Genomic DNA, 118,395 nt, shown 5'->3' on the forward strand with positions numbered 1-118,395 from the left:
GGAACAGCACTAGGCTCTTCACCTGTTTTGTGTTTTTAATTAATTAATAAATCAATCACTAACTAATTATGTAGGCTGCACACCCAGCATGAAGCCCAATGCAGGGCTTGAACTCATGACCCTGAGAACAAATGGGAGCTCAACTGACTGAGCCACCCAGAGGCCACTTCCTGTTGGATGTGAACACCACGATGCTCTCTGGGACTGCCTGGGCCCGAGGTGCATGGCTCCCTCTAGTGGTGGCCCTGTCTGAACTGGAGTCCTCAGTAGCCGCAGGTCCCAGTTTTTATCTGCCTGGGTTTACTTAGATTTTCTGGTGGCCAAGAGCCTGCCTGCTGCTGTCACATGCGATCACAGGGGCTGCTCAGCTATCAAATCAATGGCAAAGTTTTCATTCACCTCTTTGAAATTTCAAATTGAATTTTCTTATAGTCTTTATTATCATACACCTGACTGGTGTGAGTAATCTTCAACCTGGTGCCCCAGGGGGTAGGCTCAGCAGCAGGGGGAGGTCACTGCCCCTGCCATCTTGTGGGCTCTGAATTGTACCCTGCAAATGGGTAAATCTATGATATGCGAATTATATCTCAATAAAGCTGTTTGCAAAACAAAAAACATAAAAAGGGAACCTGAGGTTACTACCAGGTGCCAGGACATCTGGTGTCTTAAGATGGCCCAGCTCTGGTTTTGATGCACTGGCCTCTCTCCCTCTTCAACTGATCCCTCTCTTCATATTACCTGGAAGGAAGACTTACCATTCTCCTTCCCTCAGTCCCTGTCCTTGGTCTTGTTTTTCTCTAAAACTGTGGGCTTGGGCTATGGTGCTGGGTGAGACCCGTTGCTTGACCAGAGCCCCCTTGGCCAGTCTTGGCCCAAACTCCAGTGAGACAATGTCTCCTCTGGCCAGCCTATGTGGGAAGGCAAGCGCCAGTGTCTCAGAGCCTGACTGCCAAGGGAGTCAAGAGAATGGCCAAGGGGTTCTGGGCTAACCCAAAGCAGAGGGCTCTGGGCAAGTGTAGACAGTATCCTCTCCACACAAGCCTCTATCTGGCTGTTAATGCCTTGCCTTTGTTTGGGATCTGAATTCTGGGGCTCTGACCCAGGATCACAGGAATAGGGGCCAAAGGAACTTCTGAGACTCAGTACCCCCAACCCAATCCTTGGATTTTATAATAAGATTGAGGCAGTGGAAAGAGAGACCCCTGTATGTGCCCATCCATTGGTTCCTGCCAAGCAACTTCCATGCCCATACCCTGGGATTAAAGCAGAGGAGGAGCAGAGCTGGCAAAGTGGACCTGCCCGAGGGGTCCTCCCAGCCCTCTGTCCTGGGGAGAATACGCCTAAATCTTGTAACTGCATGGATTCCCAGCACTGCAGAAGAACCGGTGAGAAGCAGAAGTTCCCCCTGTGCAGGAGTCACGGGCACTGGGAGAAGAGCAAACAGACACCTCAGTGGTTAGGCGTCAGAGCTGGGGTGCAGTGCTGGTTCTGCCACTCTCCAGCTGAGCGAGCTTGCTTAGGCTGCTTAAACTCTGCAAGCCTCAGTTTCTTTGCCTGTCAAGGCCATGAGGGATAAGAAGAGAAATGGGTATGGGAGCCTGGATGGCTCAGCGGCTGAGGGTCTGCCCTTGGCTCGGGGCGTGATCCTGGGGTCCTGGGATCGAGTCCCACATCGAGCTCCCTGCAGGGAGCTTGCTTCTCCCTCTGCCTAGGTCTCTGCCTCTCTCTCTGTGTCTCTCATGAATAAATTAAAATTAAAAAAAAAATAAAAAGAAATGGGTGGATAGGAGGAAGAGGAGATTGTAGGCAGGAAGCAGTATCTATGTATCTCGTCCTCTCTTCCTCCACCCTCTTAGCTCTCCAAGCCCTAATGGGATCCCCAGGGATCAGTCTTTGAGAAAAGAAAATCATGAAAGATATTTGAAAAAACGAGAAACGCTAGGCGGGGATAGGCACAAGAATGATGAGCAAGCTCCCCTCCAGGCTGGAGAACCTCAAGGCTTGGCGGTCCCTGTGTGGGTACCTGGAAACCTTCTGCCCATCCCCTAGGCCCCTGCTCTGCTGCAGGTTTCAGATATGCAATAAGATGGCATCAGTCTTTCTATGCCAAAAACAAAACAAAAAGTGCACACACACTCCTAAAGTCCCAGTGGGTTCAATCCAACAAGGAAGTATTCCAACTGTGAGTATTAATCCTCGAGCCGTGTTAGTCAAGTGTGTGGACTGGCATTCTGTGCCGGGTAGACATGCCGCAGCTTGGCACAGAGCCTGGAGCATCGTGAGGCGGACCTTTGCAGGCATTTTAAAAACAGGCAAAGGATGACCTTCCTGGAGGGCGACTGGTGGGCTACTTATTTGGAATCTGGGGGAGGGGTTGCCAGGCTGCGGGGTACAGTTGTGAGATTTGAATGTCAGATCTATGAGGAACAACACATTCCCCACTTGCTGTGGCAGCTCAGCTGGCCAGCCAGGGGTGACCTTGGCCTGGGGTAGGACACGATGTTATGAGTGGGGAGTGAGGGTCGTGGGGGAATTGGGAGGCTGGGACAGGAGCCACTGAGATTGCTGACTCAGGGGAGAGCTGGCAAGGGTTGCCGGGGTGGGGATGGGGGCTGAGATCCTGCACAGCCTGTTGCAAAATGCCATCTCTAAATGAATCACATGGTGTATATGTGCTTGCACATGGTTGTGTGAGCCAGGTGAAGGGTGTGGAAAAACATCCCTGTGTTACTCATGGTCACCTGGGGGTGAGAGTCGATGGGCAAGGGAAGGGGCAGATGTAGCGATGAGCTTTGTCTGCCTATCTTTGTAGTATCTCATTTCATTTATTGCAACTGGTATGATTTGAAAGATAGCAAATGAAGTACAAAAAATGAATCATTTACAAATCTTTTCTGTCCCTCCCTCCTCATAATGGCCTTTTGCTTCCAGCCAGCAAATCCAGAGAGAAGTCCAACCTGCTGTTATTGTCCGTAGCATGAAGCAGGTAATATCTGGGAGGTGACCTATGTTGAGGTGTTGTTCTGTGTGCCAGGCGCCACGGAGACGTCAGGGACACATCCTCATCGAATTCCCCCCTCCTGCAGTTACTTCATTGTATAGGTGAAAGATTGCAGCTTAGGGAGGTGGGGTAACTTAGTGGAATAAGTAGTTAAGTTAGCATACTGGTTGAGGACCCAGGAGAAAACAGGATACCTGCAGACTTGGTAAGAGAATCAACAAGGGGTGTTGAAGGCCGAGGGCTAAGAGGAGCAGGAAGTCGTCATCATCCCTGGGTGGAGAGGACAAGGAGAAGGAATGGTGTTGAGAGCCCAGGTGAGCAGAAGGAGGGAAGAAATATCCCCAACCACTGTCCTCTCCTGCCTCCCAGGCCCTGCCTGTGGCTCTTGGGGGCTGACCCAATAGGAAGCCAGGCAGATGAAGTCTGTAGGGGCTGAGAGGGAGGAGAAGGAATGGGGGTGGGGAGAAATGGAGACCAACCAGTCTGGACTGTGAGGGTGGAACAGGAGTTGAACTCAGAACCCATCAGCTTTGAACCCTGGAGTCCTTCTCCTGCCCTCCATAGCAACATGGGCTGCCCACATGGATGTGCCTACGCCCCCCTCTGGCTCCCACATGCCACTCTATATGTGGGGCCATCCTGCCAAGAAAGGACTTAAGCCTGAGTCTTTCCTGCTTTCTCTGGCCAGAATGTCCTCCTCTATAGAATGGGCTGGCTTTGAGTCAGGACAGCTGCATCTGGCAGAGAAATGTGAGCCCTGTATTCCAAGCCTGACACTTGTGTGCACCTATGATTCCACACTCACACTCACACTCCTCTTCTGCCAGGGACCCCAGGCCCCCCTTCCCTTGGCCTGCATGGGGGCATTCCACGAAGGGCCATGTTTCGTTTATTGCTATATCTCTGTATCTGGCTTGATGCCTGGCACAAAAGAGGTTCACGATGATCACTCATAGTGGAACTCAAATGCCTCCCCAAATGCCCTTTCCTCAGGACCCTGGGTTTTTATTTCAGAGTGAGTTTTCCAAATGCCTGGGTGGCTCAGCAGTTAAGTGTCTGCCTTCAGCCCAGGGTGTGACCCTGGAGACCCAAGATTGAGTCCCACATTAGGCTCCTTGTATGGAGCCTGCTTCTCTCTCTGCCTGTGTCTCTGCCTCTCTCTATGTCTCTCATGAATAAATAAATAAAATCTTTTTTTAAAAAAAGTTTCTCTACCATGTGAAACAGGTGAAGAATGTGCTGAGTGTCCTTTCCAGCCATTAATTCATGTAAGCTCACAAAACATTCTATGGGGCTTGCTATTAGAACTACCTGTCACAGCTAAGACAAATTAGCCCCTGAAAGTTAAATGACTTGCCTGAGGTCACCAGTGGAAAGTATCATCAGACCCAGGATTTGGACTCACCAGAGTCTGCTCTTAGCCTCTGCTCCACCCAGTCTCCCAGGGGACCTGCCTTATAACAGGCACCATTTTCTTTAACCCTGGTGAGACTAGAGATGCCACATCCTTGTTTCTTCTCTGTCTGCTGGCCCGAGCCTCCCTCTGCTCCTGTGAGCCCAGCTCCAGATCTGCTGAGGCCACCACTAATCCTCCTGCCAATTGCTCAGGCACTTTTCAGGGTCCACACTCCTGGGAGAGATGCTGCCCTCTCTTATGAGGAGTGGGCAGCAGAGAGGGGGACCTTTAACCCCTGCCTGGATGGGGGGAAGGGTGGCTTCTGACTCTCTGGCCTTTACAGCAGGGAGGGAGACTGCTTTGGCAGGATTCATGGCTCCACCTTCAAAGTCCCTTTGCCTGTGAGCTGGGGGGGGAGGGGCGGCATCCCTGCTCTCCCCCTGCTTCCCAGCTGCACTGAGAAGTTCTAGGCCAGCTTTCCTCACTTCCTCCCATTGGATGCCTCTGCCGGCTGAGCCCACGGCCCAGCCCTGCCCCCAGTCCCGGCTCTTCCCCACCCCAGGCCTGAGTTTAGGAACTGGAGAATAGACTGGGACCAGCCAGCAAAGGGAGGCCTTGGCATTTAGGGCCAAGCCTGGGGTTCCTGGGGTGGGTAGGGGTGGTGGGTAGAGTCTAGGAAGGAAACGCATAGGTGGAACAAAAGAGGAGGAAAGCAGGAGATCTCAGAGGCCTGGAGCAGCACCTTTGCTGTTGCTTGTCTCTACTGAGCACTTAGCATGTGCCAACCACTACCCTAAGTTATTTATATACTTGCACCGCCAGTCTGTAAAGTAGAAGTTATAATCCCCAGTTTACAAACAGGGAAACCGAGGCACGATTAGGCGTCTGTTTAACGGCACAGGGATTTGGCCGAATAGGGCTTTGAACCCAGCACAATCTTCTTCTCCCGAGAGCAGGAAGGAAGCTGACCTGGGAACCCCCGGGCAAAGGAGTGGCCCCAAGGGGAGGGGGGCCGGAGAACCCGCCGTCCGGGGGCCTCAGAGGGAAGAAGCAGCGTTCATTGTCAGGGTTCCTCGTCCCCCTGCAGGGACCGCAGGCTTCCGCGGCCGTCGGGAGCAGAGCCCTCCCCGAACGAAGCCCGGTGGGAGGCGGCCTGGCGCGTGCCCACCCCGCCCCCCGGCGCCCGGGCCGCGACCGCAGGCGGCGAGGCGGAGCGAGCATGGCCGGGCCCCGGGCAGCGCCGCTCGCCGTCGTCCTGCAGCTCGCGAGCCTGGCCCTGGCCTCGGCGGCGGGCGGAGGTAGGTCGGGGCGCCGAAGGCCGGGGCGGGGGCCGGGGGGGCGGGGACGGGCGGCCTCTCCCCACCCCGCGAAGGGTGCGAGCGCCGCCCGGGCCGCCGCGGTCCTGGTGCTCCCCGTCGGGCCGGAGCCGTGGGGGGGCGCAGGGGGCTGAGGCCCGGGGCGGGGGCTTCCTGCAGGCAGCGGTGGGGGAGAGGCTGCCCCGGGATCTGGGAGTCTGAAGTTAATTATTTGTCTTGAGAAAGCGGGGAGGAAGGAGGCCCGCTCGGGGGGCTGACTTGAGCCCGTCTGGCCTTCTCCTGGGGGCGGGGGCTCAGGCCGGAATAGAGGGGTCGGCGCAAGGGCTTGGCCGCCGGCGGGGACAGGGGAGCCGCCCGGGACAGCTCCCCGGGGAGCAGTCGGGCTCTGTGAAACCGTCTCCAGCAAGCGGCTGGCCTATCTTCCCTGAGGGTCCCGAAGGACCCCCACCCTCTCCCTGACGCCCTTATTGTGCCTGCTTAAGTAGGCCTGGAGGAGTGGCCTGAGAGGAGGGACCGGGGGCGGGGGGTGACAAGTCCGATGGAGGGTATCTGGCGCTGAGACCTCATTTTCAGCCGCCCTGCAGGGCCCCGGGAAGCGCGCCCCCTACAGGAGCCACACCACCTTCGCGGTGACAGGATACCCGCAAAGGGAGGCGATGGGGATGTGCACAAGAGGCTTGGGTGCCGGCATTTGTTGGGGTGTTAGAACCCAGATGTGGGGAGTAGCGGGGCAGGCTGAAAAGATGGGTGGCGTTTGCAAAAGGTCACATTTGGACTTCCCGCTGGGAACTATCAGACGTAGAGAAGTGATGCCAGAGGTGAGCAGGTGGAGGCAGGGAGGACGCCTCTGATTCAGCCTCCCGAGTGGAGAGAGTGGAGAGGAGAAGAAGGAGGAGTGGGTCGAGGACAACTGAGTTAGACCAGAGGCTGATGCGTTGGGGGGTACACAAGAGGGAAACTGAGCCCCAGATTTCTGAGTCCGTAGGGATGGCAGCAACCAAGACAAGAAACTCAGGCAGGCCAAAACAGGTTTGGAAGAGAGAAGACAATTTAGGTTTCAAATTAGACTCTCCAGTCCTTGCTTGGAAAAGCCAGGGTGGGGAGTGGGTGACACGGCCTCTGCCTTACAGGACTGGTGTCTGCGAGAAACCCTTTTAGCCACCCCAGGCCTGGCCTCATTAATGAGCTGCCTCTGTAGGAAAGACCTTCCCCTCTCCCTCCTCTTCCTTATCCAGACCCTCCACTGCCCACCCTCACCCAGAGGAAGGATCTGGGCTATGGGATGTCCTCAGCGTCAGGCTACCCCCGCCCGGCAGCAAGAACCTCTGTCAGATGCAGAGTGGGGGGTCCCAAAGTGGGATCCCAAACCCCTCCACCACAGGCCCAGAAATAGTGGCGAGGCTGGGGGCGGGGTAGAGGTGGAGCAGAGGGAGCGGTTGCCCCTCCCTGTGCACATTCAGGAAGCAGTGCCTTTGCTGATGGGATGAGGACAGGATGAGAACAGGGGGTTGGAGGGCCTGGTCTGCTCACATGAGACCGCAGGCCCCTTAAAGCAGCCCCGCCTTTCATGCAGCATCTCCCTCTCCTGGGCTGCAACCTGCACAGGCTGCTCTAGTCTCTCCATGTCCCCAGCAGGTCAGGGTCCCTGGGGCTGATACCTGACAAAGGTTCTTGCTACTTGGGAAAGCTGGTCTGGGTGACTTTTGTCCACCTTCTCCCTTCTTCTTCCATGCTCTCACTCCAGCACCCTCACAGACCATATCTCTTCTCTGGAAGGTGGGTGGGCAGGTGGACAGGGGTAGGGCACAGGGTGACCCTCTTCCCCTGCATGGTTTGGAAGACAGGACCCAGGAAACCTTGTTAGCCCTTTACCCACAGGCCCACCTTGGATTCTTGTACCCCTCAGGTGGGGTCATCCTCAGGGAGCCCCCTGAGCTTGCTGACATCCAGGACTACCAGCAGCAGGAGCCAGCCCACTCCTCAGCCCCTGCTGGGGCCCCCCAGGAGCAGTGGCGCCCCCTGGAGGAACGGCTGGGAAGGCTGGAGGCCCAGATGATGGCACTCGGAGAGCAGGTACTGCTGGGGGCCTGTGAGTGTGGGCGGGGGAGGCAGGTCTTGTGGGTTTTTTTGTTTTTGTTTTTGTTTTTTTTTTAGGTCTTGTGTTGTTAAAGGAAAGCAGGGTTGGGTGGGAACTGAGCCAGCACCTCCTACCTTCCCCTCTACCCCTTTCCCCCAGAACAAGGAGCTGCAGGCGAGGGTGAGGCAGCTGGAGTCCTGTGAATGCCGCCGCCCAGCTTCTCCCCAGTGCCAGGGACTGGGGCGGGCCTGGCCTGAGGGTGCTGGCTGGGAGCCTGACACCTGCACAGTCTGTGTGTGCCGGGATGGGGCTGTGCACTGTGAGCCCAAGCCCAGCCTGCCCCATTGCCATGGTGAGTGCTGCCCTATCTGCCTGCCAGGACACCAAGGGATGGCTGTGAGTACCTGGGTGACAGCACTGTCTCCTCCCCAGGCTGCAGCCACCATGGTCAGGCCTATGGCAATGGGGAGACCTTCTCCCCAGACGCCTGCACCACCTGCCACTGCCTGGTGAGTTCCCGTGACCCACCTAGACATCACATATCTGTCCCCCTTACCTGCCTCACTTAAGTTATGCATCACTGCAGCCTGGTATGCTGGAAGTTAAGTGACGGGGTCCACCTGCCCCGCCTCCAACACCTTGCCACCAGTGGCTCTGGCTGATTCCAAGTGGCTCTATTTTCTGGAGCTCAAACCCCACCCCCCTTCTGATTTGGGCCTGGCAAACAGTGGCATGGAGGGCAGAGGGGATGGAGCTGCTTATCTTCCTACATCGCCCCCTCAGCTGTGGCCCTTCCCTGTCCCTGCTCATCCATCTGTCCCTGTCATCTACCTGCCTCCTCTCCCTCACTTGGTTCCACATCCACCTTCTTCCAGCCCTTCCTTCCTCGCTTCTCTGTTGAGGAAGCTCTCAGTTTCCTTCCTAGGATCTCTCCATTCTAGAAACTTGCTAGTACCGGGAAGAGATGGTTTCTGGGGGTCAAGAGAAGCAGAAGATGATGGGGGTGGGGGTAGGATGTCTCTTTTCTGCCTTCGGACCAAAGGGAGCCCACGTACCCTGAGCTGCCTTGGCCTCCTGCTCCTCTGTTGTGTCCAGGCCTAGGGTAAGCTTTTGGTTCTGGAGGCAGGCCTTCCAGGGTTCTGATGTCTGTGCAGCCAAGGGTCTTCTTTCCCACAGGAAGGAGCCATAACCTGTACCCAGAAACCATGCCCAGAAGGACCCTGCCCAGAGCCAGGAGCATGCTGTCCGCACTGTGAGCCAGGTCAGCCTCCTGCACTCGTTCTGGGGCCCCCACAGCCATTGCGTGCTACCTTCCACCTGCCACAGGCTGCCTGCCCACTCACTCTGGCAGTAGTTTGGCGACTTCAGAACAGAAGCACAGGGGCACCTGGGTGGCTCAGGTGTTTAGGCATCTGCCTTCAGCTTGGGTCTTGGTCCTGGGGTCCTGGGATCGAGCCCCGTTTCAGGCTCCCTGCTCAGTGGGGTGTCTGCTTCTCTCTCTGCTCCTCACCTCGCTGGTGTTCTCTGTCTCTCTCTCTTTTGCTCTTGCAAATAAAATCTTTTTTAAAAAAACTCAAAAAACTGAAGCACAGTCAGCAAATACTGACTCTGGCCTGGGACTGATCCAGAACCTCTGTATGATCTTTTTCCTGCCCTCAGGGAGCTTCTAACATAGTTGAGAAGACAAACTGATAGCTAATATAACACAACATTTAAGATCCAATGACTAGATTAAAAGACCTATAGAGGGACGCCTGGGTGGCTCGGTGGTTGAGCGTCTGCCTTTGGCTCAGGGCATGATCCCGGAGTCCTGGGATCGAGTCCCACATCGGGCTTCGTGCATTGGAGCCTGCTTCTCCCTCTGCTTGTGTCTCTGCCTCTCTCTCTGTGTGTCTCTCATGAATAAATAAATAAAATCTTAAAAAAAAAAAGACCTATAGAAGGGCAGAATGTGGTTAACTGCCAGAGGGGATGGCAGGAAGGCAGGGGAATCCACTCAAGTCTGTGTCAGGGTGGGCTTTACAGACAGTGGGTCATCTCAGCTGGATCTTCAAGGGAAAGTGAGATTTCACCAGAATGAGATAGCACTTAACAGCCCTTTGGACACAAGAACAGGGTGGGGAGAGATGTGTTGTAGGAAATCAGTCTGGAAAGGCCCAGTGGGAACAGATTGCTGCTATAAGCCCTGCAGTTTGTACTTTCTTCTGTGGGCAATTGGAGCCATTGAAGGCTGCAGAACCAGCATGGCTTGCTTAAAAGAGTGTTTTAGGAATATTCATCTGGTTTGGGCTAGATGCGAGAGACCGTTTAGCAGGCTAGTACAGTAGTCGTCTAGGCATGGAGCCAGGGATGGCAGTGGCAGCAGAGGGAGGGTGTTTCTAAAGCCCAGGCAGGAGCTGGGGACTGGTTAGATCCCATGGAACAGTGGGAGGCTAGGAAGGCAGTGAGTGGTGCCAGTGACATGAAGAGAAGTGGGAGGAGGTGGAGGCTGTGGCTTTGCTGGGAGATGTTACTAGCTCATAGTCAGGGAAATAGGGTTCTCAGATTTAGCAAATAAAATACGAGAGGCCTTGTTAAATTTGAATTTTACATAAACAACACATTTTTTTTTTAGTGTAAGTACATCTAATGCAATATTTGGAACATACTTATACTAAAAAAGTATGGATTGTCTAAATGGAATTCAGATTCAACTAAGCATCCTGTATTTTATCTGGCAAGATAACAGCTAGTAGTATGAAGGATGGGTCAAGGGCTCAGGAGACCAGTGAGGTCTGGGGAGTCCTGGCCAGAGATGAGGAGTGGAGTCTTGGGAATTGATGGATCACAAAGAAAAGGGACACACACGCACATGCACACACATAGAGCTTTCAGGATACGTGGTGCCTTAAGGCCACTGCTAGTTCACCTGATATCTTTGGTGAAGATTTTTAAAAAGGCACCCTTTTGGGGCAGCCCGGGTGGCTCAGTGGTTTAGCAACGCCGTCATCCCAGGGCGTGATCCTGGGGACCCAGGATTGAGTCCCACGTCAAGCTCTCTGCATGGAGCCTGCTTCTCCCTCTGCGTCTCTCTCTCTCTCTTCTCTCTCTCTGTCTCTCATGATTAAATAAATAAAACCAAAAATCTTAAAAAAAAAAAGAAATAGAAAAAAAAAAGCACCCTTTCCTCAACACTTCTATCTATTGTAAAATAATGGAAATCTAATTGTTTGAGTTAGACAATTGACTGCCATCTGCTGGAAAGTTGTAGTAATTATAAAAATTTCTGTTTATTGCCTGAATGGTACCCTGTGATGTGGTACCATTGGAGGTGCTATGGGTCTCTAACATGGAGCTCCCGGCCTGGTTTTGCAGGCTGCCCTGGAGGCCACAGATCTGGGGAAAGGTGGCAACCAGAGCCCTGTGTCATCTGCACCTGCCAGGTAAGGGAATCAGAGGCTAGCCCAGCCACCACCCACGTCCCAGATGCCCGGCCTACCCCAGGCCTGGCCCCCAATCTGGGGGCCAGACAGAGCTGCTGCCACCCCCCAGGCGTCAAGGCCTACAGCCTGCTAGGCCCGCTAGGCCAGCAGAGTAACTCAGCTTGGGCAGTGGAGACAGAGGGAGGGCTCAGTGTTTGCCCTGCAGGCAGGGACCGTGCGGTGCCAGACGCCCTCATGCCCAGAGCTCAACTGCCTGGAGAGCTACACCCCGCCTGGGGAGTGCTGCCCTGTCTGCCGGCCAGGTGACCTCCCGCCCTGCCCTGCGCCTCCACCCCCTCAGCCCCTGAGGGTCCAGTACCTACTTGGGGTCATGCCTTCCCCGGGTGATGTCCACTCACCCTGCTCTCTGCTGACCAGCCTGTCATCCTGGCAACCCTCCCCAGGCTGTGAGTATGAGGGGCAGCCTTATGAAGAGGGTGCCAACTTCCTGTCCAGCTCCAACCCTTGTCTACAATGCTCCTGCCTGGTGAGTCCCCACTCCCTTTGTCCAGGCCCTGCTCCTTCTTATATACTCCTTGCCCTACCTTGGGCCATACCTGCTGCTCCTGCATCCCGTCATACACCTTCCAAGACCTGCTGCTGGTGAGGTTCACCTGCATGCCAGCCCCGTGCCCCGCCCCCAAGGATGTCCGGCCCTTGCCCACCTCCTCTCTGGGAGCCGGCCCCGGTGGCTTTACAGCTACCGGTGCATTACAGAGGAGTCTGGTTCGCTGTGTGCCTGTCAAGTGTCCACCCAGCCCCTGCCCTGAGCCGGTCCTGAGGCCTGGGCGCTGCTGCCCGACCTGCCGAGGTAAGGGCCCTGCTCCTGCCCTGGAACCCCAGGGCTGTTGCTCCATCTCTTCAACCCCTGAGCCCATTCTGCTGGCTCTGACCTGGGGGGGTGCGCTCTGGTCAGTGGAGAAGCGATGCCCTATCAAGCCTGCTCTGGAGCTGAGCACGCCCGGGCTGATTCTGCCCTTGCCACTTCATGGCTGTGTGCCTCTGAGGGAGTTACTCTGTGCCTCAGGTCCCCATTGGTGTGGATAATGACACTAGACACCTTATAAATGTTGACCGTAATTATTAGATGCTATGTGCACGGAGACACAGGGTGGGTGCTCCAGGTGGACCACTAGGGGGTGACGCTGAGTCGCACACCAATACCATGGCAAAGGCAGGATGAGAAGCAGGTGCCAGGTACTGTGAAACTCAGGGGAAGGAGCCCTAATCCAGCCTGGACACAGGAAGGAAAGCGTCCAGCTAGGGCATTCCAGGAAGAGAGGCCAGCTTGCACGAAGGCGCAGGACTGACAGTGTGAAGTGGATGTGTGTGAGGTGGGAAGGTGCAAGCAGGCGCAAATGGCCAAAGCCTACAGTGAGAGATGAGGAGGACCGAGAGCAGGGGAGGTGTGCATGGCCGCGCTGGGCCCTGGGAGCCTGCAGGAGTCTAGGCAGAGGCATGACCTGGTGTGGTCTGGGCTCAGGAGGCCCGGAGGGCATGTGGAGGAAGGTAGGAGCAGGCTGGAGCTGGCACTCAGGCTGGCTCCCACCAGGCTTCCTCTCTGCCCGTCTTCACCCCCACCCCAGGCTGTGTGGAAGGTGGCTCTCGCTGGGAGCATGGCCAGGAGTGGACTGCCCCTGGGGACCCCTGCCGGATCTGCCAGTGCCTGGTGAGCCCCACCACTGCTCCCCCACCCCTCCCCTTCCCTGTCCCCAGGCCCACCATATTCATTCCTTCATTTCACTGGGCACATCCCATAGGCACTAGGAGAGGACAGAGCTGGGGAAGGCCAGACCCTGGGCACTGTGAAGGCAGAGACGGGGCTGTGCCTGTCTGCGTGCCAAGTTCTGAGCACAGTAGGAATGCAGCATGGGTTTGTGAATGACCTCAAAGAGCTTGCAAGCTCCAGGAGTGAGGGCAGGATATGACAGGCAGGAACAGTTCCAGGAAGAGAGAAATGCAGAGTACCTGGAGACGTCTAGAACTGTGCTGTCCAGTCTGTAACCATTACTGTGTGTGGCCACTGAGCCCTTGAAATGTGGCCGTCTGATCTGAGATCGGCTGTAGTGAAAAATACACATGGGATTTTAAAGAGTTAGTATGAAAGAAAGGAATGTAAAATATCTTATTAATGCTTTATGTTGATTGTATATTGAAATAACTTCTGGATATATTGAGTTGAATGGAATATGTTAAAATTTAGTTTTATCTGCTTCTTTCTACTTTTTGAAATTTGACTACGAGGGAATCTGAAGTGACTTGTGACTTGTGTTATGTTTCTATTGGACAGTACAGATCTAGAAAATCTTCATGGGAGGGGTGGTGTTTACCTAAGATCTTAAAGGGTGAGTAGAATTTAAGTAGGGAGAAACAGGAAAAGACGCTCCAAAATGTTTGTGCCCCCCTCAAATTCCTATGTTGACATCCTAACCCCCAAGATGATGGTATTAGAAGCGGAGGGGGCTTGGGAGATATTTAGGTCCCGAGAGTGGAGCCTTCATGAATGGGATTCATGTCCTTGTAGAAGGGACCCCAAGGAGCTAGCTCCTCCTCTCTTCAGCCATGTGAAGACACAGTGAAAAGACAGGTGTCTAGGAACTTGGAAGCAGGTCCTTACCAGACACTCTGGCACCTTCATCTTGGACTTCCCAGCCTCCAGAACTCTGTGAACTAGATTTCTGTGGTTTGTGAGTCCCTCAGCCTATAGGATTTCATTACAGCAACCTGAATGGGCAAAGATACCAGGTGTGGGGAACAACAGTCCAGGCAAAACCTGGGGGTGGAAGCGGCGGAGGGACGTGGAAGCCTAACATCCAGGCAGGGCGCATACTGAGGAGGGCTGTATTTCCAACCAGAGCCACGGAGCTCCCTGACAGCTTCCTAAGAACTGAGGACTCCACTGTGCAGGACATGGGGCACCCACCCGCTCTGCACCCATGTGCGTTCCCACCCTGTTCACACGGACCACCCATGCTCACACCTGTGAGAAGAATCACTCGCTGCCCACGTATAGGACTGACCATAGTTAGCCTCGATGCAGGTGGTGAACTCAAGGGGCGGTCTCTGTTTGGGAACAGCTCTGGGGAGTAGCGGCAGCTACTGTTTGGCAGCTTCCAGAGGTGGCTGTCACACCAGACACCATATCTCATTTCATTCCCATAACAGGCTACGAGGACAGGACTATTATTGTCTTTTTTCAGATGGGTAAACTGAGTCACAGAGAGCTTCAGGGTTAAACATATCTGGGTTAAACATCTGTATTAGTTTCCAAGGGCTGCCATAACAAAGGGCCACAAATAGATTGGCTTAAACAAGAGAAATGTATCATTTTGTGGTTCAAGAGGGCACAAGTCCAAGATCAGAGTGTCATCGGGCTGGTTCCTCTTGATAGCTGTGACAGAGACTGTTGTAGGCCTCTCTCCTGCTTCTGGTGGTTTGCTGGCAATCCTTGGTGTCCCTTGGCTTCTGCCTTCCCCTTCACATGCTGCTGTGTGTGTGTGTGTGTGTGTGTGTGTGTGTGTGTTCAAATTTCCCCTTTTTATAAGGACAGTTATTGGAGGGGACACCCCACTCCAGTATGACCTCATCTTAACCAGTAATTACATCTGCACCGACCCTGTGTCCCAGTAGGTTATGTTCTGAGGTGCTGGGGGCTAGGACTTCAACATATGAATTTGAGGGGACACAGTTTAAGCCATAACAATATCCAGTAAGTGGATCGCAAGGACTCAACTGCTCTTTCTGCCGCTTTTAATGGCCACTTCCTCTGCCCCCTCCCAGGAGGGCCACATTCAGTGCCGCCAGCGACAGTGTGCCAGCCTGTGCCCATACCCTGCACGTCCCCTGCCTGGCACCTGCTGCCCGCTGTGTGATGGTGAGTCGGTGAGGGGAGCCTGGAGTGGGGGTCCAGAAAACTCACGGCTGGCCCGGCCCAGTCTCCCATGAAGGCCATGACATGCTGCAGTGGGGTTCCTGAGAGGGGTCTGAGGCACCCTCTTCCCCAACAGGCTGTTTCCTAAATGGGCGGGAGTACCGCAGCGGAGAGCCGGTGGGCTCTGGGGACCCCTGCTCGCACTGCCGCTGCGCTGTGAGTGTGGCTGCCTGGCAGGGAGGGCCCGGCTTCCCAGCCTGCCTCTCGAACGCTGACCAGGCCCTGTTGGCAGAATGGGAGTGTCCAGTGTGAGCCTCTGCCCTGCCCGCCTGTGCCCTGCAGATACCCAGGCAGGACCCCTGGGCAGTGCTGCCCAGTCTGTGACGGTGAGCTGGGGACTCGAGTCACCAGGAGAGGGCTGAGCACTGGCCCAGGAGGGGCCCCTGGGGTGGGAGCAGGCATTTGGACCTATGGGAAGCCCCCTTGGACTGTAGGATGGGAGAAGTCCTTGATAAGCCCTGTCACCATGGGCGAGGGTCACGTTCTCACCTCACCTTCTTGTGACAAACTGGGCCCCAGGGGTGGAACTCTTGATCCTGGAGGCAGGGAGGCTGGAGCATCAGGAGGCAGAGTGGATGCCTCGAGGTGGTGTGAGACTTCTCTGTCAGCCTCCAGCTCTGTCCCCCGGTCCTCCTGTCCTCCCGTCCAGGCTGTGAGTACCAGGGACACCAGTATCAGAGTGAAGAGACCTTTAGACTCCAAGAGAGTGGGCGCTGCATCCGCTGCTCCTGCCAGGTAGCAGTCTCACCCTCTCACACCCCAGATCTCTCTCACTCCTTGAGGACCCTCACCCAGTGTCCCTCCTAGGCCGGCGAGGTCTCCTGTGAGGAGCAGGAGTGCCCAGTTGCCCCCTGCACACTGCCCGCCTCTGGCCCCCAGCTCTGTCCAGGTATGTGGAGAGGGTGAGAGGTAGGGGCAGCTTCAAAGGAGTGCTGCTTCCAGCTGCTGCAGATGGAAGGGCATTCCTTCACAGTAAGGGGGGCATTGCTGGGCCCACCAACCATTCCAGTGTGTGCTTAGAGGCCACCGTGGGGATGGCAAAGCCAGGGTCCTGTGGTCTGGGGAGGTCAGGGATGGCTGAAGGTGTTCAGGTTGCCATGGTGATAGCCCCCCCCCCCCCTTGCTGCAGCCTGCGTTCTCGATGGAGAGGAGTTTGCTGAGGGGGTCCAGTGGGAGCCTGATGGCCAGCCCTGCACGGCCTGCTCCTGTCATGACGGCATGCCCATGTGTGGGGCTGTGCTCTGCTCCCCAGCTCCCTGCCAGCACCCTACCCAGCCCCCTGGTGAGAACTCCCCCCTGATCTGGCTTTCTTCCCCTGCTGTGTCCAGCCCACCTTGGTTAGCTGGGCTCTGACCAGTCTGCCCCACCCAGGTGCCTGCTGTCCCAGCTGTGAGAGCTGCACCTACCATGGCCAAGTGTACGCCAATGGGCAGAACTTCACAGATGCAGATAGCCCTTGCCATGCCTGCCACTGCAAGGTACCTCCTCTGGCTTGCCACTGCCCTGCTGAGCCCTTCCTGGGGCCCGGCCCCATTGCCCTCTTCCCTGCTCCCAGGATGGGACTGTGAGGTGCTCCTTGGTTGACTGCCCTCCCACAACTTGTGCCAGGCCCCAGAGTGGACCCGGCCAGTGCTGTCCCAGGTGCCCAGGTATGTGCTTCTTACACCTGTCTGGCTTTTGGGCCCTAGACCCAGCGCTCCCATGGCCCCATGGGCTTGGCAGATACCTTAAAAAACAACAGCCTTCTCAAATTGTTTCCAGTCTGACACAGCTTGGAACTCTCTGGATCTCACAGGGTATGGGTGGGAGGGAGAGTACAGATTTATTAATCCCTCATGTTACTATACGACCCTTCCCTCCGACTCTATTTCCTCTTCCAATACCCCCACCAGTCAGATATACTTGTGTATCTATCAGTATAAAGCAGGTTCATGCCACAAACATTTGGGTCTGGCATGTGGGAGGCTGGCTGCTGGCATGCAATGTGACCTGAGCCCTGCCCTCGTGGAGAGTCTGTGTCAGGGTATGTATCACAAACACATGCATGCATGAGCTTCTTGGCTTTCCACCCTCAGAGACATGCACACATGCCTGCAGGTGAATGGGCTCAAATACACACACACACACACACACACACGTGTGTGCTCAGAGTGATAGCCACACTGGCAATATACAGACTCCTCCTCCACTCTCTCCATGGTGCTTCCTAGTGACCTTTCCTCAGTGGCTCTGGACTCCAAAGATAGATGGGCTCTCAGTCCACTCCAAGAACTGTCAATCCTTGCCCCACTCTCCTGCCCCTTTCCACTACCCCAATGCTCAGACTGCATCCTGGAGGAACAAGTATTTGTGGATGGCGAGAGCTTCTCCCACCCCCGGGACCCCTGCCAGGAGTGTCAATGTCGGGAAGGCCATGCCCGTTGCCAGCCTCGGGCCTGCCCCAGGGCCCCCTGTGCCCACCCTCTGCCTGGGCCCTGCTGCCAGAACAACTGCAATGGTGAGGTGGATGGGATGGAGAAGGAGGGGTGGTCTTCTTGGATGGTTGGTCCCATCTGTGGGCTGGAAGAGCTGGAAGGGCGGCATACCAGGGAGGAGTGGGGCCCCTCCCAGGCCTATAGCTGCCCCATCTCCCAGGCTGTGCCTTCGGAGGGAAAGAGTACCCCAACGGAGCCGACTTCCCTCACCCCTCTGACCCCTGCCGTCAGTGTCACTGTCTGGTCAGTCCGCCCCCCCCACCCCGGGTGGGAGGAGGGGTCCAGGGGAGTAGGGGTGGGACTTGGGAAACCTGGACAGGTCCCCCAAGTGGCCGACAGAGACAGAAGGAGCGGGGACGCCCTCTGCCTCCCACCACTAAGCCGCCCGGCGCGACGCGCCCGCCTGTTGCAGAGCGGAAGCGTGCAGTGCCTCGCCCGCCGCTGCCCGCCGCTGCCCTGTCCAGAGCCGGCCCTGCTGCCCGAAGAGTGCTGCCCGCAGTGCCCCGGTAGGCGGCGCACCCCTGGGGCAGATCCAACCCCGACAGGGGGCGCCTCCCCTCCCGGCTCTCCCGGAGCCCCGACGTGCGCGCTCTCCCGCAGCGCCCTCCTCCGGCTGCCCGCGGCCGGGGGGCGGGGGTCCGGCCCGGCTCCTGGAGCATTTCTCCCTGCCCGGCGACCCCTGCCGCCGCTGCCTCTGCCTCGCCGGCTCCGCGTCCTGCCAGCGGCTGCCCTGCCCGCCTGCGCCCTGCGCCCACCCGCGCCGGGGACCCTGCTGCCCCTCCTGCGACGGTAACGCCTCGGCGGCACCCCCACCGCCCCCGTCCCCTGTTCCCTCCAACTCTGCCCCGGCGGGAGCCTCGCCCTACCTGGCCCCCTCTCTTTCCGTGTCCCCTTCTCCAGCCCCCAACGCTGCGCCAGCCCAGCATCCCCCTCCCTCCAAGCCCACCACTCCCACGTCGGGGTTCTCACTAAGCATGTGGGGGGACAGCGCCTAGTCCGCCTGGCCTGGGAGGCTGTGGGCCCGGGGGACAGCCACCACGACCCCCGCCCCCGCTCCTTCCCTCCTCGCCTGCCCCCCTAGGCTGCCTGTACCAGGGGAAGGAGTTTGCCAGCGGGGAGCGCTTCCCTTCGCCCACTGCCTCCTGCCACGTCTGCCTCTGCTGGGAGGGCAGCGTCAGCTGTGAACCCAGGGCCTGTGCCCCTGCTCAGTGTCCCTTCCCTGCCAGGGATGACTGCTGTCCTGCCTGTGATGGTGAGGGGCAGGGGACCGTGGGGATGAGGGGCTGGGAGGGCTGGGCCAGCAGAGTCTATCACCTAACAAAAACAGCTGATGCTATTTGGCTGTGTGACTTCGGACAAGTTACATAACCTCTCTGGGCCTACTTTTTCTTTTTAATTAAAAAATACATTTTAAAAAGCTGTAGTTTTGTAAAATACGCATTACTACCTTAACCATTGGTAAATGTAACCATATCTCCTATAAAAAAGAGACAGTTGAACAAGATCCAATTTCCCAGTCTTTGGTCATTCTTGTACTAGCCTAGCAATATTGCTACATACCCCTCTATCACCTATAATTTTATTTAGTTAACTGTCTTTCTTCAAATTAATTTTTTTTTAATTTTTATTTATTTATGATAGTCACACAGAGAGAAAGAGAGAGAGGCAGAGACACAGGCAGAGGGAGAAGCAGGCTCCACACACCAGGAGCCCGATGTGGGATTCGATCCCGGGTCTCCAGGATCGCGCCCTGGGCCAAAGGCAGGCGCCAAACCGCTGCGCCACCCAGGGATCCCTTCAAATTAATTTTTAAATTTAAATCTTTTTAGAAAAGAGTCTTTATATCATACTGTCAATGAATTCGATTTGCCAGGAATGAAGATTACCATCAATATTAATACAGTTAAACATAAAACATTAAATTCAAGTCAGACACTTTTGCCTGCCAAGGCTTTGAGATGGAGACTCTTTATTTTCTGTTAAGACTTAATTTTTTCTTTATGGCAGTTTTAGGTTGCCAGCAAAAGTGAGAGGGAGGTACAGAGATTTTGTATGTACTCCCTGGTCCCTCACCCAGCCTCCCTCATTATCCACATCCCCCACTGGAGGGATGCATTTGATGCAGTTATAATTGATGAGCCAACACCGACACATCATTATCACCTGAAGTGCCCTCTCTTTTTAAAAAGGTCAGCAAGAGTCAAAAAGCTGCTGGGGTCAAGGCTGCCAACACCCCAGGATCCCTCCCTGTCTCTGATTAATCAGAGGGCTTGAAAGAGTAATGGAAAGAGGATACCTTGAACCATATCTCCCAAGCCATCCTGGGCTATTTCTAGCTCTCAGATTGGGAACATTGATGCCTTCTGGCCAGGCAGTGGCCTGCTGGGTATTTAACTTTAGGGACAGATTCTGTGTGGGTCTTTCCCAATAGATTGCAGGCTTAAAAGGGAGGAAGTTGGCCCTTTGGCCAGTCCCCCCACGCCAGACTCCTCTGACCCCCTTCCCCTGCCTGGCTCGAGTCCTTCCCTCCCACAAGTTGCTGTGTCTTTGAGGCCCCAGCTCGGGCCCAAGGGCCCAAGCTCGGAATGGAAGCAGAGGACTGACTGTTCATCCCTCTCCCTTTCTGCCCTTTGCCTGCCCCTCCCCATCCTTTCTTGAAGGTTGTGAGTATCTAGGGGAGTCCTACCTGAGCAGCCAGGAGTTCCCGGATCCCCGAGAGCCCTGCAATCTGTGCACCTGCCTCGGAGGCTATGTGACCTGTGGCCGCCGGCCCTGTGAGCCTCCGGGCTGCAGCCACCCGCTCACCTCAGCTGGACACTGCTGCCCGACCTGCCAGGGTAGGACAGCACCTGCCCTTCCTGCCCCTTCTGGAGCTCTGGGGGGCCTAGAGTCCCCCCTCTCCTGAGATAGCCACACAGCAAACCCACAGCCTGTACTCTCCTCACACCACACCCAGGCCCTCCTGTCTGTCCCTGCCGTCACCTCAGACCAGTGGTTGTGTTCGTTAAAAAACTGGTCCTTGTGTTTCCAGAACTTCCTGCTCTTTAATTGTCTCGTCACCTTCCTCAAATGTCACATCACCAGATTCCACCCATTTAGTGGCCCCCAGACCCTAGAGTCACCAGTCACGAGGGGCAGCTTCCTTCCCTCCCGGCTCCTTTTGCCCATGATCCCGAGCCCAGCCCACCTCTTGCCTTCATTTCCAGGAGTGCCCTTCCTCACCTCCTCTGCCCATGGGCCCTGCAGACAGAAGCTCACCAGCAGTTTTAGATCCCACCTCCAGTCCTCACTCCCGTCATGCCTGCCCCTCTCAGCAGCCAGGCAATGTCTCTCTTCCCACCTTCACCTTGGTGGCTGCTGCAGGCCACACTTGATGTCTCCCGTCTATGTTGGCTTTGGTGGAGGTCCCGGGGCCCAGCTGTATGTGTGGCCATGGAAGGCTGCATTCATGGCTGCTCTTTATGTTTCCTCCTCTGCCAGGGTGCCTCTATCACGGGGTCACTGCAGCCTCTGGAGAGACCCTTCCTGACCCACTTGACCCCAGCTGCTCCCTCTGCACCTGCCAGGTGAGGTGGCCTTTTGGAATCTTGGTAACCTTCCATCCCTCAATCCTCCTTTCTGGCCAGGAAGGCCTTGTTTCCTCCCACCCCGTCTCACAGGGTACCATCTGGTGGAAGGCAACTGGGCCAAGCGATGGGGGTTGGAACCTGGCAGGCTCAGTACGGGCACCCCACCCTAGGGCAGTGTGTAGCCTCATTTGAGGTGGTGAGACATGGAGTCAAGAAGTGGCAGTGTGACCTCTCTCCCCCAGGAAGGATCCATGCGCTGCCAGAAGAAGCCATGTCCTCCGGCTCTCTGCCCCCACCCCTCTCCAGGACCCTGCTTCTGCCCTGTTTGCCACAGTGAGCTGCCTTCCACTTGCCCCAGTCTCCCCCTGCACGCTATGCTCGTCCTCATCCCTCCCCGCCTGTGTCTACCAGCCTGAGGCTGCACAGGGCAAGGTGGCATAGCCCTTTGCCCAGGAAACATGTTTCCCACAGACTGCCTCTCCCAGGGCCAGGAGCACCGGGACGGGGAAGAGTTTGAGGGGCCCCCAGGCAGCTGTGAGTGGTGTCGTTGTCAGGTAGGCAGGGAGGGAGCACAGTGGTTAGCAGTGGGGGCAGGCCCACAATGCCTCTGGGGTACCTGGCCTAGGGGGCAGGTCAGGGAACCCACATCTCCTGCAGGCTGGCCAGGTCAGCTGTGTGCGGCTGCCGTGCCCTCATCTGTCCTGCCCGCTCCAGGTCACGGAGCAGGGGAGCTGCTGCCCTCGCTGCAGAGGTATGCCCGGCCCCATGTGGCTGCCCCCTTGCTTTTGCCCCTGGGTCTGATGCCCTGTACCTGCCCCTCCTTGCCCTCCTAGCTCTCCCTTGCCCCCCACCCCCGCCCTCCGCCCTGCTGGCCCTGCCACACCTTGGCCCTTGAACGCTCCTCCTTGGTAGTCTTCAGTTCTTCCTTCCTCTCTCTGCCCCTGGCCTGGCCAGACCATCACCCCCTCAAAACTGCCCCGCTTCATAACCACACTCTATTCATCATCATCATAATGACGATTAACATTTGTTGAGCTCTGCACTTGACACATATCTCATTTAACCCACACACGATCAGATAGGTACTGTGATTATTGTCATTTTACAGATGAGAAATCTGAGGTACAGTGAGATAACATATAACTTGCCTGTGGTCATGCAGCTAGTAGGTGGCAGTCAGGATTTACATCTTCACTGTCTGGTACTAGAATATGAGCCTTTCGTAGGCTGCCTCTTGGCCCTTGCCCCGAACACTGCTCAGCAGGGTATAGCTTCCACAGAACTGTCACAGCATCTCATGTGCCCTTGAGGTAGGCAAGACAGATGAAATCCCCATTTAACAGGTGAGGAGATTGATGCTTGGAGAGGTTGTTACCTTGGGCACATGCTTAGCAATGGAGCCTTTCATTCTTTCCACATGCACTTATTACACACCTGCTGTATGCCAGGTACCGTTGCTGGTACTGGGCTCCTATTTGTTGTAGTCCTTGGTCTGGCAGGCAAGCACGCATGGAATAGGATAAGAACCCAGGTGTTCTGACCCTCACCCCGGGCCTTTCCCCTGCACCAAGACAGGAGCTCTGTCCCAGGCCACCTTCCTACCACATCTGTGCAGATCCCTCTCCTGGTACCCACATGCCCTGCTGACCACCCAGGGTTGGGGAGACAAGGGCATACATGCAGAACCAAAGACTCAGAGCTCACCCCTGCTCACCTGGGATGCAGGCTGCCTGGCTCATGGGGAGGAGCACCCTGAAGGCAGTAGCTGGGTGCACCCCAAGAGCCCCTGCTCCTCCTGCATGTGTCATGAGGGCGTTGTCACCTGTGCCCGCGTCCAGTGTATCAGCTCCTGTGCCCAGCCCCACCAAGTGCTCAGTGACTGCTGCCCACGATGCTCTGGTACTGGAGCCTGGGGACCGGGTGAGGGAAGTCAGGGAGGCAGCCCCTGGTCAACATCTCCCTCCTTTGAACTGGGCTGGGCGGCAGAGACGGGCTATTCTAGAAGTGAGCCCCATTCTTGCACACACACCCCTGGAGCTGGGGGGCACTGTGGGGACAGATGACCCTGCCCCCTGGCATTCCTGCCAGCCTAAAGCCTCCCTGGTCCTGTTCTGCTTCTGCCCCCCACCCCAAGACTGTGAGCATGAGGGCCACAAGTATGAACCAGGGGAGAGCTTCCAGCCTGGGGCAGACCCGTGTGAAGTATGCCTCTGTGAGGTGGGTGACGGCAACATCAAGGGGGGAGCCTGGACCCTGTGGGGAGCAGGCACTGTGGGGGTCAGAGACAGGACTGTGCCCCTGTGGCCAGAAGGTGAGGCAGGACTTGGAGTGAAGAGCTAAGCAGGGCCAGGAAGTGTGGGGTGGGATGGGCACCAAGTGTGGGGAGTTGGGGAGGCAGGCAGTGGGAAAGCCCTCCTGGCTGGGGTGTAGGGTGGGTATGTATGGGAGGTAGGGGAGACACCTGGGAAGTGGTTGGGGGGCATGTTAGGGAATTGCCATTTGGAGCAGATGTTCAGTGGCCTATGTGTGGAGACTTGGCAGGCAGGGGAGGAGGATGGCATATAGGAGGGTCAACAGCCACATGAAGGTTCAGGCCCAAGTAACTGGAGAGAGAAGGGGACGTCACCTCTGGGAATTAGAGCATGGGGTGAGGGGCACCCTGGGGAGATGGGGAGCCTCACTGGAGTTTAACCTGCCCAAGACATATCCAGGAGGAGGCGCAGCAGACAGATGGAAGGGCCTGGAGCCCAGGGAAAGAGGGTGTCTCTCAGCTTTCAGGGCCTGGGACCCACCCACCTTTGCTCACTTGTTTTTGTAGCTGCAGCCTGAGGGACCCCCCAGCATTCAGTGTCACCGACGGCAGTGTCCCAGCCTGGTGGGCTGTCCCACCAGCCAGGTCCTGCCCCCTGGGCCCCAGCACTGCTGCCCCACGTGTGCCCGTGAGTTCCCGGGATATGGGGGTAGAAAAGAGGGTAGGACTGCCACTCTCAGAGTGATACTGGAAGAGCCAGCCAGCTCTCCTCTGCAGCCTTAGCTCTCACTCTTACCTGAGTCCAATGGACTATTCTGGAAGCCCATGCCCTGGCAGGTGAGGCCTGCACCCCACCACCCCCAACCTAGGAGAAATGGGGAAACTGGCAGAGATCCCTGGACTCTGAAGCCCGGCACAATTTGTGGAGCATCTTGCCCAGCAGGTGGCGATGGAGGCAGGAGTTTTGTCGGCTGCTGGTTTCTTGAGAGCAGTAATGGGGAGACCAGAGAGGCCACAGGGATGGGGAACAGTTCTTACCCACACTTGCTAGGATGTGCTTCAAGGGGAGAGAAGAAGACCAAATTTATTAAGCATCTACTGCATTCTAGACACTGTACTTGGTGCTTTTAATAAACAGTATCCCATTTAATTCTCTGTTGCCCACTGAGGGGTATTGTTCCACTTTTACAGATGAGAAAACTGAGGTTCAGAGAAGTTGATTAGTCTGCCCAAAATGGCACAGGCACTCAATGCTGGAGCCAGGACTAGAACCTGGGGTCCCCACCTGGCTCTGCTTCCTCATGCCCTTTTAACCAGGTAATAGGAAAGGAAATAGCCGAAGAAGCAGACAAGGTGTCCTGATGGTCTGTAGTGACCTCAGGCTAAGGAAGCCACACCCTGTCCATCTCCAGGCCTTCCACCCTAGTAGTCTGCAAAGTTCTTTTTAAAAAGTCCAACCTTTTCTTTGCCCCAGAAGAAAGAGGACTTATCCTCTTGGAATCAAGGTGTTGGGCATATGAGTATGCCTAGGCCTAGAAAGTCTGGGGACACAGTGGGTAAGTGGGCTTTTGCCCCCTGATTCCCCCTTCCACCCCCAACGCTGAGTTCCTGTCTTCACAGAAGCGCTGAGTAACTGCACAGAAGGCCTGCTGGGGTCTGAGCTGGCCCCGCCGGACCCTTGCTACACCTGCCGGTGCCAGGTGAGCCCTTCTGCCTCGGGGACTCCCAAAGCTCTGTCTTCCTCCCTCATAGGCTGTGGCAGCCACTCCTCTCCTGTGGCAGGTCCAGGCTCCCCAAGGACCCAATGTCCACGCACTTACCTTGAGTATCATAGCTGCCTAAGTCTACTCCCAACACCCTGCTCCCTCCCTCTACCGATGGTGTTCATATGTCCTTCCACAGGATCTAACGTGGTTCTGCATTCGCCAGGACTGTCCTGAGCTCAGCTGTCCCCCATCAGAGCGCCATACCCTCCCTGGGAGATGCTGCCCCGAGTGCCGAGGTGAATGCCAGCCTTACCTGCATCCTCTTAGCATGAGCCCTGGGATAGACAGGAAGGGTGGCATCCAAAGGCTAAGTGGGCGACCTGGGGTCTATACTCCAAATGCAGTCTTCGTTCTTTTGTAGAAGTGAAGAGTGGTTCACTGGAGTGTAGAAAACAGAGGAAAGCAGGGAATGACCTCTGGATTCTCAAGGCCTCGCGCGAGGCTTATCAGTGGGCTCAAGGACTTCAGGCCCACTGGCCAGGCATTGCTCTGAGCTGGCAGCTGGCCCATGGGAAGGTTCCAGCCTCTGGCTCTTTGGGCTTTCGGGACCTTTCCCATTTCCCAAATACTGGCGTAGGGCCTGCCATCTAGTAGGTCATCTGGATGCCCATCAGGGTGTTAGTAGAATGGTGTGGGCACCTGGCTGCGGTGGGCCTTCAGGGTAAGCTTCAGAGAGGAGGATGCAGCTGGAAAGACAATGCTCCCCCATCCTCATTTCTTCCTGCTCAGAATGTGTGGTGGAGGCCGAGGGCCGGAGAGTGGCAGATGGAGAGAGCTGGCAGGACCCTAGCAATGCTTGTGTTACTTGCACCTGCCATGTAAGCTGGGTGGTAGGCGGGCATGGGGTGGGGCGGAGGGCCCTACAAATGGATAAAGGGAGGAGTCTCAAGACACTGGGCCAGTGAATATGGGGTATTTGAGATAATTAGAAAAAGCCCCCCCCGCCCCGCCCCCCCCCCCCCCCCCCCCGCCGGGAGAGTGGGCAGCGGCATCCCTGTGCTGGGCAGGGAGCTAAGAGCTGGCTTTCATCCCTCACTTGGACATGAAGTGGGTGTTCTTGGGCAGGGGCAGAGAGAAGGGGCTGCTGCCTCAGAAGGTGACCCAGAGGGCCCCGAGAAGTATGAGGCCAGGGGCCCCAGGCCCTGCACAAAGTCCCTAGAGCAATAACATCTGTCCTCAGCGGGGTCAAGTGGAGTGCGACCTGGAGGAGTGCCCCGCCCTCTCCTGCCCCCACGGCTGGGCGAAGGTGCGAGAGGCTGGCCGCTGCTGTGACCGATGCCAAGGTGCCAGCCAGACGGTGGGACTTGGGGACGAGCGAGACCCAGTGCGAGGGACAGGCAGTTGACCCTCCCCCGCTCCTGTCCCCTCAGCCCCCGCCCGGTCGTGCGAGCACCAGGGCCGGGCGGTGGCCCCGGGGGAGCGCTGGGCCGTGGACCTTTGCACCACCTGCTCCTGCGTGGCCGGCACCGTGCGCTGCCAGAGCCAGCGCTGCCCGCCGCTCTCCTGTGGCCCCGTGAGTGCCGCGGCCGGGGCGGTGGGGGCGGGGGCACGTGGCAGCGCGGTCCTGGGAACCCCGCGGGAGGAGGCAGGGCGTGGGTAGTGGCGGCCGCGCGGGGAGCGGACGGGGACCCGGGGCTGTGCGGCTCCAGGCGCCGCCACAAGGAGGTGCCCTGAGCCCGCTCGCGCTGAGCCCGGAGCGAAGCTGGAGTCCCGGGAAACTCCGGGCGATCCTCGGTCCCAGGGGATCTGCGTGGGGCACGGCGGGGAGCGCGATGTGTCTGACCAGGGTCTGGGCTGAGGCCAGGACGAGGCCCCGGCCCTGAGTCCCGGCAGCTGCTGCCCCCGCTGCCTGCCGCGCCCCGCCTCCTGCATGGCCTTCGGAGACCCTCACTACCGCACCTTCGACGGCCGCCTGCTGCACTTCCAGGGCAGCTGCAGCTACGTGCTGGCCAAGGACTGCAGCCGAGGGGACTTCAGGTGCGCAGCCCCCTCCGCCTTCTCCCTAACTCCCTACACCTGGCCCTGCTGACCGCTGCACCTGGGCCTCTCACGCCACAGCGTGCACGTGACCAACGATAACCGGGGCCGGAGGGGTGTGGCCTGGACCCAGGAGGTGGCGGTGCTGCTCGGAGGCGTGGCAGTGCGGCTGCTGCAGGGCAAAGCGGTCACGGTGAGCAGAGCTGAGCACCCGGCGGCGAGCATCGGTCCTCGCTGTCCACTCGACAGTCCCGACTTTGCCCCTCCTCCTGCCTCCCTCCTCCAGGTGGACGGGCGCCCGGTGACCTTGCCCTTCCTACTGGAGCCGCTGCTGTACGTGGAGCTGCGGAGACGCACCTTGATCCTGCATGCCCAGCCCGGGCTCCAGGTGCAGAGCCAGGGCCAGGGGGCGCGTGGGAGCTTCCGACCTGCTCAGGCCTCTGGATCTGTGTAGAGGGAATGGGAATACCAGCCAGGTTCAGGGCCAGATCAGGCCAGGGAGGTGAGAAAGTTCTGCTGAATTCCGAGGGGAAGAGAGGAATCATGGTCAGACACCTTGGGTGCAATGAAAGGCATTCTGAGCCTAGTTTCTAATCTTGGTTCCACCACCGACACACTGGGACTCAGGCCAGTACCAACGCCCTCTGAGCCTGTGTTCTAGTTGGTAAAAAGGGGGAAAGATTGGGGGGGATGTCAGCCAAGGTCTCCTAGCTGACTTCTGAGATTCCTTCCAACTCCCATGTGAAAGAGTACATTTCACCCTGCCTTTGGCAAGAAGTACAATTTGTAAATTCATAAAATAAGGCTTGTCCGTATTTCTGATCTGGACTCTAATTGTGCTCTATCCTCTGTGAGGTCCTAATGCCCACGAGAAAGTGAATTTCTGGAAGTGGGTTGCATTTCATCAGGGGCCCAGCTCAGGGATGCCAATGGGAGAAGGTGCCCTCCTGCCAGAGTTGTGGGCATGCCTTCTGTTTGCCCAGGACTCACAGCATGTGCCAACTTGGCTTTGGCCAGAGCAGCCTCCTTTCCATGGGGAGCCTCTACCCACCCATTCTCCTCCCCTACAGCATGGAGTGTGTTGACAACACCTGTGGCCAGGTTGGGGTCCCTACCTTTCCCCATTCCTCAATCCCAGCCTCTCAGCACAGGTGCTGTGGGACGGGCAGTCTCAAGTGGAGGTGAGCGTGCCTGGCTCCTACCATGGCCAGATGTGTGGGCTCTGTGGGAACTTCAATGGCTTTGCCCAGGATGATCTGCAGGGCCGCGAGGGGCTGCTCCTGCCCACAGAGGCTGCGTTTGGGAATAGCTGGCAGGTGAGTGGCACAGGAGCTGGGTAGCCGAGAGAGGCATAGTTGAGTGTGAGTCTTAGAACAGCCCTTCTATATAGAAAGTGGGGGGACACAGATGGTCTTTGCAGCTTCAGGATGATTTGCGGGCTTCTTGCCTGTCCTGGTGCTGGGGAGGCAGGATGGCCCTTTGAAAGAGGCATCATCTAAATCCACAAGTCCTGCCTTGCCACTCACTGGCTGTGTGACCTTGGATAAGCCACTCATCTGCTCTGGGCCTTGACTTGTTCATCTGTAAAATAGGAACGAGAGAAAGTAGGTGGTGTTCCCTTTGCTATTCTTGTGGGGGGTGGGGAGGATTGAAGCTAAACCAAATTATTTGGTGGAAAGTGTTTTGAAGAACATAGCACACAAAGGTCAGCTGCCAGTGAATGCTGTCACATCAGGGTCACTCTTCCCACCTAGGTCCCAGAAGGGCCTGGACCTAGTCGGCCGTGTTCCAAGGGCCGTGAGGTGGACCCGTGCAAGGCAGCAGGTTACCGTGCCCGGCGTGAGGCCAATGCCCGCTGTGGGGTGCTCAAGTCCTCCCCGTTCAGTCGCTGCCATGCTGTGGTGCCGCCAGAGCCCTTCTTTGCCGCCTGCGTGTATGACCTGTGTGCTTGTGGCCCTGGCTCTCTGGCTGACACCTGCCTCTGTGACGCCCTGGAAGCCTATGCCAGCCACTGTCGCCAGGCAGGGGTGACGCCTGCCTGGCGGGGCCCCACGCTTTGCGGTGAGGGGGCAATGCCCTGCGCATGCTGGGGAAGAGGGTGGCGCAGAGGGCTCAGGTCTGGATGGGGTAGGTACCGGGAGGGCCGCCGGCGTGCCCCCGTGACCCTGACTTCCACTCCACTTGCAGTGGTGGGCTGTCCCCTGGACCGAGGCTTCGTGTTCGATGAATGTGGCCCACCCTGTCCCCGCACCTGCTTCAACCAGCACATCCCCCTGGGGGAGCTGGCAGCCCACTGTGTGAGGCCCTGCGTTCCCGGCTGCCAGTGCCCCGCAGGCCTGGTGGAGCACGAGGCCCACTGTATCTCACCTGAGGCCTGCCCCCCAGTCCAACTCACTGGGGACCGACCACCCACACCTCTGCCCAGCCCCAGCCAGTAGCCCCAGGGGGCACCCTGAGCCAGGATGACCCCAGGACTCATCAGGTCAAAAGCCTCCCCTTGGAGAACAGCTCTTGCCGTGGCCAGAGCCATGGAGAGGGTGCCCCACCCAGACCCCGGGAGCCTGGGCCTGTGTTCCACAGAGACCTCACTATGTTCAGTCAGAAGCAGTAAAATTGGGGTCTCTCCTAAGGCATACTTGTGTGTCTGTGTGTTTTCTCCTGGTGTGGGGATGGTGGCAGCTGTGGGAACTGTGGGGACTGAGCCCTACATCCTGCTCACTTCTTGCACCTGCCTAGGCTGCCCTCACCTGCCATACCCTGGTGTTACCTGGGAAACCCTGTACTGGATGGAAGGAGGACCCAGGTATCTTGGTCTCAGCACTGTGCTCACACTGTATCACAAGCATGGCCCATGGTCTGCATGCTGGTCCCTGGATTCATGTGGAATCCTGTGGGGGCTGAGGAACAGAGAAGGGGCTCAGTCCCCACATGGCATTCCTTTTCCTCTTGATTTGGGGGATACCAAGAGCTAGGTGCCTCCTGGGCCGCTCTAAGAGCTGGTGACAGAGGGACCCCAAGCTTGTAGGGGGGAACAAGAGATACGGTAGATCATGATGAAATATGGACATGTGCACATATGCACACACATACACACACACTAACACCCCTCAGAAACCCTGGTAAGGGATCCCTGGGTGGCGCAGCGGTTTGGCGCCTGCCTTTGGCCCAGGGCGCGATTCTGGAGACCCGGGATCGAATCCCACGTCGGGCTCCCGGTGCATGGAGCCTGCTTCTCCCTCTGCCTGTGTCTCTGCCTCTCTCTCTGTGTGTGTGACTATCATAAATTTAAAAAAAAAAATTAAAAAAAAAAAAAGAAACCCTGGTAAACATGTGTAGCACATGCTTGAGCCCCTGTGTGCATTCAAAGCCACACCCACCCTCGATGGACACAGGAGCAGGAGACATCCTTGTAGGGGAAGGAACATGGGTTCTGAAATAGAAAAAAAGTATTTCTTCAAAAAGTCTCTTTTCAAAGGGACTCTATTTTTGCCACCTATTGGCTATGACCTTGGTGTTTCAGGGGCCTTGGGTAAAAGATGAGGGGGTGCTGCATTCTCATTGCCAGCTCCCTGATGTTTCAACAGAAATGAAGGGAGTGTCTGGCTGACCCGAGGTCAGCTGTCCTGCTAGCTCAGCCCCGGCTGAGGACCACGGAGCAGAGCTGGCCCCGGTCTCCCACAGAGCGGTGGCAAAGCAGCAGGAAATGTGACGATGACAGACCGGCTCACGTCTTGTCCTGCCCTTGTCCTAACCTACACAAAGCATGCCCTCACCTGATGAACCTTGTGTATGCAGAGGAGTAAACAGTGACCTGTGGCTCAGCCCTTTGCAGGTGAGCCACTTGGAGCAGGCACCTGGGGGTGCTCGCCCTCTTCTGCCTGTGGCTGCTTGACCCAGGACCATGCTTCCCCCAGGCCTGTGCATCCCGGCCGCTGGCCTCCAGATGAGGGAGACACTGGCATATGCTAGCTGGGGCTCCCTACCCTCTGGGACTGGTTTCTAACCTGGACAACTGGCGTGATAATGCTAGCACCTACTTCACAGAGGCTTCAGGGACAGATGACATGTACGCAGCATCGTGTTTCCGCGCATATAGTAAGTGAGCTGCCGGCGGCTGCTGTCCATGTGGGGTGTAGCTAATGTCTAGCTAATGCCGTTGCAAGCTTCCTACGTACACATAAAACACATACTCCCAGGACTGCAAACAAGCGCACACACGCACCTCTCTCTCCGGCACGGTCACAGTCCTTGCCCCGCCGTGCGAAGCCAAGAACCCCGTGTCAGAGACAAGCCTGAGTCTCTCTGAGACATGGCTGGGGTCCAGGCCCTGGCTCAGATGTCAGGTCCCTGCATTATTGAGCTCTGGAGGCTTTGTCTCCTTCTTATCCCTGGTCCTCCCCTCTCCAGGCTCCAGCAGCAGCAGAGGAGGGAGGGGAATCCGCTCTGGCTCCCCCTGCCCATGGAGCAGGCAGCCACACCTGGGGGCCCAGGGCTCCCGTGTAGCCACAAGCAGGCCTTAGCCCTGTACCACCACCTCTTTAGATGCCCTGCAGGCCCGGGCCAGCTCCAGGCTGCCCTGCAGCAGGTGAGGAAGGTGGGGCATTGCTTCCAAAGGGCAAGGCGGAGGCCTGACTCCATCCTGTCCCCCCAGGTGCAAGAGAGTCAGGCCTGTCCCTCAGGACTGGAGCTGCCCGCTGTGTTGCTGGAGATGGAGCAGAGCCGGCGGGCCCAGGAGCAGGTAGGGGCTGGCCAGGGCACATGGCAGAGGGCCGAGAGGGCACCCCTTCATGCCCCGGCACCCATTATTTTTTCAGCTCCTGTGGGACTTGGAGCTGCTGACTGGGGCAGGGCTGAGCCTCTTCTGGCCCCCCTGGGCCCAGTTCTGCGGTCTGAAGGACCAGGCCCAGTGTGTACAGAGCCGGTGCAGCAAGCCCCGCGGTAGGATGGGTGGGGGCCCTGAGCAGCTGACCAGCTGGGTGAGCAGGGGCACGGCTGAAGGCAAGGGGGTCGGTCAGTGTGACATCAGGGGGTGGTGGTGGTGAGGGAAGCAGAAGTATGGGCTTTGGACCCAGGAGCCTGGGTTCTGTCCCTGTTCTGATGCTCGCTGTGGACCGTAAGCCTGTTTCCTCAGCTACAAAATGGGGAAGACAGTAGATCTGACTGGAAGGGAGCACCAATGAACTCATCCATGTACAGGGTTTAGCACTGTGCCTGGCACACAGGACCTGCTCATTCCCTACCAGCTGCTATTACCATTCCACAGTTAGTGACTATATTGGCCAAATCAATGGAATGGTGACATCTAGAAGGCTTTAGATGTGGCTGCAGCATGGGGGGAAAGCAAGCTCAGTATTGCTCCTGAGGCCACAGGCACTGATGCCTGAGGTGCACAGACCCTTTCCTCTGGGGCTGATGGCTGGGCTGACCCCTTCTAGGAGGGAGGCTGTTATGGTGACTGGGACCTGGGACTGTGCCTCCCAGTCATGTCTCAGTTACCAATTGTCCAAGGCACTTTGGGCAGGTTGGCAGCCCTCTCGGAGAGCCTCTCCCTCAGCTGTGCAAGAGGGGGTGTTAGCAGTGACCACTAAGGAAGCATCCAGCTGACATTGTAGGTCAGGATTCCAGTCTCATCTGAAGGCTTGAATGGGCAAGAGCGATCCATTTCCTCACAAGGAGGGGAAGAGAACAGGGTCATAAGTGGGCAGGAATACCAGGAGGAGGGATGATTAGGTGTCATCTTAAAGACTACCCACCGCACTGGGGGATGATGCCCTGTGGACTAGGGCACCCTCCAACTTTCCAGAGTTCTAGGCGGTGCTCATTGCCCCAGGCTGGGGACTCTCTGAGCCAGAACCATCAGATTCCAGAGGGGTGAGTCTTTCTCCCAGGAAATTCTGTCCACTTCATATGGCCACAAAAGGCCAGGCACTGGACCCTTTTTTCCTATCTCCTTCCACAGCCTTGCCTAGCACCTCTTCCTTACACCCAAGGCTCCTCTTTGGGCTCTCACTCAGTTGCGCCCATATGATTGCCCCACAGCCCCTGGAAAGGGTGACGCCCAAATTCCAGCTCCTGGGGTCCAGTGGTGGGTGCAGGGGCTGGGAGAGGCGACCCTGGACTGGGTTTAGGCATTGGGGCCAGGAAACTGGCAGACAGGCTGCCTCCCCGCCTTCCAGAGCCCACGAGCTGCAAAAGGTGATTCTGAGGCAGGCTCTGCACTCCTGCAGGGGGCAGGTGGTAGACCCATCATCAGCCCTGGATCTGGGTGAAGCTAGGAGTGACAGAGACCCAAGGTGGGAGAGCCCTGCTATGCCTGCCGAGCCCACACCTGGTATGCCGACACCCTGGCTGGGTGGCTGGACTAGATGGGGAGGAGGGGGGAAGTCCTCATCTCAAGTGCCAGGATTTCAGTCCCCTTCTCACTCATTCTTCATCTTACACTGTTTTTTTGGGGGTGCCAAGGAGCACCCAGGGACAACAAGTAGGTCTTATTTTATGTCCCGATTCCACCTGTTTGGTACCAGCTGTCTCAGGCACTGGGTCCAGGATTCTGAAGCTAAACTGGGACTCAGGGGAGAGAGCACTGGGAATGACTGTCCATGGTGGCCCAGGGAGGAGGGGACAGAATAGCTGTGCCGGCCACCTGTTTACCCCTCGCATGCCAGGCACTGGGAACATACTGAGCAGGAGAGAGGCTTGACTCCATTACTTGGTCCCTGTCACTGAGGGGATCACAGCCTAGTGAGAGCGTGACAATAAATAGGCAATCAAAATTCCATGGGATCGATGCTGTGAACCCTGGGCCTATTAATTTATATGAAGCCGACTTTCATCTCAGATGATTTGTTAAATAAACCTAGGTAAGCCATAAGCCTCTAATTGTTCCACTGTGCATGTGAGAGAAGAGCAAAGAGCCAATGCTTGTTTTTTCTGATTGACAGACATTTTTACAAGTAAAAGATCTCTGGGGAATACAGAGATATCAGTTATAGCATTATAACTGGAGAAATAAATTATCTGGTGAGACAACAGATCAGAATTGTGAGGCAATGGGTTGGGGGTTATGTTCACTGTTCATGGCAATAATTTCTAAAGGCTTGGGAGTCTTATCAGACTCCTTTGTTCAAAAGACATGTTTGTTTGTTTTTTTTTTTCACAAAAAAACATACCCACTTGGTTACCATTGTGAATATTCACACATCCATGTGGCATAAAGATGGAACATTCTTGTGAAAGTTGTCCGTTTAGGGTCTTACGAAATCAAGTTCTTTTAACCAGTTTTATGGATGCAGAGTGGCTCTCCTTCCTGCACAGCTGCAAGGGAGCAGACATTTCATTTCTTTTTTTAGATTTCTTTGGTTAATTATGAAACTCACAGTTTTTAGGCCAGGCTCCAGCCTAAAATTTCTTTTCTTGAGTTTCATTGGATTTTACTGTTAGCAACTAAGAAAGACCTAAAGAGGATTTTTCTTAATAATAGTAAAATAAGGTGCATACAGTGGGTTTCCTTGCCGGTCTAAATGGGTGTCCTCATAAGGGACTGACAAGCCTGGCCCACAGGCCCTTCCTTCCCCGTGCCAGGCAGCCCCTGGTGGTTTTGAAGATAAGGGTGTGCAGGTTCCTCTGAAGTGCTCTGACGAGGAAGAGGTGGTCGGCTGTCGGCAAGAAAATCCGACAGGCAGGCATGTGTGTGAATAAAGGTGACTGATGAGCTGTGACAGCCTTAAAGTTCACACATCAGACCGTCTCCTTCACCTGAGGCGCTGGGGACTCCCTAGGCTTCTTGGTTCCAGTTCAGGTGGATTGTGTGTGAGGGACTAGGCCATGAGCAGAGTGTTCCTGACATTGGTCTTTCTCCCTCAGGCTGCTTACAAGAGCTGAACCCTGCCACCAGCAGTAGCTTTGGGGACCCAGCACACTCTGAAGTCAAGGTGAAAGAGTCAAAGTGTCCTGGACAAGGGCCCCCTCAGACTGGCTGTGGATAGCAGGGTAGAGGCTGCCTGGGAGGAGGCTACTGGGGGGAGGTGGTGTCCCCTCCTATAGCCAGGTAAGAAGGGACCATCACAGAAGCATCTTTTTTTTTTTTTTTAAAGATTTTATTTATTTATTCATGACACACACACACACACAGAAGCAGAGACACGAGACACAGAGGGGAAGCAGGCTCCATGCAGGGAGCCTGACGTGGGACTTGATCCCGGGACTCCAGGATCAGGCCCTGGGCAGAAGGCTAAACCGCTGCGCCACCTGGGGATCCCCAGAGAAGCACCTTTTACATAACATAGAGTAGGCTTAAGGAGTTCAGGAGTCAGGCAAGGGCTGTGATGGAAATGAAGCCCACTGGGACAGTCACGGAGGTCTCCAGGGTCCCTCAGGGAAAGTGGCCCAGGCATGGGGGTTCCCTCGCAGGCCTGGGCCCAAATGCTCTTCTTCCTTCCCAGGACCTGGCTCAGAGGGAAGAGAGGAGACAAGCAGAACCCACAACCCAGAGGCCATTCATCGGCCTGTGGGGGAGGAAGCTGGTTCAGGGAGCCCCAAGGCCCTCAGGCCTGCCTTCCCAGGGCCTGCCAGAACCCCAACATCTCCCCCAGGGGCCAGGCTGGGGCCTGGGCCAGCAGAGAGCAGAGCTTCAGAAATTGCTGAGGATTGAGATTCTTCAGAGGCCGAGAGAGGAGGACCCTCAAGAGCAGAAAGAAGGGTGTCCCCGGGGTCAGAGAGGGGAGGCTGCCAGGGGAGAGAACAAAGACGTTCCCAAGAGACAGGGAGAGCAGCTACACCAGGGTCCGAGTGGGGGGGCTACTCAGGCTCTGAGGGAGGAGGTCTCTGTGTATCCCAGGGGGGAGCCTCCCCAGAGTGAGAGGAGAGAGTGTCCTCAAGGTCACGGCGGAAACAGGCCTGAGTGTCCGGGAAAGGAGGGAAAGGAGGTCCTCCGGGAGCCGAGGAAGGAGACCCCGCAGGCCCGGGAAGTGAAGGCCCTTCAGACTTGCCCCCGCGGCCTCTCACAAGCCCGGGGGGCAGACGAGGGAGAGGTCCCCACACCGTCCCCGGAGGAAGGCGGCTCCCCGGGAATTTCGAGGGACTCCCACCGGTCCCCGGGAGAACAGAAGCCCCAGCCTGCGGGGAGGGCGGGCCCTGGCTCCGGGGAAAGGACCACCCAGCTGACGCGGGACAGAACGGACGGCCCGGGGCGAGGAGAGCGGAGGGCCGAGCCGCAGGCGGCCCCAGACCCTGGGGGCTCCGGGCGGCGGGAGCGCCCCGCAGCTCTCCCGGGACGCCCGGGGCCGGGGCGCGACCCGGAAGGAGGCCCGGGCCCGGCGGAGCAGGTGCGGGGCGGCTCCGCGAGGCTCGTGGGCGCCGTCGGGGGGCGGAGGGGCGGCGCGGAGGCTCCCGACGCCTCGAAGGCCGCGTGGCCCGGGCCCCCGGGCGCGGAGAAGGCGTCGGCGGGCGCGGGCGCGGGCGCGGGCGCGGGCGCGGGCGCGGGGGCGAGCGCGGCGCAGCGGGAGACGGCGCTGCAGCGGCTGCTGGAGCTGCACCGGGCGGCCGGGCGCCGGCGGCGGCAGGAGCGGGAGCAGCAGCGGCTCCGGGTGCGTAGCGGCGCCGGGCGGGCCGGGACACCAGGCGCTCCGGGGGCACAAGGGGCCGCCGGCCGCTGACAGCCGCCTCTCCCAGGTCTTGGAAGGCCTCCGCATTGCCAAGAACCGCCGCTGCCGGGTGCACCCTCTGGGGCCCCCGCCCGGCCCAGCCCGGCTCCCGCCACAGGCAAGCCTCCCGGGGGAGGGCGGCGGGGCCACCGCGATCCTGCCCGGGCGGGGGCCGGGGGCCGGGCGCTCCTGGGTCCCTTCCGAGGGCGCGCTCGCCCCGCCGCCGACTGAGGGCGCAGGGGCGCGCCTGCCCGGTGCTGCCCCCTGCGGGCTCCTTCGGGCCGCGGGCTGGGAGGCCGGGGCCTCAGGGCTCCACACCGCCCAGGAGGACGCGGCCCGGCAGCGGCGCGCCCTGCGGGAGCGGCTGCAGCAAGTGCTCCGGGAGCGGACCTGGCGGCTGCGGGCCCTCGGGGCCAGGTGAGGGGCGAGGGGGGCAGCCGATGGGGCGGTGGTGGCTCCCGCTCTCTGGCATCTGGGAGGACGGGCCGCTCTCTCCCAGGAACACCCAGAACTTCCAGCGGCTCCTGTGGCCCCCGGGCGCTGAGGAGCCTTTGCCTGGAGAGCAGCGCTCACCCTTCCCGGCCCCCTCCAGTCACTGCTGAATCCTCACGGGGTGATTAAAGAGATGGAGACCGAGGAAAAGGCGAGCCACGACCCGGCAGCAAGGGCCATCAGAGGAAGTTCCAAAAAAGGCCCAGAACTCTGCCTCAGCGCCTGGGAGGCCGGACACACAGACACACACAGCGGCTTCAGCCCCACCAGGAGGCGTGTTATTCCTTCTCCCGGTCCCCCAAGTCCCCTGGCTGGCCAACGTCAGAGAGCCAGGTCCCGAGGGTCAAGCAGCGCGAAGGCCCCATTCTTTCGGAAGAAGGATTCGATGCGGCACATCTTACAGGACACCAGTTCTTGCTTCGCTGGGGGGCCTGGGAAAAGATGTCAGAGGCCAGGAATGGATCCTGGGAAAGGAACTTGCGGAGCCCGGGAGCCCCACAAGCTGCCTGTATTGTATCCACTTGTAAGTGTGACGGAATAAAAAGTGCTCCTGAGGAACGTGGGCTGTGGGCAGACAGAGCCGACCGGGGGTCCAGACCAGCAGTGATGGCAGAACTGGCCCATCCGCCAAGTGTCATCTTTTCCCCCACCTCAGGCTCCTCCACTGCTTGCCATGGGGACGGACAGAGCCGGCCATCTCTGAAAGAGAGAGGGCTGCCTTCCACCTCCTGCTCTCCTGGGACTTGCTTCCTGCTTTGGGGGAAATACCTCTTTCCCTTCCCTTTAGGGCCTTGGGGAAAGTGGCGAGAATCTTTAGGCAAAATGTCAGCTGTGTTTATCCCCAGCCATCCACCGTTTGCCCAGGCCCTCAACCCTGTGGAGAAACACCCATAAGCCCCTGAGTAGTCTCACTTGCAGTCCATGACCACAAACAGTAAAGGGACACAGGATCACCCAGCAGTCCTGCAGCATTCCCGGGCACGCTCCCTTTCCTACGCCATTGAGCTCTTCATCTCCAGCTATACCACTGCCTCCCTCCTGTCCTCCCTGAGGATGATCTGGACTCTCAGCCTTGCAGATAAAGCAGACTCAGCCCAAGTGGACAGCCTTCCCACCAACACTGTCTCCCTACCGCTCTCTGTGCCCCCCTGCCTCTGTCAGATTCCAGCATCTGGAGTTTCCTGGGTGGGCTCACCCAGCCTCGGGCTTTAAGTAACATCTACATCTCCGTGGCTCCCAAACTGACATCTTCAGCTCTGACATCACTCCAGCGGGGGATCTCCGTACACAGCCACCTCACTGGCACCTCCGGCATGGCCAGGGCTCACCTGTCCTCACACGCCCTCCAGCCCTGCTCCCCTCCATCTTCCTTGTCCAGGCACCTGAGCCAAACACTTGTGCTTTCCCACAGCCTTCTTTCCCCTTCTGTCATCCCATCCATCCATAGGCTTCATTGATTCCTCTTCCAAAGCATAGCCTGAATCTACCACGGCTCTCCTGCTAATCACCCTAGCCCAAGCCATCGTCCTCTCCTGCCAAGAGAACTCAAAATAGATGCAGATCTCACTGGCCAGTTGATTCTTTCCCTGAAAAAGCCATTACTTATGGAATAGTTAGTACCCTGTCAGTATTGTTCACCTGCTTAAAACCCTCCATGGCTTCTTCTCCCACTTGGAATAAAATCCAAATTCCTCTGTCTCTTAGCTTCCAGCCTTTAGGTCCTCAGAGAGGCCTTTCTTGACAATCACGTATCCCTTGCCCATCTCCCCAATCTCTCCCTAGTCTCATCATGAAACTTTCCCTTCTCAGATGTCTCCTTTCTCTCGTGCTTATGGCCCAGATCCCCCACTAGAATGGACACCCCCACCCATGGGTCTTGTACGCCTAATGTCGACTGCATGGCCTGACTTGTGGCAAGGGCTCTGTGTCTGTGAGGTGAATAATTTCTGAGAAGTTGGGGCTCACCCAGCTGCCAGCCATATGTGAAGTTGGTGGTGATGGGGAAGAGGTAACGCATCTCTGGCATGTCCAGTTTTCGGGTGTTGAGGTAGCGGTAGCGCCCCTGGAAGTCGTGGGAGATGCCTTCATACAGCAGGGCCCGGGTGGCAGGCAGGACTGGGTACATTTCTGACCGAATAGGAGCCTCCAGGGCAGGGCTGGGGACCTTGGAAGGCACTGCTTTGGGGGCAGGTGGAGGTAAGAGTGGGGCTTTGGGGTGCAGGGTGGGCAGTTTGAGGGGCAGGCGCGCTGTAGCCTTAGCCTTCTGCTTGGCCTTCACCATCGACCCATACTTATGATGCCATTCACAGCGCAACATCTTCTCCCTCAGATATTCCTCCTTCCAGAAGTTCTGCCGCAGCGTATCCATGCTGAGTTGGCGCGACATGGTAGCAAGGGAAGGAGCGGTACCAGGGTGGCTGCAGCTGAGGGATAAGCGATAGCAAGTAGAGTCCTTCCCACAGCAGGTGGCTGCCACAGACAGTCACCTGGCAACCAAGCCTCACCTCACACAGGGCCAGGGTTCTACTTGCCATGCCTTTAGCAGACCTCACATGCCTTGATCCAGAGGCAACCTCAGGCCAAGGCCCACCGGCTAAGGCCTTGATCTCCAAGCCTCTTGCAGGACCCAGGCTCAGTCTAGTATCACAGGCTTCTGGGTTTCCTGTGTTTCTGCTTCCGTTCCTTGGGGTCAAGTCCCTCCCCAGCCTGAGAGAATGAATTGGGGGAGCCTAGGACCTAGGCACAAGCCTCCTCCCATCCCTCCCACCAGAGCTGGTCACCGTTGATTCCAAGGATCCATCCTTGAGTTATGATCTCTTGGCACAATCTTCCTGGTCCAGCTTTTCCATGCCTATATCTTTGGCAGAACCCTTCCCAACCCTGCCAATCTAATCCCCCCAACCACCTCATCCATGCACGTCCTTTCTAGTAGCCAGTCTCAATTTGGAGAGAAACGGGAATGTTGCTTTAATTTAACATGAACAGAGACACTGTGTAACAGCACAGGGAAGATGTAGTGGAGAGAAGATACTCAGGCTTCCTGTTCCCTAACCAGCCTTGACTTTAATGGCAAAGCCCCAGCAATCTGGAAGCACCTCACCTAGCCTCTCAGTGGGTTGGGAAGGGGCAGGGGGCTGGGAAATCAGAGACGGGCTGAAGGCAAGCCTGGGGAAAGGCTGCATGGCTATGGGGAGGGCTCTAGCGCAGGTCCTCGGCCGTGAACATGCCCCTGGCCCTGCGCAGGATGGAGTCCTTGGTGGCATCATAGGGGTGCTCCTTGGACGGAATCTCTAGAACGGCTGGAATGGAGCGCTGGTGGGCGTCGAGCGCATGCCGCACCATCTCTGCGATGTATTGGTTGATGAGGATAATGCCGATGTCATCCCGGTTTAGAAACTGCCTGTTGGGAGAAATGAGAAGAGATTCTCACTCTGAGGTGCTGAGGCTGGGCTGCAGAGGAGAAGGGGCTTGACCCAGAGACTGCAGAGCACAAAGGCAAAAGTTGCTAGCTACATTCTCTTTCTAACCAGGATCACCTTCATTTAAAAATCTAAGGGCCCAGGACACCTGGGTGGCTCAGCGGTTTAGTGCCTGCCTGCCTTCAGCCCAGGCGTGATCCTGGAGTCCTGGGATCGAGTCCCCCATCGGGCTCCCGCATGGAGCCTGCTTCTCTCTTTCTCTGCCTGTGTCTCTGCCTCTGTGTGTGTGTGTGTGTGTGTGTGTGTGTGTGTGTCTCATAAGTGAATAAAATCTTAAAAGAAAAAAAAAATCTAAGGGCCCTCTAGCTGTCTTCTGCCTCCCCTGCCTGAAAGGCTCCCAAGTGAACTGGTGCTGAAGACTAGTGCACATGCTGGTGCATTCTTCTGTATGCTTCATTTGTGTAAAAAAAAAAAAAAGAGAGAGAGAGAGGATAAGAATGTCTGTCCCTTTGTGTGTACATAAAGAAAAAGCAGAAAAGTAAATAAGCAATTAATTGCTCACAGGGGTGGAGGAGGGAGGTAACGAAGTGGAAAAAGAGGAGGGTGGGAGTGAGGGGTGGGAGTGAGACTTGTCCGTGTATACCTTTTAAATATTAATTTACAAGCTACATGAATAACTTTTAAAGGAAAGCTTTTTTTTTTAAAGAGGGCTGATGAGACCATTAAAGGTCTATGCTGAAGACGTTGGGGAATGGATCATAGGGGAAGTTTCGCATGAGTCAAGAATACAACACAGGAGGAGGAAAATCACACTTTCCCCAGACAGAGAACCTACCACTGGGATCTCCCTTCCTTATGACCACCCACACGTTAGTTAAGTAAAATATTAAAAACTATTTTAACTGAGCGCTTGCTCTGTGCCAGGCACTAGGGCAGGTTAGACTTGATGATCTCTGGGTCCCTTTGGATGGAAACATGAAAAATTCCTGGAGTAAAACCTACCCTCCTCCCAAGACAACTTGGGTCACTTTACCAGAATGCCTAGAGATCAGGCCGGTTCAGGGCCAATCATACCCCCGGCAGCAGGAACCAGTCTCAGCCCGCAGCTCAGGACTGGACTGTGTAGGGGAAACAAGTGAGAGTAGTTTGTCCCTGAGATTGGGTAACAGCCTCCTTCAGGATGGGGCGGGAAAACAAAGGGGGCTAGCATTCTCAATTCAAGTCACCAGGACACCTCCTGGTTTAAGGGACATGCCTGCATTCATACTATGAAGCTATCGCTCTTGACCCAGGGTAAGAAATCAGGAACTTCAAATGCAAGGTCTTAGCAGAAAGTAGCAGGATATAGTCCTAATACTCTGCCTGCGGTGCTCAGGACAATAGGAAATTCTAAGAGTTGAGGGAACTGCACAAGCAGTGTGAACCTGGCTTAAGAGAGTTAGGTCTGGGTTCAAATCCCCCCTCTCTCTCTTCCAAAGGATGTGACCTCTCTGAGCTTTAGTTTTCCTACTTGCAAATGGGAATAATAGCCTCTACTTTACAAGGCAGTTGTGAGCCTCTAAGGGACATAACAATACAAGAAAGCCCGACCCCACTGCCTAGGTATTCGATAAGTGTGTGGGTCGCTTAGGGTCGAGCGCTAACAAGGCGGGGAGCCTGCTCTACGGGGCGAACAGGGGCGGAGCTGAGATAGGACCCTGGGGCAGATTGGGGCCGAGGGGCGGCGCCCATCTCCAGATCTTTTCCCCTTTCCTGACAGAGTCATGTGAGGGATGAGCTCGTGAACCTGACATAGCTCAGGTTCCCCCATGCCCCAAAAGAGAACTTGGAGCATAGAGGCCTCCTCCGGAAGGGCGACTGGACCGACTTCCTTGACCCCAGACATCGGGGTCTGGAAGCCCGGCGCCGACCCCGCTGACCCCCGTGGCTCCCACCCGAGGCAGAGGGTCCCATTCAGGCCTCGCGGGCTACCGTACCGGAAAGTGTCTTCGATCTCATTGATGGTTGTATCCTTCTCCACCACCAGGAAATTGGGGTGGCGGTTCTTGTTAAGCTCCCCTATGCCGCCCAGCAGGAAGCCAGTCACGGTGTCTTCGTCTCCGATCACCGCAATTAGCTTCCCCCTACCCGCCATTCTCGCAGGCAGGTAGAGCTCCGCGGCGACGGCCCTTAGACGACGAAGCCCCTCCCCCGCAGCGCACCGCCTTTTCGGCCGCGCCTCCGCCCTTTACACATGCGCAGTTCACCACTCCGCCTTCCGGGACATGCGCATCAAGAGTAAAACGTCTTAATCTGAATACGCCTGCGCAATAATGAGGGGCCCCGAACCTGGGGACTACGATTCCCAGAAGTGCGCGCGGCACCACAGGTTCACGCAAGCGCGTTCCATCGGTCGTTCAATAAACCCGATGCGCCCACTGCTGATAGATACCGAGCCCCCAGAAGAGGAGACGCGGTTTCTGTCCTTGAAGGCAAGGTCCGGGTCTGTATCGTGTATTTAACTATGGCACACAGTTAACAACTAGTACGTATTTGTTGAGTATATAAAATATTGGACAAGTTAATGGTGACACTGACTAGTGAGGTAGGGATTCAAGTGAACAGGCAATTAATTACAGAGCAGTGTGGTAATTGCTAAAATGTGAGCCGTACGTGGAAGCATCCACTGAAGGGATAACCAACCCACTTGGGGGGACGGTGTGCGCAAAGAAGATCCCCCGAAGGATTTAGGAGATAGAAGTAAGGACAAGAGGGTGTTACACCCCGGGCAGGAGGAACAGCATATGCAAAGGCTTAGTGACATAGCATAAGTCCCCTCAAGCAAAGTTAAAGAATCTGGAACAAATTATTCTGAGGACAAATTATCCTGAAGTCTTTGGAAAATGATATTGTGAGATACATGTTTTAGAGATAAGCGCTGTCACGGTGCTGTGTGCAGAGGCAAGACTGCAGAAGGAGGGATCCCTGGGCGGCTCAGCGGTTTAGTGCTGCCTTCGGCCCAGGGTGTGATCCTGGAGTCCTGGGATCGAGTCCCACGTCAGGCTCCCTGCATGGAGCCTGCTTGCCCCTCTGCCTGTGTCTCTGCCTCTCTGTGTGTCTTTCATGAATAAATAAATAAAATCTTAAAAAAAAAAAAGACTGCAGAAGGATACCGTTTTGGTAAGAGATAATGGTGGTCAGAACTCAGGTTGTGGGAATGGGAATGTGGAGAAGGAGATGGAGTCAAGAGATATTTAGGGACAGAATGGACAAAACTGGTATTCAGATTGAATGTTTGGGAAGTAAGGTAGAGACCTAGCTGACTCCCAGGTTTCTGGCCATTGCAACTAGGTGGATAGCACTAACACGTCTGAGTGAGCTAGCCGTATTTCACCTAGTGTGAAATATGGACTGAAAGGTCCACCCTTTCCTCCTCTATTTTTAGCAAACAGGCATACTGGTGTTCAGCATATGGTTTGTGAGTTTAGAGTGCTTGAGACATCCAGATGGTCTCGTCTAGTGGGTATTTGTATGAGACGTTTGGGATTTGGGCACACCTGGTTTGAATCTTGGCCCAAAAGTCATACTTAGAGGTATGATTTTGGATTTATCATCAAAATTCTCAAGGCTTCAAGTTCTTCAGATAGTAGTATCCCTACCCACTTGATAGGGCTGTAAGGTTTAAGGGAGATAGAGTCCATAAATGCTCAATACCTAGGGCCATTCTACAGTTGTGGAAGAGCAGCTGGGCTGGACATCTATGGACACACAGATGGAAAGCAGATGATGCTGAGGAGGTGGCCAGCAAGCCATCCAGGAAAGCGCTCACACCTAGAGTGAGTGGGGAGGGAGGGCAGAGAATGAAGACGGGTGCGTGTAGAAGCACCTGGTTTAGTGCCTGGCACAGAACTAGCCCATAATGCTCACAAGTGGTTGGGTACTTAAGAGAATGGATCTTGCCTTCAGTGATTTTATCAGGTGAAGAGCTGGGCACATTTATACACTCATTCATTCAACCAGTGTTTATCAAATGTGGCCATGAGAAGGCTGAAGATCCATGATTGATAAGACATGATTTCTGTCTGCAAGGAGCTCAATGAAGGATGGGGAGGAGGGCAAACATAAGAGAGGCCCTGGAGAGAGGTCTTAAGGGGGCAGGATTCCAAGCAAGGAGGGGGAAAGGGAAGAAGAAATTTAAAGAAGAGTGAGGAGGCAGATAGGCTACTGAGTAAACCAGGTGAGGAGAGTGGTCTTCTCTGACCTACCCACCAATATGTGCTGAAATGTCCAGGAGCAGGTCTACAGTTGGCGGGGGAGGGGGGTGTCAATTTACTGAAATCCTTTTTGGCCCTGCTGTGTCTACTGAATTATCCATTTACTCGCTTGTCACAGCTGTCTATATTAGACCTTCCAGGGTCAGGGAGCTACAAAGTCACAGATCAGTGTAGTAATGCAAAGATGTGCCCTGGGGAAGTTTCAGAGCTGGGGGCAGGGGTAGATCAAGGGGGCCAGGAAGAAGAGGAGGGTGGAAAGGCAAAGCATGGGTGCCCAGGAATCTCAGAGCTGTAAAGAGGGGTCGAAATGGAGGGTGTGGTGGGGAGTAGGCACACTGACTCAGGACTTCTTGTGTCAGCAGGTGGGGGAAGATGGTGTGCGAACTTAGAGGCCTTGTTAAGAGGAGTAGACATTAGCCTGGAATAGGAGGGAGCTGCAGAGGGGACCGGACACAGAGAGGGCCAGATTCCTTGAATGGGAGCCTGTCAGGCTGCAGTGTGGAAGGCGGGTTTGAGACGTGGCTCAGGCCAGGGAGGCTAAGGGGAGAGGCTGGTGGGCCAGGGAGACCAGTGGGCCAGGGAGGTTAAGTGACAAGGCAGGGACGCCTGGGTGGCTCAGTGGTTGAGCACCTGCCTTCGGCTTAGGGCGTGATCCTGGAGACCCGGGATCAAGTCCTGAATCGGGCTCCCCACATGGGGCCTGCTTCTCCCTCTGCCTGTGTCTCTGCCTCTGTCTCTCATGAATAAATAAAATCTTTAAAAAAAAAAAAAAAAAAAACTGTTGGTGGGGCCAGAGCAGGTCCGGACCTGACCCTGGACTCAGCTGGAGTGAAGGCTCCGGGCCTTGCATGGGGTGCTTGCTGGGTGAGGAACAGTTCCTGTTTGAAGGACCTAATTTATGGAACGTCTTTGAGACCAGGCTGCAGGGAAGCTGGCCTCCCAGTAGTCTAGGGCAGTCTTCCAGAACACTGTTCACCTCCCTCTCCCCCCCCAGCTCTCCCCAGCTGTCTAGGAGTCTGAGAACTAATCCCTGAGGCCCCTGGCAATGGTTCTTTCAGGTATCCTGCCATAATCCCAGACCCCGCCAAATAGGTGGTGGCCACCCAGAGAAAGCACGAGAACAAGAAGAGCTAAGCCTCTGCGACAGGCCACACTTTATTTGGAGTGTTCCACGTAAGCGACTCCCAGCAGAGCCGCCTGATATGTGCAAAAATCCCCCCAGAAAGCTGGGCCTCGCAGTGTGTAAAAAAGGCCCCTCATGGGGCAGAGCTGTGCAACTGTAAAAAAAAAAAAAAAAGAGAGAGAGAGAGAAAGAGAAAGAGAGAGAGAAAGCAGTCCTCCAGGAAGCCTGGCGGGCAGATAGAAATCACTCTGGGCCAGGCCACGAGCCAGCACTGCTGCTGGTTCTGGGTCTGTTTTCTCCTCCGATTGTGCTTTCTTTTCCAAGTCCTTCACACTCTGGGGGTGGGGCCACCGGAGGGGCCAGACACAGTCCTTAGCAAGGTGGTCTGGCCGGCAGTGCGGCTTGAGGGTAACCTCTCTCACACACACGCAGACACCCCCAAACACGTGCTTCCCCACTGGCCTCAGCCCCACCAGAAAACTCGGGGCTTCCCTGACCCCTTCCCAACCCCCAGCCTGCCCTCATGTCACATTCGATGGGAGGTGCACTGCCCTGAGACAGATAAGGCCCTCCATCCCCCGGGGGCATGGCAGGGTGGGGAGGCCTTGCCCCTCATTTCACACCCCAGGGCAGGTGTTCGTGGTCTGACTCTGCGTGTGTGCATCTAGGGGTGTGTGTGTGTGTGTGTGTGTGTGTGTGTGTGTGTGTGCATTGGCTGGAGGTGGGGGCCGAGGCTGGGGGAGGCACTTCTGGGATTCAGGGCACGTTGACTTTGAAGGGGCTTCCAGGGACGCTTTCGTCGCCCCACTTGACGATGAGGATGTAGTCCCCTTTCTCCTTGACGGTGTAGGTGACGTTGTATACCCGGTTCCCCATGTGCTTCACATACACCTCCTCACAGGGGGTCTTGGGCCCGTGCACGCCCACCATCATCATGTTGGTGCCTAGAGAAGGAAACAGAAGGGGCTGGCTCACACCGGGGGCCTGCAGCCCTTTGGCACCTCACACCCGAGAAAACCACCCCTTTCCTCCCTCGCATGCCTGCTTTGCTGCAGTCCACAGTGAAGGAGTTCTTCTGGCCCACAAAGGCCTGGGACAGCCCTGGGCCCCGTGTCACCACCTTGCTGGCATCTGAGGAGAACTTAGGGATGGAGCTGTAGCTGGAGCCGCGGCTGGAGGATGACTTGGTCACGGTCTCCACCAGAACCGTGGATGTTTCGTGAAGGCTATGGCCTCCAGACAGCCGGGGACCTGAGGAACAGAGTGGGGTAACCACGAGTTGTGTGAGAGGCCTACGTCCCCTGGCAGCAGACCCTCGGCCAGCACTGACAGCCCCCATGGGCCACATCGCTTCCCCCGCTGTGGCTTCCAGAGTTCCCAACAAGCCCTGCGATGTGTACCAGGTCTGGCTCATCCCGAGGTCCTGGGCCTCTGATGGCTCCAGCCCTCACCCTGGCTTGGTCTGGGAACCCAAGTCATAGGGTAAGAGTCTTGCTTTGAAAACAACACATATCCACATAATCCTTCAGTGCTTTGAAAAGGAAAGCTCGCTAAATATGTACTGAGTTTTGTCTTCTAGGAAGCCAGAAACACAGGAAGCCAGGAGGGCAGAAAGTTAAGCTAAAGCTTGGGAGCCACTGCAGGGAAAAGAGTAATCAACGGATGGATTTCAAACATGATTCTCCATGACATCACAGAATGGTGTGCTGTGGGAGGCCAGGTGACCTTATTCCTGGTTAGTTGCCCGTGGTTCCTGGGTTAGAACATGGCCCAATGTGAATGGCCACTGGACTCATCCAGGCTGGGCTGGAAGGATGCACCCAACCAGGGCACTCACCTGTGACCTTGGCCTTGAAGGGGCTGCCCACGATGTGCTGGGGGCCACCATACTTGATGGCAATGAGGTAGTTGCCAGGGGCCATGGGAGTATAAGTGACCACATGGCCCTCAGGACACTCCCGACAGTCTAGCTGCACCTTGGAGGGGCCGTCGATGGTGACAGACAGGGCCCCTGAGCCCGCATTCAGGGTGTTGACAATGAACTCTGATGATACACCTGGGGGACAGAGGCAGCAAGGCTGTAGGCAAGAAGGGCTTGGGGCCCAGAGCAGACCCTGCAGGGACTCAGTGCCCCAGGACAGGGCAGTGCAGGACCAGAGGCCGAGCACCCCAATAGCCAGCCCTCTTCCCCAGCCCCAGGCACTCACCAGTGGTGCCTCCCTCAAGCCCAGGACCATAAGCTGACACCAAGCCTGGGTCCCCTGCCTGGCTCTGTTCCCCAACACGGATCTTGAAGGGACTGCCGGGGATGTGGGCACCGTTGAACTTGACATCAATAGAGTGGACGCCGTTCTCATGGGGGATGAAGCGGATGGTGTGCTTGTCTGTGGGGCAGAGGGTTGGCGAGTGAGGCTTTGCTCTTCCCCTCCCCACTCCAGAAGGGCCGCACAGGGTGGGCAAGGCTGGGGCAGCTCACCGCTGTCCAGCTCAGAGACGTAGCACTCCTCCACTGCACCCGAGGGCGTGTGTACTCTAGCGTCGATCACGCCCCGAGCACCATTCAGCTGCACCGCGAAGGAGGCTGGCTGGTTCACCTTGAGCCCTGTCTCCTGCAGGGGCCACAGAGGGTGCTCAGACTCCTGGGCAGGGTCTGGAGCACCACTCTCTGCAGCCCGACACTGCTCTCGCTGCCCGCCCAGCCTGAGGCTCCCAGCCCCAGCCTGGCCCAGCTCAGGAAGGTAGTCAACAAGGCTATGGGAGCTGGGAGGCAGGGGCTGGGCCTCTGGCCTTGGCGCCCACCTGGCTGTGCTGGGCACTGTGGGGGAGGAGATGCCGTACCCTGTTCTGGCTGAGGAGGTAAGGTTCACACGATAGAGGAGGCCAGTGCTGTATGGCCCAGAGGCCCAGACAAGGAAGGAAAATGTAACCTAGACTGGCCTGGGGGTGCTCCCCAGAGAAGGTGGCTCAATGGGAAGGACTAGGAGAAGGAGTGTGTGATGATCCTGGAGGTGAGACATGGCGCCCCCTGCTGTACAGATACTGGGAGGGAGGGAGATTTCTGCTGACTGTCCTTACTGAGGTCACTGCTAAGCTCCTGGACATGTTGACCTGCCTTCGACTCCTGCCCATCTCTTAGGATGGCAGAGGGACCCTACTACCCCTGGGCACATACCTGCAGGCTGGTGACGGTGAGGCGGCGAGCGTCATCTGAGAGGGAGGCCACAGGCACCACAAAGGGGCTGTCTGGTATGTGCTCGTCATTGAACTTGATGGAGACCTCATAGTCACCTGGGGAACGAAGGCTGGTTGGCACAGGCCCCTGGATGGCAGGTGGTAGGGGTGGAATCACCCACCCACCTCATCCCAGGATAGGCACCTTGGGTCCAGGGCTCAGGTCTGGAGAGAGACTCCCATCCCCAGGGGGTGTGGGGGTAGAGGGAGATGGGGCAGAGAAAGAGCAGGGACCCATCTGTGCTCTGGCCAGAATGCCAGTCTGAAGGGTCAGGCAGGCACAGCCTCTGCCTCCAGCGTGGACCACTCACCTGGTTCCTGGACAACATAGGAGACGCCACAGGAGCCATCTTTTCGGTCTTCAAAAGCAATCTCCGCCTTGCTGGGTCCCTCCACAGCAATGGACAGGCCCCCGGCACCTGCTTCTCGAGTCCAAATGCTGAACTCGGCTGGGGACAGGGAAGCAGGGCAGAGGCAGCTCTTTAGCACCACTGCCACCCCGCCGGCTGCCCTGGGGCCACCGCCCCCCCCCGCCCAGCCCCTGCCCCTCACCTGGCACACCGGCCACACCTCGTTCCAGTCCTGTGCCACCAGCCCTCACTTTGTGGGCACCACCTTCACCCAGTGGCCCCACAGTAAACTGAAAGGGGCTGCCAGGCACATGCTGACCACGGTATTTGACAGTGACTGTATGGGGCCCCATCTCCTGGGGCACGAAACGCACACTGTATGCGCTGTCTTCTCCCTCAACGATCTCTGCGGCTTCCATCTTGCCCGATGGGCTGGTCACCTGTGCAGTCATGTCCTGAGAACTGGCTTCACCTGCAGGGAGTGTGGATTACTGTCAAGGTGAAACTGGGGCTGCTCGCAGCCTTGGACGTTCCCTCCCTCCTCAGTAAAGCTTCTTCCTCCACCCAGAACACCTGCTGCCCGTGCCCTCCCCACCCTGTCCCACGGACCAGAAGGCCCGGTGCAGCCATGCTTACCCTCCTGCTGCCGAGTGATGCTGCCGAAGGAGCCCAGGCGCTCCCGGCCCAGGAAGTCTCCGAAGACAGCAGGGAAGGGATCTCCACCCACCTGGGTGGACTCCTCCACCCGCACCTCGCGCTTTGTCTCCCCACCCCGCGTCTTGCTGATCTCCGTGCGCTCTGTGCGGGTGTACGTGTGGCTGCTACGCGTGAAGGTGCGCGTCAGGCGCTCCTGGGCAGACACCATCTGGAACCAGTTCCCTAGGAGACACAGAGCAGCAGAGGTGAGTCGGAGGCCCCGTGCCCTCCCCAGAGCCCCGCCCCAGCTCTTCCGAGTCACACCTGGGATCTTGAGGTTGAGGTCACAAGTGCTGCCGATGGTGGCGATGGAAGGCGCCTGTCTGCGCCGGGTGATGCTTTCCTTCATGCGGCCTTCGCCGGTAACCTTCACAGTGAATGGGCTTCCTGAAAGAGGGGAGGGGGGCGATAGGGTAGCTCAGACCACTGGCCTCACAGCCTCTCCCTGCCCAGCCGTGGCCCACAGCTTACCAGGCACGTGCTTGTCAGCAAATTTGATGTTGATGATGTAGGTGCCAGGCTCCGTGGGGCAATAGGTGACTTTACATGTACCGTCTTCCATGTCCTCACAGTTGATGTCCACCTTGCTGGGGCCTTCAATACTCAGCCCCAAGCCCCCATAACCTGGCAGGAAACCAAGGACCCATCTCCCTCAGGCCCTGCCACTCTGCTCTCCCTTGCCCACACTACAGGCTCTGTCTGGAACAGGTGGCCGACGCGTATAACAACGAGTAATGAAAGCTGGCTCTGCAGGAGGAGGAGTGGGCCAGGTGCTGAACCAGAGGACCAGGGATGGGGCAGTGTAGAAAATTCACTGGAGCCTAGGAGGCCTCCTCCCCCAGAGAGGGAAGGTGAGTCAGAAACTCAGGACAGCTGAGCTTTCTCTTACATTTGAGAGAAGTGCATAGTCCCCCAAATGGACCCCGGAATGTGAATCCCAACAGAGATGGGGGCCAGGAAGTCCAGGGAGGAGGATGTGACTAAGGAGGCCCTGGGCAGGAAAGTTCAAGTCCTTGTTAGAAGCTCCAGCTGAAACAAGGGGTCCCTGGGGCAAGAAGTACCTGCATTGCGAGTGTCCACGATGAACTCCGCCACCTGGAAGGTGTGTCCCTCGGACAGGCCTTTGCCCCAGACCCGCACCTTGCTGGCGTCCCCAATCTCAGATGGCCCCACCAAGATCTTGAAGGGGCTGTTGGTGACGTGCTTGCCACTCTTGCGCACGCTCACCACGTGCTCCCCAACTTCCTTGGGGGTGAAGGAGATGCCTGTGGAGAGGGGCTGGTCAGGCACGGTGTCCTGAGCCTGGCAGAGCACCCCTTCCTGACTCCTGTCATGCCTTCCTCCTCCTGAGGTCCCTCCCCACAGCCCCATGCTCACCAATGTGCCGGTTGGGCAGGCGCTTTAACAGGCAGGGCTCCTCATTGCCGGAGGGGGCACGGATGCTGGCGGTCAGCAGGCTCAGGTCACTCTCAGTGATCTTCAGTGACACATCCGTGGAGGTGCCCACGTTCAGCTGTGATGTGCGCATTGAGTCATCACCTGGTGGGGGAATTTGACATGTCAGACTGTGAGGACTCCAGACAGGCCATGTCCTCTTGGCTCAGGAAACCTCCTAGCAGACCCCACTGGACTCAACAGATGGGACCACTCAAAGGGCAGAGGCCCAAGGCCCAGGACAGCACAGTCTTCATTCATGTGTTAGCCACCAAAGATTACTGGTGGGTCCAGGACCCTGGCTGCCCCGTGGATGCCTCAGGCCAGAATGGGTTCAATCCCTAATCCATATATTTTAATTGCAAGTCGTGGTTTCATGACACTGAAACACTAGGCTGGACTGGATGATGTAGACCGTTGCCTTCCATGTGGCTCTGACCTAGTTGCTTAGCCTCTCTGGGCCTACTGATCTATCAAAAGAGATTATACCCTAACTTCACAAGTTATTTCAATACTAAATGAGATGATGTATTTGAAAGCATGTGGGGTGGTTGGATACTCCTCATCTGCTATTGACAATGGAGTGTTCTCTCTATTTGTCCAAACAGACCTCTTTCACCCAGAGAGGCCCCTAGTCTAACGCCCTGGGTCAATCAAACACGCTGGGCTTGCACATCCAGCACGTGCCGGGGCTTGGCCTGTAGGCCTGTGTGCCCACCCCTGCCCCACCTGTGATCTTGGCTGTGAAGGGGCTCCCTGGGATGTGCTTGTCATCAAAGCGCACGATGATGCTATAGTCTCCAGGCGCAGTGGGCAGGTAGGACACGGTGCAGGTGCCGTCCTTGTTGTCCTTGCAGGTGATCTCAGCCTTGGATGGGCCCTCCACAGCCAGGGACAGACCCCCTGTACAGGGAGGTGGGGCTGAGCTCAGATGTTCCTGCCCTCAGCCCTGCACCTGGCCTCCTACCCCAGCCCTCTGCCTCCCCAGCACTCACCTTCCCCAGCATCCTTGGTGACAATGGTGAAGGTTGCCGGCTTGTTGACCATGCCATGGCTCAGGCCTGGCCCATAGGCACTGACATGGCGGCTGTTGATGGCGTCCACGTAGAACTGTAGGGGACTTCCTGAAAGCAACCGAGAGAAGGGGCGGTGCCGGTAGTGAGGACAGGAGCTACCTGAGCCCACCTGTCTCCCACGTGACTCCCTGACTTTCTCTGTCTGCCATGGGGCCTGATGGAAGTCTGCCTCCTACTGAGATAGCAGCCTCCTCGAGGGCTGGTGTGGCATCTGCAAAGAGCAGGTGCTCGAGGGACGTTTGTTGAAAGAAGGCAGGCAAGGATGAAGTCACCGTGGGTTCCTCTCAGCCCAGCCCAAGCCCAGCCCGGCCCCAACTTACCAGGGATGTGGTTGCCGTCATACTTGATCCCCATCTGGTGTAGGCCTTTCTCTGTGGGTGCATATCTCACCGTGATGGTGCCGTCCTTGTTGTCGGTGATGTTGGGCCGGGCCGTTTTCCCAGAGGGCATCCGTACCTCCCCTGCCAGGTAGCATGGTTATTAGGGGACCCCGTTTTTTCCCACCATGCCCACCCCTTTCTTGCTGCCCTCAGGCACCAGGAGACAGCCCGGAGCGGCAAGATGAAGCCTGCACTGGGATGTAGGAGCCTCGAGTCTGAGTTCCAGCCCTGTCCAGCTTGGCTATGTGACCCTGGGTAACTCCCTTCCCCTCTGGGCCTGGAAGGTGACCCCTTCCCAGGCAGCGCAGGACAGTACCCGTGAGTTCCCCTTTCTGCACAGTGAAGGGGATGACCAGGTTGAAGGGCCTCAGCATGGATTCCATTGGCTCTGCAGGCACCACTGGCTCCTCTGTGGCCTGTGTAGGGGAAAGGAACGGTTGGCCAGGGAAGGTGTGGGGAGCCTAGCCTGAGTCACAACTGAAGTCGGAGAAAGTGAGGAAAGAACAAGATGGTTAATGGTGAAGCCAGAGTGGCAGGAGAAGTGTGTCAACCGCAAGAGAAGAGGTGCTCAGCTTGGAGGCCCATCTGCCCAGATTGACACCCGCTTGCTCCCCAAGATGGCCCCCCCAAACCATGCCCCAGCCCTGGCCACAGAGAACTAGAAGGAAGAAGTGAAGGAGCAGGGGGAGGGCGAGGCGTGGCCCAGGTGGGAGGCAGCAGTACCCAGTGTGTGGGGTAGGTGCTGGGCCGGGGCAGCTGCAGCACGTCAGCAGGCTCCTCCACGTGGGGCATGGGGTCACACGCCTGGGAGGCAAGGCACGGAAAGCATGGGTTGTGGCAGGCCAGTCCACACCCGCCAAGAGACCAGGAGCTAACTCTGAGAATGGCCCAGGGACCTGCAATTGGGCTACCCCTGGGGCGGGATGGCTATTTCATGAGCTTTATCCTCTGGAGGGCTTCATCGTCCTGCGGGGCCACCCTGAGGGGATGTATAGGGACTGTGGGCCTGAGGGTCAGTGAGGTGAGTTCTGACCGACCACTGGAGGGACCAGAGACAGGGGCTGTGCTCAACTCCCAAGTTGGAGGGCCATGGGGAACCAAAGGCTTGACTCCAGAACACTCGGCCCACAATTCATCAGACATGGGGATGGGTTCTGGGATTTCTTGCTGCTGCTAACCAAAGGCCCGTCTCCTCAGCCACTGCCCCAGGCCTTGGAACTTACCAGTACATGGAAGGGGCTGTTGGGGATGTGCTCGCCTCCAAAGCGGATGGTGATGACGTACTTGCCGGGCTCAGGTGCTGTGTAGTAGATGTCAAAGGTACCATCGTGGTTCTCAACCACGTCCACGTCGAGCTCCGCCCCATCCGGCGTGGATACCGTGCATGTCACCTTCCCCTTGCCTGCTGCCTTGGCATCTACTGTGATCACGGTCTCCTCCCCGATCTGGATGCGGGGTCCCAGGCAGGCACCTGCCACCCAGAAGAGCCAGGTTGAGGGTCTATGAGGGCTGTGCCCAGTCCCTCTCCATTCCCAGCTGCCCCTACCACCTCAGCCCATGGCAAGAAGAGAAAGGGCACTCACCCAGGCCATGGCCTCCAATGGACACTGGAAACAGAGAAGAGTGTGAGGCCACACAGCCATGGGGAGGAAGAGGGGGTGGGGGATGGGGGCAGATGAGGTGGGCTCTCTGACCAGCAGTCCCCTAAGGACTGGGCCAGGGACCTGGAAGAGCTAGGAGGGGGCTAGGAGGGGTGCTCCATGGTGAGCAGGAGCAGAGTACAAGGCGGGGGGTGGGCACCCACCTGTGACAAGACACTTGCTGGCATCCCCAGTGGGCAGGGCATGGATGCGGAAGGGTGAGTAGGGGATCTCGTCGCCACCATACTTGATGGTGATGGTGTACCGGCCACTCATGTCTGGCAGGTAGGACACGGTGTACGTGCCATCCCCGTTGTCTCGTATGTTGGCCTTCTTGGGCTTTCCCTCCGGATCCTAGGAGGGAAGCAGAGGTCAGGGCCTGCCTGTGCCCAAACCCTGACCAGGGAGGTGAGCTACACACAGACTCACCAGGATCTGGACGGTGAGCAAACCCTCGCCAGCATCCCGGGCATCAATGGTGAACTCCACAGGCAGGCTGGCAGGGATGCCAGAGGCATTGAGGCCAGGGCCACTGGCCCGCACCTTGCTGGCATCGTGGGCAGGAAGCACCTTGATCTTGAAGGGGCTTGAGGGGCAGAAAGGGTGGACAGTTGGCTGCAGGTCCGGGGGGAGTGCTCCCCACAGACAGAAGCAGGAGGGAGGATTCTGCAGGGCAGAAAGGAGGGAAGAGCCCACATCCCGAGTTCTGTGGGAGGATAACCTGCGGGGTTACCCGCTCATGATGGACCCAGAGCATTTCTGCGTTCCCCGGAAGATGCTGTGGTCAGTTTAAAGAGGAGGGTGTGGAAAGCTTCCTTCTCCCACCACCTGCTTTTTCCCAAGGCACTAATTTTGTGGCTATGTGGCAGGAAAGCCTGACCCAAGGAGAGCCCCTGCGGCTGAGCGCCTCTCTGGGGTTACAGGCAGGGAGCCCCAAGGAAGAGTGGACTGGGGGGCTGAGATTGAGACAGGTGAGGCCAAGGCAGATGGGAGGGGCACCCCCAGGACCCTGGCAATGGCCTGCAGGTACAGCCCCCATAGCAGGGCCCCAGAACTCAGGCTCAGTGTGTGAGAGCCCAAAAGTAGTTCTCACCTGCGTGGCACCTCCTGGTCAGCATACTTGACAGCTACCGTGTAGGGCCCATCCGTGGCTGGGGTGTAGTGGACGGTGTGGGTGCCACCTCCATTGTCAAGCACCTCCACGGGCTCGGCCACACCTGGACAAGGTAGGCAAGGTCAGCAGAGAGCCTCCTGATGCTCCATCCTACCGGCTCTCCTCCCCCCACCCCCACCTGGACATTCTGTACCTGTGGGGCCCAGCACGGCCACTTGCAGTGGGGCCCGGCCAGCTTGGCTGCAGTCCACTGTGAAGGTCTGGGGTACCCGGGCCCGGACACCGGCCCCCAGACCTGGCCCTGAGCACTTCACCTTCCCAGGGTCCACCACGTCCTTCACCGGCACCCGGAAAGGGCTCCCTGCAAGGAGGAGGACGTCAGCCCCAGCCCACCTGCCTGGGAATATCTTGGACACTGAGGAGGCAGCTAGAAGGAGGTCTCTGAAATGCCTCAGGGAGGCCAGACCAACATGTGCAAATGCTTAAGACCTTGCTAAGAAAATGTAAACAGGAATAAACAAACTTGGCTGCAGACAGCGACGGGGCAAACCTCATGCGTAGGGCCACAGGCCTGGAAGAATTCCTTCCTAAATTAAATGCTCGAAATGCATCTTAAAAATAAGATCCACTTTTGATGGTGTGAAATTAGAAAAGGTCAAAAAAGTCCAATTTCAACATGCCCAAGCTCTGCAATCATAGAAGACAGAACGTGTGCCAGCAGCTCAGCCCTGCAGGGGAGCAGGAGAGGGTGCAGACAGAGCAAGAGGGTGTGAGAGGCGACCTCGCTGAGCCAGCAACAGGGGCCTGGACTGGGTCTGAGCGACTGGACCCCTGAAGTCTCGTGCTTCAGGCGAGGGGCCAGGACACCAGCTCTGGACTTGTGGGCATGAACTGGAGGGGCCATCTCGTCCACAGCAAGCACCGCCCTGCTTCTCACGCCCTCAACACCCACACCACCCCACCACCCCACCCGCAGCCTCACTGCTGCCTCCCCCAGCGGCCTGCCCTCCATGCACACCTGGGATGGGCCGCCCCCCGAAGGTGATGTTGACGTCATAGTCTCCAGGGGTGAAGGGGATGTACTCCACGGTACAGCTGCCATCCTTATTGTCTTTGCAGGACATCTTGGCTTCCGAGGGGCCCTCAATGGCTAGGCCGAGGCCTCCAGTGCCAGCTCCCCTGCAAGGTGACACACTTGTCAGCTCTGCTAGTGACAGGGAGAGGGAAAAGTGGCTGACTGGGGTGGGTGGAGGAAGGAGGGCAGGCCACCAGGGGGCCAGCTGAGGAGGGAGGAGCTACAGGGGTTGACGTGAAGCACTGCAGGAGGTTTGCTCCTAGGTCACCCTTGAGGGGATGTGATGAGGCTCACACAGAAGGACAAAGGAGAAGGGCACATGGCTGGGTCAGGATGGCCATGCCTCAGGGGGCAGATTAGGAAAGGGGGAGGATACCTGGTCTCCACAGTGAAGTGGTTGGCCTTGTTGACTAAGCCACTCTCCAAGCCTGGCCCGAAGGCCCGCACTCGGGTGGGGTCACAGCCCTCCGTCACGCCCACTCTGAAGGGGCTCTTGGGCACAGCTACGTCGTCATACAGCACCTCCACCAGATGTACGCCTGGAAGCCGGCCACACACAGCAAGTCAGGGTGTGCACAGCCCCCGTGCCCCGGCTGCACTGAGCAAGCAGTGATGGGAGCCCCACCGTTCCCCCCTCAGCCCATGCTCTCACCCTCTTCATAGGCGGTGTACTGCACTCGGTAGGTGCCATCACCATTGTCCGTCACATAGGTGTCTGTCTTAGCACCCGAGGGGTTGAGTACACGCGCTGTCACATGGTTCCCACCAGTGGCTGTTAGGGATCTTGCATCCACAGTGAACTCTGTGGTCACCTCACGCAGGACACCTGGGTCCCAAGAGAGGCACAGTCAATGTGGGTCAGGGACAGCTCTCACATAGTTGCTCACATCTCCACTCTCCCTAACTCCCAGGCTGTCCCTCCTATCCGCCAGCTACCTCCCCGCCTGAGCCCAGCCACCCTCTGCACCCCTGTGCACTCCAGGCCCATCTCCCACAGCCCCTGATTTGTTCCCATCACCACCCTGTGACACTCTGTTCACATCAGATGTCCCACAGTCTCAAGGGTGAGTCTGGGTCTTCTCTCTCCTATACCTTCCACCCCCACGCCTAGCCAGTGGCTGGCCCCCAGCAGGTGGCCACTCATATTACTGAACTGAGCTATATTTACTGAACGGTCTCCTAACCCTCTACTCCAAAACTTTCCCTCTATACTCTCCACAGTGTGGATTTTTCAGGTCAGGGACATGATCCAAGAAAGCTAGGCTCTCCTCAGAAAGATGCACACAGGCAGGCACAGGTTTGCTACAGGAGCAGAGAGGCAAAGCTCCATGCCCAGCCTCTGGCTCTTGGTTCCTTCTCTGGGGTATCTGAGCCCTAAGAACTCCAGGCTGCCCCCCAAGCCCTATTTTCACCCAGCCCTGGCCCTCCCTAAGCCTTCAGCCCTGCTTCCCTCCCTCCTGCTGATGCCCATGGCTCCCTGACTGGCTCCTTCCTCTCACTCACCATGAGGCTCCACCCCGGGCCCTGAGACCTTGATTCCACTGGTGTCAACAGCAGGCTGCACGTGGACGCGGGTGGGGAATTTGGGGACAGGGTGCCCGCCATACTTGATGGTAATGGTATAGGTGCCAGGAAAGGCTGGGCTGTAGGTGATGTGGTAGGTGCCGTCTGCGTTGTTGTGGATCAGCACCTCAGCCTTGACGCCGGCATCCGACAGGATCTCAATGGTCAGCTCAGCCTCACCCGCCTCCGAGCAGTCCACAGTGAAGGTGGCTGCCTCGCCAGCCTTGCCACGCTCCAGGCCAGGCCCACTGGCCCGCACCTTGCTTGGGTCAAACACGGGCCGGATGGTGGCCTTGAAGGGTGAGCCTGGGATGTGGGCTTCAGCAAATAGGATGTTGATGGTGTACTCGCCCGGCTCCGTGGGTAGGTAGCTGACAGCACATGAGCCATCACCATTGTCCTGGCACTCGATCTTGGCTTCGCAGGGGCCCTCTACAGTCAGCCCGAGGCCGCCGGTACCTGCCCCCTTGGTGTCAATGGAGAACGGTGCTGGGCTGCCTACCAGTCCACCCTTGAGACCAGGGCCATAAGCACAGACCTAGGAAGAGGAGCAAGTATATGGGTTCCTGATATCCCATGGTTGGTCTTCATGGCTCCCTACCCAGCTAAGCACCTTTAAATGTAGCAGCTACTACAGACTGAGTCCTTATAACAATTCCAGATGAGGAAGTGGGGACAGACAGATTAAATCATTTGTCCCAGTTAGTGAACCTGGAATGCAAGCCCAGTGCAGTCAAATACCACACTCTTAATAACTAAGCTGTCTCAAAGGCAGGCCCTGGGATGGGGGAATCACTTGGCATTGGGTCCTTGGCTGCACTCACTCCAGGTGCATGGGTCTTCTAGCCTCTGCCCCTGTGATTCCTCCATCTTCCCTGTAAACCCCCATACCCCAGCTCCCTCCAGCTGCCATCTCTTCACCTTGGAGGGGTCAGGGGGCAGGACACCTTCCACAGCAAAGGGGCTGCCAGGCACTGGGTGACCATCGTAGGTGATGTCCACCTTGTAGGGCCCCTCCTCAGGGGGCATGTAGCGCACAGCCTGGGTTTCAGCTCCACCCCCAGGCTCCACCTTGCAAGGTATGGGTCGGCGAGAGGGTGAGGTCATCCGCACATCCAGCTGGCCCTGACCGCCAGCCCCACGTGTGTTCACAGAGAACGCCTGTTCTTGCCCCACAGCCACCTCTGCGGAGAGGGCAAGGGACACAATGAACAGAGACTCCAGCCCATCCCACAATACCGGTCACTTCCCAAGGCAGCTCCTGTCCCACTTACTGCTGTTCAAGCCTTGAACTTTGACTTTGCTGAGGTCCAATGGGGGTGCCACATTCACTACAAAGGGGCTCTTGGGGACAGGGTCCCCACCATAGGTCACTGTCACAGCCATGTTGCCCTGTTGGGTATGAGAAGAGGTCAGAACTAGGTGGGTTAGACATAGCCTGGCAACACACCCTTGGCCAACATGGACTTGAGGCCCAGAGGTGCACAGCCAGAGAGGAGGGGTGGCAGGAAAGGGGCCAACACTCAGAAGTGGCCCTAGGAGACTGGAGAATGGAAATTCAGGACCCTATCAGCCAGGAATGGTGAGGTGGGGTGGGGGGACACACCTGCTGGACAGCTGTGTACTTGACAGTGTAGGAGTAGTCATGGTTGTCAATGATTTCAAAGTCCCGCACAGCTTCGCCCTTGGCAGCCCCAGCAAAGTGCACATCCAACTTGGCCTTGCCGGCTCCCTTGGTCAGTACCGTGAAGTGAGTGGGCTTCCCAACTTCCACACCTGGGGAGCCCAATCAAGATGGCAGGTGAGGGCCTGGGGGACACCCAGCCCCACCTCCAGCCCAGCCCCGCACCTGCCCAGACACCTACCTGTTCTGTTCAGCCCAGGGCCCTCAGCCTTGACCTTGCTGGCATCATGGGATGGGTCCACCTTAATATGGAAGGGACTGGCAGGGATCTCCTGGATGGGAAAAAGACCTGGTGAGGATAGGCAAAGCCAGCTTCTGAAAGAGTCCCCTTTGTTTTTTCTGAAGCATGCTGCCTGCACACAGAAGTGCTCGATCGATGGCTGCAAAACTGTCCCCAAATGACATCATATCAAGCTGCTGGCTTAGACATGGAGGGTATAGGCTACCAGACTGCCACAGGCCAAGGGTGGGGTACCTGGTTGGCAAACAGCACCATGATGGTGTAGCGGCCCGCTCCCGGGGGTGTATACTTGACTGTGAAGGTGTCATTGTCATTCTTGATGATGTCAAAGTCGATGTCAGCTTCTGCAGGGCCCACTACGCCAGGGGCGCACTTGATACCGATACTCACATCACCTGAAGGGAGGCAGGCACAAAACCGTGAGTGGGGTCTCAACAGCCTCACCCACTTAACTAGAACTCTGCCCAGAAACAGGGTGGAGCCAGAGCAGGAGCCCCACCCCAGGCCCCTGCCCCCACCCCAGCCACAGCTGGGCGCACCTTGCCCAGCCTCACTGCAGTCCACGGTGAAGTAGGTAGGCTCGTTGGCCTTGAGGCCTGTCTTCTCCACGCCTGGGCCATACACCTTCACCCGCTCAGGGTGGCTGCCTTCTCCCACATTTACCTGCAGGGAAAGGGGTCAATGCTCAGCACAGTGCTCCTCCCACAAGGCCGCTTTCCTCAGCGCTACCAGGCCAGCCTTAGTGGTACCGATCTTAGCCTCCATGTGGACAGTGAGGTGGGGAGCAGGTGACAAGGGCCCAGGGACAACCAACATCTCCTGTGCAGGGTTCCACCCTCCCCTGGGACCCCAGCGGCAGGAAGCAAGACAGGAGGACATACCCGGAAGGGGCTCTTGGGCACGTTGACACCTCCCCAGGAAATGATGATGGTGTGTTTAATGGGCTTGGTGGGCACATAGGAGCAGCGGAAGGTGCCATCGCCGTTGGGAATGACCATGATGTTGACAGGGCAGCCATCAGCGTCCTGTGGGCATCACCAAGCGAATCTTAGAGTGCTCAGGCCTCCTCAGAGCACTGGCGCCCTCTGCTGGCCTCCATGCCCTCCTCACCCACCGCCTCTGACCTCAGGCCAAGGGAGCTCCGCCCCACGTGCTCTGGTGGTCAGGGCCCGCCCTGGGAGCCTAGAGATCTGGCTCTAGGCCATCTGTGTGGCCTGGCCTCCCAGTTAAGCATCTGAAATGTGTTAGTGGGGGAGAGGTTGCGCTAAGTCACTGTTTCTAAAATTGAATAGTGAACATTTTAAAGAAAAATTATCCTCTTGGACCCAAGAATACATTCATTAACTTCTAGAGGTTAGTGGCTACCAGTTTGAGAAACTGATTTGGGAAGCCAAGTCTATCACTGGCTTGAAAGATAATCAAATAATCTTTCAATTCAAAATTATTAGTACAACAAAATACACTTTTGGTAAAATATGCTCTTATGAATTCATCAGAAAACACAAAATTTTGTTTCCCATAGTTCTCCTGGATCCATAAGAGTCAGTCCTGCCATGCTACAATTTCCTCTGCCTCTCACCTGCCCCCACCTCCCAGGGCTCCTGCCCCAGGTGATGGGGGCAGCAGGACTGGGCAGTAAGTACCCCACCTGGGCATACAGATTCAGGTCTCCCTTGCCAGCGGCACGAGCATCAATGGTGAACTCCGCAGGCTTGTCCACGATGCAGCCTGTGGGCTCCAGGCCGGGCCCAAAGGCCTTCACCTGTGTAGCGGGAGGAGCAGAGAGCTAGGTCAGGGCCTGGAGGAGGGCCCTCTCCCCCAGTTCTGGGCCCTTGTGCAGGCGCTGGGACCCACCTTGTCTGGAAAGCAGTCGGGTGCGGCTGGCTGGATGTGGGCAATGAAGGGGGAGTCTCGGATGTCCTCATCATCACAGATGACATGCACAGCATACTCTCCGGGCTCTGTGGGCCAGTACCTCACATCGCAGGAGCCATCCCCCTTGTCATCACACTCAATCTTGGCCTGCGAGGGCCCCTCAATGGAGAAGCCTGTGTGCAAGGTACAGAAGATCAGAGGGCACAAGAGGCAGCTCGGACACTCAGGCAGGACCCCTATGTCCCACTCCTGATACTACCCAGCATTCCCACCCCGTCCCCAGTCACTTCCCAGGTCCCTCCATCACACCACTCCCCAGCATTCCTAGCTGCTACCACCCAGCCACTTACCCAGTGTCCCCACCTCCGTGCCAATGGCCTCCACCACAAAGTCGGCTGACTTGCCCACCTGGCCAGTTTTCAGGCCAGGACCCCAGGCCCGTACCTTCTGTGTTCCTGCCTCTGGGCTCACCTGTACCTCAAAGGGGCTAGGCAAAGAGGGATCTGGTGTCAACGCCAGGAAGTACCTCTGCTGGGGGTAGCCCTCCTCTCTTCCCTCACAGTTCCAGGCAGCCCAACCTCCCTCCTCCCACCCTGTGAGGGTCCCAGACAGGAAGGCATAGAGTGTGCCCGGTGCTTACCTGCGGGGGATAGCATAGCCGCCCCATGTGATGGTCACCACGTACTTCCCAGGCACCACAGGGTAGTACTCACACTCGAACACACCATCTCCAGCCTCTCGCACCTTTACTGGCTCCTCTGTGCCCTCTGAGGAGATGAGAGGTGGAGAAGGGGGTGTGATCAACAGTTTGGGAGTAACAGTTCCTCCATCCCTCAAGGAGCCCTCGGAACCCAGGTCCAGCCTGAAGGCAGCACTACCAGTGGGCAGAACTGAGATCAGGCAGGGATCACATGTCATCCCTGTGCCTGACACCTGGGGTTGCACGTAGGGTGAAGAGGATCATTCCCGGCTTGCAGTTGGGAAACTGAGGCAAGAGAAGAGACGATGGGTCTCTTTGGAGCCTCTCCAGGGGGGCATGGTACTGCTGTCACTGCCCTGAGGGAGCCAGACCCACTGGCCGTACTTCCTCCCTGCTCTCCCATTCCCCAGACCCAGGCCCTGTCACTCACTTGGCCCCTTGACTGTGACCTTGAGCTCTCCGCTGCCGGCACCCTTCGTGAACACCTTGAAGTCAGCCACCTCTTTCACACGCACACCCTTGGGCTGCAGGCCCCGCCCAGAGGCACGGCAGGCATTGGGGTTACAGGCTGGGGGTTGGAGAGAGAAGATTACCGAGGCTCTGTCTCAGGCTCCTCACCACTCATCCCCTACCTCCCTGGGCATAGTCTTCCTGACCCTCACAAGCACAGGGCTCTGCCCTCATGCATCTTCCCCCTGTACTCCCTGGGGCCTCTGACACAACCGGGGCCTCTGAGAGCCAAGCTGGACAGCGAACCACTAGCAACCCTTCTCGCTGGGCTTCTCAGAGTCCGTGGTGCCTGGGACAAAGATACAGCAGAGCCTGGCAGAGAGTGGGGCAGAGAGAGATAGGGGAGGGCCCCAGACCACCCCAAGGCACCCACCTAGAGCCACCTGGGCCTTCTCAGGCAGACCCACCATAGTGGCTTTAGGACTAAGTTATGCCACGAAACACTAACATGGCCTCAGAACAAGAGATACTCAACATGAAGCCAGCCAAAGGCAAGGCAGGGAAATCAGCCTGCCATGGAATGCTACCACTGGCAATGAACCCAGACCTGGTTTCTAAACACAGGCCAAAGAATGGTGATCTCAGCAGAGAACCCAGTGGGGGGCCACAGACTAGGCAAGGACATGTACTCCTGGCCTACCATGGAACCTGGGCCCGGCCACATAGCACAGGTGAGGCCAGTTAGCCATGGACATGCTGGCCGCCTCCGCCAGACAGCACTAACTTGGCACCACTTTCTTGGCCTGGTGGATGATGTGGGAGTGGGCGAGTGATGGCAAAGGTTCTGAGTGGCAGAGAGAAAACTGGAAGGAGGAGTCACCACCTGAGGGCCTGGGCTATGGGTGTCATCACATGTGCCCCTGCAATCCTTCCAAGGTGGCACCTGTCTCATATGCTTTCCTATGGTCTCCTGACCCTCCCTGGGAGTAATGTGTGGAGAGATGATCGGGATGAGATCTGTCCAGAGCTACCCACATCCTCACCACGACTATTCTATTTTAAAGCTTCAGCTGACTCCCTGGATCGGGTCCTTCATTTCCCATAAACCCTCAGACCCAGAATGTGGTGGCAATTCTGTGTCCCGGCCTCAGTGAGGGTGACTGTGGGGGACAAAGGATCTTTACCTTCTGCCACATGGACGGGGAAAGGACTGCGGGTGATGGGGGCACCAGCAAAGGCCACATGCACCGTGTGGGGCCCCTCCATCACAGGCCTGTACGTGCATCGGAATGTGTTATCACCCTTGTCTTCCAGGGCCACCTCCACTGTGTCCCTCCGGCCCTGCGGGTCCACGATCACCACGGCAACATCACCAGTCCCAGCCCCTGCCAGGCACAAAGGCTGTGAGTGCTTGGGATCTGGACACACACAGCTGCTCAGGATCCCCTTCTCTGGGACTGCCCACCTCTTTGCCCCAGGCCCCCATCTGCATCACCCAATGCAATTGTGGGCTGCCTGCCTGACATCCCCCTGGGGCCTACCCTTACCCGCAGTGTAGATGTCAAAGTAGGTGGGTTTGTTGGCCACATTGCCCATGGGCTCCAGGCCAGGGCCACGGGCCGACACCTTGTTGGCATCCCCCAGGGCCATGCCCACGTTCACCTCAAAAGGGCTGCGTTCGATGTTCTGGCCAGCAAAGAGCACGGTCACCTAGAGTCAGGGGACAAGTGTTAGCTTCTTAGGGAAAGCAATTCTGAGAGGGGGTGGTGGGGCAGGGCAGAGCCAAGAATGGGGGGAGATGGGCTGCTGGGTGTGCTGGGATGGGGTGGGGTGTGGGCAAAGAGGGGTCCACTCAACCAGGGCTAAGGATGAGAATGGAATGGGGAGGGTCTGCAGGGAGATACCTTGTGCAACCCCGCAACCTTAGGCACATAGGAGACAGCATAGGTCCGGTTCTTGTCATTGTTGGGAACCACCTTGGCCTATGGGGAAGGGAAAAGATCAGAAGTCACAGCACCTGGCAACACCCACGGGGATGCCTCCCCCAGCCCCCAGTATAGCAGCTGGTTCTGGCAGCCATCTCCAGGCCATTCCTGCTATCAGCCTGTGGTCTCTGGTTGCAAGCCCATGCCAATCCCTCTGGTCCCCAAAGGCTCTGCATACCTCCTCGGTGTGGCCCTCAGGGTCCTCAATGTAGACCAGCACCTCACCCACACCGGCATCCACCGTCTGAACAGTGAAGTGGGCAGGCTGCAGCACCGTGTTGCCGTGGGGCTCAATGCCTGAAGGACAGAAGGCAGAGCCAGGGTATTTACGGGACCCATCCAAGGACGTACCCAGCTGCACCGGGTCCATCCAATCCCAGGCCCTCAACACATACCAGGCCCGTAGGCGATGGCCTTCTTTGGGTTCAGCTGCTTAGAGCGAACAGGGGCACCAGGCTTGAGTTTGGCCTTGGGGAACTGGGACAGGTAGGTCATGACAGAATGCTCATCCACGTTGGGATCCACAATCTCCTCAGGGGCAATCACCTGCCACAGAAAGGAATGGAGTCACAGGGTGCCTGCCACCTTGCAACCTTACTTCTCTCCCACGTCCTGGCTGGGCTCCTTATAGACCCAACCTCCCTCCTGAGCCCGCTGGCCCCCCTTCTCTGCCCTCTCCCCATTTACTGGTGTACCTGGGGCACCCCGAGCCAGTCGTCCGCCTGCTGCATGGCCTCCCGGGCGTTCTCCACAGGCTGGTTGGGGTCCCAGGCCTCCCAGTCAGGGCAGAGGCCTGGAAAGATGGTAAATGGAGATGGTGACTTGGGGGGAGTAGCCAGTCCAAAGGCAGAGCATTTCCTTGTCCGACAGCCTCGCAGGCTGTGAATTCACATGCCCTGCTTGAGGCCCCGAGCAGCCAGGTGCCTCCTGACCACTTACGTTAGGGCGCATTGGCTGGGATGCCCATCACTGTTGAGAGGCACAGCAGCCCTCCCTAGCACCAACAATGAGATCTTTCTGCCCTGGCTGACGCAGCCTGGCACCAGCCCTGCCTGTCAGCCTCCTGCCTGCCTGGGCCCCAGTGCAGACCCTGTGGGGACACCCCCATCCCGTCCCTCCTGCCTCGTTCCTGCTGCCTTGGGGGTGCACAGAGGAGGTGAGAGGCCCCATCCTGCATAAGCCTGTCCCCCAAAAGGTCTCCTCATAGCCACCCTCAAGTCCTAGACCTCCAAGCACTTCCCACATCAGCCTTAGGGCATAAGACACCCTCTCCTTCCTCACTGACCACTTGGGGAAACTGAGGCACTTAAGGGCATGTTTTGAGAGAATGGGTTCTCCTCTGTGGACACCCAAAATCCAGCCCTCCTAATGGGAAGAATGCTGAGGCAGCCCCAGATCACTCCCGTCAAGGGGTGCAGAGATTAGGGGGTACTTGGTCCAGGCCAAAGCTGGAGGAAGGGTGATGCTCATTGGTTGGGAGGGGGCTGGCTCAAAGGCTGGAATCCATGACCGCCGGAACAGCTGAGCTCACTGCTGGCGGCCTCACCAGCTGTGGGCAATGGCTCAGCAGCTGGGAATGCTTCCCAGGCACTGGTGCCCCCGCCTCCCACCCCCTGGCTCCCCACCCCCTGCTCCCCGGCTGACCCTAGGCTGGGGGAGGATCCTCCCAAGGGGCCAGCGGGCAGAGCTCATCCACCTATCCGGGTTAGAAAACGACCTATCTTCTTGGGAGGTGATGGTCAGAAAGGGAGCTGCCTATGGGACAGGCACTAGTGCGCGATGCCTCAGTCTCCTCGCCCTGAGCTGTTCCCACCTGACGAGGCCAGGGGCTACAGCGAGAGAGGGCAGGGCTGGGTCACCTGCCACTGGGCAGTGCCACACCAGCCTCAGCCCCTCCTCAAACTGATCCCAGGGTCTCACGAAGAAGAACCTTCTCAGGACCTAACTCCTGGCCTTCTTGCCACATTTCTGTTCTTTCAGCTCAGCAGAAACGGTACCCATGTGGCAAAGTAGGAAGCTCATGGAGCAGGAAGTTGAGGCCTTGGGCTCTAGTTCAGTTCTGCCACAAATAAGCTGTGTGGTCTTGGAGAGGTCACTGGCCCTCTCTGGACCTTAGTGTCCTTGTCTGTAAAATGAGGAATTCTGAACCTTTTGAGGCAGCTGCAGGATCTGGCACAGATCAGAGAGGGCCTGCTGCCAGCGATGATTCTCGGCTGGAGCAGGGGCAAGCCTCACCGGCGCTCCTGATCCCCCAGCCCTGAGATATGCATTCTGACGGGCCCAGGCCCCAGCACCCCCAGCGAAGGGCTCCATGATGAGCCCTCTGGCCCACTCACCAGGGGCGCAATTGTCCACCAGGGCACCCAGAGCCTTGCCGTCCTGCCAGTCACGGTTGAAGTTAGTGATGGGCAGTTGGGGCACCTTGTTCTGGATCCAGCCGAGCAGACGCTGTTTGGGCGTCTGCTTGCGGGCGTCCTCATCATCCTCATCCTCCCACATGGGCATGGAGATGGAGTAGTGCAGGATCAGCGTCCAGATTAGACCCAGGATCAGCTTCAGGTTTCCATCCACGATGGCCTTGCTGTCTGCAGAGCAGAGAGAACAAGCTGGACTCAGCAAAGGGGCTGCCCTGAACAACTCAGCTCCTGAAGCTGCTGCTAGAGCACGGGGGATCAGAACTCCTGATTCTGGAACCTGCCCCCTTCTCTGCCTACCAAATTCTCACCCTCCCACAATGCCGGACCCAGAGGACTAATGCATTTGTTTGGGTCTCTCCCCTGGAAATGAGGTTGCTTCCCAATGTGCCTCCACAACAGGTGCTTTCACCTGAGCAACAGTGCACGCATGGGCCTCCATCAGGCTACAAGCACCTGGGCAATTCTCCGGGATTGTGAGCCTCTTGGGGACAGACGCTGTTTTGTTTCTTTTTTTTTAAGTTTTATTGAGGTACGCCTGACATACAACAAACTGCACATATTAGAGCATACAACTGGATAAACTTTGACGGCACGTATACAACCAAAAAGCCATCACCATGTCATAAATGTATCCATCTCTCCCCAAATTTCTTTGCATGCGCCCCTTTGTGACCCCTCTCTCTGCCCCTCCTTATCTCCTCTTCCCAGGCAACAACTGGTCTGCCCTTGGTTACTATGGATTAGTTTGCATTTTCTAGAGTTCTATACAAATGTAATCGTATAGTATGTACTCTTTTCGTGTGGCTTCTTTCACACTAGACACTATCTTACTTCTCTAGACTCTGTAGAACTTGGTTGGGTCTCAATAAATACTGGTTGAATGGGTGAAGATTTTAAAAACTGAATTTGGAGAGGAATAGAACTAACCTGGTTCCAGCCAAATTTTCCTCTGAACACCATAAAAGGCTTTTGGAACAAAGTTCTGGAAGGAGGGAGGGGGTACAGTGCAGGCTTGAGTAAGGCTTGAAAATCATGTTTTCAAATGCTGGGGCCAGTAGGATTTCACATGAGCCAGGAAGAATGTCACCCATGTGGACTCAAGTCTCAGAAGCTCAGACACCGCACCCATCCCTTCCTTTGAGGAATACCAGAACAGGTCCCCCAATATTTGGGGGGCCTAGTTCACCTTCCACAGCCAGAAAGAAATATCCAGGTCCCAAGGTGACCTGGAGTATAGATCTTTGCAAACCAGCTTATTTATAAAAGACAGCACACGAGTGAAATCCATCAGCTTCCCTGAACACCACTTTTAGGAGGTTTGGCGGGCAGGGAGACTCAGCCTTGTTTACTCGTGTTGCCTGAGAGATAGGAGAGGGTGGGGCTGGAGCCACCCCTCCCCCCCTTACACATCTTTTCCTCCTTCTCTAGATCTTGGGAGAAAGCAGTTAGGAGACCAAAGACCTGGGGAACTCCAGCATCCTCCACCCCATCCCACCCCCACCAGCCCCCAGGAGGGAGAATCTCAGCCTCCCTGTCCCTGCGGCCTCCAGCTCTAGCCCCCTTGGCTCCCCCACCCTTTCACTGATTCATCCTTCCTTCCCCCGCAGCTCCCCAGCCCGCCCCCTCTCCCCCTGGCTCCACCGCAGCACAATGGTTTGGCAGCTCTCAGATTCCATGACACACTCCCGGCCTCCCGGTGCTTCAGTGCGCTCTCTCAAACACTCGGTCCACAATACTTTCACACAGCCTTGACACCCAGTGCCCCGCAGCCTCTCACCACCCTGACAGCCTCCAAAGCCAGTGCTCACACACCCAGAAGTGCTTCTTGCAAACTAGAGCCAGATTCCTGGGAGGGAGGCCCTGAGGTTGCCGGGGTTGGAGGGGGTGTCATTCATATTTGCTTCAGGGAGAAGTTTCTCCCCAGTAACTGGCCCTGGGCCAGACAGCAAGTGGTCCACTGCAGCCTGGGGCAGGAGAGGGGCCCCGAGTCCTGCTCTGGAGCAGTGACCTTCCTCTCTGAACTCCCCCCCACCCCCAGGCCAGGCAGAAGAGGGAGAGCTCCAATGGAGCCAGGCTTCCTCCCTCATTCCCTGAGCCACCACTTCTCCAGCCAGGGGACACCCCCAAAGGGGTGGGAGGAGCCTGAGAGCCAGTCCTTGAGGCCACCCCAGGCCTCAAGTGAAGGGGGAGGAGAGAGAGCCTGGGCGAGGGAGGTGCCGGCACAGCTGCTACCCCCTCCAGCCCCTCCCTCAGCTGTTGGCTCTAGAAGGAATAGCAACTGGGGAACAGCTGCGGCACAGAGCTGCCTCATTAGGCCTCTTTGTTTGGAGGGGCTGGGGTGGGGGGGCGCCGGGTCGGGGTGTTGGGGTAAGGGTGCAAGGCTCCTTCAACCCAGGCTGAGCACCCCTCCTTCAGGTGTACTTCTCAGCTCCCACCCCACTCCTAGAAAGGGAAGTGGGGAGACTTTTTGACTCCCTCCCAGGTGCCCAGATGCTCAATTTCAGTCCTGAGACAATGCCCAGAGGAGGCCCCTGGACAGCCCCTTCCCACCACTAGGTGGGCCAGAGGGAACCAGAGGAAGCAGAACAGCCAGCCCTGGTGGAGAATCCCTTGACATCTCCCGGCTGGGGTGAGCAGCCCTGCTGCCGGTGCCCCCTCCCCTCCACCCTCAGCCTCAGGCCTGGCCCCAAATTGCTGACAGCTTATCTCATCAGCGCGAGTGAGCCACTTGGCCCAAATGGGGAACAGTTCCCCTTCCTCTCAGCGGGAACCGAGGAGCGTCCCTCCCACCCCCAAACCATCTTTTGCTTCTTCCCCCTCTACTCTGAGCCGGCCCCTCTACAGCTGAGCCAAGGGGCTGGAGCCAGGCACCACCATGGGGGAGGGGAGAGGTGCGCTCAGGAAGGATGAGGCCCGGAGAGGGGCTGGCCACCCCCGCAGTGGGGAAGGGAGGGGAAGGCTGAACAGTTTCCTATAAAGCTCTGGTAAGGCCCCAGGCCCTGCCCTTGAGACACCACCTGGGACAGTCAGTCCTGTGGGTCAAATCCCAGCATGCAGGGGGATGACAGCCCCAGGACTGACTTGTCTCTGCCCCCCCCACACACCATCTGACCCCCCCAACACACACATACACATACACACACACTCATGTAGCCTTTAGCCCCACTACAAACACCAGGGCCCCCTCCCCCACTCCCTGTCCTCAGGCTTGTCCTTCTGGAAAGCTCAGAGACATCTGCTGTGTCACGGAGGCAGGGCTATTTCCAGGCCAGAGCGGGTGGGGTGGGGGGGCAGTATTGGGGCAGGAGGGGTAAGGCCTAGAGAAAGGACTGGACAGGGCAAAGGGCCCCGGACTGACTTCAGCTGCTAATTCAGGAGGCCGAGAGAAGCCCTGAGGGACAGTGGGGGTGGACAGACATTCAATTATCTAGAGAAGTCTCTGGGGGTAGCCTGGTGGGGAAAGGCACTTGACTCCATATGAAACTCCTCTTCTGGGGCCCTGGAGTGCACCCCAAGGGGCCCTTTCCGGTAAATCATGGCAAGACTCTTAAGGGCTTATCACAGGGGTTGGGGGTCTTCCCTGGGCCCTTAGCCAGCAGGGAGCACAGCAGGGCTGGGAGGGGAGGAGCAGCCCCTGGCCACTCAGAGCCCACCCCCAGCTCCCTAGCTCCCTAGCTCCCAAGCCTGGAGTGCCTCCCCACCCCCACCAGCACTGATACACCTTCCAAATCTGGTTACACTCAATGACTTCCTCCCTTCTACAGTCCTTCCCCTCCCTCTCCTCAACCCAGACCTTTAGTTGCAGCCAATGGGGGCCAAGCGGGTGGGCTGGGGCCTGGCATGGACTTGGGGGAGCACCCTCCCAGGCCAGCTGAAGCTGGAGGTGGGTAGGCAGGGGTTAAGGTTCTCTGCACTCGCTCAGTGCCTTTTTAGGTTTCTGAGGCTGGGCTCTGCCTGCCCTGGCCCAGGGGCCTGAACCCAGCTGCTGAGCACATGCCTGTGGAGGGCCCCCGGCCCCATGCCTGCCCAGCCACCAGCTCTCCCTGCACCTCTCAGTCCTCAGATGGGCAGTGGCTGGGACCTGCCTTCAGTGGGCTCCTCCTCCGGTGGGGGTGCTAGGAGGCAAAGAAGCTATTTACTTTGTTTAGGGAGTAGACACCCCCAGGAATCGGTAATGGGCACTGACCCTGTCTTCTCAAGCACTGGGCTGGGATGGCCCCATGGCAAGAAAGGGGACAATGAGGAGAGGAGGGTTGATGGGAGTGTGTGCGGGAAGGCTGGGCTGGAAGACTTAAGAACGGTAAGGTCTGGACTCCCCCGGACACCCCCCAGATGCCCCTATAAGGACAGCCCGGTGTGCAGGCAGTGCCCGTGCGGCCTGCGTCGAAGGGCTGGGAAGTCCCTGTGCCTCCCCGCTGTGCCGGGGTCGCCCCCTGCCCTAGCTCAGCTCCCCGCGCCCACCAGCACCAGCACCAGCACCAGCACCAGCACCCGCGGCGCAGCCCCCAGGGCCCGCCCATCCTCAGGGCGCGTCCCCCTCCCGCACTGACCGATGGACACGAGCTTGATGTGCTCGCGCTCGAGGAACTCGAGGGCCACGGACACGTTCTCCAGCTTCATCTGGCGGAAGTTGGGGCGCGGGTGGAACTTGCGGTACATGCGCTTCTGGCTGAGCACCTCGAGCAGCGCGATGAGGCGCAGCCCGTCGCTGAGGTCGCGCTGCAGGTCGGTCAGGCGCTTGCCCACGCACTTGAGGTGCTCGTTGCACCAGCGCGTGAACGTGTTCTGCTGGATCTTCTTCCACGGCGCGTCCTCCGCCAGGTCCTTCTCCGTGGACGGCATGTCGTCCACCTCGTCGGCCAGGCCGAGGCCCGCGGCCTCCGAGTAGCCGCTGTTGTTCATCATGCTGCGGCGGGCTGCGGCGGGCTGCGGCGGGCTGGGGCGGGCTGCGGCGGGCTGCGGCGGGCGCTGTCGGGGCGCGGGACTCGGCCGCTCTGCGCGGCTCTCAACTTCTCTCTCGAGCGCGCCCCGGCTGGCGGGACTCGCGGGCCTCCTCGGCTCCTCGGCCGCGCTCTGTCTCGGTCTCCCTCTCCGGGGGCGGAGCGGTGCTCGGGAAGTGCGGGCCGGGCCGGGGCGGGGGGTTTAAGAAGCCCCCGGGGCCGCGCCCCCCCCGCGCCGCGCGGCGGCCCCCGAGCCCACGTCAGAGCGCCGGCCTCCCAGGAATGCCGCCGGCCCGCGGGCCCCGCCCCTCCTCCCTCCCCCACGGCCGGGCGGCGGGAGGGGCTGGCCCGGGCGGGGGTCCGCGCCGCCCCCGCGCCGCCCCGCCGACGCCCCTCCGCTGGGGGAGGCGGCTCGCAGAGCAGGAAGGCGAGGGGCGAGGGCGCCCGGCACCCCAGGCTAAGCGTTGCCAGTCGGAGGTGGAGCACACCCCTTCCAGACGCTGTGGGGCTAAAGAGATAAGTGGGGAAACTGAGGCTAGTGCCTAAGGGCCAAACACACTGAACTAGTGTTGACAGAATTTTCTGGATGAACCGGTGTTAGGGCCATCGACAGGGCCTGCGAGTTCTGGCTCTTGGCCCCGGGGTATTGTCCACCTGCAGGGGAAAGGAAGTGTGTGTGCTTGTGATGGACTGAGAGGAAGCAGGACACTGCCCAGGCCAGTTAGGGAGCAGGCCTGGGGCCCTCCACTTTACAGGTAGAAAAGCCTCATTGGAAGCCCAAATCCAGGGCCCCAGGGCAAAGACTGAGGCTGCCCCTGACTCAGTGTCCCTGTCACCAGCCCACTTGGCCTCATCTCCTCAAAATGAAGCTGAGCTCAGGAAAAGAGTACCTGGTGAGTCAGACTGTGTCCCCCCTATGTCTGACTCAAGCCAAGGTGATGAGAGGGCAGGGAGAGACCGTCCCGTTGTACCAGGGAGCCCCTTGGGCAGTGTGCCCACTTGAGCCACAAGGCAGATCCTTCCAGCAAAAGGGCGGGTTAGCCAGACAGAAACAGGGAGAGCCCAGCCCAGAACAGCCAAGGGGAAACGTGACGGGGCTGGTGGGCAGGGAGAGCCTGAGGGAGCCAGCCAGAAAGCCTAGGCAGGACTGGGCTCAGGGTAAGCCAAGGGCAGCTGGAGGCCTAGGGTATGGTGACAGCAAGGAAACTGAGGCACTCGGAGGAGCTGCTTTGGTGAGGTCAAAGAGCTAGAGAGCACACTTCTATAGAGGATAGATGGTCTGCAATTCCGTAGCATACATATGTTCCACATCTCCCAGTACCCTTTCTAGGCCAAACTTTCTCAGCTGCCCCAACCTTATTGACCCAGTAAGTCTGGGCCAGACAATCCCCAACCTAAGCTGTGTGTGGTGATTAGAATTCGGGAAGGTTCTGGGACCTTCTCTGAATCATTCTATCTTATTCCTCTTCTACCCCCAGGCATGGTGAAAACGAAGAGGACAGTAGGCATCTTTGAAGGGTGTCTCTTCAAGGGCAGAGTGAAGGCAGTCCCTGTTACGGGGCTCAGGAAGAAGTTCAGGGGTTTTGTGGGGGGGCAGTGCTTATGGTAAAAGGGGGTCTGGGAATGATTTCTTTCCCTTCTCATAATGTAGGGAGGGGGAGGAGTAGAGAAGGGACCAGAAACAGAAAAGAGACCTGCTGTGTGTGACTTGGGAGGGGGGAGCTCTGGGGGCCCTGATAGTGACAGGCGAGGTATAAATAGCTTGGGTCCTGCGGCTCATGTTCTGTCGGCTGCCTGTGACGAGGTGCTCAGGAATTCCACTCTGCTAGTGGCACCCCCCGTCTCCAGAACTCTCGTTCCCCCATGCCACCTTTGTTCCAGGTCCAAAATCAACCATCCGGCATCAGTACTGACCATCGACTTGAGAGGCTGAGCTCTCCTGTGGAGAGGTGCCCAGCTGCAGACACATGACACATAGCTGGGTCTCACAGGGATGTGTGTGTGTGTGTGTGTGTGTGTGTGTGTGTGTGTGTGTAAAAAGGTAGACATTTGATACCCAGTCTGATGTGCCAGCTCAGGGTTCAGTGAGGTTGTCTTTGAAGCCCTGATGAAGAAACTGAGGTAGGGATCTGAGACAGCTCTCCTGCAGAGGAGGGAAAGGGGTAGGGTGGGTTTGCGTGGAGCTGATAGCCTCTTTACAAACTCTGATGGCTAAAAAAAAAAACAAAAAACAAAAACAAAAAACAAACTCTGATGGCTCACAGTCCTGTTTTGTGGGCATTACCTGAGGTCCCCCAGTAGGTTGAGGGAGTCTGTTGAGGAGGGGAGGATTTCGAGGGGAAGCCAGTGTGTGAAGAAAGAACTCCCAAGTACAGCTTCCCGGCTCTCCCCTCCTCCTTCCCTCACCCCTCTCTCTCCCCTCTCTCCTCCTTCTCCTTCCCTCTTTTCAAGAGAGGTTTGTGTGTGGCTCCAGAGGAGTAAGTGAATGGTTGGCAGACAAGGGCGCCCAGTGCCAAGGATGGTTCCCGGCATCCTTCTCACCCCCTCCCACAGAAACCCGAACCTGTTGCTCTCCAGGATAAATCGGGGCCTGACTCAGGCCCCAGCCAGCCAGTCACAGTCAGCCTGACCCAGGCACAGGCTGGTGACTCAGCCCTCAATATAGCCCATGAGCCTGGGCCCAGCCATGAAAGCTGGAACAGACCGTGCACAATGCTGGTCCTGGGGCCTGCCAAGTGGGGCCCCCTCCCTGAGGAGGGCTGATGTGCTCCTCCCTGAGTCAGGCAGGGGCACAGAGAGGAGTTTACAGGGGGTTTCATCAGCTGAGTATTTGGGGCAGCGCTGGCTGGGGCCACAGGCCTTTTATAGCCCCCCTGACTCACCACCCACTGACCTGTCTCAGGAGACCAGGTTGCCTGGCTGTTCACCTGGCCCTGCCTTTCCCACCAAGGGGCAATGCCTGTCAGCCACTGACACTGGCCATATTTAACTTAGGCTGAGGGCAGCCCCGGTGGCGCAGTGGTTTGGCGCCGCCTGCAGCCTGGGGTGTGATCCTAGAGACCCACATTGGGCTCCCTGCATGGAGCCTGCTTCTCCCTCTCCCTCTGTCTCTGTGTCTATGCCTCTCTCTGTGTGTCTATGAATAAGTAAATAAAATCTTAAAAAAAATAACTTCGGCTGAGCAGAATCTAAGTGACCAGGTCAAATGGGCCATGTTTGGAAATCTTGTTTTTCTGGAACCAGGGACATTTCCATAGTCACCTGTAATGATACCAGGTTGGCCAAGCTCAAAGTTGGCGCTTTAATCAATCTGTGATACTGACTGTGGCCCTGACTTAGGTCAGGGACACTGTGATAGTGTAGAAAGAGCCATAGGCTGAAATCCAGCCTCTTCACTTCTGGGTCTTGCAACCTTGGGCAGGTAATATTAATGCTTTGGGGCTTCAGTTTTCTCATCTGTAAAACGGAGTTACTAGTACCCTCATAGGACTTTTTTTTTTTTTAATGTGTGAAGGCGAAAGGCGACAACATGTGAAATGATTAGCACAGTGCCTGGCAACCAATAGGTTGTGATCAGAAAAAAAAAGTGAGTTTGCTTTTTCTGCCGGTACCATGTAGTTTCTAGTGAGCTAGCCCTTCCTCACGGCTTTCCCTATCCCCTGTAGAGCTCATTGCCAGGATCTCTACACTACTCCCCAATTCCCTTCCCCATCTGCCAGAATCCAAACCGGAGTACTTCTGATCTGTGGAACCGCCCAGGAGTGGCAGGTGGTGGCGTGGGAGAGTCCGAGGTGGCCGTTGTGCAGAAAGGGAGCAATCATGCAGAGTACAGTAGGGGGGAAGGTGTTTGGAGTCCTGATTCTAGCTGTACCTTGGCCCAAGTGTGTGCCTGCCTGTGGCTTCTAAGAGAAACCCTTGCAGACATAACTAGCTTAAGTGGCTGTTTCATATTCAACACAGAGAGGCCTCTACCGGGGCCACAGTGTATCAACAAGACCAGGAGGCACAAAGCCCCCAGTGATCAAGAGGATGGCTTTCTAAAGCAAGCCAACAAGATCAAGTGTCCTAAAGGGAAGAGTTCTGTATTCAAAGCGCAAAGGCTGGGGGAAAGCAGGACCACTTTCCTGCCATTGCTCAGGCTCTAGGCTCAGGCCTGGGAAGGAACACACAGCATCCTAACTGGACGCTGACTGCACACCAGACTGTGACCTCCATCTTGGCTTCTAATTCCAACTTAAATCAGTGATCCTCACGGGTAGGTAATCTTCCAGTCCTTTCCACCACATATGTTCTCCTGCCAACTGGTGGCTGGAATAAAGCAGATAAAAAAACAAAAAAACAAAAAAACCCAGGGTCTCACTAACACTCAACAGCAAGGGGCTAGTGGTACCAGGTGGGTTGTGAAGGAATTTCTCCAATTTAGGTTACAGCTGAGAACACATGACCTAATGTAACCGAGGCCAGTTCTTCTCTAATTTTACTGTGCGTGCTGATCAACTGGGGATCCTGGTAAAATCCAGATTCTGTGTCAGTAGGTCTGAGGTAGAGCCTGAGCATCTGCCTTTCTAACAAGCTAACAATGCTGCTGTTGCTGTTTCTGGTCTGTGGACCACACTTTTGAGTAGCAAGGGGCTAGGCCACCCTAAATCAGTGCTAGTTTCAAAGAGGAGTCTTTTAAAGGGAGGTAAAAGGAACACGTGGCCCTGCCCTCAATCTGCCTAGGTGCAGCCTTGTTCATGCGGATTGGTCACGAGTTTAGCACCAGCCCCAGGCCCCCTGGGAAAAGGCCAGGGAAGAGATGAATTAATCAAATGTTTGGCAGTGCCCACCACAGTGCCTCATTCTTTTTTTTTTTTTAATAATAAATTTATTTTTTATTGGTGTTCAATATGACATTGCCTCATTCTATAGGTATGTGTTGCTTTGGATATTTGAGTGAATGGAACAAGGTCCTGTGGCATCAGGTAAAAAAGAGGCAGAGAGGAGGGTTCCGGAAAGCCAGCAGTCAGGGTGCCGTTTTGCCCACTGTGGGCTATGTATATACTCACAGGCCCTCCTCTGGGAACAGTCATGTGAAACAACGAATCACAAAGGGTTCCACAGAGATGGAGGAAAACAAGGACTCTCCTAAATTACCCTCATCATCCTGCTTGTCCCCACTTTGACCCACTCTCCATCCTTTGCCCTGCTCTGAATTCCAGGAGACTGACTTTATGTCCCCTAGGCATCTCTGCTCTCTGGCTGCCAGCTGGGATTAGCCAATGAAAGGTGCCAACAGGAAACTGGCAGGTGGGAAGAGAGTATCAGGCTCTGGCAAGGGCTGTACCCCCTGTGGGTCTGGGGTCCCTTTCCAGGCCTCTAGTCCTTGCTTCCTCCCCTCTCCCCTTCAGGGCTGGGAGGGGTGACAACTGTTGCTGGTGCCTGAGGACTTCACTATTCCTTGCTGGTCCTCCTAACTCTGCCTGCATGGAGTCCCTTCACTAAACACTCTTAAAGTTAAAGCTCTAATACACCCCCTATTCACTGCAGGCGCCTACATGATCAGTAAGTCCTCTCTGAGCACGAATCCCATGAGGAGTCACAAGGACTGAGCCTTGAATGCTCACATGCAGATCTTCTCAGGGCACTCTTCTCACTACAGACGGGTACGGGCACAGACCCAAGGGCAAGTCATTTAACCCCCCTCACACAGAGTACCCAGCTCATTCCATTTCCCTGAGCTAGGATGAGCTCCTAGAGACGGGGTTTATATGTGCAGACCAATGCATCTGCGAGACGGCTGGCAGCACAGGGTGCCATGGATGGTGCACCCTCATCCTGAGGTCATCTGCACAGCGAGAAATCATATTCAGGAACCAGATCCTTAAGTGAGGTACCTGGTTAAAGGGGGACTGCTCTGTTCTGGTTGTGTTGTGAGGTTCTGTTTAACAAACAAAAAGCCACAAAGTCTCAGGTAATTAGGTTGATATTTAATTACACGGAACCCGGGTTCTTACACAAGGCAGGAGATGGCAGCCAGCAGCTCCCCATAACCTTTCCAGCCTGGGTGACTGAGGCTAAGGAGATGGGGACACATGGGACACATGGGTGAGGTGGGGGCTCTGGCGCAGTGTGTCCTGCCCAAAGCTGAGGATAGTGGCCACTGGGGATCTGCTCCCTCGGCTGGCCCAGGTCTGCCATCACTCCATGAGGCAGAACTCTGACTCCTGCGGTCGCATGTTGGGTAACACATACAGAGCCACAGCCGCAATAGCCAAGAACACCATAGGCTTCCACATCCCAAACAAGTTCTGTGGGGACCAAAGACAAATGGTGAGTGCTCGGCCTTCTGAACCCTTCCCTAAGCCAGAGATTCCCCTGTCTACTGGCACTGGAGAGACATCAGGAACCTCATGGTCTGGTCTCTCTCACCTCCTGGGTAACTGCTGAAGACAATGTGGCCTTAGTTCTGGCAGTGTTAGACATCTGGAACAACGCCAGGTATATCACCTGAGGTGACTGCGTGTAGGCATGCCCAATGGAATGAGGAGAATACCAGTTCCTGTGTGTAGAAGCAAGCTCAGGAGGCAGACCAAAGAGTACCCAGATGGTCGCAGTGAGAAAGGATCAAGTGCTATGGCAAGAAAAAAAGAGGGTAAATGGAGGCCTTTGGGAAAAGCAGCAGTGCCTCATTGGCTTTATGCAGGAGAAGTGAACTCAGTCAAAAGGATAAAATGCAGGGGGAAGTAAAGAAAGCACACCATGGAGTACAGGCAAATATGAGGTTCTTAGGCAGCCGAAGCCTTTTGTGGAGAAGGACATTGGTTTGGGGAAACTCAAGGAAGCTGGTCACTGGTCTAGAAGGCAAATGCCAGGGTCCTTAAAACACCCCTGGTCACCAGGGTGTTGACTTCCAGAGCATGTGCCACTGTGCTAAGTCTTCTAGACTCTGCTGACCACAGCGAATCCTGCTGATTCGTGGGACAACAAAGCAGCATCATTTAGGGCACATGAAATCGTGGACAATACATACTTAGGAAAATAGTTCCTATTGTTACTACTTTTTTTTTTTTTTTTTTTTTTACTGTATTACTTGAAAGACCAAATTTGGGTTTTGAGTCCTAAGCTATGGCATAATAATGGGGAGGATTTTAGGTAAGAGCAGAGTATAGCCCATTGATGCTCAGAATGCATTTGCTCAGAGAATAATGGAACTAAAAAGAGGATTTTAAGCCAGCTATAAAGAACAAAGATCTCCTACATTTGTAGAAGTAGTTACTAAATAGAGCAGCACAAATGAAATGGAAAGCACAATGCTGGAGATGGATATATAGAGTAATTTATGTAACAAAATAACTGGAAGGGCACTTGAGGGGCTCAGTCGGGTAAGTGTCCAACTTTGGATTTCAGTTCAGATCATGATCTTAGGGTCATGAGATCCAGCTCCATGTTGGGCTCCACACTGGGCATGGAGCCTGCTTGGGATTCTCTCTCTCCCTCTCCCTCTGGCCCTCCCCCTCCTCAAATAAATAAAATTAAATTAAATTAAAATAAAATAAAATAAAATAAAATAAAATTTAATTTAATTTAAAAATAAAATAAAATGGAAGATAGAGCTGATCCATAAATGTGAACTAGTATTCTCTATACCAGAGATGCAAGTTCCAGACTGGCTGAGTAGAGGGCTGCTCCCAAAGGGTAAGTCACATCAGGCTCTCCTTTTAGACTGGGTTCCTAAGTTGGCAGACCAAGGAAATGTTTTTGGACTTTATCAAGACATCTGACAGACTTTCCATGATATCCTTGGAGAGGATGGGAGGAATTAAGAGTAGGGTACCAGCACAGTTTTCTGTGTGACCATTTAATAAGTGATCAGTGAGCTGGATAAAAGAGAGCCTGGAGAGACAACACTCTAGAGGCTCAGCCCTCATCTTTGATGATCATGAACAGGGCGCCTAGCTGGCTCAGTCAGAAGAGCAAGCAACTCTTGGTCTCGGGGTGGTGAGTTCAAGCCCTATGTGAGGTGTAGAGATTAAATAGATGAAACTTAAAAAAAAAATAATGCATAATATAAAGGTGGGCTGGTCACCTCTGAGGAGGATGCAAAGCTGGCAGAGAAATGGGTAATTTGAAACCACAAGGTCAAGATTAAAAAAAAGAAAAACACAAACCCAAACTCCACAAGTTACATCAATGGACTATACCTAATGGGAATGAATTAATAAATCTGCCTTGGATCAAAAAATCAACTGCAGGTAGAAAATGAGGAGAGGATGCTTAGCATATGCAATATGCAAAGAGGCTTTATAAACAATGCATGCCCTGAGTTAACAATGTGACATTAGTTGTCGGGAGCTAACACCATTGGAGGCTACATTAAGAGAAGTACGGGGTCTTCCTAATTACATGGAAGCAACCAAGGAAAACTGCTCAAAATGTGGAGAGATGGTAAGGAGGGAAGCAAGACTGGCATTTTAGCTGTTGCTAATATTAGTCCTTAGAATCCAACTCACAATTCAGTGGTGGTATTACTTGACCTCTCCATGCCTTGGTTTTATTATATGATAATAAAAGCTACCTCACTGGGTCGTTGCAAAGATTAAATGAGTTAACATACGTAAGGTGATAAGAACAGTGCCGATCACAATAGTATGTATAATGTAAGTATACACTCTTTTAAAATTATTTATGGGGTGTTTTATCATTTATGAAGCACTTTCATAAACATGAACTCCTGTGATCTTCACACAAGGAAGACAGGTTTGTTTGACCATCCTTTGCTGTCATCTCAGAAACGAATGTTCTCATTATACATTTTGCCCACTGGGACTAAAAGGAAGAGGCAGAGACAGACTGGGCCAGATTTTCTGACAACTGGTCAGCCACACTTTCTACAGGGCTACACTGCCTCAGCTCCTGGACTGGGAGCTGCAGAGCAAGAGGCACAGCCAGGCTCCCTAAGAGCGCCCTACCCAGGGTTCCTTCCTCTCATTCTGCATGGGCCTGGCCAAGCTGCAGAAAGGTTACATCCAAATGCTTTGGGTCTCCCCTAGGAACTGAGAAATCTGGATATGGACCGGAGAAGAACAAGTATAGGGAGACACTCTGTCACCAAAGGAGTAAGTAGAATGCCTTAGAGGGGAGAAAGGATGCAGAGGAAAACAAGTAAGGGGAAAAGGATGCTGGTGAGTCCTTACCAACACATGCTTCAGCTGCCACCCCAACCTGTGTGTTAAGCCAGCTACACTCCATTTGCAGGGGTGAGAAAGGAGGGCAGGGAGTGGGGTGGACAGGGGAGCAGGAGAAAGAAGCCAGAACAGGCCAGGAGAGAATAGTTTATGGGTTCCAAAGATAGGTGGAACCCTAGGGCTCTACCTTGGGCCCTCTAGACCACATTCTGCCTCCTAAATTTGGTATCCTGTTGACAGACCAGATTACATGGACCAAGGCCAAGTGGAAGGTGCCCAGAATATGTCAGCCTCGGTGCCCTGAGAACACTTGCAAATCGCTCTTTTCACAAGTACCTCATTCTCTCCAGAAAGCCTGGTTTGGGAAGCCAATTACAATAGAATCTGGACCCCAAAAGGGATAAACGGAGAACTATAAAATATTTCCTGGCATTCTTATTCTGATTTTTCCTAAGACCAGAAGTCCCAAACCAGAGAATTCCTTAGTAGAAAGAACACAATATGGTAGGGGTTTCTATTCCATTTTCACCACGTTTGAAGGACAAATTGAGGCTGCCCTCATACAAATGCCCCTGGGCAGAGGGATTAGGGTTGGGGTTGGGGGCTGGTCATGGCAGGCCAGAATTCCTCTCTCACCCAACAGGGGAGGCAGTAATGCCTTATTTTGCCGTCTTGGGTGGTGACAGTAGTGAGAGCTTGGTTCTGGGGCTAAACAGAGACAGCCTTGCCAACAGATGTCAGCTCACCAGAAGTGGTCAAGCGTTTCTCAAAGTAGCCACAGTGCTGGGAGCAGCCAAGGCTTTCCCAGCCAGAGGATAGAAACTCAAACTGTGTCAACAGTATGCATTCCAACTCACTATGTGTTAGGAAGACGTGCTCAGAGGTGTGGGCTCTGCAGTAGCCCGAGGAGAAGTCAGGGCTAAAACTCAGCCCTGCGTATCCTGCTGTCCGATGGCTAAAGCAAGAAGCAAGCAAACGAGAGAAAGGGGAAAGAGGAGAGGCCAGGGCAACCTGCACCCTCCCTCTACCCCTCGGAAGCAGAGGACTCAATACCAGTACCTGTGTTAGGACGACGTCTCAGCCCACCAGCACCAGAGCAAAGCCGATATGACCACCAGGCCTACAAGAGGCAAGGAGAAGATGGGGGGCTTGGGGGCAGGGGATGGCTGCAACATACCAAATGAGAAGGAAGCACAGGGAGAGGCCAGGAGATGGGGGGTGGTATAAAAAGACAGAAACATATGAATCCAATGGATAATGAAGATGAGAAAACAAAGGGAAAAGAGAAAGAGATTGAGAGGTTACACAACAGGCAGTGAGGGCAGCCATATCTCTCCCCTGGCCTGGGGCCTGGATCTTCCCACTGGCAGCCTGTGGAAGATGCAAACCTGAATGGGTTAAATCAGGCAGTCGGGCCACTCTCCTGGCTCACCATAACCCTCTCAAGCGGGGTGATCTGCACTAGACCGTTCTTGTAGGACAGTGACTCTTGAAAAGGGATGCCCCGAGAGTAACGCTGGGCTCTCCGGATGAGGAGGACGTGTACTTCTCCAGGTCACTGGGTCTCCTGCCAGGCCACCAGTCCCTCCAGTAGCCCACTTGTTCTGGTTGCTCTCCACCAGGTCTCAGTGTTCTGGGCTCTGGTCCCGACGATCCCCTAGGAGTCTAATGCTGTTGTTGGGGGACAACATGCACTAGAACAGGCTAACAGTAGAGAAGTGCTAGTGCTTCGACTTGCAACAATCTTCCAGAGAGCAAGTGAATTCGCAGGCAGTGACACACATGCCATCAGAGCTGCCTGCAAAAGATTCGGGCCGCAGGGAGGCAAAGGGACACCTCCACGTGTAGACACAAGGAATGTGCTCAACTGTGAAGTTCAAGGATCAGACTGGCATTTAGAGATGCAGCACCCAAGGCAAGGAAAGCTAGGAGGCTCTGAGCCAACATGTGGTGGAATATGATGAATTTGAAGAAACTGGAACCCTGGGGAATGGGCTGTGGTTGCTCCTACTTTTTACATCCTAAATAATGGTCCTCTGCCACAAGGTTAACAGAGAACTGCACACTAGATTTTTAGCCAGCGCTGCGGACGGAGTTGACTGGGACGTCCCACTACAAGAGACTTATTTCCTTCCCCTGTGTTTAGAGAGATGGAAAGAACCTGTCCTGTAAACTGAGGACTTATTCAGGAAGGACTCTTCAGGGAATCGGAGCCCCCAGATAACCTCAACTAGGGCAGGAAATCAGTTGGTTCGTACCTCTGCAGATGTACCAGTAGTTAAAATACAGAAATACTTTTGTACAGTTGGTAAACAACTCAGGATGCTCCCATACCAGCCTCTCAAGATCTAGCAACTAAAGGGTGAGGGCTCTGGTGGCTCCCCGGATGGGCCAATGGCCCTTGCAGACTAAAATACTCTACCGCTTCTGACCAGCCCCCATCCTCCTGCCCTGTAATACACAGAACCTGTAAGGCACAGCAGCCTCCCCACACCCCTGACAGCAACGACAAAGGTCAACCCAACAGGGCACCTCAGGGAAGCAGGACCAAGCCACTAATGCAGGCTGAGGGCCTGAAGCAGGCCTCACGTTGTCCTATCCTCAGTGCAGCGCCAGGTGAGGGGTGAAGAGCCTCCTGACGTGAGGAACAAGGGCTACCACCCAAGTGAGAGGAGGTAGGATGGCAACAGCCCCACCCCGCTTCCCAGGAAAGGAGATCTCTGAGCCATAGGTCCACAGCACGTGGGCCTGAGCCCACCATCTCTCGTGGAGAGCCCACCTCCACCACTTCAGGCTCCATCTGCACTCTCCCCAAGTGCTGCGCCTCAGGCCTTGGCTGGCCTCTGCTCCTACAGACGTCCATCCTCAGGCTGGGTCACCCCTCCACACAAGGGCACCTGAGGGAGCACAGAGCCCACTTCCCACTCAATCCAGCCTTTGACCGTGGTTACCTTTTTGCTCTCAGAAAGCTTGAGGGGGTTGCTTTCCTCTGAAGCTTCGGGACAAGCATCATCAGTGCTCTCATCTTTGCTGTCTTCCTCCTTGCCCTCCTGTTTTTGGGACTCTTCATAAACCCCGTCCTCATCTTCTGTGGACTTCACCTCTGGAGGCTCTGACCTCACAGAAACCACTTCATTCCAGAGGACCTGCTTCATGTCCTTGATTTTTTCCTTCCCCTCCTCCATTTCTGTTAGATCACCTAAATCCGTGTGGCTGGCCTTGTAGTGCAGCACCACCTCCAGATTCTGTGGGTGGAGGCAGGGCAGGGTGGGGCTGCGGTTACCGCAAAGATGCCTACCTTTGGTGACAAAGCTGGACTATCTCAAGAGCACTTTGCTTCCCAGAGTGCTCCGAGTCTCTCCCTGAGCACAGAGCGGTGACAGTCACATCCAGCCTCTCTGGACCGACACAACCATCGCTGGCCATTTAAGATGGCTACCAGAGCTAGAATCTTGAGCTCTGACCCTCAGCTGCTGCCTCCCCCGCCCCGCCCGGGCCACCATGACTCCTACTTGACCCCACCCTCCTCTCGTCTTAGGACACAACTGCTTTGAATGAATTCCTTCTCTGCATCTATTTGGTCCCTCTCTTGGGCATGTAACCCAGGAAGAAAATTGGGCTGAGCTAATTGGAGCAGTTGTCCACCCTAGGGGATATGGTCCTTTGGGGCTGCACCACCAGGTATAAGTGATCTATGTTCCACTGCTTTTAAATACACAGGAAAGGGGAGTATGGAATTGCCACCAAGAGGGAAATACTCTGCTACAAGAGAGAGGCCAGAAGCTTCTCTACAAATACCTCACCTGGCCAAAATGGTGGCAGTGATGATTTTTCTTCCCAAGATCTCATCTGCCTTTCTGCTTATCTGGCTACTAAGGTTATTACTCACCTTTTCGTTCTCATAGCTGCCCTCAGAACAGTCGAGGCTTGGTATGGTCACCTTTTTATTTTTAACCCCATTGGCATTTTTGTTCATATTCTTATTGCCATTTTTCCCATTGGTTTCTTTGGTAACAGAGGACTTCTCTTTGAGCTGGCGGAGCTCTTCCTGGCAGCACTGCAGCTGCCCCTCCAGCTGCTCCTGCACTGCCAGAAGCCTGCCCTGCTCATCCATGCTCGCCTGGTACTGTAGCTGCAGCTCCCGCAGCTTAGTCTGCAGCTCTTTGATCTGCCGGGGTTGGGGGGCAGAGGGCCAGTCAGCCGCAGCCTGGCCTAGTCAGTCAGCTGGAGCCCTGCCTGGGGGTCACTCCCAGTGTGTGCCTTGCCAAGGCCCAAGGGGGAGTAGACGAGAGGAAATTTTAAACTGCAGGATACGAGTCTCTATTGCAGTTTCACAAATAGGCTCTGAATGAGGTACCTGACGGTTTACACCTAACGTGATCCAAAAAGGATGATTTAAGTTATGTTTTTACTGTGACCTGTCTGGGGAAGAACTATAGGGCTACCTTTTCTGAACCTCGGGGCTTTATTACAGATAATCTTTCTGATGGAAACTCTTACTTTGCCCAAGCTATTTCTCTATTAACTACCTAAGGAACCGTGTGGTCCACTCCTGAGAGCGTGCCTGGACTCCTACACCTCACCCTGGAAACATAGGCAAATTCCAATGCTGCTCTCTAATTTCTGGTTTTGTCTTTCCTGACTTCTGGCATCACTTCTGGTTGCCCTGGTAGGTACCAATACTAAGCAACCTAGGCCCACGTGCTGGCTGCTCTCTGAACTCTCCTGTGTGCACATGGTGAGCTCTGCTGGACTGTGGACTACTCCTGGGTTTAGAAAGACTGCCTTCTGTCCCATCCCTCACAGATGCACAGCACCCTTCTTGGCATAATGAGATCTGAAAGGAGGCAAGCCTCTATCCTCAAGGTGCTCACAATCTAGCTGAAGAGACCCCAAATAACTAAAGGTGAAAAAATACAACTCCACAGAAGTGTTCTGGGACCTACAAAGGAGAGAGATGGTAAAAGGACAAAGAGAAAAGCTATTCAGAGTTTTGATGATGAGTAACTCTCAGCACAGTGAGCACTGAGCAGTGTCCATCAGGGCTGATGGGCTGCAGCTCCTGCTCTGCTCCTCTGACCAGGAAGGGGGCGACTATGCAGAGCAAGCAGTGAGCTCCCAGCCCTCTTTCCTCAGTCTCTCCAAAATGGCTGTGACCTATGACCTCCTCTGGCTCTAGGAATTCCTAGAAGAAACCTGGCCTCCTAGATAGCAGTTACCTCATTCTTGTCGTTTGGGGAGGCAGTGGGCTTCTCAAGGCTTTCTATGCACTCCTTGAATTCCTTTTCACAGGCGTCCAGCTCTTCCTTCAGCTCTTTCTGCCTGTCCAGCAGCTTTTTCATCTGCTCTTGCAGCCGATCATGTTCCTCCTGGCTGAGCTGGTACATGGCCTGCACCCCCTGCAGCTTGATCACCACCTTGGCAACCATGTCCTCACAGTGCTGCGGAGGGTGGAGGAGTAATGACCGCACCCAGGGGAGGACCTGCCCTCCGCCCCACTCTCTTTGCTAGGCCCTTACCTGGGTACAGAACAATGGCGGCAAGGATCTGAAGCTGCCCAGGGGCTAATTCTGTATTTCCTCCCATAAAGCACCATCGCTGTGATGGGAGCATCTCCATATTAGACAGGTGGAGTGCCTTGTTCATTTCCAGTGACCCAGCTCAGCCCTGACCCCGCTGCCCACCTCACTTCTTGCACCCTTCACTGGTGACTTATCTCTTAGTAAGACAAGAAACTTCTCTCCCTGGCTGACCTCTCCTTTGGCTACTTTTACCTCTGTATCTTCAGGCCCAGCAAGCTCATCGTCAGTGCTGCTGATGTAACTCTTGTAACAGGTGTCAGAACTACTACTGCTGCCGTAACTCTTCTTATAGGTAACGCTGCTGCTGCTGCTGCTGCAATAACTCTTCTCAAAGTTCTCATGGGCACTGGAGCCGCTGTCATAGCTCTTGAGAAAGCTCTCATTGCTGGCCTGAGTGCTCCCAAAACTCTTGTGATAGCTCTCACTGTCATCAATGCTACTATAACTCCGGCGACAGTTCTCGTTGACAGTCGCCATATCGCCGTAGGTCTTGTAGGACTCCAGGCTCATTTTTATGGAAGGGGACTGGCCCTGGAGCAGCTGCATTTCTTCCAGGCAGAGCTGTAGGTCGGCCTGCAGCCTCTTCCGCTCCTCGAGGAGCCTTCCCTGCTCCTGCTGCAGTAGCTCCTGCTCGGTCTGAGTCCCCTCATACAGCACCTGCAGAGCCTGAATCTGGGCGATGATCATCTTGGACTGCCGGGAGTGGGTGGGGAGACATTACTAACACTCCAGATACTGCCATCCTTCTAGCTGCACCCTTCCTGGGACAGATGTCTGAGATGCACTTCAGGGACCCGTCCACCTACACTCATTTCACCATGGCCTAGGTCTTTAACAGCCTGCAGCTACTGGCACATGTCAGTTTCTCACACTGGGGATAATCTTCCCAGGGCAGATATTTTATGGTTCCCAGGCTCCCGTTCCTGCTGGTTTCTAAACTCTGGTACATCCGTCTCTCCATGCAGCAGAGCTGAGTGAGTATCAAGAACACTCTGCCTCCCTCCCCTCCCGTCTTCTCAGTCAGGATATACCCATTATATCCTAACCCTGGGGCTCAGTCCCCTCCCCTATTCCCAATTCTAAAATCAGCCCTGGCCTTGAATGTGAGCAATGTGAGCCTACAAGAATTCCTCCTTCAGAAGATGTGGACCTGGAATTAAGGTCTCACTACAAGTCCCTGTACCTCCTGTCCCAATTCTGAATCTGGCCTCTGGGCATGTTTCCCAGGCCCTCTGCGCCTGGCTTCTTGGCTGCTAATGCCCAGGGTGAGATCTGATCAGTTAAAGAAATAGTTATACCTGGTTCCTGGTCAGTGTTATCCATGCTGAAATCTGATGCCCTTGGAATCTGACCAAATCTGTTTGGACTTCTGCAATTTCCTGGTTCTCCCTATCTAGGCTAATATCTGAATGAATAGGGCTAGCCTAAATTGGAACTCTCTACCTGCTCTTCCCTGCTCACCCTGAGACCTCAGACCAAAGGCATCCCTTAATCCTGAAGAGACTTGTGCAGAAGTCTCCACCAGTGTGACCTCAGAGGCATGGCCCCTTCTTGGTGTTTGAGATGCATGGATTCTCTAGTCTAACCCCCATCACATGGCTCTTACTGCCACCAAAGTTCCAATGAAGATAATGTGGTCAGTACCAAGAATGCCACATGCTAGGAATTCTTCCCTTGGAAATGAATGGCCCCAGATTTGTGGCAGGTAGAACACCAAAAAGTGATAGATTTTGATCACTGGAAAGTATACTGCTCAATTATCAACCAGCTCATGAGAAAGGAATGACATGCTCAGAGTCAGTCCCAAGGAATCCAGACAAACACTAAATTGATACTTTAAATCTGGAAAATGATGTTGAAGGGGCTGCATCAAATTATCAAGTGATTAGATTCCTGGGTTACCCCCAGTTCTCAGTGTTCACAGCACTTCAACTGAGCATGTACCTGATTGAGGTCCTCAGGCCATAGCTAAAGCCACATCTTAATGAGCCTGTGGGTGGGCACGGCTGAAGGAGGGGGCCTCAGGCTCATTCTTACACTTGGCCAGACAGGCCTTCCTGACTTTGACCCTTCCATGGAGACCTCTTCCCTACCATGCTGCTGTCCCAGGAACTGTCTCCCCACCTCTTGTTCTGGTTACCTTGTTCTGACCACACTTGGAGGACTTAGGTGATTTGGAATCATCGGGCTTCTCCAACACATCCCGGAAACGAGACTCTTTGAAATGATGCAGCTCCTCATGCAGCTCTGACTGTTCTTTGAGCACACACTCTTGATTCTGCACCAGTTTTTTCTGCTCTTCCTGCATACCTTGGTAGAGCAGCTGTAGTTCACACAGGTCTTGTAACTTTGTAAGTAGCTCCTGACTCTGTAAGGTGGAGTGGGAAGGAAGCAGGCAGGAACCGTGGTAGCTACATAGAAGACCCATGCCTCCTCCTTCCTGCTGGGGACCCTTCCCTTAGGAGTCTCTGGGTTGGCTCTGAACAGCCATCTGGGATGGGGTTGGTGTGGTGGGGGAGTGGTCCTTCTGTGGAGACCTGCTAGGTGAGTAGTCATGATCTCGTATGGTGCAGGCATTCTGTAGTTTACAAAGTTCTCTCAGAGTATATTTTATCCAGTTGGACTAAAAATCTAAGGAGAAAATGCTGGGCAGGTTCCAGAGTACAATATGTATTTTAAGATTTAAAACCTACTCAGCTATACTCAATTTTTTGGTTTGAAGAGTCAGTGACCAAAGTAAGCCATGGCTGACTGAGAAAAGGTTTGATCCCCACCCTGATCTTTTCCCCAAGTATAGTCACACCTCAGAAGCTTCTCGAAGCAGCTTCTCCCTAGTCAGCAGCCATTCCCTGGCTGGGGTTACCTTAGGGATGAGACCAGTTTTGGGCAGTGGGAACGTGAGCCTGTGCAGCTCTTCCTGCAGCTGCCCCTGCTCCTCCTGCATCCTCCTCTGATCCTCCAGGAGCTCACACTGCTCCATCTGCAGCTGCGCCATCTCCTTCTGGCTGGCCTTGTACTTTTCCTGCAATTCTGTGAGTCTGGACAGCAGTGTGTCACACTGTGGAGGGGGTGGTTACTCTGTGAGGCATTTCTCTGCACTGTCCAGCAAGCAGAGCCCTTCTGTGCTCTCCTGCATCTTGTGGTTCACCAGAGGCTCCCTCCCTGTATGGTCCCCTTGGACTGACAGTCCCAAGCCATGCTGCACCCGTGAGGGTTTAGACACCAAATGGGAAACCCCAGCAGGCTGCTCAGGACTGTCCGGTTATGCTGTAAATTTCGTCTTCTGGCCCCTTCTGAGAGCCCTGTGAAGGGAGTGTTAACAACACCCCTCCCTTCTCAGGTCCCCACCTTCCTTTCCTTTGGCCCTTCCCTTTGGTAAAGATCATTCTCCTGCCCTGCTGGGAGTTCTGGTTCCTGTCACTGTTACCAACCCCAGTTGGTTTTATACCTAATTATACTTCTTACCAATAAAAACTCCACCCGATTTGTCCCCATTTTTGTTTTCATTATCATTTTTTTAAATATCTAGAAAAATATGGGCTACTGCTGAATTTGGATTGAAAAGACTAAATTATCCCATGATTCCATGAAACCAAACCTTCTAATATCGAATTCATCTCAATGCTGTTTTAGGACAAGAGGAAAAGCTGGCTCTGTGTCAGCGAGCTGGCTCCCTCTCTGTAGTCTCTTCTACTAGGAGAGGAGAGGGTGAGCAAGTCATAGACACTCTGGCCTCTAGACTGAGTGGGAATGGAAGAAGAAAATGTGAACCTGGGCATAGAGAGGCAGGTGGACCATTGGGGTGGTCCAGATAAGCTCCCCATTCTGGGTCTTCCAAAGGCTTTTCCCTGGGGACACAGCCTGCTGCTGGCTGTGATAGGAGCCACTGAGTATTCCGGCAAAAGGTGACTTGCTCTACCATACTTTGAGAATCTCGTGCCTTTTCTCCATCATGTTTCAACATCTTCCATTTCCTATCAGTGATCAGGAGCTGAAAGTGCTCAACACAAGGTCTAAGGATAACTGATAATGACTTGCATTTTATACACTATGGAAAAAAAGAAAATAAGGAAAGCCTCACTTATCACTACCAGGATTTATTATTAAAAGCAAGTAAGAAGGGAATAGTATTCTGTTCAATTTAAAGAGGGTAAAACTCAAGCTTAGAGAACTTCTCTATTCTGAAGTCACAGAGGAAACCTTAGAAGAGCCTAGGTCCTTCTAATATCCAATCAGCACCCTGGTCTAGTTGCACAAGACCACATCACCTGACAAGAGCATCTGCAATCTGCCTGAGAAAACTGGACCTTCTCTTTCTAGGTCTAATGATAAAAGTTGCACATGTGGGCTTTTCTGTATGTTCTCTGCAAATTACAAGATATCACTATAAGTTCTAATAACAAGGTCTAAGTGTCTACACATATGGAATCACATGCAAAACCCTCAGGTGTTCAGACTGGATGCAGCTGCACTGATCCTATTAGGCCGTGGCTTGGGCTCAAAATCAAGATCAAGGCAAACTGTTTAAAAGTAAATAGCATGGGACTCTTCTTCTGTTTCCTGACTTGCACACCCAGCTGTGACTGGACGGACAGGGAGCTCATCAAGCCCCTTGGTTGGATGACTGCACCTGTTGCCCTTATACCTCCTTTTTCCAGAGGAAGTACCCAGGAGACCTCACCTCTCTTAATTACAATTACCTTATTAGCACATTTCCCTTTGTCTTCTGGGATGGACTGGGTGGTCTTGAGCTCCTTCAGCTCCTGCTGGCAAAGCAGGAGGTCCTGCTCGAGCTGATCATACATGTGCTTCTGCCGCTCCAGCTCTTCCTTGCTGGTCTGGTACAGCCGCTTCATCTCCTGAAGCTGGGCGTGCATCTCTGCGTTCTGGGGTAGGGGAGGCAGGCCCCACCATCATCCCAGAAGCCCTTGCAGCTGCACTCTCTCTTCACAGACAGGGACTAAGGGGTCCTACCTGGTCCTTTCCAGTCCCAATTTCATCCCAATGGGGGCTACCTGAGATGGACCAGACCCTAACAGGCTCGACGCAGGGGCCTTCTGGGGCTTCCCTTTTGGGCAGATGGGGAAGAAAAAGAGAGCTACCTTTTTACTGGCTGATTTTCTGATTTAAAATCAAAGGAAGCTGCGTGCATCATGACTCTGTGAAATCACCTTTCTACTAGGCACCTCTTTATCCCCCATACCAATGGCTATACTACAGAATGCCATGAGTGCCCCCTCCTCTTTGGTACTACTGCTTTCACAGAAGATTCCATCTGGCTATATTCTCCCTCACCTGGAGTTTCTTTTACCTTCTCACTGCTCTCCTGGAAGGAGGCCACGACGTTCTTGAGGCGCTGCACCTCCGCCTCATGGTACTGCAGGTCCCCGCACAGCTGTCGCTGCACTTCTAGCAGCTTATCCTTCTCGCACGTGATGTGCTGGTACTGAAGCTGCAACTTCTGTAGCCGGCACAGTAACTCCTGTGGTGGAGGGGGCTGTGGGCAGTACCTCTGGGGTCCTCAACCCGTTCACTCTTCTGCCTGAGTCACTCTCAGACACGGATGGTCTAAGACCTGACTTCTCCCTGCCCCTTGCTTACCAGTTGTCCTCTCGCCCAGCGCCGTGCTCAAGGGTGGCCGGAGATCCGTACCAGTGGTGCTGCGCATGTGGCAGCTGGACTTATTTTAACTCTGCTCTGATCCACCGTCCCCAAAACCTCTAAGCACCTCAGTTGCCCCTCACCTCCTTTTGTGGTTACCTTCTCGTTTGGGCTTTCTACGACTGTGGGTTTCAAGACTCTGAGCTGCCGGAGCTCAGACTGAAGCTGTAGTTGCACCTTCAAGAGCTCATTCTGCTCATCCTGGCTAGCATCGTACTTTTGCTGCAGGGCACAGAGTCTGGTCTTCAGCTCCTCGTTCTGTGGTGGGAGGACGTAGGTAGAACAGTTACTCTCAAGAGAAACAGCAGACCCCTCTACAGACCAGTTTGGGTCCTTTCCAGACGTAGACATCTTGAAGAGCTCCCACAGGTCTAAGGTTGGGTTTCTTCTCTGAGGCAGACATTCAGGAATGGCTACCATTTCTAGAACACAAAGCTATGTGACTTGTCCAACTGGTCTCCAGTAGACTGTACCCCTGGTCTCAGGGCAAGAATCAGCCAAGCACAGCCTTGCTCTGCGTTCATCCTTCCCTGATGCAGCAGCTTCACGGAGGCCCTTCCGCCCTCCCCATACTCCCTTCCCCCATCAGTGTTTACCTGGGTGACATTGGGAGAGGTCTGAAACCGAAGCACCTCATTCTGTGCACACTTAAGCTCTCTCTGCAGCCGCCTCTGCTCCTCCTCACTGGTCCGACGATGATGCTGTAGTTCTTGCAACTCACAACACAATTCCTTACACTGTGCAGGAGATGGAACAGAAAGGCTGATTGAGGATAGGTGCCACACACACTTCGAAACTAGACTTGGGGAAGAAAAAAAAAAAAAGAATAGGCTTGGAAAGGATATGGCATTCCTTTTATTGGAATATTTCCATCGAGCAAGCAAACGAGAACCCAGAGTACTATCACCTGCCATAGTGTATGCCTCCTTTGTCAGCCCCGTATCTAAGGAGATGTTGCTACTGTAGGCCAGGAGAGGGTAAAAGAGAGACAGTGACGGTGCCTGCCTTCCCCTACCTTGTTCTGCATGTCATGCATCTGCTCTTCAGCTCCCAGAAGCTGTTGTCGCAACAAGTGAGTTTCAGGATCCGGTTCTAGAAAATCCATTTCTGAAGTCTGAGACTCTGCTGACATCATATTCTTTAGCGTTTGGGTTTCCAGCCACTTTTCTGTTGCTCTTCGTGTCCTATAATCCAGAACCCCAGAACCATGTTTGGGAAAGTGCTCTGCCTGGCATCACCTGGTAAGGGTGCTTGGTCCTGATGTCTTTATTTTAGGCAAAGATGGTAAAGAGCCTTATATTGTGATTTGTCTTCCAAATAAACATGTCAAGAAGGTGAAGAAAAAGTCCCAGTACCTCAATCAAGGCATGCTTGGCTCTGGGAGACCTAACAATGCTAGTCTAGTTGGGCTCAAGGCTGGGCCTTGTATCCAGCCAGCTCTAATCTGGAGGGAGGTACTACACCATTTGACTGAATTCAGCCTGTGTGGACAAGAAAGGAATCACTGTGATCAACTCTAGGGCAGAGCAAACCAGACCCCAATCCCTAGAATGGAAGTAAACTAAATTTTAGAACTCCAGTCCTGAGACACTTGGCTCTCCATGTTTGCTTCTAAGTGGCATCTGTGGAAAAGACTGGCTGGGTAGAAGTAGAGGGACATTTATTAGCCTAGCATCTGCCTTCACTGGTTCTATTCAGAGAAAAGCCAAAAGCAGAGTCCTAAGAGTCCTCCTAGCCTGCTGGTTATACCTCTCACTCTCCAGATCCGCAAGCTGCCCCGTGAGGCTGCTGTTGCTCTCCTGCAGGGCCTGGTACTCCTCGTTCAGGAAGCGGTAGCGTTCTCGCAGTTGCTGCAATTCTTCTGCAGAGGACAAATGGAGACGTGTGAGATCCTGGGGAAGAAGCACTGGTAATCAGCCCCTAATTTTCCTGCTTAGAAATCAGATAGCAGAAAGCTGAATAGCTTCTCTTTTTCTAAAGACTGAAGAGACACCGCATGCAGTGGCTTAGAAGACAAAACCCCCCAAATTCCACACTGCTATGTGTCTTTATCCTCTTTCACATAGCTGCCTTTCTTCTCATCTGCCCAGATCTGCCCTGTGTACCCATCTTCAGAACCCCAACAGAGGAAGAGTCTTGAGATTTTAGGAGCTCGTGAAGGTTTTAATTGAGTTTCTGGGTTATTATATTTCAAGTTTCCATTGATGATTACCTTCCTATTACTCTTTTAGTACAAAAGCTGAGGGATGTGAAACTGCCGCGTCACACTGCCAGTCCTGGCCTTCTGGAGACAACCTGGGCATCCTGAACGTCCTTTTACTTACTTTATCACCACACCAAATACACTGGCCTGCATGTGGTCAAGAATTCATTCTGAAGATCTTTTATCAGCTGACAGAAGAGCCCATCCCCACCAGACCCACATATCACCTTCAATCATCAGCAGAGATCTGGTTGCAATGACCCAGCACATGTCCCTAAGTACCAGCTACTAATACTTTCTGGAGCTACAATCAAACAAACACCTCTATCTATTTTGTTTCTTCCTGATTAAGAATTATTTATCTTAGAATACCAATTCTACTGATATTTAAAGAATACTGACTTGCTCCAATTAGAACACAAGGTCTATCGTACCTGCTGTAAGAGTCAACACCCTGAAATTCACATCTAATGTTCCTTCTTTATTCCAACCAAAAGTTTTTGGAGTACTGCAGATTACCATGGAAGGAAGGAAGGAAACTAACCTTTAATATAAGCCAACCATGTGCTAAGCATTAGCACTTGATGGTTTCAGCCTTCCAGTTAGCTAGTCTGTGAGGACTTCAACATACTAGGCATTTCATTTAATCCCGAAAATAGTCCTGTAAGGTTTTCTTTCCCTTTTTTTTTAAATAAACTTTTAATTTTACAATAGCTTTAGAGTCACAGAAAAGTTGCAAAGATAGTGTAAAACTCCCTGGGAGAGCTCTCATCTCATTTCCCCTATTGTTAACATCTTACCATGGGTACATTTGTCACAACTAAGGAATCAATATTCATACATTACTGTTAACTAAACTCAACATTTTATTCAGATTCCTCTCCATTTTCCCTAAGGTCCCTTCCTATTTCAGGATCCCCTCTGACTGTAAAGTTTTATTAACCAATTTTTACAGACACAGAAACTAAGAGAGAGACAATAACCAGGCCAAGTTCACCCCACTAATTAGCAGAACTGTGGTTCTGCACTCAGGTCTGTTTAACTTTGACCCAAGCTTTCCCACTGTGCTGGCCTCACTCTCCTGGCACCACCAGCCCAAATGCTCTTCTGAGAAACTTGTTACAGCTGGGAAAAAATCACAGTTCTTTGATTCCTTGTTGACTGCCTCTGCTTGACCTGGCCTAATACAGGGCCTCCCATTATACCCAAATCATAAATCTAGCCTCAGAATAAAGGCAAACTCTGATGTCATGAATCCTAGCAACTAGCTGGGAGACTCATTGTCTGAAAGCAGAGCTCTAAGCTTTTTAGTACTTCATGTATTACTGGAAATAACCTCTCTTCCTCTCCAGCTGTCTTGTGCTCTGATTTGTTGCCCCCTAAAGCTTCTACGTTGGAGAGGGCTCAAGGAGCCTAAGCATTAGCATCCTGGGACCTGGGAGCAGGACTGGAGCCCCCCCCACCCCCCGCCCATAACGCGCAGTCCAGGCAAACTGCCATGATGCCAGAGCTGCAGGAAGTTTCTCAAGGTGATCAACCCCTTATCCTGGAGACTTTCTCAGGAAGCGCTTTCCCATAGTTAAATCAACAAACGTCCAATGGCTCTCTGAGGAAGAATTCTCAGAATACACCTCCACAGTGTCATTTCTCATACCACCACTGACTGGTTATGTGACATCTAGATAAATTTTTCTCCCTTATGGTCTTGAATTAAACGTGGAGGTTTTTTCTAGAGGTTCCCAATTCATGATCTAAGACCACCTTCCACCATTTTCTTGGATACTAACTCCCTCTGCTCGGCTTTACTGGCAGGCCAGGAAGGGGGTTTGCCCTCTCATACCTTGCATCTCGGAGAAATCTGAAAGACTTAAACTATTGGATGGGTCAGAGCTCTTCATCTCCATTTCTGCACGGAGGGAGGTGATCTCCATTTCATACTCTCCCCGAATGCGCTCCATGTCATCGAGTTCATTCTGCATCCGGCAGAGATCCTCCTGCAGGGATGCTATGTCACTCTCATGTTCAGTCGCGGAATCCTCTGCTGCTTGCCGCAGATTATGGATCTCAGCCCGGGCCAAGTGCAACTCCTGTTCTATTTCCTTAAGTTCACTTTCTTTCTCACGCTCTAACAGGGAAATCTCCTCTCGTAGAGACCGCAACTCACCTGCAAAGCCCAGAGGTTGGGATGGTCAAGAGGATAAATGGACTTATCATGTTCTAGAAGCAGAAAGTTAAAGGCAGACTTATTTCTTATCTGGAAACTACTGGCAATCTAGTCTCTATCCCATCAGAGAAGTATAGCTTCATCTGCTATGGAATAAAGAGGACTCCATGTAGGAAGGTAGAGTAGAAAAGGAGATTCTGAGGCCTGGCACCAAAGCAACCCCTTAGGCTACTGCAAACAAAAAGTATTAAGTGCTCCTGTGTTGCAGATTAAAACTAATTTACAGTATTTTACTGATGCACCGAGTCTTTCCAAAAATTCCCTGACTAAAAAAAATTTGCACAGACTATTCTCATCTATTCAGTCTGGAAGCTTAGAAATTACAGAGCCTCACAGCTCCCACGAACTGCCTAGTACTGGCTCCTGATGTGTATTTAGAGTTCTCAGCTTAAGTGAAAATGTAGGCTCATCACATGATAACCAAACATGGTTATGTCCTTCACTTTCCTACTACATCCTTGACGTTAGGGTTTAACTTTCCTTTAGGGTCCCCTCTGGGGTCTGGCCCTTAAAAAAAAAAAAAAAAAAAAAGGCTTCCTCAGATCCACTGGAGTATGGAGGAAGGTCCTCTTCATCCAAAAAAGTTCATAATTTGGGAGGGCAAAGGGGCAGGGTCCGCCCAGAGTAGAGGGGCGGGGATTGCAAGCCCGAGGGGGAGGGGCTTGCCCGAAAACTGGGCGGGGCGGCCCCTGGTAGGGAGTTGGGGTGCCGGACCCGGATTCCAAAGAGCTAGCGCCGGTTGACAGTGGGTCTGGGGCTGTCCGAGTGAAGCCCAGGGCCCGGGAATCGGGCTGCGGGACAGAAGTGGGTTCTTACTCACTGGTTATGGCCTCCATCTCGTCGGGCCCCCCCCACCCCCGCAGGCGGTCTCCTTGGGGGGCCTCCCGCCGCCGGCCGGTCCCGGCCCCCGCGGGGCTGTGGCGGCCAGAACGGCCTCTCGACACCAGCTACCTCTGAGGTCGCGTGCGCCCCCTCTTGGCGGAAACGGGCAACGCGCGTGCACAAGGGCGGTCTCTATAGTTCACCCGGCAGGGTGCAGTTTGTGTGTCTTCACCAGACCCTCAGCCCCTCTCTTGCTTGAGACCTCATGCTTAGTAGAAACAACCCTACTTAGTAGAGAATCGCTCCTGAATTTCAGTTTTCCCAAGTAGTTGCCAACCTGCAACTCTACTGACTTCCCTCCTATTTGTAAGGAAGTATGTCCCTTCTCCAAGCAAAGAGGTCTTTTCCTCCTCTACAGGATTGCTTCCTTCATCATACAAACATGATCTAATGTAGTGAATCATATCTTAACCCCCCCCCAAAAAAAAACCTCTCCCTTGACTTCATTTCCTCTCCCCTTATTTCTCTGCTTCTCTTCAGAACATGTCTACTGTAACTAACTGTACTCACCTCCTCTATTTCAACTTCCCCTTCCTCTTTAATCCCAATCCAAACGGGCTTCTGTCCTCACTAAAATATCTCAGAGCCCTCCAAATAAGATGCAACAGGCATCTTATTTGATTTAACAACTTTTGACAGTTGATCATTATCTCTTTGAAGAAATTTCTGCTCTTGGCATCCAGAACATGAAATACTTTTGCCATTCCTCCTACTTTAGTCTCTTTTGTTCATATCTCCTCTACTGGACCTTTAAATACTGGAGTATCCCTGGGACTGGCCTTTTCCTCTTCTTATATCTCACCATGTGATTTCATGGTGATCTCTCAGGGATTCAAATGCCACCTAAATGCTAATGACTCCCAAACTTATATCTCCAGCCTTGATTTCTCCACTGGTTCTAGATTCATATATCCAACTGCCCCCTTAACATAGTTATTTAGATGTTAACAGTCATTTCAAACTCAACACGTAAAAACATGTCTCCAGTGGTTCCTCTAGCCCTTAAACTTGTTCTTTACCAAGTCTTCCCCATCCCAATAAATGACAGCACTATCCATTCAGTTTCTCAAGGCAAAGTGATCTTTCATGTCTCTCCTATTCCCACCCCTCCCCCACTCTCCACCCCATCCAATTCATCAGAAATCCTGAGGGCCCCACCTTCAATATAAGACACTCCCATGTCTTTTTACTGTACTTAGAATAAAAACCAAACCTCCAAAAAAAAAAAAAAAAAAAAAAAAAAAAAAAAAAAAAAAAAAAAACCAAACCTCCCAGCTGACCTATAAGGTCCTTTGTAATCCAGCCTCAGCCTGACCTCTCAGAACACTCTCTCTTACAAGGGTCCTCCGCATGCACTCTGCTTCAGCCACAATGGCTTTTGTTCTGTCCTTCAAACACATGAAGCTCATTCCCACCTCTGCGTTTTTGCATGTGCTATTCCTTCTGCCTGGTATGCTCTTCCCTCAGATCTTTCTCATTATTCAAGTCTTAGCTCAAATGTCATCTTCTCAAAGAGGACTTTTCTAACTGCCCTATCAAAAAAAAAAAAAAAAATTCCATCTCACCACATCTCTCTATATCCTATTGTTATACTGTCTTCATAGCATTTATTGCCACTTGAACTTATATTGTTTATATTCTGCCTCTCCCCGTTAGAATGTACTCTTGATTAGGGCAGGGATCTGGTCTGTCTTGTTCATAGCTTGTCCTCCAAGTATATGGGCACTCAATAAATGAATGATAAACAAATAAATCAGCACCATTTTACGGATAAGGAACTGAGTCTCAGAGAGATAAAAGTGACTTGCCGAAGATTCTAAAGCATGTCAAGTGGCAGAGTTGGGCCCAAGAATCTAGGTGATCCGAAACAAATGCTCACTGTCTTCCCAGATGCAATGCATCTCCTGCCATTTCTCTCCCTCACCCTCTTCCCATTCATTGTCTACTTCTCCTGCATCTACCTTGGCTTACATTTTTCCCTTCTCTTTTCTCCCCTTTCTCTACCTTTGCTTGTTCCTCTCTAGGCCCAATACCCGGCCTTCCTTTTTTCTCCATTTATATTTTTCTTTTGGTTTGATCTCAGTTCTCCCTGGAGAGTCCCTGCTGTTTTCTAGGGCAGCTTCCCTAAACCTTCTGGAAGCCCATGGAAGTAACAAAAGCTGCCTCTTTTTTTGGTAGTACAGGGGAATGTGGGACACCTGCCTTGCTGCTTTCCAGAGACAAAGGGATGTGGGCGTTAGAAGAAAGAGATTTGGGGCCACAAGCTTGGTCCTAGGAAGCAAGAAAATCGTTCTCATCTGCTTCCCTTAAAAGATGTAGAGTCCCCTCAGTCACTTCTCATTGGCTCATTGCTTTTCCCATGGTGCCCTTGTAGGGACAGGGAAAAGCAGTCTGGTTTGGAATTCAGCCCTGATTACCTACCCCATGACCCGAAGAACAAAGGGAAAGGGATATAGGTGTGAAGGGATGAGAGAAAAGGGAGAGTGTTAGCCAGAAAAAGAAGATGTGAAATGGTAGGGCAACAAAGGGCAGCAGAAGGCAGAAGAGCCAGGTAGAGATGCAAAGAAGAACAGAAATTAGGTAAAAAGGAGAATGGGGAGAGAAGGAGGAAAAGGTGAGAATAGTAAGGGGAAAATGAGGAGAAAGTACTGAATTAGTTTATATTTGTCTGCTATGCTACAGTCAAACCCTCAGGACAAAAGTACTTGGATGGCCACGTTCCATCCAGTCCAAGTGCTGGCAATTACCTTGGAGCTGCTGGATTTGCTTGGTGAACACCTCTGCCTGCTGGGCACTGGCCAGCCGTTCATCCTCCAGGAGTCCTGCAGTGAGAGAGGCAGCAGGCATGATCCTGGGATCCGGGGAGCCCAGACCCTCTGGCCCCCTCCCAGGCACTCACCCTGCAGCTCCAGGGAGTCATCCTCATGCTGCCCTGCCAGTTCCCGGGTCTCCTCCAGCTCTGCCACCAGCTGTAGCACCTGAGCCCGCAGCTCTTCCAGCTCTGTCTCTGTGAGGCTCAGACCCCGGTGCTTGCTAACAGACAGGGAGCCCACACTGCCACCTTTCTGCACTTGCTCTTCCTCTTCTTCCACCTCTTCTTCTTCCTCTTCTTCCTCATAGAGAGCTGGGAGTAACACTTCCCCTAGGAGAGAAACCCATCCCACCAGGGGGTCAGAGGCAACTTCTTTTCCAGAGTCCTTCAAGGGCCCTTCTGCTCATTGTCCCAGGGCAGAGATGGTATAATAGTGCCACCTGGTGTCCCCCAAGGAGCCCCCTCGGCAGGACCTGCACTCGGTGATGAGTCCTCAGGTGTAAGGGTCAAGTTTGGAGGTAGCCCATCCCCACCCAGGCCCTTCCTGGACCAGTATTGTACCAGGTGGCCTCTTGCTACTGACTTCGGGCAAACTGAGCAGCTGGGTGCTGGTTAGCTATGTGAGCTTGCACAAGGATACATGCTTCTTGCAGTCCTGGTGGTCTCTGCATAGTGGGACAAGTACTCAAGAAAGGATTCAGATGCTGGCCGTGTCTTTAGGCCAAATGGGACAAGAGTTAAAGTCTGGGGTTTGTCCAAAGTTAAAAAATTATCCAGGTGGCTTGGAAGAAATTAGCTTTTCCAGAATAAGAAAGGGTTGCCTATCGGTAGTTAGAAAAAGAAAACATCTGAATGAAGTGATTTTAAATGTTTTACTGGACCAATACTGAGGCCCTTTCAAATGTATTCTATCACATGGCTGTTCTGAAATTTTCTGCAGAGTCCACTTCCTTTTCTCTGCTGTTAGGAGGCCTCTCCCTTCCTCAAGTGTTATGAGTTCCCTCCTCCTAACTTCCCTCCCCAAACCTGAAGGAAACTTCAGGTTTCAGTTCCAAGGCTGTACTTGTGTGTAAAAAAAAGCCTACCATTTTAATGCATCAGGAAACTGGGGTGCACTGGTCCCCAGCCTCTGGTTGGTGAGTATCCCCTCCTTTGCTGCAATGCAGTTCCTTGAAATAGCGACATTTTGTCAGGATACTGATTATTTGCTTTGTTTTACAATTCTGAATCCCTGGTCTCATGACAGCAGCCTAAGGTCCATCTGGGACCCCTTGTGTCATCTGTCCCCCTTAAAGGAGCAGGGTTGCCCACACAGTGTGCGTGGAGACCTGGGAACACTTCACAGGGAGTCCTGGGAAACGGATCAGCATCCTTCCAGGAGTCTGGTGTTGGCAGCAACTGTCAAGTAACATGGGTGCGGTGGGGATACATGAGTGTTGGGAGGTTGGCCTTCTCACCTGCCCCCTCCCAGGCAATTCTTTCAGGCTGTAAGGGATCCTAAGAGAACCAAAGCCACAAAGGCTTACATTCAAAGTTAGTGGTGGTGGCACCAGAAGGACAATGCTCACTTCACATGCTCACTTCCCTGCTTTTCAAAAATATGAGACAGCTTGGGATCTGGGTCGGGTGGCAGTGAGAACAAACCCCCTGCTGAAAGGCTGCTTCAAAGCTCTGTCCAACGAGGCCTCTTTCTCTGTCTGGCAGCTCCCCCCGGGACACACAACCTGGTTAGCTGGTGATTAGGGCCCCAGAGGGAGGCACCCAGAACCTCCCTCAAAGCCTGAGCCCTGAGGAGGGGTAGATTTCAGACCTGAAGGGTAGAGGGGGCTCAGGTGAGCTACAGGAAGGGCTCTGTCCTGGCTGGGAGCTCTGGGGACCAGATGGGGTAAGGAGGAAGGAAGGGAAGTTGGCTGAGGGGAGAGAAAGAAAGCTCTTTGGGAAAACTCACCCTCCATAGCTTGCATCCCCCGCCGCTCCAGGGACCCCCAGCGTTGGCCTTTCTTCCTCTCACAACCCTCAGATGCTTCATAGGAGCCTAAAGTGGTCACTGTGGGTCCTGTGGGTAGGAAGAGAGGAGGCACGGTGGGCTACTAAGGGGGCTGGGGGCTGGGGTGCACAGGAGGGAGAGGGGGACGTGCCTTCTAGCCCTCTGGAGCCCCAGAGTTTTTAATCCAGGTGGAAGTGCTCGGCTCACGCGGCCCCGGCTGCGACTTTCCTCCCTCAGCCGCCCCTCGAGCTGGGCCTGCGGGGATCCCGCCCTGCGCTGCCCAACCTCCCCGGCATCCCCAGTTCCAGGCTCCTCTCCCAGCACAGTCTCTTTAGCTGTGAAGGGAGACGGGCGAGAGCCAGGGCAGAGAGGCTGAGAGGGTGAGGTGGTGCAAGGAGGGGAAGGAGGGGATGCGGGGCGGGGGGATGCGTGGGGCAAGGGGTTCCGGGCCGGGGCCGCTCCCCTCCGCTCCGTTCTCTGCCTGGACCCATCCACCCCATCCTCGCCCTGCGCTCGGAGCCTTCGGCCGGAGGGGGCGCAGGGTCTGGGGCCCAGGGCCGGACCGACGGGGTGGAGGGGTGCAGGGCGAGAGACCGCCAGGGGATGATGCGACCGGTGTGGGGAAGACCCAGCCCGGAAAGATGGAGACCGGGCCCGGGGTGAGGGGCAGGATGAGGGAGGAAGACAGGACGGAAAGGTGGGAGCGGCGGAGGGAGAGGGGGGAGAGCGAGGACGTGGGGGTCTGGAGGGAGGAGAGATGGAGAAGAGGAAGGAGTGGCGGCGGAGAGGTGAGGGAGGGGCGGCTCTGACCTGGGCCGGGGCAGCTCCAGCCCGCGGCGCCCGCGCCCGCCCCGGCGCCCGCCTCCATGGCCGCTCGCGCCGCCGCTGCCGTCGCCGCCCGGAGGAGACGCCGCAGCCGCCAGGCCGGGGACCCGGAGCCGGTGCGCAGGGGAGGGAGGGCGGGCCGAGGGGGCGGGGCCTGGCCGGGCCACCTGACGCCACCCCCGCCCGGAAGCCCTCGCTCCACCGCCCTCCGGGACCCGGGCGGCGAGCGGGCGCGGGGGGCGACGGAGCCCGGCCCAGACTCACCCCAGGGCCGGGGGCGGGGGCGGGGGCGGGGGCGCCCTCGGAGCGTGAGGCCGTCCCGGAGTGGCCGCGAGGTCGCCTGGTTCCGGCGAAGGGTCCCGCCCGGGCCGGCTGCGCGCGGAGACCCCTCGGGGCCAAGTGTCAGACGAGCCCCGTCCCGCGCGGGGATGGGGCAGGAAGAGCACAAAGCTGGACGCATCCTCCGCTGCTGTTTCCTCCAAACGCGCGGACACACGCCCGCCAAGCGGGGCCCGCGTCCCCCACCTCCGCAGGCAGCGCGGACCCCGGCCGCAGCCCCCACCCCCGCGCGGTGGCCTCTTGCGTCCCGGGACTGACCGCGTCAAGGCAGGAGAAGGGAAGCCAAGGCCGAGATCTGTGACCCGCAGGGCCCTGACCCCCCTGCTTTCCCCGCGCCCCAACCAAGCCAGAGCCCGAACCCCCTCGGGAGGGCGGTGCCTTGGCCCCTCGCAGCCCTCACTGCCTGAAGACCTCTTCCCTCCACCACTCTGCCTTCCCCCCTGGCCCCACACCCAAGGAGCTGCGATGCACGACTTCCACCCACCCTGCCTCTGGAGCCTGTTCCGAGTGGGCACTGCTGATTTTCACTCTCATACAAGGGAGACGTGGAAACCCAGAGGGCTTGTTTCACGTAATCGTTCATTCAGGGCACATCTACCTGGTGCGGGATCAGAGGAGGCAATCGTTCTCAGGTCTCTACAGGTCTCACCCAGGAAAGAAGTGGATACACTTGGGAACCAGGCAGTCCCAATGCATCGAGGAAAGTGTTAGGAGATTCCTGAGCCAGGGACACACACCAATCCCTTTTCTTGGCTATCCACTCACCAGGTTATGGACGTGCATTGTCTGTGTTCACAAGCCCTCTGTATTCTTCAGGAAAGAAGCCTTCCTTTGCCTAGACATCCCTACTTATTCTACAACCCTCAGTCAGGAGTCACCTCTAGGCAGCCTCTCCTGATGCCCACCCCTAGACCAGTAGAGGCCTGCTGTGCTCCACACTGTCCTCTTTACTCCTGGGGTAGCACCTGTCACTTTGTCAAGGTCAGGTTTTTACTTTGTGTCTGCCCAACTTCTGGAAGATTGGGAAGTACTTTAGTCATTTGTGTATGTCTAGCATCTGACAAAGTATCTGACACAATAAATGAGAAAGGTAAATCTTTCAACTACACAATTAATACTCTGTCTTATCATTTAACACATGATTTCACATGGAGTGAAATGTTGCCTATTAAATATAATGTTGTTCTGTAAGTCTCTTCTCTCCCTCCCTCCCCTCCACCTCCTTTTTTTCCCTCCCTCTCAAACCCCCCAGCCTGGTGCTCTGAAAGATGATGAACACAGATCAAGGAGGTTTCATCTGCTCCCCAGAGGGCAGGATTACACCCCAGGTCCTCTGGTCAAGGTGATCCAGATGTGGGGAAAGGCTGTTGAACAAGCCCATGAAGACCCCTTTCAGAGAGCCTGCTCCAGGTATCAGGCTTGTCCAGACAAGGCTGGTGTGGGGGTGGCAAGGCGTCAGGATGGGCGCACAGAGCCTGGGCATTGACAACACTGGAAGGCTGGAAGCCCAATAGCTGTTTGCTCTGCCCAAGCATGGCTCCTTCTAGTCCTGGCTTAGCCAGCAAGTTTGGTTAACAGTTGACCTTGACTGCTGACTTCTTGGTTCATGGAGGGAGGGGCAGAGAGGAAGTTGTCAACTGTGACATCCTGTGATCCAGGCTCTCCTCAGGGAGTTATTATCCTGAGTATTAGGACTAATCTCTCCTTGGTTCCTGGGGTGTTGGTCACCATTCACCTTGGATTTGGGGAACATTCAGGAGAGACCTGAACCAGTCCATTTTCAGGACCCAAATTTGGGCAAATCCTGATTGAGGATGGGGGTGAAGCTAGGGGGCAAGAGGTAAAGGCTTAACAGGCAGGGGGTGGGAAATGGACTGTGGTCCAGGGATGCATAGAAGGGCCAGGAGTGGTGGAGATGCCAACCAGGTAATCAGCTTAGGAGGATGATCTGAATTAATCCTTGTAATCCCTGGACTCTGTACTCAGCCTCCTCCTAATCCCATCCCAACAGATCATCCTCTCTGAGGATCGATGCAGCCATTTATCCCCCTTTGCCTTTATTTCTAAAGGCCCATTTAAAAGGAAAAAAAATGTGAATATTTCAAACATGCAGAAAAGTACAGTACAGAGTATAATAACAAATATCTGTGTACTCACCACTGAAATCCAACAACTGTTCATTTTGCCTCATTTGATTCAGAGATAGCCCTTTTATTTATAGTTTCACAGTTTTGCTTTATATGTATGTATCCACGAACAACAAAATATTGATTTGTGTATTTAAAAAATCTATCTGGGGGCTCCTGACTGTCTCCATAGAGCATGTGACTCTTGACTTCTGGGTCCTGAGTTTGAGCCCCAGATTGGGCATTGAGATAACTTAAAAATAAATAAGGAAAAACTCTGCAAACTTTCTTTCTTTTTTTTTTTTTTTTTTAGATTTTGTTTATTCATGAGAGACAGAAAGAGAGGCAGAGACACAGGCAGAGGGAGAAGCAGGCTCCACGCAGGGAGCCTGACATGGGACTTGATCCCGGGTCTCCAGGATCAGGTCCTGGGCTGAAGGCGACGCTAAACCACTGAGCCACCCAGGCTGCCCTGCAAACTTTCTTCTTATGTCAACATTTTTTTTTTTAAATATTTATCCATGTTTCATTTAGCTCCAATTCATGAATTTTAAGTGCTGAATACTACTTCAGTATTTGCACATGCCACAATTTATTTATCCAGTCTTCAACTAATGGGCATTTAGGCTGTTTCCAGTTTTCTGTGTTAGAAAACAATGCTTTAGGGGCATCTGGATGGCTCAGTTGGTTAAGCATCTGACTCTTGATTTCAGCACAGGTCATGATCTCAGGGATGTGAGATTGGCCCCCATGGGCTCCTACTCATCTCTGTACTTGGCCAGTAGTCTGCTTCTCTCCTTCTCCCTCTGCCTCTCCCCCAGCCCAACTTTCAGGTGCTCTGTCTCTCTCTCTAAAATAAATAAACAACTAAAATAAGTAAAACGAAAACAGTGCCTTTGTGGTTAGTGTTGTACATGCATCTTGCACATATATATAAGAACTTCTCTAAGGTAGATACTGAGGAGTAGAATTTCTGGGTCATAGAATAATATGTGCATGTTAAACTTTGCAGATTATTACCAAATTGCTCTATGAAGTAGTTGGACCAATTTACGATCCATTAACAATGGCTTCCAGGGCTCATTTAGATTCGCTAGCATATTTATAAGTTTCTCTGCTCATCATTCCTTCTTGCATTTCTTTCCTTCCTTCTTATTTGCTTCCCTTCTTATGAAGTATATCTTTTGGTGGCATTTCAGTGAAAGTCTTCGGTAAACATTCTCAAATATCTTTGTTTCATATAACCTTTTTTCCCCAAAGATTTTATTTATTTATTCATGAGAGACAAACAGAGAAAGGCAGAGACAGGCAGAGAGAGAAGCAGGTTCCCTGCAGGGACCTCTGATGCAGGGCTCAATCCCAGGACCCCGATCACGACCTGAGCCAAAGGCAGATGCTCAACCACTGAGCCACCCAGATGCCCCTATATCATATAATTTAAATAGAAATTTATTTTATTTTATTGTTTTTTTATAATTTTATTTTTTTATTTTTTTAATTTATTTTTATTTTTAGAAATTTAATGGGCATAGAATTTTAGGTCGAGAGCTTTCTCTTGGCCTTTGGAAGATATTCCTTTTCTATAATCTTTTGTTGCTAATGCTTTCACTAGTGTCTTTTAACTATTCTTCCACATTTCATATCTCATCACTTCCCTCCTCCATATTCCCCCCCTCCATATTTTGAATGGTTTCATTAGCTCCATCTTCCAATTCACTAATTCTCTTAACAGCCGGGTCTATGGGACACATGGGTGGCTCAGCGATTGAGTGTTGGCCCTCAGCTTGGGGTGTGACCTGGGAATCCCTGGATCAAGTCCCACGTCGGGCTCCCTGCGTGGAGCCTGCTTCTCCTTCTGCCTATGTCTCTGCCTCTCTCTGTGTCTCTCATGAATAAATAAATAAAATCTTAAAAAAAAAAATTAACAGCCAGGTCTGGTCTACTGTTCAATGGGTCATTGAGTCTAATTTCAATGATGCATCTTTCCCTATGTTTTACTTTTTCCCTCAGTAAGGTTTTTTTTCTTATATATAGGGCAATACTTTCATTTTGGTTTATTTTCTTATCTTTAATCTTTAATAGTTCTAAGTATACTTATTATATAATGCTTTTCATGTTGTTTTCTTATGCACTGTTCTTGGAATGTTGATTCTCCTATTTGTTGTGTCTGCTGACTCTTCCTTATGGTGGCTTGCTTCCTTGTCCAGTTTATGATATTGTGAGGTCTTCTTCATTGGATGTTTGATTGTTTTGTGAAAGTCTCATATGCCCTAGGTTATGAAAACATTGTGACAGAGCTCTTTTTTCTTTAAAAAAACTTTTTTTTAATTATTTATTTTAAAGAGAGAGAGAGAGCATGAGCAGGGGGAGGAGCAGAGGGAGAGGAATCAAGAGAGAATCCTTAAGCAGCCTCACCAATGAGCATGGCGCCCAACTTGGGGCTGGATCCCAGGACCTTGAGATCATGACCTGAGCCGAAATCGAGTCAGCCACTTAACCGACTGAACCACCCAGTTTGCCCCAATGACAGAGCTCTTTCTTGCTTCTCTGGGGATATATGGTATTCTAAGTTTCCTAAGCCAGGGTTAGATTTAATTTCTCTGCTTGAGGATCCAGCATCATGCAGATAACGTAAATCCAGATGCAATACAAGCATTTGCTCAGGCTTGGGACTTTAATTTCTGAGTTGATTTGTGTTTCTATTCCTTTTCATTGCTTCCTTGGACTGGTGTGTGTTGTTTTCAGGTTTTTTCCATGAACAAAGTAGATCTTTGATAATCTGAGCTTTGTGCAGGGTTTTCAGTCCCAGCTTCTCATCTCTGGTGGGCTGAAGTGACATGCCCTATAACTGGAAGCACTAAAACATAGTTCCAGGTTCCCGGGTATATATCTGTGTCTGAAATCCACCATGGGCCACTGTGATAGCCCCCTCTTCTCATATCTTTTCTTTTCTGTTTTTTAAAGATTTATTTATTTTTAGAGAGAGGGAGCACAAGTGGTAGGAGGAGCAGAGGAGAGAGAGAGAGAGAGAGAGAGAGAGAGAGAGAGAGAGAGAGAGAGAGGATCTCCAGCAGACTTCACACTGAGTGAGGAGACCCACTCAGGACTTGACCATCACGACCTGAGCCAAAATAAAGAGTCAGTCACTCAACTGAGTTAGCCACCCAGGTGTCCCCTTATTCTCTTTTCTTTGGCTTTGTATTCCTTAATTCTGATGTTTGGAGATGTCTCCTTCTTTTTCTTTTTTTTCAAGTTGGCTCCATGCTGGGCTTGAACTCAGGACCCTGAGATGGAGACCTGAGCTGACATCAATGGTTGGATGCTTAACTAACTGAGCCACCCAAGTGCCCCAGGGAATTTCCTTTTTTAAAATAAATTTTGGGTGGGTGGGGGGTGCCTGGGTGGCTCATTTGATTAAGTGTCTGCCTTCAGCTCAGGTCATGATTTCAGGGTCCTGGAATTGAGCCCCATGTCAGGCTCCCCTCCAAGCGGGGAGTCTGCTTCTCTCTCTCCCTCTCCCTCTGTCTCTCCCCCTACTGGTTCCCTCTCTCTCTCTCTCTCTCTAAAATAAATAAAAATCTTTTAAAAAATAAAATAAAATTTTACATTATCCAGGTATTAATTTTGTTTTAATGTTGTTTTTGGTTTTGTTTTTAATTTTTAACATACTCTCCACACCCAGTGTGGGGCTTGAACTCACAAGCCCAAGATCAGGAGTCACATGGTCTACCAACTGAACCAGCCAGGCATTCTGATAGTAATTTTTAAATTCTTTTTAAAATTCTTTTTTATTTATTTTTTAAAAGATTTTATTTATTTATTCATAGAAACGGGGTGGGGGGTGCAGAGGCACAGGCAGAGGGAGAAGCAGGCTCCATGCAGGGAGCCTGACGTGGGACTCAATCCAGGGTCCCCAGGATCACACCCCAGGCTGCAGGCGGCGCTAAACCGCTACGCCACTGGGGCTGCCTTTTTTTTTTTTTTTTTTTAGTATTTTATTTATTTATTCATGAGAGACACAGAGAGAGAGGCAGAGACATAGGCAGAAGGAGAAGCAGGCTCCATGCAGGAAGCCCGATGTGGGACTCAATCCTGGGACTCCAGGATCATGCCCTGAGCCAAAGGCAGATGCTCAACCACTGAGCCACCCAGGTGTCCCTAAATTCTATTTTATGCAACCTTTCTGTGTGTGTTTTAGGGGGCACTGGGTGAGGAGATAGCTACACTAGTTCAGTCTATCCCATTGCCACAAGTTCCTCTCTAGACTTTATCTTTAGCATCATTCCAAATAATCCCAATGCTGTAAGGTGCATTATAGTTTGCAAAGAGCTTTCACATACAATTTCTGCTTTAATCCTCCCAACAACTCTAAGGAATGAGTGTTACTGTTCCCATTTTACCAATGGGAAAACTGAGACTCAAAATTGCTACTTTTTTTTTTCTAAAGATTTTATTTATTTATTCATGAGAGACGGGGGGGGGGGGGGGGCGGGCGCGGTGCGGTGGAGGAGACATAGGCAGAGGGAGAAGCAGGCTACATGCAGGAAGCCTGATATGGGACTCGATCCCAGGCCTCCAGGATCATGCCCTGATCCAAAGGCAGACGTTCAACCACTGAGCCACCCAGGTGTCCCTAAATCCTACCTTTTGGACTTCAAATCCAGTGCATTTCATAGCTTGGACTTTATACGAGGAGCTTGTCTTTTCTAGACCTCCAGCTCAGACCCACTCCCCAAATTATGCTGATCATTTGCTCTTTATCTGAGGCCCTCTGAGAGGCTCTTTCAGCCTAACGCAATGCAACCCTTTGGATCTGACCTTCTCTAGCTCAGCTCCTGATGCCAGTCCCCTCCTTCCCCATTTGGCCTCAGTGGAAATAATGGGCTATATACAGTCCATGGCTAATGGGAAGAATGACTGGCAGCTTATCCTTGGGGTCTTTTATTCACTTACCACTAGGCCATCTTTATACCTCTACCCTAAAAAGGTCATGCAGTGTATATGTGTGTGTTGGGGTACTGGAAAAAATTTTAAGAAAACCAGGGCTCGTCCGGGATTTGAACCCGGGACCTCTCGCACCCTAAGCGAGAATCATACCCCTAGACCAACGAGCCACTGATGGTTATGTCTAACCAGATGTGCCTTCCCTGCCACATCAGCAGCAGGCGCAGTTTGTGGTTCCTAGAGGTGGAATCTTCTCCCAGGCTGGCAACCAGCCCAGGCCGGCTGCACTCCAGCGGGCTCTGCCTCTCTCTTGGCTCTCTTCACTCCTCCCCGGCCCAGTCTGGAGCCACACAGATGCTCCAGGCAGGGCCCCTTCCCCAGGACCAGCCGTTTCTCCCCCATGGGCTTTGTGGGGGTGCTGGTGGCAAAAGGCTGAAAAGAAGCCAGGGTCCAGCAACCTCCACTTTCCAGGGGAGCCCCAGGTCTGAGGAATCCTGTCTGGCATCTCTGGCACCCCATGAAGAACGGCCCTTCTTTCTTCCCTCATGATTAGACCACCAGAAAAAAATCCTCCAAATCATTAGCCTCTTAGATGAGGAAGTAGAAGGCTGATCTAGATCACCTTGACTAAAAGACATGTGCTAAATTGCTCAGTTTCCTCATCTGTCGGGGGTGGGGAAAGTAACACTTGCCCTATGTGTCTTAGGGGTAAGACAATGTCTGTGAAAGCAGTCTACAAACTGTAAGGGGCTGTATGAAGGAGATGAGTTCTTCTGATGGCAAGATGGGGGTCGGGGCGGGGGGTGGAAAGACTCAATAGGAAAGTTGCTCTTTAATGCTTAAAATAGGCTGGGCAATATATTCTATGTTTTATAGCTATTATTAAGCCTCATAACAACCTTGTGAGACAGGTGTCATTCCCACTGTAAGAAAAAAAAAACATATCTACATTCAGCTTACAAGAGGCACATTTATCTAAGTTTAAAGCCTGTTTTAAACACAGTACATACTGCTACCCAGACTTTCTAGAAAACTAGAGATGAGAATACATCCTGTAGATACTCACACTCCCTCCCACACCCCAGCCTGCCCTGCTCATCCTGCCCAGGGGAGGATTCAGGGAAAAGCCTACTAACAGGGTAAGTGTGGCGGCCTGGGTGGGTACCTTCGGGCTGTGGGCTTCGAGTTTCCCGCCTCCCAAAGGAGAGCGAGGGGGAGGTTCAGAATCTGGGGTCTCAGGAGACCCCAGGGTGGGGGGGGGGCCTGCCTGGCTAACTTTTGCACTTCCCCTGTACCATATCCATCACCCTCCTCCCCACCCACTACCACCCAGCCGTGCTGCTTGCTGAAGGCAGAGCCCTGTCTTGTTAGTCTTTGGGTCCTGCCTGTGTCTGGCACTTGGCAATCCTGCTGACAATGACTCCCAAGCATTTCTATGTGCTGGGTTCTGTGTAATCACTTTACCAAATTAATCTCATCTTCACAGCACAACTGTTATTGTAGACATCACTTAGCAAATGTCTGTGGAATGAATGAGTGAGTGAGTACGTGAAAGAAAAGTCTCATGAGAGTACACAAAAAAATCACTAGTGGCAACAGATATTGAGGTCAATCCTCATCTCTTGGCTCCAAGTAGAAACCATAAGCCTGAAGAAACCCTCCTGCCTTCTGTGCTTTTAAGCTGGCTTCCTAATGAACCAACTCCTCTCTTGGATAGGCAGGAAGAGAATGGCCCCTCACTTGAGAGAGAGGACTGGCCAGCGTTCGTCTCGGCGGGGGGGGGGGGGGGGGGGGGGGGGGTGGCGTGGGGGGGGGGGTGTTATTGTCTCCATCCAGGAGGGCCAGACCAGACAACTGGTTCTGCTAATTAATCGTGGCCAGGAAGAAAGGCAACAGCTCATCTATTCTAAAACCAAAGAGACTTTTTTGGGTAGCTGTTCCCCAGCTATGAACTGGCTTATAAATAATAGCACATTCAACACGTCATTCTGTTACCTCAGCACGCATTCCCTAAATTGCTCATTTTGGTAGATGTGCCAGGAAGTGAGGTGGCTCCAAGAGAGGCTCTTAGGGCTAAGAATGTTTCAAGGATGACACCGGGGTTGGATTTCAGCCAGTGCTTCTCTCTGGGGGTGCTGTTCAAATTTGGTGCAGGATCATTCTTCTTTTTTGTGGCCTGTCTGGAACAGTGTCCTGCCCACTAAATACCAGTAATCCCTTCCTCACTGTTGAGACAGCCAGAACACCCCCCCCCCCCCCGCCCCCGCACACTGCCAAATACCTCTAGGATGGCAGGGGTCTGGGGAGAGGATGGGGAGAGGAGTACTGCTCTGGTGGGAATCCACTGGCACCTACCCTTTTTCCCTAGGCTAAAATTACTGTGGCCTTGCTGTGGGCACTAGGCCTTTAGGCCCTCAATGACTTGTTTGTCTCTGTGTTTAACAAGCCACAGATAGAATTCTCTGGGGACAATAGTGGCTCTACCTCTAGGGGCTTCCTCCCTTTGTCTCAAGAGAGGATAGTTTTTAGTCAGGCAAATCCTTTGATGATTCCTCATTTCTGTGACAGCATGTAGGCCTTTCTCTTATCTCATCATTTGTCCGGAGAACCCTTATGGGTCAGTATTTAACAGACAGCATTGTCACAACACACCATCTCAAGTTCATTGTCACCTCCTATGTATCAACAACACAACAAAAGTCAACACTGGTTGCCTTGAGAGAGGGGAAATGGATGGGAAATAAGGTGCTTCTTCACTGTATATTCTTTTTTTTTTTAATTTTTTTAATTTTTTATTTTTTTTTAATTTTTTTTATTTATTTATGATAGTCACACACACAGAGAGAGAGAGAGGCAGAGACACAGGTAGAGGGAGAAGCAGGCTCCATGCACCAGCAGCCCGACGTGGGATTCGATCCCGGGTCTCCAGGATCGCGCCCTGGGCCAAAGGCAGGCTCCAAACCGCTGTGCCACCCAGGGATCCCCTCTTTTTTTTTATATAGATGGATTTTATTTATTTATTCAAGAGAGAGAGCACAGAGGGAGAATGAGAGGAAGAAACAGATTCCCTGCTGAGCAGAGAACCTGACTTGGGGCTCGAACTCAGGACCTCGAAATCATGACCTGAGCCGAAGGCAGACTGATGGAGCTACCCAGGTGCCCCTTCACTGTATATTCTTCTGTACTTTTTGAATTTTCAGTCCTGGACATGTCTATAACCCACTCAAAAACAAATTAAATTATGGAAATCTAAGCAGAGAGAAGCAATGATTAGAGAGGGCAACGAGAAATATATTTCAAGAGTCTAGGGAGACTCAGTATCCTCTGGGTCAGAACAGGCCAGTGGAGCTGGTATTTGGCTCCCAGCCTAATGGTTCTGGTCTATGTCCAGTTCTGAATTATACTTTGTGTTGAGTCTGTATTGAGGGGTAATAGGCATATACCCAATCCTGTGAAACTGGTTGTTCTGTCTACTTGGGAATGTTGTTGAGGACATTGTTTATTGTATCACACCAACGGCTCCTTTGTGTAGTTCCCACGGAGGCATTCTTGTCTGTCATAATCCCAAGAACAGTTGGTTTGCATTTACTTTCTGGACACTGAATTATGTAAATGTGTAGCTGCTAGAAAGCATGCATGTATGGTCATATTTCAATTTAATTCCTGACTTTTGAACTCCTCACTGTTGTTCTCTTTCTTCTTTTGCTCCTACATTTGATTCATGACTTCTTGTTGTGGCCCATATATTCCCCACAAACCTCTGTCGAACTATTTCTGGAAAGGGTGGGAGTATAAATGAATAAACTCTTAAAGAGAATAGGAAAAAAAAAAAAAAAAAAGCCCAAACACTAAAACTATTCAAAAAGGATCCTCTTTTTGGGGGCTCCTGGGTGGCTCAGTTGGTTGAGCATCTGACCCTTGGTTTTAGTTTGGGTCATGATCTCAGGGTGGTGAGATCTAGCCCCACATTTAGCCCCACCATAGAGCGGAGTCTGCTTTGGATTATCCCTCTGCCTCCTTCTGCCCTCCCCCTGTTCTCTCTCTCTCTCTCTCTCTCAAATGAATAAATGAACCTTTATTTTTTTTTTAATTTTTATTTATTTATGATAGTCACAGAGAGAGAGAGAGAGAGAGAGAGAGAGAGAGGCAGTGACATAGGCAGAGGGAGAAGCAGGCTCCATGCCGCGGGAGCCCGACGTGGGATTTGATCCTGGGTCTCCAGGATCGCGCCCTGGGCCAAAGGCAGGCGCTAAACCGCTGTGCCACCCAGGGATCCCAATAAATGAACCTTTAAAAAAATCCTCCTTTTCTAGGACTTTCCTTTTTTCTGGACAATTAGAATGATTGGAAAAACAAATTTCCTCTTGACCATTTGGTTCTGGACATTTATGTGTAAAACTAAATCAGTAGTTCTTAACTGGAAAGTAGGGGACATGGAATGGTTTTACCTCTCAGGGGATATTTGTGTCTGGAAACATTTTTGGTTATCATGACTGAGGTGGAGCTAGTGCTATTGGCAGCCAGTGAGTAACGGTCAGGAATGCTGTTAAACCTCCTACAATGCGTAAGACAGCTGCCCTTCCCTCAACAACAAAATATACCTGACATAATTTTCTGTAAAGCCTTAGTATATTATCATGTTCCTAAATCAATAAAGTGACTTTAAACCCGAAAAGTGCACCACATACATTAAATGTACTTAAAATGTCTTCAGTTTTTATATCATTACCCTCCACTTTACCCCCTGTACCATCCTCAAAATCTTTCTGCTCCCTACTCTATGGCTTCACTGACTCTGAAAATTTGATGTCCCCTGCGTCAGTTTATACTCTATGCTTGGGTAAGGCTCTTTTTGGCCTGAGCTGTCCACCACCACCACCTCGCACTCTGAGCCCAGGCATCTGCCCCATCTTACTCAGGGCTGAGTTGCTCCCAGCTTGGGCCCACTGCCCCTCCCTCTGATGTTGGGTAGAATACGGTCAGAAGGGACTGTTTGGAAAGGTTTCAGGACCGACCTAGTAGGGGCCGAAGATGCAGCCACCTGGGTAGTGCAGTGACAGGGCCTTGGGGTGTCTTTTGCCCACATCAGCTGGGATGGTAGCCCAAGCCCAAGGGTTCCTGTCAGAACCATTTACAGAGGTGGGCAGCTCAGCAGAGCCCTGAAGACAGCAGAGGTTGACTCGCTCTACTCAACACAGGCTAACAGCCCCCATGGCCTTCCCAGAGGCAGGTCTTCAAACACGGCCTTCGGGATGGCCTCTGGCCCAGGTCAAAAGAGCCTGCCTGGGGCAGAGGACCAGCTGACCCAGGCATCTAGTGGAGACAAAGTGGCCTTGCATTTCCTGGATGCTTAGCTGGGTCTCTGCCAGGATCCTAGCTGTGGGTGCGTGCCCGTGCGCACACATGACACGGAGACCCCAGTCTCTCACAAGTGGCTGGCAAGTCTGCTCTGAGCCTTTCTAGCTCAGGATTCAAGGGATAGATTTCAGTCCTAAGGTGTGGACTTTTGGAGTTTCAGATGGAAAGCCACAAGTGTTTGCTCAGCTCCCCTAACTTGGTGGAATCAAACTCAAGCACTTTCTCTGCTGCCCTAGAGAGCAGCTCGAGCCTCTGCTCAGCTTCCAGACCACCAGCTCTTGCCTTTTGGAGGCTCCTTGGATATTCCTCCAGGCAGAGTTCAGCAGGCGGCCTGCAATCTGAGGGGAGTTTGCATGCAGATCTAAAGCCCTCTTCTTCTGTGGCGTTATCCTTCCAGGAAACCTACTTTCACTCTTCTACTCTGGAGTCCTAGACTCTGTCCTCTGACTCTTCAGGAATAAAGGTTGGGACTTTTCTGCTGGAGTTCCAGCTGTCCCTTGCCAGTTAGCCTGGGGAGTGTCCTCAGGAAATAATCCATTTACCTGTAGACGGTTCCTTTCATTCGAGGATTGGGTCCTTTCTGTTGCTGCCTGCTTTGGGGTACCTTATAGCGCTTTCCAGGAGATGTTTCGCACATTTTGTCCAGTTTATAATTTACCCCGCGGAGGGATTTCTCTGATACAAACTACTGTGCCACCAGGGGCCATCCTTTGGCTTCCACTTAGCTGTATTTAAAATGCGTGGCTTGGGGCAGCCCCGGTGGTGCAGCGGTTTAGTGCTGCCTACAGCCTGGGGTGTGATCCTGGGGACCCGGGATCGAGTCCCACGTCGGGCTCCCTGAGTGGAGCCTGCTTCTCCCTCTGCCTGTGTCTCTGCCTCTCTCTCTCTGTGTCTCTCATGAATAAATAGATAAAATCTTTAAAACAATAAAAAAAATAATAAAGTGCGTGGCTTTTATCTACATACTCACGGTCTGCTGAGGTGGGGCAGAGGGCACATTCACAGGGCTGAGGTGTAGTGTTGTAGGCAGAGCTTAGGGCAGAGCTGGTCTCGCTGAGGTGGGCTGTGCGGACGAGGTCTGGAGTCCAGCTCTCACAGCTGGGCAGGACTTGAGAGCAGGCAGGGCCAAAGGATGGGGGCTTGGGCACTGCTGAGCTCAAGGCAGGGCCAGGGAGCAAACTAACCTCAGCCTGGCTGGGAGGGAGGGGGGAGATGGGGGCATGAGGGCTCTGAGCAGAAAGCACACCCTCTCTGGGTAAAGTTAACAGGAAGAAACAGGCAGCCAGG

The 118,395-nt window shown here is 54.4% G+C and overlaps 6 protein-coding genes and 1 non-coding gene across 15 annotated transcripts; 2 read left to right on the forward strand and 5 right to left on the reverse strand.

Annotated features, from left to right (window-relative positions):
* The first annotated feature begins 5,594 nt into the window (after nucleotides 1-5,594).
* On the forward strand, nucleotides 5,595-29,675 carry LOC112675064 (kielin cysteine rich BMP regulator). Its single transcript, XM_025471596.3, is given in 42 exon segments — nucleotides 5,595-5,695; nucleotides 7,620-7,786; nucleotides 7,950-8,142; nucleotides 8,223-8,299; nucleotides 8,967-9,051; nucleotides 11,145-11,212; nucleotides 11,418-11,514; nucleotides 11,656-11,738; nucleotides 11,969-12,062; nucleotides 12,838-12,920; nucleotides 15,032-15,125; nucleotides 15,259-15,338; nucleotides 15,415-15,508; nucleotides 15,832-15,917; nucleotides 15,990-16,071; nucleotides 16,312-16,464; nucleotides 16,554-16,660; nucleotides 16,738-16,831; nucleotides 17,506-17,679; nucleotides 17,817-17,899; nucleotides 18,069-18,162; nucleotides 18,257-18,445; nucleotides 18,738-18,908; nucleotides 20,317-20,493; nucleotides 21,137-21,222; nucleotides 21,468-21,558; nucleotides 21,697-21,779; nucleotides 21,883-21,976; nucleotides 22,951-23,124; nucleotides 23,360-23,442; nucleotides 24,044-24,164; nucleotides 25,097-25,176; nucleotides 25,379-25,478; nucleotides 25,972-26,060; nucleotides 26,423-26,525; nucleotides 26,613-26,755; nucleotides 27,047-27,219; nucleotides 27,301-27,412; nucleotides 27,506-27,607; nucleotides 28,371-28,535; nucleotides 28,974-29,280; nucleotides 29,407-29,675. Coding segments are annotated over 42 exon segments (5,079 nt in total). The 5' UTR covers nucleotides 5,595-5,616.
* Nucleotides 29,676-31,678: 2,003 nt separating this feature from the next.
* Nucleotides 31,679-39,050, forward strand: LOC118350537 (collagen alpha-1(I) chain-like). The gene is made up of 6 exons (XM_049093395.1): nucleotides 31,679-31,804; nucleotides 31,871-31,957; nucleotides 32,034-32,195; nucleotides 34,801-34,897; nucleotides 36,392-37,277; nucleotides 37,360-39,050. Exons 1-6 carry the CDS (start codon nucleotides 31,679-31,681, stop codon nucleotides 37,460-37,462), a joined length of 1,461 nt encoding a protein of 486 aa, XP_048949352.1. The 3' UTR covers nucleotides 37,463-39,050.
* On the reverse strand, nucleotides 37,159-40,182 carry ATP6V1FNB (ATP6V1F neighbor). Of its 2 annotated transcripts, none has more exons than XM_025471600.3 (2): nucleotides 39,318-40,182; nucleotides 37,159-38,051 (listed from the first exon to the last, which is right to left on the reverse strand). In XM_025471600.3, exons 1-2 carry the CDS (start codon nucleotides 39,736-39,738, stop codon nucleotides 37,987-37,989), a joined length of 486 nt encoding a protein of 161 aa, XP_025327385.1. In that variant the 5' UTR covers nucleotides 39,739-40,182; the 3' UTR covers nucleotides 37,159-37,986. The 2 variants fall into 2 exon arrangements, with proteins under 2 accessions (XP_025327385.1, XP_025327384.1); XM_025471599.3 differs by having other exon boundaries at nucleotides 37,277-37,783; nucleotides 39,318-40,180.
* A 112-nt stretch (nucleotides 40,183-40,294) lies between these two features.
* On the reverse strand, nucleotides 40,295-43,050 carry ATP6V1F (ATPase H+ transporting V1 subunit F). The gene is made up of 2 exons (XM_025471601.3): nucleotides 42,748-43,050; nucleotides 40,295-40,752 (listed from the first exon to the last, which is right to left on the reverse strand). The coding sequence occupies exons 1-2, from the start codon at nucleotides 42,903-42,905 to the stop codon at nucleotides 40,551-40,553; spliced, it is 360 nt and encodes a 119-aa protein (XP_025327386.1). The 5' UTR covers nucleotides 42,906-43,050; the 3' UTR covers nucleotides 40,295-40,550.
* Nucleotides 43,051-46,155: 3,105 nt separating this feature from the next.
* On the reverse strand, nucleotides 46,156-73,171 carry FLNC (filamin C). 4 transcript variants are annotated; one of them, XM_025471592.3, is made up of 48 exons: nucleotides 72,609-73,171; nucleotides 67,978-68,226; nucleotides 66,337-66,434; nucleotides 66,037-66,187; nucleotides 65,820-65,938; nucleotides 65,561-65,638; nucleotides 65,204-65,366; nucleotides 64,841-65,041; nucleotides 63,637-63,774; nucleotides 63,147-63,273; nucleotides 62,857-62,993; nucleotides 62,486-62,679; nucleotides 62,280-62,393; nucleotides 61,513-61,656; nucleotides 61,171-61,294; nucleotides 60,866-61,026; nucleotides 60,572-60,662; nucleotides 60,313-60,482; nucleotides 59,981-60,098; nucleotides 59,628-59,890; nucleotides 58,647-59,244; nucleotides 57,796-57,969; nucleotides 57,520-57,682; nucleotides 57,087-57,247; nucleotides 56,262-56,429; nucleotides 56,048-56,171; nucleotides 55,384-55,540; nucleotides 55,119-55,308; nucleotides 54,898-54,921; nucleotides 54,538-54,785; nucleotides 54,038-54,118; nucleotides 53,631-53,730; nucleotides 53,255-53,395; nucleotides 52,854-52,982; nucleotides 52,588-52,761; nucleotides 51,802-51,963; nucleotides 51,486-51,689; nucleotides 50,896-51,048; nucleotides 50,689-50,811; nucleotides 50,365-50,607; nucleotides 49,931-50,200; nucleotides 49,690-49,827; nucleotides 49,320-49,435; nucleotides 48,624-48,756; nucleotides 48,355-48,531; nucleotides 47,985-48,203; nucleotides 47,189-47,398; nucleotides 46,156-47,091 (listed from the first exon to the last, which is right to left on the reverse strand). In XM_025471592.3, the coding sequence occupies exons 1-48, from the start codon at nucleotides 72,961-72,963 to the stop codon at nucleotides 46,904-46,906; spliced, it is 8,163 nt and encodes a 2,720-aa protein (XP_025327377.1). In that variant the 5' UTR covers nucleotides 72,964-73,171; the 3' UTR covers nucleotides 46,156-46,903. The 4 variants fall into 4 exon arrangements, with proteins under 4 accessions (XP_025327377.1, XP_025327378.1, XP_025327379.1 ...); XM_025471593.3 differs by lacking the exon at nucleotides 54,898-54,921; XM_025471594.3 differs by lacking the exon at nucleotides 54,038-54,118.
* A 5,776-nt stretch (nucleotides 73,172-78,947) lies between these two features.
* On the reverse strand, nucleotides 78,948-104,435 carry CCDC136 (coiled-coil domain containing 136). Of its 5 annotated transcripts, XM_025471587.3 has the most exons (18): nucleotides 104,327-104,418; nucleotides 103,478-103,585; nucleotides 101,617-101,859; nucleotides 101,465-101,539; nucleotides 97,452-97,775; nucleotides 95,158-95,269; nucleotides 94,424-94,592; nucleotides 94,005-94,145; nucleotides 93,508-93,666; nucleotides 93,059-93,229; nucleotides 92,448-92,633; nucleotides 90,611-90,805; nucleotides 89,888-90,115; nucleotides 87,940-88,440; nucleotides 87,385-87,606; nucleotides 86,055-86,333; nucleotides 85,117-85,410; nucleotides 78,948-79,288 (listed from the first exon to the last, which is right to left on the reverse strand). In XM_025471587.3, exons 1-18 carry the CDS (start codon nucleotides 104,382-104,384, stop codon nucleotides 79,178-79,180), a joined length of 3,576 nt encoding a protein of 1,191 aa, XP_025327372.1. In that variant the 5' UTR covers nucleotides 104,385-104,418; the 3' UTR covers nucleotides 78,948-79,177. The 5 variants fall into 5 exon arrangements, with proteins under 5 accessions (XP_025327372.1, XP_025327373.1, XP_025327374.1 ...); XM_025471588.3 differs by lacking the exon at nucleotides 86,055-86,333 and having other exon boundaries at nucleotides 104,327-104,419; XM_025471589.3 differs by lacking the exons at nucleotides 101,465-101,539; nucleotides 101,617-101,859; nucleotides 103,478-103,585; nucleotides 104,327-104,418 and adding an exon at nucleotides 98,656-98,809.
* Nucleotides 104,436-111,848: 7,413 nt separating this feature from the next.
* Nucleotides 111,849-111,920, reverse strand: TRNAP-AGG (transfer RNA proline (anticodon AGG)). Its single transcript has one exon. It is a non-coding gene; the product is annotated as a tRNA-Pro (tRNA).
* Between the last annotated feature and the right edge of the window lie 6,475 nt (nucleotides 111,921-118,395).

The sequence above is a fragment of the Canis lupus genome, chromosome 14, assembly GCF_003254725.2.
Source record: "Canis lupus dingo isolate Sandy chromosome 14, ASM325472v2, whole genome shotgun sequence".
In the NCBI taxonomy this organism is placed as follows: Eukaryota; Metazoa; Chordata; class Mammalia; order Carnivora; family Canidae; genus Canis; species Canis lupus.

Bases quoted from the DNA above. Each gene is read 5' to 3' on its own strand.
- CCDC136 (XM_025471587.3), bottom strand. From the start codon at position 104,384: ATGGAGGCGGGCGCCGGGGCGGGCGCGGGCGCCGCGGGCTGGAGCTGC. The intron at 93,667-94,004 runs GTAAACACTGAT...CTCCCACCACAG, and splicing joins CCTCTCCCAATGTCACCCAG to AACGAGGAGCTGAAGACCAG. The intron at 86,334-87,384 runs GTAACTGCTATC...CAACCCCGGCAG, and splicing joins CCCCAAACGACAAGAATGAG to ATCAAAGAGCTGCAGACTAA.
- ATP6V1F (XM_025471601.3), bottom strand. From the start codon at position 42,905: ATGGCGGGTAGGGGGAAGCTAATTGCGGTGATCGGAGACGAAGACACC. The intron at 40,753-42,747 runs GTACGGTAGCCC...TTCTCCCAACAG, and splicing joins GAGATCGAAGACACTTTCCG to GCAGTTTCTAAACCGGGATG.
- LOC118350537 (XM_049093395.1), top strand. From the start codon at position 31,679: ATGGAGCAGGCAGCCACACCTGGGGGCCCAGGGCTCCCGTGTAGCCAC. The intron at 31,805-31,870 runs GTGAGGAAGGTG...CTGTCCCCCCAG, and splicing joins TCCAGGCTGCCCTGCAGCAG to GTGCAAGAGAGTCAGGCCTG. The intron at 37,278-37,359 runs GTGAGGGGCGAG...GCTCTCTCCCAG, and splicing joins CTGCGGGCCCTCGGGGCCAG to GAACACCCAGAACTTCCAGC.
- FLNC (XM_025471592.3), bottom strand. From the start codon at position 72,963: ATGATGAACAACAGCGGCTACTCGGAGGCCGCGGGCCTCGGCCTGGCC. The intron at 59,891-59,980 runs GTAAGTGGGACA...CCCTCTCCGCAG, and splicing joins AGTTCAAGGCTTGAACAGCA to AGGTGGCTGTGGGGCAAGAA. The intron at 59,245-59,627 runs GTGAAGAGATGG...TCCTCTTCCTAG, and splicing joins TGCCCCCTGACCCCTCCAAG to GTCTGTGCTTATGGCCCTGG.
- ATP6V1FNB (XM_025471599.3), bottom strand. From the start codon at position 39,738: ATGTCGCGCCAACTCAGCATGGATACGCTGCGGCAGAACTTCTGGAAG. The intron at 37,784-39,317 runs GTGAGCCCCAAC...ATCTTTTCCCAG, and splicing joins CACATATGGCTGGCAGCTGG to GCCCCCCAGCGAAGCAAGAA.